Source organism: Dermochelys coriacea, chromosome 25, assembly GCF_009764565.3.
Source record: "Dermochelys coriacea isolate rDerCor1 chromosome 25, rDerCor1.pri.v4, whole genome shotgun sequence".
NCBI lineage: Eukaryota > Metazoa > Chordata > Testudines > Dermochelyidae > Dermochelys > Dermochelys coriacea.
Genome location: NC_050092.1, coordinates 2111998 through 2234425, shown reverse-complemented (window position 1 = coordinate 2234425; position 122428 = coordinate 2111998). Strand labels below are relative to the sequence as shown.

Below are 122428 nucleotides of genomic sequence, written 5' to 3'. Positions count from 1 at the left end.
AGAGGTTAAAAGCAGCCCTAGGGAGGCCACGCTGGAGGCAGCCAATCAACCAGCGTTTCTCAAATTGGGGGTCCAGACCCAAAAGGGAGTTGGACGGGGGGTCACAAGATTATTTTACCCTTAGTTCTGCGCTGCCTTCAGAGATGGGCAGCCAGAGAGCAGCGGCTGTTGGCCAGGAACCCAGCTCTGAAGGCAGCACCCCGCCAGCAGCAGCGCAGAAGTAAGGGTAGCAGTACTGCAACCCCCCTCCCCCCCACACACAATAACCTTGCAACCACCGCACAGTTAAGTTCCTTGTAAGCTGAGCAGCTGCCTATTAAGCCCCGTGCAGGGGCACAGGGCTGCAGTGGGGAGAGGCACCCCTCCCTGCCGACCCCAGCACAGACATGTCGTGGCTGGGGGAGAGGCGCAGCACCCCTCCCTCGGCCCGGCCCAGGCCCACTGGAGCTACCAGGGAGAGGTGCCCCTCCCTTGGCCTGACCAAGCCCCACCAGAGCTGCCGCGGCCGGGGAGAGGCACCTCTCACCCAGCCCTGAGCTGCTGCAGCAAGAGAGGGCTGGGGGTGGAGTAATCTCTCCCCACCACAGCCTCAGGGCAGCCTACACCCCTCATCCCTGGCCCCACCCCAGAGCCCACACACCCCTACACCCCAACCCTCCGCTCCAGCTCAAGCCCCCTCGCGCACCCCAAACCTCTCATCCCCACCCTAGCGGATGCACTCCCAGCCAGAGCCCTGATTCCCCCCAGCCTTGAGCCCCCTCCCACGCTCCAAATCCCTCGGCGCCACCACATGAATTTTATGTGCACCAATATGAAGGTGATGTGTCACACATCACCTCCATGTTGGTGCATGTATCAACATTAATTCCGCATACATACCTAAAAAATTAGAGGGAACACTGCTGCACAAGTCCTACAATTACAACACTGTGAAATTTCAGATTTAAATAGCTGAAATCATGAAATTTACAATTTCTAAAATCCTGTGACTGAAATTGACCCAAATGGACCATGAATTTGGTAGCGCCCTATTTATGAATATGTTGAATAGGACTGACCCCTGGGGAACACCACTATTTACCTTTCTCCACTGTGCAAACTGACCATTTATTCCTACCCTTTATTTCTTATCTTTTTAACCAGTTGCTGATCCATGAGAGCACAGTCCCTCTTATCCCATGACTGTTTACTTTTCTTAAGAGCCTTTGGTAAGGGACCTTGTCCAAGGGCTTTTTGAAAATCTAAGTACACTCTGTCCACTGGATCACCCTTATCCACATGCTTGTTGACACCCTCAGAGAATTCTAGTAGATTGGTGAAGCATGATTTCCCTTTACACAAACCATGCTGACTCTTCTCCTTCCTCCCCCACCCCTCCTCAAAAAAAAAAAATCATGTTAATCTGTGTGTCTGACAATTCTGTTCTTTACTTTAGTTTCAACGAGTTTGCCTGGTACTGAAATCAGGTTTACCGGCCTGTAATTGCCAGAATCGCCTCTGGAGCCTTTTTAAAAAATTGGTGTCATATCAGCTATCTGCCAGTCATCTGGTACAGAAGCTGATAGGTTACAAACCACAGACTCTCAGTCCCAACCTGCAGCCCCTTCCTGCTGACGATGAACTGGAGTCCCAACCCACAGACCCTTTCTCTTCCTGATACTCCTAAGCTCAACCTGCAGCCCACATCTTCTACTGATTCACCACAATCCACCTTTAGTTTCTCTCTGCCCCTCAGATGCCTCAATCCCAACATACAGCCCCTCAGTTCTTATGACGTTACACACCAGCGTTGGCAACTTGATCTTTGCCCTGTTTGAGCAATGTCCCAGCCACCCCCTGCCAGACATCATAGCACTTTGTCTGCCCATAGCACTGCAGGGATCTTTGACAATCCCCACCTGCCAGGGCTGCAGGGCTCCGTCCCCGGCAGAACTGGCTGGATTGGAATCATGGCTCTGTGCACAGCAGCTATGCTGTGTCTCCAGCAAGTCTCTCGGTGCTGTCACAGTCCTGGGACACTGGAAGAGACTCCTCTTGTTAGGTACAGAATAAGTCAGAAAAGTTACTGTGACTGATTGGATCACAGAAACCCCTTGGGGCTGCCAACTGATGTGCCAAGACTAGTTCTCCCCCTGCTTTCCCTGCCCTCCCAGCTTGGGACTTCAGTGCCCTGCCTGGTTTGAGCCAGGCCCACTAGCCTGCTGCAAACCCAGACCCAGGTCTGAACCACGTCCCCTAACAGCCATAAACTGAAAGCATCTTAAGAAGTGTTCCTGTCTTTAACACGCAGATGCTCAACTCCCCAGTGGGGTCCAAACCCCAAATAAATCCGTTTTGCCCTGTATAAAGCTTACACAGGGTAAACTCATAAATTGTTCGCCCTCTATAACTCTGGTAGAGAGAGAGAGAGATGCACAGCAGTTTGCCCCCCAGATATTAATACATACTCTGGGTTAATTAATAAGTAAAAAGTGATTTTATTAAATACAGAAAGTAGGATTTAAGTGGTTCCAACTAACAGACAGAACAAAGTGAATTACCAAGCAAAATAAAATAGAACACGCAAGTCTATGTCTAATGCAGTAAGAAAACTGAATATAGATGATAACCTCACCCTCAGAGGAATTCCAGTAAGTTTCCTTTTTACAGACTAGTCTCCTTCTAGTCTGGGTCCAGCAATCGCTCACACCTCCTGTAGTTACTGTCCTGTGTTCCAGTTTCTTTCAGGGAGCCTCTTTCCTCCTCCCCGCCCCCCCCAAAGGATCTCTTGAGCCAGCTGAAGATAAAATAGAGGGCTCTCCCAGGGGTTTAAATAGACTTTCTCTTAAACCTCTCCCTGTGTAGAATCCAGCTATAAAATGAAGTTTTGGAGTCACATGGGCAAGTCACATGTCCATGCATGACTCAGTTTTTACAGGCAGCAGCCATTGCCCACATGTTATCCTGAATGTCTCCAAGAAAACTTCTTATTTGGATTAGAGCCTTCCAAGATCTATTGTTCATTTAAGTGCTTCTTGATTGGGCACTTAATTTGCACATTCCTTTCTCAAGAAGCTGACCAAATGCTTTACTAAGGCTATTTAAAATCAAACATGTATACAGGCAATATTCATAACTTTGACCACAATAATGACATGCATACAAATAGGATGAATAAATTCAGTAGATCATAATCTTTACGAAGATATGTTACATGGCATATGTAGCATAAAACATATTCCAGCTATGTCATATATACATTCATAAGCATATTTCTGTAAAGCCTTATGGAATGCACCCTCACAGTTCAGGAACGTTTCTACCAGGGCAATTCTCCATTGAGATCCCCAGGGACGAGAGGGTTCTCTGTCATTCGGACTCTTTAAATCAAGACTGGACATCTCTCAAAAGATCTTCTCTAGCTCAGCCACAAGATAGGGTTTGGTGCAGGACCCCCTGGGTTAAACTGTATGGCATCTGGTCAGAGTGGATGGTCATAACAGTCCCTTCTGACTCTTTTACTCATTGATCTAGGGAAAGGTGCAATATTTCTCCCTGACTCTGCCTTGCCCCTCTTTTACTGGATAAAGTCATCCACGGCTGCCAGTTCTGCATGAATGACCCACTGTCTGAGCAGCAGCCAGGGAGGGACCCTTCTCTGAGATGCACCAGCTCCCGACAGTGCTTGACTCTGGCTGACAGGCAAAGGGCGGCAGGCAAGCAAGGGGGGGGCCTGCCATGTCATGTACACTATGTTCACACTTTTCAGAGTAGCAGCCGTGTTAGTCTGTATTCGCAAAAAGAAAAGGAGTACTTGTGGCACCTTAGAGACTAACAAATTTATTAGAGCATAAGCTTTCGTGAGCTACAGCTCACTTCATCCGATGAAGTGAGCTGTAGCTCACGAAAGCTTATGCTCTAATAAATTTGTTAGTCTCTAAGGTGCCACAAGTACTCCTTTTCTTTTTATGTTCACACTGTAGCCACAGGGTGAATTGAAACAGAACCCTGGTAACGGGACAAACCGGGGGGGGGGGGGGGAGGGGAGGGGAAGCCATGTTTCATGCACCTGATTGAAGTGGGGGGTGGGGAGAGGCTTTAGACCGGAAAACTAAAGGCCAAGTCTGAAAGTGGCCCCTGATTTAAAGTGCTTCAAGTTCTGGACATCCAGGTGTCATCAAATCATTGTTTCCAAGCCAGACAGGACCATTACACCCTGTAGCAGAGGTGAGCAAACTACGGCGCGCAGGCCACATCTGGCCAGTCCCTGAGCTCCCCTCCAGGGAGACGAGACCCCAACTCCTCCCCCGCTGTCCGCCCTCATGCAGGGAAGCACATCTGGCTCCAGCCAGGCGGCGCGGCTCCAGACATGCTGCTCTGAGCGGCATGGTAAGGGGGCCAGGGGGTTGGATATGGGGCAGGGGGTCCCGGGGGGGCAGTCAGGGGACAGGGAGCAGGGGGCGGTTGGATAAGGCAAAGGTTTGGGAGGGCAGGGGACAGGGAACGGGGGATTGGATATGGGGTGGTGTCCGGGGGGGCCTGTCAGGGGGTGGGGATGTGGATGGGGGCGGGGCAGTCAGGGGACAGGGAACGGGGGTTGGATAAGGGGTGGGGTCCTGGGTGGAGGTTAGGGGCGGGAGTCCTGGGAGGGGGCGGTCAGGGGACAAGGAGCAGGGGGCATTGGATGGGTTCTCAGGGGGGCGGGAAGTGGGAGGGGTCCGATAGGGGACAGGGGACAGGCTGTTTGTGGGGCACAGCCTTCCCTACCCAGCCCTCCATACAGTTTTGCACCCCGATGAGGCCCTCGGGCCAAAAAGTTTGCCACTCCTGCCCTGTAGTCTGACCTCTAGCATCACATGGGCCAGAGACGTGCCAGTGCCAAGCCTGTGACTTTGGTGAATTGTAACTCCAGGAATAAACAACCTCCTGCTTTCCTGTCCTGGATCATCTCACTGACCGTTACGGGGGTGTGTGTTTGCAGATGATACAAAGCTGGGAGGTATTGCCAATTCAGAGAAGGATCGGGATATTATACAGGAGGATCTGGATGACCTTGTAAACTGGAGTAATAGGATGAAATTTAATAGTGAGAAGTGTAAGGTTATGCATTTAGGGATTAATAACAAGAATTTTAGTTATAAGTTGGGGACACATGAATTAGAAGTAACGGAAGAGGAGAAGGACCTTGGAGTATTGGTTGATCATAGGATGACTATGAGCTGCCAATGTGATACGGCTGTGAAAAAAGCTAATGCGGTTTTGGGATGCATCAGGAGAGGCATTTCCAGTAGGGATAAGGAGGTTTTAGTACCGTTATACAAGGCACTGGTGAGACCTCACCTAGAATACTGTGTGCAGTTCTGGTCTCCCATGTTTAAAAAGGATGAATTCAAACTGGAAGGTACAGAGAAGGGCTACTAGGATGATCCGAGGAATGGAAAACTTGTCTTATGAAAGGAGACTTAAGGAGCTTGGCTTGTTTAGCCTAACTAAAAGAAGGTTGAGGGGAGATATGATTGCTCTCTATAAATATATCAGAGGGATAAATACAGGAGAGGGAGAGGAATTATTTCAGCTCAGCACCAATGTGGACACAAGAGCAAATGGGTATAAACTGGCCACCAGGAAGTTTAGACTTGAAATCAGACAAAGGTTTTTAACCATCAGAGGAGTGAAGTTTTGGAATAACCTTCCAAGGGAAGCAGTGGGGGCAAAAGATCTATCTGGCTTTAAGATTCTACTCGATAAGTTTATGGAGGAGATGGTATGATGGGATAATGGGATTTTGGTAAGTAATTGATCTTTAAATATTCAGGGTAAATAGGCCAAATCCCCTGAGATGGGATATTAGATGGATGGGATCCGAGTTACTATAGAAAATTCTTTCCTGGGTATCTGGCTGGTGAATCTTGCCCATATGCTCAGGGTTTAGCTGATCGCCATATTTGGGGTCGGGAAAGAATTTTCCTCCAGGGCAGATTGGAGAGGCCCTGGAGGTTTTTCGCCTTCCTCTGTAGCATGGGGCATGGTTGACTTGAGGGAGGCTTCTCTGCTCCTTGAAGTCTTTGAACCATGATTTAAGGACTTCAATAGCTCAGACATGGGTGAGGTTTTTCATAGGAGTGGGTGGGTGAGATTCTGTGGCCTGCGCTGTGCAGGAGGTCGGACTAGATGATCAGAATGGTCCCTTCTGACCTTAGTATCTATGAATCTATGAATGGGGAGGCCTGTCTGCTGAGTAAAAGGCTTTTAGACAGTTTTGCTGAGTGTCCAAAGTTTCATCATGTCCCTCCATCTGCTCAGCAACATCCCATCACTCCACAGCATCTGAGACCCAGGAGATGGTGACACTAACTTGCACAAGAGGCAGTTTTCAAGGGCAAGAATAGGACGAGGCTGCAGAAACTTGAGACTTTGCCTGAAACTAGACATAATTTTCTGTCAGCGAAGCAGCTGGAGCCAGAACCCTCTTGCCGGAGAATGTTTTCCTAGCTGAGCTCATAACCAGCCAGGGCTGCTTTTCAGGAAATGCCGGGAGCTGGAGCAGTGACTCAATTGTCCCGTCTATTCAGGGATTCATTAGCTGCACAACGGGAAAAAAATAAAAATATAATTTTCAAATTTCCCAACTGCAGACTGGGAAATTTCCCAACCAAACAGCTGTGGGCAGATCTGGCTATCAGGGCAGAGGGATTGTGGAAGTATATGATGTAATGACACTGCAGAGGCTCTGTGTACCCTTTGGGTCCTCATTAGAGCAGCACAATGCCCAGCACTGCACAGCTCCCAAGGATGGAGGGGAGCCAGACTGCAATGAGATGGGCAGCCCCAGAGGCTGTGGGGCTCCCGGCTCAGTCTCTCCTCAGAGCAGGCTAATGCTTCCTGGGGGAAGGTCAGAAGGCATAGAGAAAGGGTGTCTCTGAGGGAGGGACAGGCCATGTCTGTACAATGTATCGCCAAGAATGGTGGCATCTGCAGTGTTAGTGATACCTAGCAGGTGGCGCTGCAAGGCAGGCACTTGGATTCAATGTCTGTTTTGGGTTGACAGATTGACAGAGCCAGAAGAGTACCCAGAAGTCACCTACTACAGGACAGGCCCAACAAAGAAAATAACAGAAACTAGCCGTCCCCTTCAGTCCCCAACTAAAACCTCTCCAACGCATCATCAAGGATCTACAACCTATCCTGAAGGACGACCCGTCACTCTCACAGATCTTAGGAGACAGGCCAGTCCTTGCTTACAGACAGCCCCCCAACCTGAAACAAATACTCACCAGCACACAACAGAACCACACAACAGAACCACTAACCCAGGAACCCATCCTTGCAACAAACTGGATACAACTAACTTAGGCTTGAATATAGACTGGGAGTGGATGGGTCATTACACAAAGTAAAACTATTTCCCCATGTTTATCCCCCCCTCCACCCCCCACTGTTCCTCAGACTTTCTTGTCAACTGCTGGAAATGGCCCACCTTGATTATCACTATAAAAGGTTCTTCCCCCCCCCCGCTCTCGTGCTGGTGATAGCTCACCTTAAGTGATCACTCTCGTTAGTGTGTATGGTAACACCCATTGTTTCATGTTCTCTTTATATATAAATGTCCCCACTGTCTTTTCCACGAATGCATCCGATGAAGTGAGCTGTAGCTCACGAAAGCTTATGCTCAAATAAATTTGTTAATCTCTAAGGTGCCACAAGCACTCCTTTTCTTTTTGCAAATACAGACTAACACGGCTGCTACTCTGAAACCTGTCATTATGCAAGGCACTGAATTTAGCCATATGGAGTGGAAATCTGTCAACTTCATGAAAAAACTCCTACAGATACAGACATCATCTTCCTTTCCAAATGCAAACTGATAGACATCATACCAAAAGGACTGAAGGTAAAAAATCCAATACAATCTACATACCACACAGACTATGCTGACAGCTTGTGCCACACACTTTCAAAGAAACTGCGGAACCACCTGATCAACATCCTCTACAGCAAACAGGGAAAGATTAAGAATGAGCTCTCAAAACTGGATACTCTCATAAAGAACCAACCTTCCACACAAACTTCCTCGTGGCTGGACTTTACAAAAACTAGACAAGCCATTTACAACACACACTTTGCTTCTCTACAAAAGAAAAAGGACACTAAACTATCTAAACTACTACATGCCACAAAAGGCCACAACAGTGGTTCCCTTAACCCACCCAGCATTATTGTTAATCTATCCAACTATACTTTTAGCCCAGCAGAAGAATCTGTCCTATCTCGGGGCTTCTCCTTCTGCCCCTCCACCCCCACGAACATGATACAGTTCTGTGGTGACCTAGAATCCTATTTTCGATATCTCTGACTCAAAGAATATTTCCAACACACCTCTGAACAACATACTAACCCACAGAGACCTTCCTACAAAGACTACAAAAAGAAGGATTCTGGGTGGACTCCTCCTGAAGGTCGAAACAGCAGACTGGACTTCTACATAGAGTGCTTCCACCGACGTGCATGGGCTGAAATTGTGGAAAAGCAGCATCACTTGCCCCATAACCTCAGCCGTGCAGAATACAATGCCATCCACAGCCTCAGAAACAACTCTGACATCATATTCAAAAAGGCTGACAAAGGAGGTTCTGTCGTCATCATGAATAGGTCAGAATATGAACAAGAGGCTGCTAGGCAGCTCTCCAACACCATTTTCTACAAGCCATTACTCTCTGATCCCACCGTGGGTTACCAAAAGAAACTACAGCATTTGCTCAAGAAACTCCTTGAAAAAGCACAAGAACAAATCCGCACAGACACACCCCTGGAACCCCGACCTGGAGTATTCTATCTGCTACCCAAGATCTATAAACCTGGAAATCCTGGATGCCCCATCATCTCAGGCATTAGCCAGACAATCCTGCTGTCAGGCTGCCATGTAGACTCCCTCTTCAGACTCTACGTTACCAGCACTCCCAGCTATCTTCGAGACACCACTGACTTCCTGAGGAAACTACAATCCATTGTGGCACCTTAGAGACTAACAAATTTATTAGAGCATAAGCTTTCGTGAGCTACAGCTCACTTCATCGGATGCATTTGGTGGAAAAAACAGAGGAGAGATTTATATACACACACAGAGAGAACATGAAACAATGGGTTTATCATACACACTGTAAGGAGAGTGATCACTTAAGATAAGCCATCACCCACAGCAGGGGGGGGAAAGGAGGAAAACCTTCCATGGTGACAAGCAGGTAGGCTAATTCCAGCAGTTAACAAGAATATCAGAGGAACAGTGGGGGGTGGGGTGGGGGGGGAGAAATACCATGGGGAAATAGTTTTACTTTGTGTAATGACTCATCCATTCCCAGTCTCTATTCAAGCCTAAGTTAATTGTATCCAGTTTGCAAATTAATTCCAATTCAGCAGTCTCTCCTTGGAGTCTGTTTTTGAAGCTTTTTTGTTGAAGGATAGCCACTCTTAGGTCTGTGATCGAGTGACCAGAGAGATTGAAGTGTTCTCCAACTGGTTTTTGAATGTTATAATTCTTGACGTCTGATTTGTGTCCATTCATTCTTTTACGTAGAGACTGTCCAGTTTGACCAATGTACATGGCAGAGGGGCATTGCTGGCACATGATGGCACATATCACATTGGTAGATGTGCAGGTAACGAGCCCCTGATGGCGTGGCTAATGTGATTAGGTCCTATGATGGTGTCACTTGAATAAATATGTGGACAGAGTTAACATTGGGCTTTGTTGCAAGGATAGGTTCCTGGGTTAGTGTTTTTGTGTGGTTGCTGGTGAGTATTTGCTTCAGGTTGGGGGGAAGTCCGTAAGCAAGGACTGGTCTGTCTCCCAAGATCTGTGAGAGTGAGGGATCATTTTTCAGGATCGGTTGTAAATCTTTGATGATGCGCTGGAGAGGTTTTGGTTGGGGGCTGAAGGTGATGGCTAGTGGCGTTCTGTTATTTTCTTTGTTGGGCCTGTCCTGTAGTAGGTGACTTCTGGATACTCTTCTGGCTTTGTCAATCTGTTTTTTCACTTCAGTAGGTAGGTATTATGCTCTAATAAATTTATTAGCCTCGAAGGTGCCACAAGGACTCCTGTCTTTTTAAGGAGGTCAGGGTTTGCCACAAGGAAGTGGATCAATTTGAGAGGAAGGAGAGAGGAAATTTGGTGCAGTGGATAGAGCTCAAGACTGGGAATCAGGAACATAGGTCTATTCCCAGCTCTGCCAGTGACTTGATGGGTGATACTTCCCCGTCTCTGTGCCTCAGTTTCCTCACTTGTGTAATGGGGATGATGTTACCTCCCCACCTCATAATGCTCTTTGTTCATGTTTGCAAAGGGCTGCAAGGTCCCTGCATGGATGGTGCTGGAGGAGGGCAGACCTTGTAGCTTCTCACTGAGGCCAGCTACAGAAGCTAGTCAGAAAAGGGAACTGAGAAGCAGCAGCATGACAGGGCCTGGTCTCCAGCTGAGCCTCTGCAGAGTGCAAACCCCCTCCCCTCAGGGCTGACACACACCTGCGGGGGGCAGGACTCGACTGTATCCCCAGGACAAATAGCCACTGCAAACTGATGAAAGCTGCTTGTCCTAGCAATGGGCCAAGCGCAGGTAGATCCAGCCAGTGGAAAGCAAAATGAACAGCTTGCAGAGCTCAGATATTCTCCCTGGCTGAGATTCATGTCCCCTGCCCACCAGCTTCTCTGCACTATGTAGGCTCTTACCATAAAGTTGCCACCTGGCCAGGTTTTCCCAGGATCACCCTTTGTTTGAAGCAGTTGTCCCAGGAAATCTGTAAGGAGGGCTTGACTTTGAAAAAGATTTGGGGGTTGGGGTGGATAACTGGCTGAACGTGCGTGCCCAGTGCAATGCTGTGACTACAAAGGCTAATGTGATCTTTGGATGCAGGGGGGGAGAGGTTCACCACACCCTGGCCCTGAAGGGGCCAATTAATCATAGAGGCTGCACTTGGGGGAGAGCAGAGTCTGATAAAGGCTGCTTGCTGTGGCTACCTAGCCAGGGGCAGCTTGTAGAAAGCCAGGAAGTTTGCAGCAGAAGGGGGTTGCAGGGAGAGGGCTGGTCAGAGTGGTAGGTAGGAAGGAGGACAGGAAAACAGCAGCAAGCAAGAGAACTGTGCAGACTTTTTGGCTGCTTGTTAAAGGGCCCCTGGGTTGGAACCCAGTGTAGGGAGTGGGTCTGGGTTTCCCTATCAGCTGCTAGGAAGTGGCACAGGATTGTTGGAGACACCAACTGGATAGCTGATCCAGAGAGACTTTGCAAAAAGAAAAGGAGGACTTGTGGCACCTTAGAGACTAACAAATTTATTAGAGCATAAGCTTTCGTGAGCTACAGCTCACTTCATTGGATGCATTTACTTTGAGAGAGACTTTGATATCCCTTATAGTGCTACCAAAAGAGGAAGACTATACAGTGACTTGCCTGGAAAACTAGGTCATGAATGAGAGAGAGGGGCCAGGGTGTGAACAGCCAGAAGAGTCACTAGACCAGGTGAGAGCTAATCCTCAAACCCAGCCACGAAGAGGTGCCCTGGTGGTGCATGTGCTCCATTGCAAAGCATAGACAAGGGAATCTCCAGTCAGAGTAGAAAGATTATTTTACTTCTGTATTTGACATGGGTGCCTGGCTACTGGAATACTGTGTCCAGTTCTGGTGCTCGCAATTCAAGAAGGATGTTGCTAAATTGGGGAGGGTTCAGAGAAGAGCCATGGGAATGATTGTGTCTATCACTGCAAGGTAGGTTTTTGAACCCTTTAAACAACTCAATTTATTTAGCTTAACAAAAAGAAGGTTCAGGGGTGACTTGATTACACCTACCTGGGGAAAAAATATTTAATAATGGGCTCTGCAATCTAGCAGGGAATGGTCTAACATGATCCAATGGCTGAAAGTTGAAGCTAGACAAATTCAGACTGGAAATAATGTGGAAATGTTTTATTACCCTCACGGTTAACTATCGGAACAATTTACCAAGTGGCCTGGTGGATTATCTGTCACTGGCAATTTTAAAATCAAGACTGGATGTTTTTCTAACAGATCTGTGCTCAGGTCTCTGGCTTCTGCTATGCAGGTCAGATTAATGATCACAGTAGTCCCTTCTGGCCTTGGATGCTGTCCACCGAATGGAAGTGCATGCTGCCAGCTGTCCTGGTTGTGTGGTTTTTGTTTTGGTTTTTTTGGTACCTTAACGTGGGCAGGTGCCATGTGCACTCGAGTGAGTCTCCCCCTAAAGGTTTCAGAGTAGCAGCCGTGTTAGTCTGTATTCGCAAAAAGAAAAGGAGTACTTGTGGAACCTTAGAGACTAACAAATTTATTTGAGCATAAGCTTTCCTGAGCTACAGCTCAGGAAAGCTTATGCTCAAATAAATTTGTTAGTCTCTAAGGTTCCACAAGTACTCCTTTTCTTTTTTTCCCCCAAAAGGGATGAGGTTCTCCATGGCAGAGCTGACTGAGGTTAACTACAGGGCAGCATATGTATAGCTACTAAAGATAACATATAGGGGACCATATTTGGGATGTCTGGGACTTCCAAGCCACACACCATCATCCCCACCCTGCACAGGGCTCACCAGAGCTGCACTTCCACTCACAGCCAGCAGCAGGGGCTGACCCCACCCCGAGTCCTGCTCCAGCTGGGGCTAAACCCCACTGCCCAGCACCTCACAGTGCCGCCCCCTCCAATATTCCTCTGTGCCCCCTTAGGGGGGTGCACCCCCCTGTTTGGTAAACTGGGCATCTGTTTGTCTGCTTTTGCCAACTCCTCAGTTGCCAAGATCAAATGAGCCAAATGCCCAGTTTTGTTAAATGTCGGGATGTCCAGGACAGGGCTTACAAAGGGGATTGTCCCAGCCACAACAGGACATATGGGCACCCTAATAACATACAAAGTATCAAATGTGTGTTTCTGATATGTGCGTTAAAGCTCCAAAACTGATTCCTCAAGGTTTGGGATTGGGAATATCTTGCTGTATTATCTCCTCATAGTTTGAAACTTGCATAACTTAAAATTACGGCTTTAATTGGTGCTAGTATATTTTTTTTTCCTTCCTTTATATAGGAATTAGATACAGTGCTCCGGTGAGCTAACTTCTAAGTTATCTGCAAAAAAACCTAGAGTTTTCAGGTGCCTAAGTACCCCCTGGAATCACAACAAAAGTTGCCCTCCTCCGCAGTCTGAAATGGCGCCCCAACCTGAAGGCAGAGGAGCCTTGGGCCTGATTCTCCCATCTGGGGCTGTGAGATGGCAGAGCTGGCCCTGCTGCAGTGTATGATGCTGTTATACCGCCAGGATGAGCCAGGCTGCAGCTTGGCCCCAGAGGCATCAGGCCTGAGTGGGGACAGGCAGGAAACGCACCTGTTTGGCTTTTTACAGTGTCATTTCCTCTCCAGCTCTTCCTGGGAGATGCAATGCAGGGAGGAAAGGCTAATCCAGAGCTACAAGCTCCACCTCTCTGGTCTATTGAGGTAACATGCTCCCAGCTTAATCCAGATCTATGCAGCTGCTGGTGATTTGACTCTGCTGCATTTGCCAGGCACAGCTCCAACCTGCTACAGACGCAAGGGGAGGCATGTTGGAACAACGGGGCCTACAACCCTACCCTAAATGTGAGTAGGGCTGTCAACTTTTTAACTGCAGAAAACCGAACACCCCTTCCCCGAGCGCACGCACACTTCTCCTCCCCCCCCGACTCACTTCATCACTCGCTGTCCCCCACATTTGCTCATTTTCACTGGGTTGGGGCAGGGGTGGGGCTCCAACTGCGGGAGGCGGTTCGGGCCCAGGTAGCGCTTACCTCAGGTGGCTCCCAGGAAGCATGTCCCTCCAGCTCCTAGGCACAGAGCCACCACTCAGGGCAGTGCCTGCACCGCAGAGCCCCTGCAGCCGCCCCTGTGCCTAGGAGCCGGGGGGGACATGCCAGCTGCTTCCAGGAGCCATGCGGAGCTAGCCACTGCAGCCTACCAAACTTCTAGTGGCCTGGTCAGCTGTGCTGACTTGGGCCTCCAGGGTCCCTTTTCCCACTGGACGTTCCACTTGAAAACCAGATGCCTGGCAAACCTAATTGTGAGCTTAACTGTGCAAAGAGTGGAAGTGCAGAGTGTCACAATAACCTACAGTAACAAATGTTAATGGGAAAATGTGCAAAAGGGAGCTGGAAATGGAATATGTCTAAACAAACAGACCTCTGAGGTAACTGTGTAAGGACTGTGTTAAAATCATGCCTGGTAAACATGAGACGTGTAGGAGCGCAAATCAATGGAACAAAATTGGTGAGTTGGAAATTGGGCTTAATTAGGGGACAAAATAGTGAGGGGATGGGCTTTTCTGTCCACTGCTGCCCTTGGGGGTCCTCAGAAAGGGGGGGGGGAGAAACTGGCTAGAGCACCAGTTGACTGAAAGGAGCAAGCATCGTCATCAGGGCTGCCATCCCCACCATCCCGAGACCTATCCAGCATGACACAATTGTGCCTTCTCCTGCCTTAAGCCTGAGAGATGTCTTGTCCGGAGGGGACCAGAGAGAGGGACCTAAATGAAACTACCAGCTCTGGCTAAATCCCCATCACCACTTGGGATGTGAGATTTTGTCCTCTCCATCTCACTGAATGTATTCAATTCCTTCCCTACACCTCACTTCCCCCTTCCCCTTTCCTTCTGCCTGGCTCAGTGGGCCAAGAGTACTTATTTTGCAACACTGCTATAAGCCTGTGACCAGAGAGGCAGCTGAAAATAACACACTAAACACCCACTGAGGAAATGCCCCATGGGCAGCAATGCCCCTCCAGGAGTCACCACTGAGGGACTCCATGGTGCTGCCAGTGTGGGATCCAGGCCAAATGGGCAGTTCAGGGGAAGCCAGGGAGAGTAGAGATTCTGCATTTGGGGGCAAAGCAGGAGTGGGGGCAGTGCATGGCTAGGGGTGGGGAAGACTTGGCCCAAGGGGCAAAAGATGGGAGAGCAGAAAAAGGGGTGGCTGGATCAAGAGCCAGGAGGAGGAGGAGGGTGGGTGAGAAAAGCAGGCAGGAAGGTGCAAGGAGGGAGCTGGAAGAAGAGGCAATTGGGTGTGTGGGGAAAATGTGGATTGGGGGGATTCAGCTAATGAGGGGCAACTGAGGAACCTGGGCTGTGACTTGGGCAGACCAGGAACTGACAGAGCAAGGGGGAAATCAGTTCTGCGTAGGGGGGAGCCCTGTCAACTGGAGGGAGAGATTTGTGAGAAGAGCCTGGGGGCAGGAGACTGGGTTATGGGGGGAGGGGCTGATCATTGATACTGATGGCGTGGGCTTAGGGCAGTGTGGGATGGGTGAGCTGTTCCCATGCTGGCAGGGAGATGGGACGTGATAGTGAGTCTGCATGGAGCTGCCAGGAGTGGAGGGCGCGGGGGAGAGGGAGCCTGTGGGAAAAGCATGTTGGCCCCTGCATTACAGGAGGTTGAAGGGGGGGCCTAGCACTGCAGCGAGAGGGGTTATGAAGCAAACACGTCTCCATTCACCTTGGACTGAGCTGCCATTAGCTGTGGCAGCTCAACAGGGCCCCAGGATTGCAAGAAGGGGCGATGGGAATCAGGAGGGGATGCGCAGAGAACAGCAAAAATGCCCCTGCAGAATGCTCATATGCTGTTTTCCAGCCCAGATCCCCATGTAGCCATGAGCAGTTCCAATCACCTACTCCAGCACTGGGGAACAACCCAATGTCCCACCTGCACTCCCTGGGGAATTTCCTACCTTGAACCTGGGGACTTTTTCTTGCTCCTTGTCATAAACTGCTGTGTATTGTTGCTGTGACCTGCAAAACAGGGAGAGTCTGGAACAGAAGAGGAAACTGTTCCTTTCAGACAGCTCCTGGCACTGTGCTGAGGAGACTCAGATTTCAAGGCCACAAGGGATCATTGTGATCATCTAGCCTGACCTTGTGTATAGCAGAGAACTGCTCCAAAATAATTCCTAGAGCAGATCATTTAGAAAAACATCCAGTCTTGATTTAAAAATTGCCCATGATGGATAATCCACTATGCCATTTGGTAAATTGTTCCAGTGGCTAATTGCCCTCACTGTTAAATCTACATCTTATTTCCAGTCTGGATTTGTCTAGCTTCAACTTCCAGCCATTGTGAAGCTAAATAGACTGACCTCTTTGAGTCTATCACTATAAGGCAGGTTTTCTAATCCTTTAATCATTCCCATGGCTCTTCTCTGAACCCTCTTCAATTTATCAACATCCTTCTGGAATTGTGGATGGACCCAGTATTCCATAGGCAGTTGTACCAGTATCAAATACAGAGGTAAAACAACCTCTCTACTCCGATTCAACTTTCCCATTTATGCATCCCAGGATCACATTAGCTTTTTTGCCACAGCATTGCATTGGGAGCTCATGTTCAGCTGATTATCCACCATGACCCCCAAATCTTTTTCAGAGTCTCTGCTTCCTAGGACAGAGTCCCCCATCCTGTAAGCACGGTCTACATTCTTTGTTCCTAGATGTTGCCTTATATATCAAAAATGTATATACTTGGATTGAGGTTGAGATAGAAATAAGAGAAAGACTTGTTGAAAGTATCTGGGTAAGGACAGAAGGGGTAAAAGACAAGGGTGATGTCATAGAAAGGTGTACTACAGACTATTTAACCAGGAAGAAGAGGTGGATCAAGGTTTTTTTGTTTTTTTTTTTTTTTTAACATAATCATCCAAAGTACAGCACTTGATAGTGATGGGAAAACAACAGAGAAGGGCACAGATAATCACAGAATATCAGAGTTGGAAGAGGTGTCCGGAGGTCATCTAGTCCAACTCTCTGCTCAAAGCAGGACCTAATCCCCAATTTTTGCTCCAGATCCCTCAATGGCCCCCTCAAGGATTGAACTCTCAACCCTGGGTTTAGCAGGCCAATGCTCAAATCACTGAGCTATCCCTCCCCCCAACCCCATGGTTTGTCAGCAGGATTTGAACCCAGGTCCCGCGGAAGCAGAGCGCGCACATCTACCGCTTGAGCTACAGGAGAAGTTCCAACAAGTTATTGGAATGTATTGGAGATCATTTTTTATTTCAGGTGGAGAAAGCTGCTACGGGAGAGGCTGTTCTAGATTTGATTTTGACAAATGGGGAGAAGCCGGTTGAGATTTTGAAGGAGGAAGGTAGCTTGGGTGAAAGTGAACGTGAAATGGTAGGAGAGAGAACAGCAAAATAAAGATAATGGATTTCAAGGAATCATAGAATCATAGAAGATTAGGGTTGGAAGAGACCTCAGGAGGTCATCTAGTCCAACCCCCTGCTCAAAAGAGGACCAACACCAACTAAATCATCCTGGCCAGGGCTTTGTCAAGCCAGGCCTTAAAAACCTTTAAGGATGGAGATTCCACCACCTCCCTAGGTAACCCATTCCAGTGCTTCATCATCCTTTTAGTGAAATAGTTTTTCCTAATATCCAGCCTAGACCTCCCCCACTGCAACTTGAGACCATTACTCCTCATTCTGTCATCTGCCAGCACTGAGAACAGCCTAGCTCTATCCTCTATGGAACCCCTCTTCGGGTAGTTGAAAACTACTATCAAATCCCCCCTCACACTTCTCTTCTGCAGATTAAATAAGCCCAGTTCCCTCAACCTCTCCTCATAAATCATGTGCCCAGCCCCCTAATCATTTTTGTTGCACTCCGCTGGACTCTTTCCAACTTTTCCACATTCTTCTTGTAGGGTGGGGCCCAAAACTGGATGAAATACTCCAGATGTGGCCTCACCAGTGCCGAATAGAGGGGAATAATCACTTCCCTCGATCTGCTGGCAATGCTCCTACTAATGCAGCCCAATATGTAGTTAACCTTCTTGGCAACAAGAGCACACCGTTGACTCATATCCAGCTTCTTGTCCACTGTAATCCCCAGGTCCTTTTCTGCAGAACTGCTTAGCCAGTCAGTCCCCAACCTGGAGCATTGCATGGGATTCTTCCGTCCTAAGTGCGGGACTCTGCACTTGTCCTTGTTGAAATTCATCCGATTTATTTTGGCCCAATTCTTCACTTTGTCTAGGTCACTCTGGACCCTATCCCTACCCTCCAACATATCTACCTCTCCCTCCAGTTTAGTGTCATCCACAAACTTGCTGAGGGTTTAATCCATCCCATTATCCAGATCATTAATGAAGATGTTGATCAAAACCAGCCCCAGGACTGACCCCAGGGCACTCCGCTTGATGTCGGCTGACAACTAGACATCAAGCCCGATGATCTAGCCAGCTTTCTATCCTCCTTATAGTCCATTTATCCAATCCACAGAGCCAGTTATCTTATCATAAAAGGCAATCGGGTTGGTCAGGCATGACTTGCCCTTAGTGAATCCATGTTAACTGTTCCTGATCATCTTCCTCTCATACAAGTGCTTCAAAATGGATTCCTTGAGGATCTGCTCCATGATTTTGCCAGGGACTGAGGGGGTCTGTAGTTCCCCAGATTCTCCTTCTTCCCTCTTTTAAAGATGGGCACTATATTTGCCCTTTTCCAATCGTCCAGGACCTTCCCCAGTCACCATGAGTTTTCAAAGATAATGACCAATGACTCTGCAATCACATCAGCCAACTCCCTCAGCACCTTCGGATGCATTGCATCTGGCCCCATGGACTAGTGCATGTCCCACTTTTCTAAATAGTCCTTAACCTGTTCTTTCACCATTGAGGGCTGCTAATCTCCTCCCCATATTGTGCTGCCCGGTGCAGCAGTCTGGGAGCTGACCTTGTCTGTGAAGACTGCGGCAAAAAAAACATTGAGTACTTCAGCTTTTTCCACATCATCTGTTATTAGGTTGCCTCCCCCATTGAGTAAGGGTCCCACACTTTCCCTGACCACCTTCTTGCTGCTAACATACCTGTAGAAATCCTTCTTGTTACCCTTCACATTCTTTGCTAGCTGCAACTCCAATTGTGCCTTGGCCTTCCTGATTACACCCCTGCATGCTCAAGCAATATTTTTATATTCCGCCCTAGTCATCTGACCAAGTTTCCACTTTTTGTAAGCTTCCTTTTTGTGTTTTAAGCTCACCACAGATTTCACTGTTAAGCCACGCTGGTCACCTGCCATATTTGCTATTCTTTCTGCACATTGAGATGGTTTGTTCCTGCACCCTCAGTAAGGCTTCTTTAAAATACAACCAGCTCTCCTGGACTCCTTTCCCCCTCATATTAGCATCCCAGGGGATCCTGCCCATAAGTTCTCTGAGGGAATCAAAGCCTGCTTTTCTGAAGTCCAGGGTCTGTATTTTGCTGCTCTCCTTTCTTCCTTTTGTCAGGAGCCTGAACGTGACCGTCTCATGGTCACTACTGCTCAGGTTGCCACCCACTTCTACTTCCCCTACCACTTCTTCCCTGTTTGTGAGCAGCAGGTCAAGAGGAGCACAGCCCCTACTTGGTTCTTCCAGCACTTGCACCAGGAAGTTGGCAGACTTTCGCAAACTCAGGGAGTTGGTAGGTAAGATCCCATGGGAAGCAAGTCTAAGGGGAAAAACAGTTCAAGAGAGTTGACCGTTTTTCAAAGAGACATTATTAAGGGCACAAGAGCAAACTATCCCACTGCATAGGAAAGATAGGAAGTATGGCAAGAGACCACCCTGGCTTAACCAGGAGATCTTCAATTATCTGAAACTCAAAAGAGAGTCCTACAAAAAGTGGAAATTAGGTCAAATTACAAAAGATGAATATAAACAAACAACACAAGTCCGTAGGGACAGAATTAGAAAGGCCAAGGCACAAAACGAGATTATAAGAAAATACATTAGAAGCAAGAGGAAGACAAAGGACAGGATAGGCCTGTTACTCAATGGCGGTGGGAGGGAAACAATAACAGAAAATGTGGAAATGGGAGACGTGCTAAATGACTTTTTTGGTTTGGTTTTCACCACAAAGGTTAGTAGCAAACAAAGGTTAGTAGCAATTGGACGTCTAACATAATGAATGGCAGTGAAAATGAGGTAGGATCAGAGGCTAAAATAGGGAAAGAACAAGTTAAAAATTATTTAGACAAGTTAGATGTCTTCAAGTCACCAGGGCCTGATGAAATACTAGAATACTCAAGGAGTGGACTGAGGAGATATCTGAGCCATTAGTGATTATCTCTGAAAAGTCATGGAAGATGTGAGAGATTCCAGAAGACTGGAAAAGGGAAAATATAGTGCCTATCTATAAAGAGAGAAATAAGGACAACTTGAGGAATTACAGATCTGTCAGTTTAACTTCTGTACCCGGAAAGATAATGGAGCAAATAATTAATTAATCAATTTGCAAACACCGAGAAGATAATAAGGTGATAAATAACAGTCAGAATGGATTTTGTCAAGAACAAATCCTGTCATACCCATCTACTAGGTTTCTTTGACAGAGTAACAAGCCTGGTGGAAGGGGAGAAGTGGTAGATGTGATATATCTTGACTTTAGTAAGGCTTTTGAAACTGTCTCGCATGACCGTCTCATAAACAACATAGGGAAATACAACCTAGATGGAGCTACTATAAGGTGAGTGCAGAACTGGTTGGAAAACTGTTGCCAGAGCGTAGTTATCAGTTGTTCACAGTCAAGCTGGAAGGACATATCAAATGGGGTCCTCCAGAGATCAATTCTGGGTCCAGTTCTGTTCAATATCTTCATTAATAATTTAGCTAATGGCACAGAGAGTACACTTATAAAGTTTGCGGATGATACCAAGCTGGGAGGGGTTGCAAATGTTTTGGAGGACAGGATTAAAATTCAAAATGATCTGGACAAACTGAAGTAAATAAGATGAAATTCAATAATGACAAATGCAAAGTACTCCACTTAGTAAGAAACAATCAGTTGCATACATACAGTGTCCAGTTCTGGGCGCCACATTTCAGGAAGGATGTGGACAAATTGGAGAAAGTCCAGAGAAGAGCAACAAAAATTATTAAAGGTCTAGAAAACATGACCTATGAGGGAAGATTGAAAAAATTAGGTTTGTTTAGGCTGGAGAAGACAGGGTGGGGACATGATCACAGTTTTCAAGTACTGTACATAAAAAGTTGCTACAAGGACGACGGAGAAAAATTGTTGTTCTTAACCTCTGAGGATAGGACAAGAAGTAATGGGCTTAAATTGCAGCAAAGGCGGTTTAGGTTGGTCGTTCGGAAAAACTTCTTGCCAGGGTAGTTAAGCACTGGAATAAATTTCCTAGGGAGTTGTGGAATCTCTGTCATTAGAGATTTTTAAGAGGAGGTTAGAAAAACACCTGTCAGAGATGGTCCTTCCATCCTCCCCTCCTCCACCATCCCACCCGATGCTTCCCTCCTACCCCACCCCTCCCGGGCTACCTTGGCAGTTATCTCCCCATTTGTATGACAAATTAATAAAGAATGCACGAATTTGAAACAACAATGACTTTATTGCCCCTGCAAGCGGTGATCAAAGGGGGGAGGGGAAGACAGTTAGCTTACAGGGAAGAAGAGTGAACCAAGGGGGCGGGTTTTCATCAAGAAGAAACAAACAGAACTTTCACACCTTAGCCTGGCCAGTCATGAAACTGGTTTTCAAAACTTCTCTGATGCGCAGCGCGCCCTGCTGTGCTCTTCTAACCGCCCTGGTGTCTGGTTGCGCGTAATCAGCGGCCAGACGATTTTCCTCAACCTCCCACTCTCCCATAAATGTCTCCCCCTTACTCTCACAGATATTGTGGAGTACACAGCAAGCAGTAATAATGATGGGAATATTGATTTTGCTGAGGTTTAACCGAGTCAGTAAACTGCGCCTGCGTGCTTTTAAACGTCCAAATGCACATTCTACCACCATTCTGCACTTGCTCAGCCTGTAGCTGAACAGCTCCTGATTACTGTCCAGGGTGCCTGTGTATGGCTTCATGAGCCATGGCATTAAGGATAACTATAGGCATTTCAACATCCCCAATGGTTATTTTCTGGTTTGGAAAGCAAGTCCCTTGCTGCAGCCATTCCCACAGACCAGTTCCTGAAGATGCGAGCGTCATGTACTTTTCCTGGCCATCCCACATTGATGTTGGTGAAACGTCCCTTGTGATCCACCAGTGCTTGCAGCACCACTGAAAAGTACTCCTTTCGGTTTATATACTGGCTGCCTTGGTGGTCCGGTCCCAAGATAGGGATATCCGTTCCATCTATCGCCCCACCACAGTTAGGGAATCCCATTGCAGCAAAGCCATCCACTATGACTTGCACATCTCCCAGAGTCACTACCCTTGATAGCAGCAGTTCAGTGATCAGCTCAGCAGCTACTTGGATCACAGCAGCCCCCACAGTAGATTTGCCCACTCCAAATTGATTCCCGACTGACCCGTAGCTGTCTGGCGTTGCAGCTTCCAGAGGGCTATTGTCAGTCGCTTCTCAACTGTGAGGGCTGCTCTCATCTTGGTATTCTGGTGCTTCAGGGCAGGGGAAAGCAAGTCACAAGGTTCCATGAAAGTGCCCTTACGCATGTGAAAGTTTTACAGCCATTGGGAATCGTCCCAGACCTGCAACACTATGCGGTCCCACCAGTCTGTGCTTGTTTCCCGGGCCCAGAATCCGTGTTCCACGGCATAAGCCTGCCCCATTGCCACCAGGATGGCCAAATTGCCGGGGCCCGTGCTTTGTGAGAAGTCTGTGTCCATGTCCTCATCACCCTCCTCATCGCGCTGCCATCGCCTACTCTCCTGCTTTTGCAGGTTGTGGTTCTGCATATAGTGCTGGATAATGTGCGTGGTGTTTAGAGTGGTCATAACTGCTGCGGTGATATGAGTGGGCTCCATGCTTGCTGTGGTATGGTGTGAGCAGGAGAGCAGAGCGGCAGCGGAAGTGACGGGTGGATGACGATGCTGACAGCAATATGGCGCTCGCACGGGAAAAAAGCACAAAATGATTGTCAGCCATTGCTTTCATGGAGGGAGAGGGGAGCAAGGGGTAGGCTGGCAGCAGACAGTGCAATACGACTGCTAACCGTCGTCGACTCCTGGGTGCTCATAGTGCTGCTGGCTGGGAGAGCAGCCTGAGGCAGACTGACCCCCTCAAGGATTGAACTCACAGCCCTGGGTTTAGCAGGCTAATGCTCAAACCACTGAGCTATCCCTCTGCCAATATTCCAGGCAGGACTGATTCTCCATTAGACAAAACTTAAAAAAGAGAATGATCTGAGTCATTTATGTCCAGGCGCCCCTGACAGACCTCACTGAGGTCTGCCAGGAGCACCCATATCTGCCCAGGCGCCCCTGATAAACCTTATCGAGATCTGCCAGGAGCACCCATGTCTGCCCAGGCACCATGACCGACCTCACTGATGCCGGCCAAGAGCATCCAGAAGATGACGAGGACAGATACCAGTCATACTGCACCATCTGCTGCCACAAGGCAATGAGCTGCTGCTGTGCAACAATGCAGTCCCATGTCTACCAGCACCCAGGAGATGTACGGTGACGGTGAGCTGAGCGGGCTCCATGCTTGCGGTGGTATGGCGTCTGCATGGGTAACCCAGGAAAGAAGGCACGAAACGATTGTCTGCCGTTGCTTTCACGGAGAGAGGGATGGGGGGCCTGACAACATGTACTCAGAACCATTTGCGACAATGTTTTTTGCCCCATCAGGCATTGGGATCTCAAACCAGAATTCCAATGGGTGGCAGAGACTGTGGGAACTGTGGGATAGCTACCCACAGTGCAACTGTCCAGAAGTCAACACTAGCCTCAGTACTGTGGACACACACTGCCGACTTAATGGTCTTAAGTGGGGACACACACAATCGACTGTATAAAATCGCTTTCTAAAAAATTGACTTCTATAAATTTGACCTAATTTCGTAGTGTAGACATGCCCTTAGATAATTCTTTGTCCTGCCTTAAGTGGAAGGGACTGGACTAGATGACCTCTTGAGATCCCTTTCAGTCCTACGATTCTACACATTCACACTTAGCCATAGTAAAACCCATATTATTTGGTTGCACCCAATTTCCAAGCAATCCAGATTGCTCTGAATCAGTGACTTGCTCGCTATTATTTGCCACTCCCCCAATTTTTGTGTAGTTTGCAAACTTTATCAGTGATGATTTTATTTCCTTCCATGTCATTGCTAGTGGCATAGCATACAGCCAAGAACTGATTGCTGCAGGGTTCCACTGGAGAAACAGCCTCTCGATGAGGACTCCTCATTTACAAATACATTTTGAAACCTATCACTTAGCTAGTTTTTAATCCATTTAATATGTGCCATGTTAATTTCATATCACTCTAATTTTTTAACCAAAATATTGAGCAGCCCCAAATTAAATGCCTTGCAGGAGTCTAAGTATATTATGTCAACACTATTACCTCTGATGAAGTGAGCTGTAGCTCACGAAAGCTTATGCTCAAATAAATTTGTTAGTCTCTAAGGTGCCACAAGTACTCCTTTTCTTTTTGCGAATACAGACTAACATGGCTGCTACTCTGAAACCAACTAAACTTTGTAATCTCATAAAAAAAGTATCAAGATAGTATGACAGGATCTATTTATAAACCCATGCTGATTTGCATTAATTACATTAGTCTACTTTACTTTATTAATTGAGTTCCGTATTAGCTGCTCCATTATCCTGCCTGGAATTGACATCAGGTTGAAAGGCCTATACCTACCCAGGTCATCACCTACCCAGGTCATCCTTTTTAAAACCTGGCACAACATTAGCTTTCTTCCAGACTTCTGGAACTTCCCCAGTGCTCTAAGACTTACTAAAAATCAACATTAACAATCCAGCGAGCTCCTCCGCCAGCTCTTTTAAAACTCCTGGGTGCAAGTTGTCTTGGCCCAGTGTTTTAAAAATTTCTAACATCAGTAACTGCTGTTTAACATCCTCCAGAGATACTAGTGCAAGGGAAAGAGTGTTATCACCATATGATGAGACTATATCATGTTTTTCCCCCAAATACAGAACAGAAATATTTATTGAAAATGTCTGCCTTTTCTGCATTATTGATAATTCTACCATTTCCATCTAGTAATAGACCAATATCATTGCCAGGTTTCTTTTTGTTCCTAATATATTTTAAAAACTCCTCCTTATTATGCTTAACTCTGCTGGCCACAGATTTCTCTTTATGTCCCTTTTCAGTCCTAACTTCTGATTTATATTCATTACTATCAACTTCCCCTTTCTTCCATTTGTTATGTCATTTTTTTAGAGTTGCCAACACTTCCCTTCTAAACCAGGTTGTTTTTTTAACCAGTACAGCCTTCTTCCTCAATTGGGTTGTTTTGGACTCTGAAGCAGAGGAAGGTGCTTGTGTGTGCGTGCCTTTAGCCAGAAGGCAGCTTTCAGCTGCAGCCTAGTGGCACAGGTTTCGAAACTGGAGCTTTACAGAAGCAGGGCTGCAACAATCTTCACGGTGCTCTAAATCATGGCCTGGTAAGTGAGACTGGAAGGCTGTTTCTTTCCAGCAAGCATTTGTCACTGAGCACATCCTGCCTCTTCCAATAACAACACAACAACCACAAAAGTTGTTTCACTTTTATTTACATAATCACAGGGTGTATTTCCTCCGGGACACTAAAACGTGCGAGAGCAGAGACGCTGATTTTCCAGACTCCACAAGAGCTAAATGTCTCTGCTGGGAAGGAGGAGGCCCTAGAGAATTCAAAAGTGGGTATCACCATTTTACGGGGGCACATGCAACAACTCAGATCACTTGGAAAGTACTATAAATACAAGGATGCAGAGAGAAAAGAAAGCTACACTGCCTTGGGAGAGGATCAGCCACCCCCATCACCCGAGAGAGGGACTCCCAGGTTTCACAGTTGCAGATTTGTATCAACGCTGGGTTTCTATTTGAAAGACTGGTTACATTAGAGTCATTACTATTATCATGAATGTACATATGACTATGAGCTGAATTTTGAGACTTATGTCTGTGCTAGATGTGTCAAAGGAACCACCTCCCAGGGATTGGTTGAATCTGGGAGGTCAAATAAAAGGGGAAACACATTTGGAGAAAAATGCACCCAAGACACAGGTGTCTGCACAGTGAATGGCTGTAACCAGATCTCACACCCCAGGGGAGAAATGGAGCAGCATGTGCAACAGACTAATGCAGAAAACAGCAAGGAGTGGGAGGCAGCTACTACTTAAGAGCAGTTAAGCCTGGAAGTGTGGCTGTGCTTTTCCAATAACCCAGCAGCCAGTGTCTGTGAGTTCAGGTGGCTCTTGGAAAGCACTAGAGAGACCTGGCCAAACCTGTGGAGCAGCCTGAAGCTGCACTTAGGGCTGCTAGGAGTCTGAATGGGCTCCTCGTGATTTCGCACAAACGCAACCAAGATTTTGATTACTGTTGTGCAGCCACCCACAAGCCCCTCAGATGGTACCTCTGCTGAAGGAGCCTTTCCCGTCTCACCAGGGCTGTAAGGAATTCAACAGGGTATGCCAGCCCCCGTGGAGAGTCTAGACTGATGGGTAACCAGCAGAAGGGAAGAGACAAGGGCCTTCCTAGGAAGCTGGGGAGAAAGGCAGCAGTGGGAGGAGGGGAGCAAAGCCTCTGTACTGTATGGATGTGACAAAGGAGAGAACTATTGTCCCAGGTACCAAGGAGCTATCAGAGAGAGAAGAGACTTTCCCTCAATCAGTGATGGGAACATGCACAAACCCGCACCAAACCTTGGGAGAAAAGAGTGAAAAACGTCCCACAGTAACCTACCGCCCAATCACCAATGAATAGTGCAAGGCAGACACAGGAGGGAAGCCAGCCAGACAGCAAAGCCCTGGCCACATGTACCATCGACCCCAGGAGAGAGAGCTGAGCATTTCACATGATCAGTTAGGCAAGCATTGCCCATCAAGGATTTTTTACTTTGATCCAAACCGAAAGCCAGGGTGGGGAGAGGGGCCGCACTGGCAAAAGGATCCAGCTCAGCCAGGCAGGAGAGAGAACGGAAAAGGGCACATTGGATTTAGAATCCAGCAATTTGGGAACTATGGGGCTAAGGCCCAGAACTGTGCTATCCAAGCTAAATTCCACCTCTGAGTTCAGCAACTCAAGTCTCAGAATCATGGTGCATGGATGCAAATACAGGGCTATAATTCAAACCTGCCTACTCTTTGCTATTTCCCTTAATAGTTGCAGTATTTGGATCTCAGAATATTGCTCTCCAAAATAGCTCTCTATAATCAGAGCACTTGCCAGGCCGCATTCGCCTGGATCATGGTTACCGAACACCTGCAGACTGGCACTGTGTACAGTAGAATATTAAATATAGGAGGGATTGTTTGAGGGTCACAGAAGTGGGAGGTGGAAGAGGATGAGGCAAGGACTGAAAGCCAAAGCCAGGAAGAGGAACATTTACACTAGCTATGAACGAAGAGTTGCTGGAAATCCCTTGGCAGATCTTCCACTGCAAGGTGTCAAGGGCCATTTGCTAAGCTTTATTGCAGAGGCAACTGGATGCACTGGGTGGCAAGAAGAGGAACCCGTGCCCTGGACTAGAGAGTGACCCAGGAGCCCATTCAGCCCTGAAAACTGATGAAAATACCTGGGGCCATCGACTGTCCAGGCAGCAATTTCAGTGACTCTCCAAATAGCAGCCCCAGGGGCTATGTGCACAGAAGGTCACTATGCAGGGAGTCCTGAGGTTTTCCCTCCCTGCTGCTTGGGATACAGAACATGAATATGCCCTGTAAGATACATGCAGGAGTTAACGGTAGTGTATCTCAGACTTCTTGCAGGGCACATGTTGATCTTAGGGAACATGAACAGAATACATTAGCCACTGAGAATTCAACTCTGCTCTTTTGGAGGTGGCAACAGCTCCTCTCTTAGTCTTTAGATGGTTTTAAGCAAATAAGGGTCTCCTGAATGGGCTGTCTCTGGCCCATGCAGTGATTCTTAGGATCATCTCATCTTAGCACCTGGAGTCAGTCACTGTGCTATGTTTAGCAGGAGTAATAGTATACCAACAGCTGAACACAGCAGAGCCCTAGGGATAAAGTGATAATTTCATATTTTCTGAGCTCACAGCTTCAAGTGAGAGTTTTCATATTCTGAAACATTGTGAAATTTGCAAGATTACAGTATTTTACAATACAAAATGTCTCCATTCAGTATTATGTCATTTTACTCCTTCTGGGATTATAATAATTATTAAAAGCACACACAACCTTGCCAAAAGGACAATACCACCACTACAGAAAACAAAGGAGAAAACCTGCTGCAATGATCTCAAAATCCATTTAGTGCAAAGGAGACAGGAACTTTTAGCAATGTCCAATGAGAAGAGTTCTTTATACGCTCATTTTGAGAAATGGCACAGATTCAGCCTCTGAATGAGATCAGGCTGCCAGATTCTATACTGAAGCTTAGAAAAATGTCTATATCAACACAAAAAGACTGAAACACAATATGCATTGCCATTAAAAATAATATTTATATATAGCTATATAGAGGGATTTTTTTCCACATAATGTATTTAGTTTTAAGAAAGAATTCTGGCAGATAAACACATCTGGCTTTCTGTCTCTGTGGACTCAGATCCCTTTGGGGCCATCTCACACATCCAAATGTTTATCATCTGTTTGTTTGCCTCAAACTAAAGTACTTGCTGAGTGCAAAGTCCCTTTGGTTGGGATGATTGTTTTGCCAGGTCGCTGTAGCTGTCACACACCTTGTCTGAAATTCCTGCAAAGCCACTCTCGTGCTCGCCTTGCTCACAGCTGCCCCACTCGGAAGATATCTGGCCTGGGATAACTCACACAGTTGTTTCATCTGCATTCTTCTTCATGAGCTTGGTGGAGAGCAGGGAATGCTGGACGGGGTGAGGGCTCTTGGAGTCCGGAATCATTAAGCGGACTTTCTGATTGGTCCTTCTCCACTCCGAATACAGCTGGCAATGATAACGGAATGAAACCTGATGGAGAACAAAGTGTTGGTCTGATTACTGAGCTGCCTGGGCCTTCCACGGAATGGACGGAGGTGACTGTCTGTGCCCAGCAGAGGGCAATGCTGGGACTAGCTAGTGAGATATAATGGCAGCACTAGCTGCCTTCCTGAGCCCAGCAAAATGTATTCCTGCACTCTTCCACAGCCCACTGAAGCCAAGGGAGGCAAAGCTGTGCCTGAAGTGGCTGGGGGACATCTCTTCAAGCCTTGAGCTTCAAGCCTTGGCTGAGGAATTTCACTGATTATTTGCAAACTCAAGACCTTGTTTTTTTGTTGTTTTTTTATTTTAAGAAATTGTCCCTAACTAGTAATACAGACCAGCTGGATTTGCTGAGAGCACACATTCCTGGGCCAGAGTTTGCTTGATTTGGTTTACACCAGTTCCATTGCCCTCTGGAGAGGATCTATGGAGATACCAGGGAAGTACAGGGTGTCCCTGTAAGGGACTGCAACAGGAATCTTATTCCTGTGCACGAGTTAACCAGAGTGCCAAATCTGGGGTTAGAATGCATGTCCCACCAGGCATTCTGCGAGGGAACATTCAGCAAGGCAGGTCTATAGCAGGATCAGGAGGGTGAGTGAATCTCATATGGTCAAATCCCTGCAACCGGCAGGCGGTGGGGGAGCTTGGCCCTACACTCTGTTTTTTGAAATTCTTGCAGTAACTTGTTTTCCTGCCTGCAGTGACTACACTTTGGTTGCGCTTTCAGCCTTTCCTCATTTCCCTCTGAAAACATTCCTGCTCCCAGAGGGACATGCATTTCCTCCCACAGCTGAGCCCAGGACTCAGCCTGAACCCAAAAGTGATGCAAATGAAGTTTGCCAGGTCATATGGCTGGATTGAACAGGAACCCCAGAAGCAGGCTGGTACAATGGACATGGGACTCGACAAACGGTTTCAAATCAGGACGCTGTAGCGCGCTTTGGGCTAAGTTTTCACACCAGACCTGGGGTTCCCAAAGTTGAAGGGGATGGGAACACACTTGTCATGGCCTGCCCAAAGAGTTGTGAACCAGCCTCTTTGCTCCCCACCTCCAATGTTCTCCCTTTCTGGTCGCAGAGAGAGCGTGTGTGTGTTTGGGGAGTGGAAAAGGGATGGAGAGAGAGAACAAAAACAAAATAAAGAGCCACATTCACAAACCCACAGAGAAACCAAACAGAAAACAGAGGAACCACAACACAGTGAGGGGCATAACGCTGAAGAAAGGGGGCAACAATCTATGTGGGGAGGGGAAGGCTCCAACCAAAGAAGGCTGGGAACTATCTCCCAGACTTTGGTCAGTTCTTTGTGTTTCAGAAAGTGGGGGTGGGGGTGGGTACACAGATACAACATGACACGACACTGCCTTTAGATGTCAAATTCAGACTGATTTTTCCCCTTTCTCAGGCCATGTGCTCCTGACTAACTGATTCAACATGCCCTGGAGGTGGGCAAGTGGGGAGCGTGCAGGAAGAACCTGTTCCCCGTAACGATGCCCTTAGCCTCCCATGCACAGCTGAGGCAGAGAGCCCAGAAACAATGTCACCTTCAGATTCCCAGTAGTCTATGGTGCCTTGTTAACTCCAAGACAGTGACAGGCAATTTTAAGGCAGTATTGCTGGGCGGCTCTGCTACAATAGAGAACTCTGCATACTGTGAGTAAGAAAAAACAGTTACTGACCTTTTGTAACAATTGTTCTTTGAGATGTGCTGCTCGTGTCCATTCCATTGTAGGTGTGTGTGCTTGCCACAGGCACTGGTGCCGATAGTTTTTTCCTCAGTGGTCTCCGTAGGAAACCGGCTCTGGTGCCCTCTGGAGTGACGCGCGTATGCACTGGTATAAGGGTACTGCCAGCCCCCTCCCTCCCTCAGTTCCTTCTAGCCAGAACTCTGACAGTGGGGAAGGAGGGTGGGTCATGGAATGGCCATGAGCAATACATCTCGAAGAACAGTTTCAAAAGATTAGCAACCGTTTTTCAAGTGATTGCTCAGGCCCATTCTATTGTAGGTGACTCCCAAGTAGTACCTCTGGAGGTGGGCAGGAGTTCATGGCTGTGTCGACTGCAACACAGCTTTACCAAATCCAGCGTCATCTCTGGCCTGCTGGGTAATGGGGTAGTGCGTGGTGAATGTGTGTACCGAAGACCATGTGGCAACACTGCAGATGTCCTGGATAGGAACATGTGCCAAGAAGGCAGCTGAAGACGCCTGAGCCCTAGGTGAGTGGGCCTTCACTATCTGTGGAGGTACAGCCTATGCCAACTTGTAACAAGTGCGGATGCAGGTGGTGATCCAGTTTGAAATCCTCTGAAAGGACACCGGAAGACCCTTCATCCTGTCAGCTATCGCAATAAAGAGCTGAGTCGATCTGCAGAAGGGCTGGATGCACTCCAAATCTGTCCTTATTGGTCGTGTGAGGCTTGAGAAAGAACACTGGGAGGAAGATGGAAGTGCGACACCACCTTTGGCAGGAAGGCAAGATAGGGCGGCAGCTGCACCTTGTCCTTGTAGAACTGGTAATGTGTCTGACCGACCACAAAACGTAGAAATCTCCTGTGGCTGGGAAATATTGAGATGTGAAAGTAAGCTTCTTTTAGGTCGAGGGCAGCATATCAGTCTCCAGGATTCAGGGAGTCCATGCAGAACTTCAACTTCTCGAGATACTTGTTGAGGTCTTGCAGGTCCAGGATGGCTGTGGAGCCCCTTTGGGCTTTGGAATGAGAAAGTACCAGAAGTAAAAACCTTTCCCAGTTCATTCTGCTGGCACTTCCTTCAAGGCTCCCAGCCACAGGAGGGCTTTCACTTTCTGGGCGAGCAATTGCTTGTGAGAAGGGTCCCTGAGGAGAGATGGGGAAGGGTGTAGGAAGGGGGGATAGAACAAAATTGGAGGATATACCACACTGCCACTGTATTGAGGACCCAGCGGTCCACAGTTATGGTGGTCCAAGCCGGGAGGAAAGGTAACAAATGGTGGGAAAATAAAGCGTGAGACAGATCCTGGTTGCGTGCTGCGAGGTCGTCCTCTAGCGTCCCCTCAAAATGACTACCTGTTTTTGGGAGGAGCACAGCTCGAGCCCAAATGAGCCCCCACCACAGGCAATTGGCCTTGGTGATGCCTATATCCCCATTTCTTTCTGCAGTATGGTTCCACTCTGGTATGGCCCATGAACCTCTGCATTTGCTGAGGTTTAAATCTCTTTCTAGCATGGGCTGGAGTGTACAGGCCCAGCGAGCAAAAAGTGGCCCTCAAGTCTTTTAGGCCATGTAAACTGCTGTCTGTTTGTTCAGAAAACAGGGCCAAGCTGTTGCATGGGAGGTCCTGAATGGACTGTTGGACCTCCGCCCACAGACTGGATGACTGAAGACATGATGTCCTTCTCATGGCCACTGCAGAGACTGTCGTGTTTGAGCAGCCTGGAGGGAGACTTGCAATTGCCCTGCCTTCCTCTAGTATGGCATCGAACATCGGTTTGACATCCTGCGGGAGTGAATCAGCAAACTTGGCCGTGGACTGCCATACATTGAAGTGATACCTGCCGAGCAGAGCCTGGTGATTTGCAATGTGAAGCTGTAGGCAGGCTGTAGAATAAATTTTCCTGCCCTACAGATCAAGTCGTTTGGCATCTTAATTTTTTGGGGTCGAGCAGGACTGCCCCTGCCGTTCGTGCTAGTTAGCAGCCACGACCACCAGAGACACGGGAGAGGGCTATGTATATAAGTACTCAAACCCCTGTGCAAAAACATAGTATTTGTGCTCTGCCCACTTAGACATGGGTGGCAGCGATGATGGGGTCTGCCACAGGGCTTTTACAATCTTTACTACCCCATTGTGCATGGGTAGAGCCACCTTTGCCAGGGTTGCTGCCGAAAGACATCAAATAGGGAATCCGTGGGTTCGGACATCTCCTCTGCCTGCAGTCCCAGGTTGGTTGCCACCCATTTAAGCACCTCCTGGTGGGCTTTGACATCGTCCTGAGGCACAGTCTGCAACAGGTCAGCTACTGCCTCATCAGGAAATGAGGTGGTGGCAGCCAGCCCAGGAAGAGGGGCGGGTTCTATGTCCCCTGCCTAGGGAACCATGTCCACTGGAGGAAGTAGCTCTTAGGCCCCTTGGACCGACATGATGACCGAGCCCTGGAGCGGTCGAGACACTAAGGCCGAAGATTTTTCCAATGCCTCTGAGACTGAGCGCTGAGCCTGAGGGCCCCAGCCTGGGGAATTGCCCATGGGTTATAGACTTGCGACAGCCCAGACACTGACCCTGTGGCCACATGCCTGCAGGTTGGCTCTGGGAAGAACCTGTTTGCCATGCAGGTGGCAGTTGATCCCTAGGGGCCATTGACTCCTTGCTCTCAGAGCCCAAGGAGGAACAATCTTCCTCTGGTGACCATGGTGGCGCCACCATAGGGTAGGTTTCCCCACTATATCTGGCGGTCTTGTGCCTGCCAATCGGGTAGTGGTATCAGGACCCCGCTGAGCCATGTTGCATATCTGGCAATCAGCGGCACTGCTCATATGCCCGGTAATAATCTAGAGAACAATGCCACCTGCTTCGGGAACGATGCACAGGCTCCGGTGACCGGGAGCATGGAGATTGTCTATGACGCTCCAGCGACCGATGTCTGAATTCCGGTGGCTGGCTACCTGGCAACTGGTGTCGCTCCGAAGAGTGGTGTTGAGACTCTGGGCGGGGAGCGCTGAGGCTCTGGTGAGCAGCACTTGTGAACCAGGAAGTGGCAACTTTTGGGTGATGGACCCAGTGTGGATCCTGGAGATCGGTGCCTGGAGGTCGGCAATCACTGGGAACCTGCTGAGTAGCTGCGGATCTGCGATTTGGGATGCAGCTTTGGTCCTGGCAAGTGGGCTGGGGTACAGTGCCATGGGGGTGACTTCTGCAGGAGTGCCATTGAGGGCTTTCCCTCAGAAACGGGTGGGCAGGAGGGGTCCTTAAGCCTCTCTTTCCGAGGAGTAGGAGGAAGGAAGGAGGAAGAAGATGTCTTTTGCTGCTTGAAAGGCTTCTTGGGTGGATGGCACCATGAGGTATCACATGCTTCTACCACTTCCTGGGGTAGGAGGCAGGTCATGGGACAGACTAGGCCCAATAGGCGAGGATGCCACCTGGCTATGCTCCAGTGACAGCGAAATGGCTCGACTCGGTCCAGGCTCCTCTTCTCCCTTATCCTTTTGGGACCCTCGGGAATGTCCCCTCCCTGGTGTGCTTCTTGTGCCTTTTGGCTGGTACCGGTGACAAGGACCGGCGTCAGGAGGCAGCCAGTGGTGAGGGCACACTTCTTGTCGATGCCGAAGTACTCGCACCAAGTCCAAATATGCTGGCTCTGAGGCTGGTGCAAGAGCAGACTTCATGAGGAGAGTGTGGAGCCTGATGTCTCTCTCCTTTCTGGTCCAGGGCTTGAATCCTGTGCAAATATGGCACTTTTCATGAATGTGGGACTCACCCAGACACTTCAAACAACTAAGATGTGGATCTTTGCTTGGCATGGGTTTCTTACAGTGATTGCACAGCTTGAAACCCGGGGAGCGGGGCATGCCCTGTCCCTGGGCTAAGTCCCTCAGGGGACTATGAATAACTAAATACACTAACACTATAAGGATACTGATAACTGTCTACAACTAGGTTTCAGAGTAGCAGCCGTGTTAGTCTGTATTTGCAAAAAGAAAAGGAGTACTTGTGGCACCTTAGAGACTAACAAATTTATTTGAGCATAAGCTTTCGTGAGCTAAAGCTCACTTCATCGGATGCATCCGATGAAGTGAGCTGTAGCTCACGAAAGCTTATGCTCAAATAAATTTGTTAGTCTCTAAGGTGCCACAAGTACTCCTTTTCTTTTTGTCTACAACTATTTACACAATAAAAGTTCAAAGAACACTGAAAGAGAACCACTTGATAGAGCAAGGGGAGTGTTCTACCACTGACACTGGCAATAAGATGGAACTGAGGGAGGGAGGGGGCTGGCAGTGCCCCTTATATCAGCGCATACGTGCCCCACTCTAGAGGGTGCCAGAGCCGGTCCCCTATGGATACCACTGAGGAAAAAACTTCCAGCCCAATATCTAAACAAATACTTTGCCTCAGTCTTTAATAAGGCTAATGAGGATCTTAGGGATAATGGTAGCATGACAAATGGGAATGAGAATATGGAGGTAGATATCACCATATCTGAGGTAGAAGTGAAACTCGAACAGCTTAATGGGATTAAATCGGGGGGCCCAGATAATCTTCATCCAAGAATATGAAAGGAATTGGCACATGAAATTGCAAGCCCATTAGCAAGAATTTTTAATGAATCTGTAAACTCAGGGGTTGTACCATATGACTGGAGAATTGCTAACATAGATCCTATTTTTAAGAAAGGAAAAAAAAAGTGATCCGGGTAAGTAGAGGCCTGTTAGTTTGACATCTGTAGTATGCAAGGTCTTGGAAAAATTTTTGAAGGAGAAAGTAGTTAAGGACATTGAAGTCAATGGTAAATGGGACAAAATACAACATGGTTTTAAAAAAGGTAGCTCATGCCAAACCAACCTGATCTCCTTCTTTGAGAAAGTAACAGGTTTTTTAGACAAAGGAAATGCAGTGGATCTAATTTACCTAGATTTCAGTAAGGTATTTGATATGGTGCCACATGGGGAATTATTAATTAAATTGGAAAAGATGGGGATCAATATGAAAATTGATGAATAAGGTGAATAAGGAATTGGTTAAAAGGGAGACTACAGCAGGTCATACTGAAAGTTGAACTGTCAGGCTGGAGGGAGGTTACTAGTGGAGTTCCTCAGGGATCAGTTTTGGGACCAATCTTATTTAATCTTTTTATTACTGACCTCGGCACAAAAAGTAGGAGTGTGCTAATAAAGTTTGCGGATGATACAAAGCTGGGAGGTATTGCCAATTCAGAGAAGGACCGGGATATCATACAGGAGGATCTGGATGATCTTGTAAACTGGAGTAATAGTAATGGGATGAAATTTAATAATGAGAAGTGTAAGGTCATGCATTTAGGGATTAATAACAAGAATTTTAGTTATAAGCTGGGGATGCATCAATTGGAAGTAACGGAAGAGGAGAAGGACCTTGGAGTACTGGTTAATCACAGGATGACTATGAGCCGCCAATGTGACATGGCCGTGAAAAAAGCTAATGCAGTCTTGGGATGCATCAGGCGAGGTATTTCCAGTCGAGATAAGGAGGTGTTAGTACAGTTATACAAGGCACTGGTGAGACCTCACCTAGAATACTGTGTGCAGTTCTGGTCTCCCATGTTTAAGAAGGATGAATTCAAACTGGAACAGGTACAGAGAAGGGCTATTAGGATGATCCGAGGAATGGAAAACCTGTCTTATGAAAGGAGACTCGAGGAGCTTGGCTTGTTTAGCCTTACCAAAAGAAGGCTGAGGGGAGATATGATTGCTCTCTATAAATATATCAGAGGGATAAATACAGGAGAGGGAGAGGAATTATTTAAGCTCAGTACCAGTGTGGACACAAGAACAAATGGATATAAACTGGCCATCGGGAAGATTAGACTTGAAATTAGACGAAGATTTCTAACCATCAGAGGAGTGAAGTTCTGGAATAGCCTTCCAAGGGAAGCATTGGGGGCAAAAGACCTATCTGGCTTCAAGATTAAACTTGGTAAGTTTATGGAGGAGATGGTAAGATGGGATAACATGATTTTGACAATTAATTGATCTTTAAATATTCATGGTAAATAGGCCCAATGGCCTGTGATGGGATGGGATCTGAGTTACTACAGAGAATTCTTTCCTGGGTATCTGGTTGGTGAATCTTGCCCATATGCTCAGGGTTCAGCTGATCACCATATTTGGGGTCGGGAAGGAATTTTCCTCCACAGCAGATTGGAAGAGGCCCTGGGGGTTTTTCGCCTTTCTTTGTAGAATGGGGCATGGGTCACTTGCTGGAGGATTCTCTGCAGCTTGAAGTCTTTTAAACCATGATTTGAGGACTTCAATAGCTCAGACATAGGTGAGAGGTTTATCACAGGAGTGGGTGGGTGAGGTTCTGTGGCCTGTGTTGTGCAGGAGGTCAGACTAGATGATTATAATGGTCCCTTCTGACCTTGATATCTATGAATCTATGAGCACACACACCTACAATGGAATGGACATGAGCAATCACTCAAAGAAGAAAGGACTGCTCTGCTACAAGAGACTTACAGGTACAATTTCTCAAGTGAGAAGAAGAGGGCAGGTCTCCTCCAGCTTGGCCGGAGTCTGACTTTTAAACAGACCATTTTGTGGCCCCTGGCCATTTTCTCAGAGCTTTTAAGAAATCCTTTTGGTACCTTCCTACTGGAATTTCAGTTACCCCAGCTGATCTCCAAGAGGAGTCCCACAAACCATTCTATGGACTAGTGCTCCTTTTCCCTCTTCGCCATGACAGTGCTGCTCTTGGACAGAGCCTGACTATATCTCACTGATATATTTAATAGAGCCTTTGACCAGGCTGACAGGAGTGCAGATTCCTGTGTTCTTATCCACAGTATTGTTTTTACCAGAGTGCCAAGATCCTGGGATTTTTATTTGAAAATAGGAAGACAAAGACCAGTTGGGCTTCTTACTCCTCTCCCCATTCTTGCTAACCAAACCGGTCCCCATGCTAATGTCAGGCTTGGTCTGTCCACGTCTACATCCCACACTGCACACACTACACCAAAAGGGCATGTTGCCCTAATGTCCATCTGTAGATGTTCCTGATGATATGCAGTGAGTTAGCACGCACTGGCAGAAACTCATTTTCAAGTGTCATTGACCTCAGCAGGTTACATTTTAAAATTTCATTTATTTGTATTTAATGGGAACAGCCAAAGATTTGCCTCTTGGTATGGACTAAGGGCTGAGCAGCTATGGAGGAACTGCAGACACAGCCATGACTGAGCTCTGGGAACACAAACTATCCTCCTGGGATGCTCTGCTTTGAATTCCCGTAATTGAGAAACCCCTTTAAAAATGTAACAGGACCTGGGATCAGGTACTGGGTGGCACTTGGCATCTATTACATTTTGTTGTTCACTCACCAGTGTCCAAAGGACGTAGATAGTAAAAAGTGCAATAGTAAGTGCTATCAGTCCGATGGCTTCCAGCCGGCTGTTGAACTGCAAGTGATCCTGGGCACCACGAAGACACAGCCAGCCCGAGATTGCTGCCAGGGGAGTAATGAACAGAAAACACACCATGTCACAGAAGAGGGTCCTCTTCTCATTACGAGGGCCAGGATCCTTCAGCCACTACAGGAAGAAGAGGAAAGAGGTGATTAGGCAGTGGCACACAAGAGCTAATACATACGCATGTGTGGGAGCGAAATAGGAGCTATAGTGTGTTTGCATCCTATAAATGCACTTGGTGCTTTATAACAATAACAAAGCACAAGGCCTCATAAAAACTGGTTAAAAATGCAGAGCATGTTTTTAAACACTAACCAAGCATACGGGAGGTGTAAACACATCTGCATGTGCTGAGGGGAACACCTGACTAAGAGCACTCAAAGCAGAGTGCTGCTCTCCAAACAGCAGCAAAGGGCAGGCTGCTGCTGGCAGACAAGGCACCTTAGACGTTGAGTGCAGATCTTTCTTGGTGATGCTTACTGTAATCTTACAGTGCAAATGGGCCAGCATCTTCTTGCCCAACACTTCATGCAGAATTCATTGCTTTAGCAGTGAGGATTCATCTCTTGTATTGAGAGGTTTTGTTTTAGGCCTGCAATCCCATCAAGCTGGCTCTGGGACGTGGGCAGGGAGCTGAGAGGAAGCAGTAGTTCTTGTTCACTTTGCCAGCAGGAGACATTTCTTTCACTGAATTAGAGAGAGCAAATACATCCTCCAAAGGTGCCTAATCTGAGTGATATCAAATATGCCACAACAGTCAAAACAGAGTGAGCTGGTTAGAAAATTTCTGACAAAACCACGGACTCAGTTTGATTTTGCTGAAGATCTGATGGAATTCAGTCAGGCTCTGATGGAAACCTACCTGGTTTTCTACCAACTTGCCTACCTGGGTCCTCAGCAGCCTGCCTGGTGGGCTGTTGGGGACCCTGGGCTCCCAGGTCCAAAACCCACCAGACGGACTGCCTGGAGGTGGGGTGCCATTCCCATCTGAAGAATCTAAACAGTTTTGGGTTTTGTTCCTAATTAAACCAAATTTTAAAATCCTCCATTAAATGAATTGCCTTTCTCTGCCAGCTCTAAAACTGAGAGATCTCCATGACTTCGCTTCACCTTGGGCCTGTCCTAGGCCCTGCAGTCCAGTGCCCCCACCAATGCTTACCCAGACCCTTCTGTCTAGGGGATGATTAACTCCAAATAAGATATTCTCCATGCTGTCATCACCTCAGAGGCAGCAAACTGGAGGGGGGGGGGGAATAATCCCTGCTGAATTAACTAAGTAGGAAACCAGGATGAGAAAAAAAACCCACCACGCAGGATGTGGACTGAAAGCCTCTTGCCTGAACAGGGCAGGCTGGCTGCTGAGCATTGAAAAACCAAGTACAGTCAGGGGAAGGCGATTCAAACCCACCTTCTCTTATAGCACACCCTGTGTCAAAAGCTCTGACTCAGCTGTAAAACGATCTTGTGTACTAGGGAAAGCCTCCCACAAGGGACTCAACTGCTCTTTCCCCCATCTCAGCCCAGCCACATCGGCTGGGGAAGGGATTTTGCTATTTCCACAAATAAACTTGTGGGCAAAGGAGCTGAAACCTTTGTTTCACCCTGACAAAGCTCAAAGTCAATGTCATTTCCATTGTGTGAGGAGCCATTGGCAGCCACACTGCACAACAGTCCCGAAGCAAGGGCTCTGGGCCGCGAGACACTCACCAGACAGATGCTCTTTGCCAGGACACTCTCCCTTCTTTACAGTCTTGCTCACTTTCTCCCTCTGTGCATTTGGTGATGCAGTGATTTCCCCCACAATGAACCCTTGTTCTGTGTTACGAGAATGAGCCTGTGTCAATGTTCTCTTTCTAGTGTACTAATCAGAAGGTAGGAAGCTGTTTTAGTAAGAACACAGCTCTTTCTCTCCCTCCAGACAGAGAATACTGATACCTCATTATTTGTTTCTTGCAGAACGGTCTTGATTTAGTAAAAGTGCTGGTTAATTTTTATGCTGGATACCAACTTTTACAACAGGAGTTGCTCTCCTCTGAGGATTATATTATATTTAACCTACCATAAAGAAAAAGAAAAGAAAGAAGGAAGGAATCTGTAGGTGCTAGCCATACCTAAGGTTTCTATGGTGAGGTGTAATGCAGACCAAGCTTTTGGATTCCCATTTGGTCTGTTGGATCATATTAAAGAAGTTCTGTATTAAAATCACAAATGAGTTTGATTCCCCATAGTTTAAATTCCAGGGTATTACTAATTAAGAGGTCTCTTGGTTTTTGGTATTGTTTCTCTCCCTCTATGTGTGAAACTTGCAAGCTGCTAATTGTGTTAGCACATTCTAAGACAGAGTCTGTTCTCAAAGCAATTCTTTGTAACAATAACTATTCACACAGAGAGAGACTCAAAGCAATACTCTGTAACAACAGAAACAGCACCCAGAGACTCCCCACCCTTTTGTTGTATTCATCTCGCTTTGTTAACAATTGTGATTAAAATAGAGATAGAGGATGTATGTGGATGGATGCTTGGTGTGGATAATAACTGAATGATCAGGGAGGTGCCAGCCTAAGAATCCAGTGTCCATTGGCTGAAGAAGGCGTCAAGTGGAAATAACCAGAGGACTCCCGGAGGGCAGACTGGAATCCACCCAACAGCCTCTAGAATGGGAGAACCAAAGAACAAGATAACATCTGGCAGCATGGAGCCGTCAGGAATGTGCCATCTGCTGATTGATTCAGTAACAGCATGATGAAGCAATTCCCACAGACTGGCATAGGAAGAAATTCCTATAAAGATGGACTCTAGAAAGTGAGAACTTTGGATTCTCATTCTGCAAATCAACTTCCAGGAGCATCAGATGAGCATCTAACAAGGCCCTGCTCCCTCCTCATGTCCAGGCCACCTGGCCAGTGGCTTGGAATGAGCAACTCTAAGGCTGGTAACTATGATAACAACCTTGCAGAATCTGTGTGTGTGTGTGTGTGTGAATAAATATGAAATTGAATGGAATGTTATAGCTATAACTAACTGCTTATTATGATTCTTTCTGTATTCACAATAAATGTGGCATTTTGCCTTTTCCCCTTTAATAAGATCCTGCTGGTTTTTATTTTATTGGTATAACAGGTCCATGCTCCAGAACTGTTGGGTTTCTTCTCATTCAAAAATTATTAAAACGAACAGCAAAACAAGAGACCAAACCAACAGATAGGGAACCAGAGAGAGAGAGTCACAGTACCGGGAAGGGAAGACACCCCAAGAGAGCCAGTGGCCATCCAGACATAAGAACCATAATAGAGAGGATTGCAGTGGGGTGAGTTCTATGGTAGGGTCATTAAGAATAAGAGATTCGCAAAAAGCAGTTATGCTGTAGGTGACACTATAATTAAACATTCAGTGCAGGCTAAGGGCAGATTAAGCTAACGTAACCTCTGTCTCCAGTGGGAGCACCTTCTGCAATGGATTCCCCGTGTACCCACTGCTGCAGAGGCAGACTGAGCCGACAGGGCAGTGGTTAGGCACCCCACATGTACAGGTTGAGGACATTGCAAACAGGGCTGGTGATCTGCTAAGAGAAGGGGAAATGAGAGTGGAATAAATACAACAGAGCCTCTTAAATCAACAGCTGCTTAGAGAAGTGGTTTGCACTAATCCATTTATGTCTCCCTGTTCTACAGAAGTAGTTTAAGAGGATTATGGCTCAATAGCCCACTTGTCACCCAGTCCATCATCACCACCCTGCAGGCCATTGGACGGACATCCATGTGCTGCTGTGTTAAGAGCGTGCAGCCTGAGGGGTCCTGGCTGGTTGGACAGGTCCTGGCCCGTCTCTTGGGCACTGGCATCAGTCAGAGAGGGGAGCCCCAGAAGCAGGCCTTTTCTTGCTCTGCCATCTTGGTGCAGCTGTGCCACTGCTCTGGGCCATGCAATAGCAGTGAGCTACAGCTCTCTGTCCCCTCCCTCTCACTGCTGGAGTACTCAGCCTGCAGCAAAGTTACTCCCTCCCCAGTAGGCGGAAATGCCTTCAGCTGGAATTGAAACAAAACTGCAGTCTCCTCTAGTGGAATACCCAGCTCCACATGATAGGAATTGGGCTTGTAGCATTGCTTGGTGCCACTCAGTGAAGAAATGTGTTGAAGGAAGCCAGTGGCTGCAGTATGGCCCAGTGAAGCACATTTCAGAGGGGGAGGGCAATGAGCAGGATCCCACCTTCTGTAGCACGGTGAGCAACAAAATATCCCAAGAAGAGGGAAGAGTGAGAGCGTCACTGCCGGAGCCTGGCCAAGCAGTGCCGAGGAGGAGGGAATAGCATGCTGCAGGCTGAGTACTCCAGCAGTGAGAGGGAGGGGACAGAGAGCTGTAGCTCACTGCTATCGCATGGCCCAGAGCAGTGGCACAGCTGCACCAAGAGGGCAGAGCAAGAAAAGGCCTGCTTCTGGGGCTCCCCTCTCTGACTGATGCCAGTGCCCAAGAGATGTGCCAGGATCCGTCCAACCAGCCAGGATCTGCTCGGCAGCACATGGATGTCTGATGGCCTGCAGGGTGGTGGTGATGGACTTGGTGAGAAGTGGGCTATTTAGCCATAATCCTCTTAAACCACTTCTGAAGAACAGGGAAACATAAATGGATTAGTGCAAACCACTTCTCTAAGCAGCTGTCAGTTTAAGTGGCTCTTTTGTATTTATTCCCCTCTCATTTCCCCTTCTCTTAGCAAATCACCAGCCCTGTTTGCAATGTCCTCAACCTGTATACATGAGGTGCCTAACCACTGCCCTGTCAGCTCAGTCTGCCTCTGCAGCAGTGGGTACCCAGGAATCCATTGCAGAAGGAGCTCCCATGGGAAACAGGGGTTACACTAGAGATGATAGGTAGGGTGGGGACAGGCCGTGAAGGGCACTGAATGTGAAGACAAGCACTTTATGTTTGATGTGATAGAGAAGGGGAAGCCAATGGACGGATGCAAAAGGAGGGGAGACATAGCCAAAGCAACAGTCTAGGAGAATGATCTTTGCAGCAGCATTCTGAATAGATATGAGTGAGGCAAGACTGCATTTGTCAAGGCCAGAGAAAAAAATGTTGCAATAGTCGAGATCACACGATATGTCTATACAGCAAAGAAAAGCCAGCGACTAGCCCATGACAGCCGACTTGCACGTGCAAGGCTGTCTCATTGCTATGTAGACTTAAAAAAAAGAACGAGGAGTACTTGTGGCACCTTAGAGACTAACATAAGCTTTCGTGGGCTAAAACCCACTTCATCAGGTGCTCCTCGTTCTTTTTGCTGATACAGACTAACACAGCTATCACTCTGAAACTTGTGTAGACTTAGAATCAGAGGGTTAGGAGGGACCACAACAGTCATCTAGTCTAACCCCCTTCCGAGATGCAGGATTTCTTGTGTCTAAACCATCCAAGACAGATGACTATCCAGCCTCCTTTTGAAAGCCACCAGTGAAGGAGTGTCCACAGCCTCCCAAGGCATCTATTCCATTGTCCTACTGTTCCTACCGTTAGGAAGCTTTCCCTGAAATTTAATCTAAATCTGCTGGGCTGTAGTTTTAACCTGTTGCCTCTTGTCCTGCCCCTGTGTGGCAAAAGAGAACATTTCTCCATTTTTTTTATGGCAGCCTGTGACGAAGCAGGACTGTTCTTAATATTTCCTCTGAATATTGTGGGGGTGCCTCAGTTTCCCCTATGCAGTTCTTAAGTATCTAGGTGGTGGGATAAGGGTGTATGATCGTTGCAGAGCCCTAGAGGGCAGGTGTGTGCAGGGGTCTGGACACAGAGAATGGCCGACACCGTTTCCTGGCAACTGATGGCCTGGGCCCTTCCTCCCTGCAAGGTGAGAGCTAAAGAGAACAAAGGAATCAGGTGACCTCCTGGCCCGGGAAAGGGACAAAGCCCAGAGGAGGAGGGGCTGGAGAGAGTTTCAGTTTGGGGCTGGCTGGGGACATGGAGATGTGGTTGTCTGGCTCACTGCCCCCCAGAATGGACCTGGCTGAGGGGTCCTGTTCTCTGCACCTACAAGCTCTGTTTTAGACCATGTTCCTGTCGTCTAATAAACCTCTGTTTTACTGGCTGGTTGAGAATCACATCTGACTGCAGAATTGGGGGGCAGGACCCTCTGGCTTCCCCAGGACCCCGCCTGGGCGGACTCGCTGTGGGAAGTGCACGGAGGGGCAGAGAGGATGCTGAATGCTCCAAGGTCAGACCCAAGAAGGTGGAAGTTGTGTGAGCTGTGTGTCCTGGAGACAGTCTGCTCACAGAAAGGAGACTTCCCCAGAGTCAGTTCCAGAGCATCGCTCGGGGACTCCGTGACGCAGCCTTTCAAGTATTTGAAGACTGCTACCATGTCCCCCCTCAATTTCCTCTTTTCCAAACTAAACGTACCAACTTCCTTCAGCCTTTGCCCGTATGGCTTGCATTCCATCCCTTTGATCATCATTGTTGTTCACCTCTGGATCCTTTCCAATTTCTCCACATGCTTTCTAAACATTGGTGACCAAAATTAGACACCGTATTCAGCTGAAGCCTAACTAGCACCGAGTAGAGCAGTACTCTCACTTCCCGTGACTTGCATGCTATGCCTCTGTTAGTGCAACCTAAAATTGCATTTGCTTTTTTTTGTTTTTTTGCAACAGCATCGAACTGCTGATTCATGTTGAGGTTGTGATTCACCACAACTCCCAGCTCCTTCTCAACAATGCTGCTGCCAAGCCAGTTATCCCCCACTCTGTATTTGTGCATTTGTTTTTTCTTCTCTGTGTAGCACCTTACATTTGTCTTTGATGAATTTCATTGTGTTGTCTATAGCCCAGTTCTTCAATTTATCAAGAACCCTCCGTATCTTAGCTCTATCCTCCAAAGTGTTAGCAGTCCCGCCCAGATTTGTGTCATCTGCAAACTTGATCAGTCTGCTCTCTATTCCTACATCCAGGTCATTAATAAAGATGTTAAATAACACCAGACCCAGAACAGATCCCTGTAGAACCGCGCTTCAGACCTCCCTCCAATCTGACATCATTCCATTAATACAGTTTTCAGAGTAGCAGCTGTGTTAGTCTGTATTCGCAAAAAAAAAAAAGGAGTACTTGTGGCACCTTAGAGACTAACAAATTTATTTGAGCATAAGCTTTCGTGAGCTACAGCTCACTTCATCGGATGCACAAAAGCTTATGCTCAAATAAATTTGTTAGTCTCTAAGGTGCTACAAGTACTCTTTTTCTTATTCCATTAATAGTTACTCTTTTTGCAGTTTTTTAACCAGTTATGTATCCACCTAATGGTAGGTCTGCCAAGCTCGCATTTCTCCAGCTTTCTTATCAGAATGTCATGTGGGACTGTGTCAAAAGCCTTGCTGAAGTCCACATTCCCCCATTCTCCAAACCAGTTACCCTGTCAAGGAAGGAAATCAAGCTCGTTTGGCATGATTTGTTCTTGGTAAATCCATACTGGTGCTAGTGATTACCCCTTCATCCTCCAGGTATTCGAAAATTGAATGTTTTATACCTTGCTCTAGTACAGGATTTCTCAAACTGTGGGTCAGGACCTCAAACTAGGTCACGATGCCATTTTAATGGGGTCGCCAAGGCTAGTGTTAGACTTGCTGGGGCCAAAGCCAAATCACCTGAGGGCTTCAGCTCTGGGAAATGGGGCTAAGGTTACATTCCCCCTGCCCAAGGCAGAAGCCCTTGGGCTTTAGCTTTGGCCCCCTTCTCGCACCCAGGACGATGGCAGTTGCTGGGGTGGGGTGGGGTTGGGCTTCAGTCCCCCCTCCTAGACCATGAGAGTTTGGGTCAGAGTTTTAGCTTTGTGGATGGAGGGGAAAGGCCACTGGCACTGGAACAAGGTGGGAACTGGAAAGGGAGGGGCATGGCCCATCCACTTTTTGCCAGGGCAGAGGTCCCCTCCTCTTCCCCCAAAGGCCACACCCCCCAGCCCAGCCAGCAGCTGGTGGAGGTCAGCCTGGGCAGTTGTGGGAGTCGCGGGGACACTCCGTCTGGGGGGTAGAGTCTAAATCAGTCCCGTGCTCATATCCCCGCCTCCCAGGCTCCCTGCCCATCCTAGGGCAGGTGGAAGTGGAGGGTCCACACGCCAATTGCCCACAGCTGTGGGGAGCTGCGGCAGACCCTCCACCTGCCTATGGCGTGGGGGCCTGAGCAGCCCATGTCCCCACCCCCTGGGTTCCCCACTCTAGGCAGATGGAGGGTCCACACCGCGGTCCCCTATAGCTGCCCGCGTGGCTCTTACCATGGCTGGGCTGTGGCTCTGAGGCCGGAGCTGGGTCGGGGTAAGAGCTGCCACAGGGGCAGCTGTGGGGAGCCTGGGTCCTTGCACCTGCCCTGGGTGTGGAGCCGGAGGGGTGGGAACAAGGGGCTGCTTTTGGCCCCACCTTGGGCAGACTCCTCGTCCCCTCTTCGGCTTCCAGCTTGGCCGGGGAAGGGGTGGAACTTCGGGGGATGACCCCCTTAGTCCCCCTGCTTTTGGGAAGGCTCTACCACCCTTGGGAAAGGCTGTATCTTAGATATGTTATGAAGAAAGAATCAGCAAGGTTTAGATGTAACCTGGATGTGAGGCTCTAGAGAGAGGTCTGAGTTGAAGATGACACCCTGGTTAGAGGTCTGAGTGACAGGCAGGAGTGACAGAAAGGAGATACTGGGGAGTGGTGGGGAAATTAGAAGCTCTGTTTTAGTCATGTTGAGCTTGAATGATGGCTAGATATCCAGGAGATATCGGTGAGAGAGACTGAGATTTGAGTTTTGACAAAAGGAGACAGGTCTCATGTAGAGAAGTAGATTTGCATATCATCAGCATAGAGATGGTAAATAATTTGTATTGATGGTTGAGATTGTCCAGAGATAAGGTGTTGAGAGAACAGAAGGGGACCAAGGAAAGAGCCCCATGGAATCCCCCCACAGAGAATTGTTGTTGATGGTGAGGAGGAGATGAGGAGGGTCACAGATTGCAAGGCCAGAAGGGACCATTATGATCATCTAGTCTAACCTCTTGTATAGCACAGGCCAGAGAACTTCCCCAAAATAATTCCTAGAGAAGATCTTTAAGAAAAACATACAATCTTGATTTAAAAATTGGCAGTAATGGAGGATCCACCTTTGGCAGGTTGTTCCAATGGTTAATTACTCTGTTAAAAATCCTTAAAAGGATCTTTCAAAGGACATACCAAAGGAGCAGGGAGAGGCAGGAGAACAAGGAGAGGACAGAGTCACAGAAGCGCTGGATGTGATGCATCTTGACTTTAGCAAAGCTTTTGATATGGTCTCCCACAGTATTCTTGCCAGCAAGTTAAAGTACTATTGATTGGATGAATGGACTATAAGGTGGATAGAAAGCTGGCTAGATTGTCGGGCTCAACGGGTAGCGATCAACAGCTCGATATCTAGCTGGCAGTTGGTATCAAGCGGAGTGCCCCGTGGTCGGTCCTGGGGCTGGCTTTGTCCAACATCTTTATTAATGATCTGGATGATGGGATAAACTGAACCCTCAGGAAGTTTGCAGATGACACTAAGCTTGAGCTAGAGGTATATAAACTGGAGAGTAGGGATAGGGTCCAGAGTGACCTAGAGAAATTGGAGGATTGGGCCAAAAGAAATCTGATGCGGTTCAACAAGGACAAGTAAAGAGTTCTGCACTTAGGAAGGAAGAATCCCATGCACTGCTACAGGCTGGCTAAGCAGTTCTGCAGAAAAGGACCTGGGGATTACAGTGGGTGAGAAGCTGGATATGAGTCAGCTGTGTGCCCTTGTTGCCAAGAAGGCAACGGCATATTGGGCTGTATTAGTAGGAGCATTGCCAGCAGATCGAGAACTTGATTATTCCTCTCTATTCGGCACTGGTGAGGCCACACTTGGAGTATTGCGTCCAGGCTTGGTCCCCCCAGTACAGAAGGGATGTGGACAAATTGGAGAGAATCCAGCGGAGGGCAACGAAAATGATTAGGGGCCTGGGGCACATGACTTACAGGGAGAGGCTGTGGTTATTTAGTCTGCAGAAGAGAAGAGTGAGGAGGGAATTGGATAGCAGCCTTCAATTACCTGAAGGGGGGTTCCAAAGAGGACGGAGCTAGGCTGTTCTCAGTGGTGGCAGATGACAGAACAAGAAGCAATGGTCTCAAGTTGCAGTGGGGGAGGTTGGATATTGGAGGTTGGAGTTGGATATCAGGAAACACTATTTCACTAGGGGTATGTCTACACTACAAAATTAGGTCGAATTTATAGAAGTCGGTTTTGTAGAAAGCGTTTTTATACAGTTGAGTGTGTGTGTCCCCACACAAAAGCTCTAAGTGCATGTAGTTGGCAGTGTGTCCACAGTACCGAGGCAACCGTCAACTTCCAGAGGGTTGCACTGTGGGTAGCTGTCCTACAGTCTCTGCCGCCCATTTGAATTCTGGGTAGAAATCCCAGTGCCTGATGGGGCTAAAACATTGTTGTGGGTGGTTCTGGGTACATATTGTCAGGCCCCCTTTCCCTCCCTCCTTCCGTGAAAGCAAGGGCAGACAATCGTTTTGCACCTTTTTTTATTGAGTTACCTGCGCAGATGTCATACCACGGCAAGCATGGAGCCTGCTCAGCTAACAGTCACCGTATGTCTCCTGGGTGCTGGCAGACGTGGTACTGCACTGCTACACATCAGCAGTTTATTGCCTTTTGGCAGCAGACAGTGCAGTACGACTGGTAGCCGTCATCGATGTAGTCCTGGGTGCTCTTTTAACTGGGTGCCTGGGCAAACATGGGAGTGACTCAGCCAGGTCATTTCCCTTGTTTCATCTCATGGCGATTGAGTCCTACCGGCTGTGCACTGTCTTTTAATCAGCAGCCAGCAGAAGATGATGGCCAGCAGTCATACTGCACCGTCTTCTGCTGAGCACCCAGGAGATGATGATAGCTAGCAGTTGTACTGCTCAGTCTGCTGCCAGCAAGACGTATAAAGATAGATGAAGTGGCTCAAAACAAGAAATAGACCAGATTTGTTTTGTATTCATTTTCTCCTCCCACCCTCCCTCTGTGAAATCAACAGCCTGCTAAACCCAGTTTTGAGTTCTATCCTTGAGGCGGCCATTCAGTTTCTAGCAAAGCCACCCCCTTTGTTGATTTTAATTCCCTGTAAGCGAATCCCGTAAGCCATGTCGTCAGTCACCCCTCCCTCTGTCAGGGCAATGGTAGACAATTGTTCCGCGCCTTTTTTCTGTGCAGATGCCATGCCACGGCAAACATGGAGCCCACTCAGATCACTTTGGCATTTAGGAGCACATTAAATACCCCACCCATTATCCAACAGTATATGCAGCACCAGAACCTGGCAAAGCAAAACCGAGTGAGTAGGCAACGTCAGCGCGGTGACGAGAGTGATGAGGATATGGACACAGACTTCTCTCGAAGCACAGGTCCTGGCGATGAGGACATCATGGTGCTAATGGGGCAGGTTCATGTGATGGAACGTCGATTCTGGGCTCGGGAAACAAGCACAGACTGGTGGGACCGCATAGTGTTGCGAGTCTGGGACAATTCCCAGTGGCTGCGAAACTTTCACATTCCTAAAGGCACTTTCATGGAACGTTGTGACATGCTTTCCCCTGCCCTGAGGCGCAAGAATACCAAGATGAGAGCAGCCCTCACAGTTCACAAGCGAGTGGCAATAGCTGTGGAAGCTTGCAATGCCAGACAGCTACCGGTCAGTCGGGAATCAATTTGGAGTGGGCAAATCTACTGTGGGGGATGCTGTGATGCAAGTAGCCAATGCAATCAAAGATCTGCTGATATCAAGGGTAGTGACCCTGGGAAATGTGCAGGTCATAGTGGATGGCTTTGCTGCAATGGGATTCCCTAACTGTGGTGGGGCCATAGACGGAATCCATATCCCTATCTTGGCACCGGAGCACCAAGCCAGCTAGTACATAAACCGCAAGGGGCACTTTTCAATGGTGCTGGAAGCACTGGTGGATCACAAGGGACATTTCACCAACATCAACGTGGGATGGCCAGGAAAAGTACATGACGCTCGCATCTTCAGGAACTGTGGTCTGTGGGAATGGCTGCAGCAAGGGACTTGCTTTCCAAACCAGAAAATAACCATTGGGGATGTTGAAATGCCTATAGTTATCCTTGGGGACCCAGCCTACCCCTTAATGCCATGGCTCATGAAGCCATACACAGGCACCCTGGAGAGTAGTCAGAAGCTGTTCAACTACAGGCTGAGCAAGTGCAGAATGGTGGTAGAATGTGCATTTGGATGTTTAAAAGTGCGCTGGCGCAGTTTACTGACTCGGTTAAACCTCAGCGAAACCAATATTCCCAGTGTTATTACTGCTTGCTGTGCGCTACACAATATCTGTGAGAGTAAGGGGGAGACATTTATGGCGGGGTGGGAGGTTGAGGCAAATTGCCTGGCTGCTGCTTACGCACAGCCAGACACCAGGGTGGTTAGAAGAGCACAGGAGGGTGCGGTGCGCATCAGAGAAGCTCTGAAAACCAGTTTCATGACTGGCCAGGCTACGGTATGAAAGTTCTGTTTGTTTCTCCTTGATGAAACCCCCCGCCCCTTGGTTCACTCTACTTCCCTGTAAGCTAACCACCCTCCCCACCTCCCTTCGATCAGCGCTTGCAGAGGCAATAAAGTCATTGTTGCTTCACATTCATGCATTCTTTATTAATTCATCACACAAATAGGCGGATAATTACCAAGGTAGCCCAGGAGGGGTGGTGGAGGAGGGAAGGACATGGCCACACAGCACTTTAAAAGTTTAAAAACTTATTGAATGCTAGCCTTCTGTTACTTGGGCAATCCTCTGGGGTGGGGTGGAATGGCTGGAGGCCCCCCCACCACGTTCTTAGGTGTCTGGGTGAGGAGGCTATGGAACTTGGGGAGGAGGGCGGTTGGTTACACAGGGGCTTTAGCAGTGGTCTGTGCTCCTGCTGCTTTTCCTGCAGCTCAGCCATATCCTGGAGCATATTAGTTTGATCTTCCAGCAGCCTCAGCATTGAATCCTGCCTCCTCTCATCACACTGCTACTACCTTTCAGCTTCAGCCCTCTCTTCAGCCCGCCACCTCTCCTCCCGGTCATTTTGTGCTTTCCTGCACTCTGACATTGTCTGCCTCCATGCATTCGTCTGTGCTCTGTCAGTGTGGGAGGACAGCATGAGCTCAGAGAACATTTCATCACGAATGTGGTTTTTTTGCCTTCTAATCTTCGCTAGCCTCTGGGAAGGAGAAGATCCTGTGATCCTTGAAACACATGCAGCTGGTGGAGAAAGAAAAAAAAAAGAAAAAAAAGGGACAGTGGTATTTATAGACACATTTTATAGAACAATGGGTACCCTCTTTCACGGCAAACCTTGCTGTTAACATTACATACATAGCACATGTGCTTTCATTACAAGGTCACATTTTGCCTCCCCCCACCGCATGGCTAACAGCGGGGAACATTTCTATTCAACCATACGCAAACAGCCCAGCAGGAACGGGCACCTCTGAATGTCCCCTTAAGAAAAGCACCCTATTTCAATCAGGTGACCATGAATGATATCACTCTAAGAATAACACAGAGAGATAAAGAACGGATGTTGTTTGAACGCCAGCAAACATACACTGCAATGCTTTGTTCTACAATGATTCCCGAGTACATGCTACTGGCCTGAAGTGGTAAAGTGTCCTACCATGGTGGATGGAATAAGGCTGCCCTCCCCAGAAACCTTTTGCAAAGCTTTGGGAGTATATCCAGGAAAGCCACAAATGCCAGGGCAAATTAATCATTAAACATGCTGGCTTTTAAACCTTGTATAGTATTTTAAAAGGTACACTCACCAGAGGTCCCTTCTCCGCCTTGCGGGTCCGGGAGGCAGCCTTGGGTGGGTTTGGGGAGTACTGGCTCCAGGTCCAGGGTGAGAAACAGTTCCTGGCTGTCCGGAAAACTGATTTCTCTGCTTGTTTGCTGTGAGCCATCTACAACATCATCATCATCGTTGTCGTCCCCAAAACCTGCTTCCGTGTTGCCTCCATCTCCATTGAAGGAGTCAAACAACACAGCTGGAGTAGTGGTGGCTGAACCCCCTAAAATGGCATGCAGCTCATCATAGCAGTGGCATGTTTGGGGTTCTGACCCGAAGCATCTGTACGCCTATCTGATTTTCTGGTAGGCTTGCCTCAGCTCCTTAAGTTTCACGTTGCACTGCTTCGGGTCCCTGTTATGGCCTCTGTCCTTCATGCCCTGGGAGATTTTGACAAATGTTTTGGCATTTGAAAAACTGGAACGTAGTTCTGATAGCACGGATTCCTCTCCCCATACAGCGATCAGATCCCGTACCACCCGTTCGGTCCATGCTGGAGCTCTTTTGCGATTCTGGGACTCCATCATGGTCACCTCTGCAGATGAGCTCTGCATGGTCACCTGCAACTTGTCACGCTGGCCAAACAGGAAATTTAAATTCAAAACTTCGCAGGCCTTTTCTTGTCTACCTGGCCAGTGCATCTGGAGTTGAGAGTGCTGTCCAGAGCAGTCACAATGGAGCACTCTGGGATAGCTCACAGAGGCCAATACTGTCTAATTGTGTCCACTGTACCCCAAATTCAACCCAGCAAGGCCGATTTCAGCTCTAATCCCCTTGCAGGAGGTGGAGTAAGGAAATCGATTTTAAGAGCCCTTTAAGTTGAAAAAAAGGGCTTCGTCGTGTGGATGGGTGCAGAGTTAAATCGATTTAATGCTGCTAAATTCAAACTCAACTCCTAGTGTAGACCAGGGCTAGGAGGGTACTGAAGCACTGGAATGGGTTACGTAGGGAGGTGGTGGAATCTCCACCCTTAGAGGTTTTTAAGGCCCGACTTGACAAAGCCTTGGTTGGGATGATTTAGTTGGTCCTGCTTTTAGCAGGAGATTGGACTAGATGACCTTCTGAAGTCTCTTCCAACCCTAATATTCTATGATTCTAAGCCATGTGAGAACAAGATTTCAAGAAGAGGAGCATGGTTGATGGTGTCATAGTCAGCGGCCAGGTCAAGGAGGATGAGGATGAGGATGAAGTACTGGTTCTGAACTTTAGCTTGGAAGTCATTATCAGAGACTTTGGTAAGAACTATTTCAGTGGAATAAATTGAAGAGGAAGTGGAAAAGAGGAACACCAGACAACAATTATCAAGTGTGTTCAAAGGGCTTAGAGATAAAAGGGAAAAGGAAGATGGAGAGGCAAGTAGGGTCAAGTGAGAGACTTTTGTTTTGTTTTTTGGGAGAGACTAAAGCATGCTTGTACTGTGAGGGGAAAGAGGCAGAGGGGAAAGAGGAGAGTAAGGGAATGGATGAGAATGGGTGCAAGGGTGATCAGGAGATGGGATGGGAGAGGTCTCTGGGGCAAGTGGAGGGGCTAGAGGAAGACAGCAGACAAGACACTTCAGCATCTGTGGAGGATGACAGAGTTATAGGACAGGAAGGTCACATTGTATTTTGTTAATTTTCTCTTGGTAGAAGTCAGCAAGAACTGGAAAGGAACACAGCAAAGAACCAGAGGAGGAGGCTGCAGTGTTTCCAAACCTGACTGGATGCTACTGACATTAAAAAGAAAATAAGAGAATGTAAAATCCTCCACCTGTTACAGTTCCAGTACAGCACTCCCACTTGGCCGTAACCCAGACTGGTGTCAGGGGATTTAGCTGCTGGATCCCTGGGCATTTTAAGCTTACAGAGTCTCAGCAGAGTCCAGGTACTGCCCCTACTGCAGAACCTCTAGCACCCCTCTGTGTCAAGTGGCCCATTGCCCAGTCCCAGGGCCAGTGCTGAGCCTTCAGACCCCCCCCCCACCATATAGTTTAAACAAACCGTCTTCCAGAATTTCAGCCATGTCCGTATTCTGGGCAGACAGTTCATGTCTTTAAGGGGCACATGGTAGGTGTAATGCATCAAATGCACAGCCACTCTGTACAGGATTCTAATACTGTCCTTTAATCACATAAGAAATACACTGATCTGTACAAAAATAAACTGCACACATTTGTCTGCCTCCTTTTCCTCGCCACTCCAGAACATTCGTTGAGCTGGGGTCAGAGTCATCTGGGGCATCCAGGATCCTCTGCTGCAGTGCATGGCTTGTGTTTTCAAACATGGAGCCTTCTCTCCCCAGCCCACCTTCTCCGACCTTGGCTGATCTGTCCCCTTCCTCTCTCCTGCCCAAAACTTCTTGTGTGGCTCTGTCTTCCCTCTGTGATTCCTTTATAAACCCCTGCTTTGTCATCTCTGTCTGCTTTGTTTCGGAGCTGTCCACTATGTCAGCCCCCAGCAGACAAGCAGCAGGAAGTGGCTTCTCCCTGAATAGGAGGCTGCTGGGTTCTAAGGACCTACCACTGTGCCTGGTCTGAGGTCGGACTGCTTAAAGCAGGGCTGGGCAAACTATGGCCTGAGGACCGCATCTGGCACTTCAGATGTTTTCATCTGGCCCTCGAGCTCCTGCCAGGAAGAAGGGTCGGGGGCTTGCTCCATGCGGCTTCCAGAAGCAGCTGCACGTCCCTCCTCCAGCTCCTATGTGAAGGGGCAGCCAGAGGGCTCCGTACGCTGCCCCTGCCCCAAGTGCCGCCCCCGCAGCTCCTACTGGCCAGCAAACGGGGCCAATGGGAGCTGCAGGGATGGTGCCTGTGGATGGGGCAGCGTGCAGAGCCACCTGGTCAGGGCCGCCCGGAGAGGTGGGGGCCAAGTGGGGCAATTTGCTCCACGCCCCACAGACAGGGCTGGGACAATTTCGGCAGCAAGTCTTTCAATCCCTCTCTTCCTCATCAGTGGCAGCTCAATCGCTCTGCTTCAGTCTTCTGTGGAAATTCAACAGGCAAATCCTGTCCTCCTCTTTCTTCAGCAACATGACTTGGGTTTTTATTTTTATTTTTCTTCGCCGCTTGGGGCGGCAAAACTAACTTTTTTTTATTATTATTATTATTAACGGAAGGGGCCCCTGAAATTGCTTTGCCCCAGACCCCCTGAATCCTCTGGGCAGCACTGCACCTGGCTGCACCTCCATGTAGAAGGTGGAGTGGGGACATGCCACTGCTTCCAGGAGCTGTTTGAGGTAAATGCCACGCAGAGTCTGTACCCCTGACCCCCTACTACTCCCCAACCCCTTGCTCCAGCCCTGATCTCCTCCTCCCAGCCCTCTGAACCTCTCGGTCCCACCCTGTTCCACCCCAGAGCCCGCACCCACAGCTGGAGCCCTCACCCCCACACACACACATACCCCCCCCAACCCCCTGCCCCAGCCCGGAGCCTCCTCCCGCACCCTGGACCTCATTTCTGGCTCAACCCCAGAGCCCGCACACACAGCCGGAGCCCTCACCCCTTCCCGCATGCCAACCCCCAATTTCGTGAGCATTCATGGCCCACCATACAACTTCCATGTCCAGATGTGCCCCTTGAGCCATAAAGTTTGCCCCCCATGGCTTAAAGCCTTGTCAGCAGTGGAGGACACACAGAAAGAGGCACTCCACGATACAGCAATTTCATAACAACTCCACAACACTGAACAGAATTCGTCAGTTGTAGAGATTCCCCAAATCACCACCGTTGGCAGGCCCATGCAACACACTGCAACTGGAGCAGAAAGGAGAATGAAACCGCAAGACAAACTCATTTAAAAACAACAAAAATACTGAGATTCATGCAAGACAAAAACCACTGACCTTCATAAAATAACTAAATTAGGTGAATCTGATCAGTTAACAGACTAATTAGAGACTGAATTATTTGTAATATAACTGATAACTTTGAAATAACCTTGCTTTGACCTGGTTAAGTAAATTTCTTGCAAAGTACAGCAGATAATTGCAGGGTGTGTGAAAACTGTGCTTCCTAACTGTTTGCATGCAGTAAAAAAATCCGACTGCATTTAATTTAAAAGGGATGCTATGGCATAAAGACAGAATGGAAGGGTACACAAACTGCAAACCCAGATTTGTATGTAACAAACATGGAAGCAATTCCAACATGGTGCAAAGTGACCAGTCGAAAGGTTACAGTGTCATGAATGCAATAAACACAATTATTTTGCAGTGAAATACAAGAACATATAATAATAGACATACAGCTGGAGGACAAAAGTGATTATGATGATACAGAAACAGAGCTCTTTGTTGGGTTGCTTCATACATTTCAAAACAAGGATGTACAAGAGATGAGTTGGCAATGTTGTAAATACGTGAACAAGGTATGAATGTCAAAATATTTATGGCCCACGGGTGACTGGCAAGAGAAAAACTTTTTGGAATTTAAAATGGTTACTGAAACACACATATTGAAATATTTGGATTTAACAAAGACCCTAAGACGTTAGTTGGTCTGAGGAAAGATCAGTGATGGTTCAGGGTGGATTTTAATGCCCAAAACATGATACCTTTAAGTAGTTGTTTTTAGTAAAGTTATGGCCCTTCAGCATGAGTCACAAAAGTATGTGCCCATTCTCTCACTGGCCCTGACCTTCACAGGATTTCTCTCTCTAGGTTCTTAGATAAAGTGTGCTCCTCTTTCAGTTGGACTGATCTGTCATTGGACTTGTTAACAGCTGCTGCTGTGAAGTCAACAGTGCATCTGCCTAATCCAGGAACGAGAGTAGGAAATCAGTTCAGACACCTGTTTTGTTCCCCCTGGAAACCTTGATTACTCAGTGCACGTAGCATTACAAGGAGCATGGGCTTCCCGATGACAAGAGTGAGTTGTTATATTTAGGCAGCACTTGTAACTACTGGGAGCTTCTGGGGCTGCAGCTTGTAGCAAAGGAGACTAGAAATCATCCATTCCTGGATCAGGATGCTGGCTGCCAATGGCAGTCTCTCACTGACTCAGGTATGGACTGGGTGGCATGTCCTATTAATAGCAGGTAGCTAGGCAAAGTTTCTAGTTAGTCCATTTACAACACTGCAGCAAAGGACAGGAAAGGGTTAAAATGATTTAAAATGTTTAAATTAATAGTTAAAATAAAGAGGAGCGAATTAGCACTATAAATAGCCTCCAACAGGAAACCAGCAAAGGGCTCCAAACTAGGGATGTAAGTATTATTTTAAAAAGTTAACCGTTCATATAATTTTATAATTTTAATCCGTTAGTTTAACTGGTTAACTGCTGGGACTGTTCTGGCTGGCCTGGGTTTAACCGTTAGGGCAGGCTAATTGGCAAGACTAATGCTTACCAGTTATCCGGTTAACCATTTACTATTTTACATTACTACTCCAAACACGAGAGAAATCACAAATGGTTACACACTCACTGACAATCTGAGAGACAGGAAGGGCAAACGGACAAGGCTCAGGCACAAATGGGGAAAATAGATAAAGCTTAAAACCGTTTACAAAAAAAGAAACATAGGTATCAAAGTATTTTGATGGATCCTTTCCCTCTTGTCCCCCACTCTCCCCAGCCAGGGAAGGGGAGAGAGACACAGGGAGGGGGGAATGCAGAGGGAAGTACCAAAGCCTTTAACAGACCACTCAGTGCTTTGGCAGTAAGCAGCAGCCAGAGAGATTAATGAAGTCCATGCAGAACAGTGATATTTTCCCAGAAAAGGCTGCGCGTGTCAATATAAACAAAGACCCAGCAGCATCTTGAAGAATGGCCCCTAGGGAGAAAGGAGGCATAGACTCAGCAATGAATGACTCAACTCATATAGTTCTGCCTGAAGACCTAAAAGAGAGAGCTTATACAGTTGTCACAGTGCATCCCATAAGAGCAAATGGATTCCACGGGCAGCAGATATACAAACAGACTAACTGATGTACTGGGCTACTACAATTTATCAGACCAAAGACTTCTTTTGTTCATAAGCAGCAAACCTCTGGAATGAAGGAGTTTCCTAGTTATTGCAAAACCTCTCTGAACACCTGAAATACGAGATGTGTTTTCTAAGATGAATCCTATAGAGTAATTATGCCTTTTGTTTGCACTTGACATGGTTTTACTGAAGTAGAAACATCTGGTTCAAAGCAATTCTATGCACTTTGACTTCTTATAGTCGGGGTCTATTCTTAAAGGCTTTAAAGACTGAAAGAGCTAGAACAACACTGTCTGGAAACCAGTGTGCTCAGGTTATAACTATAATCATACAAAAAACTAATGTTTAAAGATCACTCACGTAGCAAAGGCAAGCAAACATTAGGAAATGCCAGAATTAAGATTGCCCCTACAACCTTAATTCACTCCCGCATTAAGATATAGTGTGTGATCATGTAATTCAAATCTTTCTTCCACAGAACCCCTGCCTCATTTAGGGCATAGGCCAGATGGCGCTCACTTAATGAGAAGGTATTACAATACAATATTACAAAACAATATTTTGTTTTGTTTTATCATCATTGTTCAGTGTGTGACTCCAGGGCGTCTATCTGTATGCTATTCAAATCCTGCTCTGAACAGAGAATTATTAATTTCCTCACGAGCTTTTTCATGGTGCTCATCACTACAGTATCTGAGGGATTCAATATAAATCTAGTTACCTTCACAACACTCCTGGGAGATGACTGGATATTATCTCCATTTTACAGATGAACTGAGGCACAGAGAGATGAAAAGTTTTGGGTATCCAATTTGAGATGCTTAGAACCCAATTCTTCATAGTTCTTAGCATCGTACAGCACTGTATATGCCAGCAAGTTAAAGAAGTATGGGCTGGATGAATGGTCTATAAAGGTGGATAGAAAGCTGGCTAGATTGCTGGGCTCAATGGGTAGTGATCAATGGCTCCATGTCTAGTTGACAGCTGGTATCAAGCGGAGTGCCCCAAGGGTCGGTCCTGGGGCCAGTTTTGTTCAATAGCTTCATTAATGATCTGGAGGATGGCATGGATTGCACCCTCAGCAAGTTTGCAGATGACACTATATACTGGGAGAAGTGGAAGATATGCTGGAGTGTAGAGATAGAATACAGAGGAACCTAGACAAATGAGAGGATTGGGCCAAAAGAAATCTGATGAGATTCAACAAAGACAAGTGCAGAGTCCTGCACTTAGGGTGGAAGAATCCCATGCACTGTTACAGACTAGGGACTGAGTGGCTAGGCAGCAGTTCTGCAGAAAAGGACCTAGGGGTTACAGTGGATATGAGTCAACAGTGTGCCCTTGTTGCCAAGAAGGCTAATGACATTTTGGGCTGAATAAGTAGGAGCATTGCCAGCAGATCGAGGGACGTGATCATTCCCTTCTATTCGGCATTGGTGAGGCCTCATCTGGAGTACTGTGTCCAGTTTCAGGCTCCACACTACAAGAAGGATGTGGAAAAATTGGACAGAGTCCAGCGGAGGGCAACAAAAATGTTTAGGAGGCTGGAGCACATGATTTATGAGGAGAGGCTGAAGGAACTGGGATTATTTAGTCTGCAGAAGAGAAGAATGAGGGGGGATTTGATAGCAGCTTTCAACTACCTGAAAGGGGGTTCCAAAGAGGATGGATCTAGATTGTTCTCAGTGGTACCAGATGACAGAACAAGGAGTAATGGTCTCAAGTTGCAGTGGGGGAGGTTCAGGTTGGATATTAGAAAAAGCTTTTTCACTAGGAGGGTGGTGAAGCACTGGAATGGGTTACCTAGGGAGGTGGTAGAATTGCCTTTGTTAGAGGTTTTTAAGGTCAAGCTGGACAAAGCCCTGGCTGGGATGATTTAGTTGGGGATTAGTCCTGCTTTGAGCAGGGGGTTGGACTAGATGACCTCCTGAGGTTCCTTCCAACCCTGATATTCTGTGATTCTATGAAAGCCCAGCTCCCATTGATTTCAGTTGCAGCTGTGAGCACTCAGCACTTCAGCAAATCAGACTACAGGGTTCCAAGTCAGGCACCCAGAAAATGAGGAACACACAACTGGTGATCCACTGGCGAAAAATCTGATTGAAATGACTTGCCCAGCATCACACAGGAACTCTGTGACAGAGGCAGGTATAGAATCCAGTTCTCCAGGGCAGCATTCGACTGTGTAAATTCTGCAATCCTCTGCCTCATTCACTGCACACCTTCCAATACTCAGCTGTGGCCTGGGCTTTAGTAGTTCCTCTCTCTTTGAGGGGTAGGCTTTTAGTTTTGGGCAGGTCTCCTGCCTGTCCCACTTCTGCAAATAGCAACATCTTCCAACTTCTGCAACAAACACACAAGGTAGAGGGACCTATACAAAGACAACAGGCTCCTTCACTGTCCAACCCTGATTCACTCAGCAGAGCAAGTCCTTCCTGTGCACTCAGTGAGGTGGGGCATGTGGAAAAAAACAGTCTGTAATCATGTAATTAAAGACTAAATCATAATGGTAAGAGGGGAAAACAGCACAATGAAGATAATGGATTTCAAGGGGGCAGACTTTAGCAAACTCAGGGAGTTGGTAGGCAAGATCGCATGGGAAGCAAGTCTCAGGGGAAAAACAGTTCAAGCGAATTGGCAGTTTTTCAAAGATACATTATTAAGGGCCCAAGAGCAAACTATCCCACTGCACAGGAAAGATGGGAAGTATGATAAGAGAGCACCCTGGTTTAACCAGATCTTCAATGATCTGAAACTCAGAAAAAGATTCCTACAAAAAAGTGAAAACTAGGTCAAATTACAAAGGATGAATATAAACAAATACATAAGTATTTAGGGATAAAATTAGAAAGGCCATGGCACAAAACAAAATTAAACTAGCTAGAGACATAAAGAGTAACAAGCAAACATTCTACAAATACATTAGAAGCAAGAGGAAGGCCATGGACAGGATAGGACCGTTACTCAATATGGGGGGCGGGGATGGACACAATAACAGAAAATGTGGAAATGGTAGTGCTAAATGACTTTTTTGTTTTGGTTTTCACCAAAAAGGTTAGTAGTGATTGGCTATCTCATAGTGAATGCCAGTGAAAATGAGGTAGGCTCAGAGGCTAAAATAGGGAAAGAACAAGTTAAAAATTACTTAGACAAGTTAGAGGTCTTCAGGTCACCAGGGCCTGATGAAGTGCATCCTAGAATACTCAAAGAGCTAACCAAGGAGATATCTGAGCCATTAGCAATTATCTTTGAAAAGTCATGGAAGACAGGAGAGATTCCAGAGGACTGGAAAAGGGCAAATATAGTGCCAATCTACAAAAAGGGAAATAAGGACAACCCAGGGAATTACAGACCAGTCAGTTTAACTTCTGTACACGTAAAGATAATGGAGCAAATAATTAATCAATCAATTTGCAGACACCTAGAAGATAATAAGGTGATAAGTAACAGCATGGATTTGTCAAGAACAACTCACGTCAAACCAACCTATTAGCTTTCTTTGACAGGACAACAAGCTAGTGTCACATCTAGAATAAAGGAGGGCTTCTTCACCTCCTGGTGACCACAACTGACATTTGTATCTCATTTGGATTTGACCATTTTTAGTTGTAACCTCAAAACTTTGTTTTCTTATAGTGCACTGCCTCTGTGTTTTTAGAATGTATCCATACTATGTCATCATGGCTGCAGAATCCATTTGGGCAGAGTATTCCTTGAAGCCATCAATAGGACTTTAAAGTTTATCATCTTTGGCTGTTAATTCATCCACCTTGGAATTTAGACTAATCATTTTTCAGATGCTCTGGCCTCTTATCAATGGCCATTAGAAGTGTCTGCATGGTCAAGCAATGGCTCTGTTGAGAACCACTCCCAAATGCAGGCCTCTCCCAATGTTGACTTGAATAAATAGCAAAATTGGCAATGAGTTTCCTCACCATTAGATTTTACAAAGCTATTTTATGTCTCCCCAGAACCTGTACCAATCACAAACCTGAAAGTGTCACTAAAAATAGATGGCTCTCAGACAGAAGGTGCTTAAACAGGATGTCCAAATGCTGCACTTAGCTCACATCAACATATATGTTTCTGTTTTATACATTGGATGCTTTTACTAGCACTTAAGTGCAGGATTTGGATGTCCTATTTAGGTACCCGATATGGAAAATTAGGCCCTGTGTAAGGTTAAATAACCCAAGTGCTGCTGGGCATATCAGTAGTATGTATCTTCATAGCTGAGATACAGGCCCTGCCCTAGTAAATGTTATCGAGTATATGATCTTTTGAGCTCTAAACCACCAGGATATGTAGCAGAATCCTTGGGACAAATGCATTTTATTTATTGCAGTTCACGAAAGCTTATGCTCAAATAAATTTGTTAGTCTCTAAGGTGCCACAAGTCCTCCTTTTCTTTTTACATTTTTACTGTATCCCATTCTATAGCCCTGCCTGGGTGGAGCAAGATCACAATGAAATTGCCTGATGGGAATGGGAGCACACGCAAGGGGGAGGATTATGGGAACTGTGGGCACCTGAACTAGATTTCCTAATTCTTCTATTATGGAGTTTTCCTTCTGATAGAGTAGTCACCAAAAGATCTGGGGAAAACCCCAAGGGGAGACTTTCTTAAGTTTACAAAAACAAAAGACAATAAGAAAGTAAACCTCCACGCCAGCTGCACAAATAGTCCTGATAAAGGCCCCATCCACTCCTTCTCCAAGCTGCCCAACCCGAATATGAGTGAATAGTGGGGGGAGAAGTTTACAAGGAATTTCCTTAGGTGATGGGATAGAAGAGTAGTGGATCTCACTGATCCAGCTAAAGGTGAGTGTTCCGCAGACTCTTTTAAAGGACTCTCAGCCAACGGCTCACCAAGCTAAGCAATGTCTTGTCTGGTGATCTGGCAATATGACATTTATTTGTTGTTGCAATCATAACGAGTAACAACAGGCATTATCAGACTATCACCTAATCATGTACTGATTTGTGTGTGTGTGTGAGTGAAAGAAAATTGGGAGTGCTTTGTTCCAGGTAGGCCTTGAGTGATTGATTGAAGTGTGAATCTGGAGAGGCTTTGAGCTGGGGTAGCTGCTTCAAGCCAGCAGTCTTATAAAAAGTCAGCCAGCTGCGAACCTAGCGATTAGTGAACAGAGCAGAAGCAAACAGAGGGAGTTTGCCTGGGAACCATCCGAGAGGAGCTACGGTGAGTGCTCTTGAGGTAGGTGCTGTATTGGGGGGCTGTGTTGTGAGCTGGTGGTGTATCTGAGTATCTGTCTGCTGTGTCCGTTTGTTTGACTAGTGTTTGACAAGTCCACCAAATCAGGAAGGGGAAGTGGAGGAGTCATTCTACAAGCAGGTAACAAGATTAGCTAACACACATGAGCAAGTATTAATGGGAGATTTTAACTTCCCTTACATCTGTTGAAAGACTATTACAGCAAAACTGCAAATTCTGAACATGTGTAGGTGACAACTTTCAGAACAAGTACAGGGTCATCCAGTTTGGATCTGGTTTTGACGAACAGGGAGGAATTAGTTGAAAATGTGAAGGTGGTTAGGAACTTGGGAAGAAGTGATCATGCTCTGATGAATTCAAGATCCTATGGAAAGGAGGACATGAGAACAGCAAAGCAAGGACACTGGACTTCAGAAACATGGATTTCAACCAATTCAGAGAAATAGTAGGCACCATCTCATGGAAAGACCAATTAGGAAGAAAAGGAGCCAAAGGGGGCTGGCACCTCCTAAAAGATGTAATACTAGAGGCTCAACATCAAGCTATTCCAGTGTGAGAAAAGGTAAGACTACCCAGAGGAGGCCAACATGGATACATACAGGAAGTATACATGGGAATAGTACGAGCGTGTAGGGACAAAAATCAGAAAAGCCCAGGCAAACAATGAGTTACAGCTGGCAAGGAATGTCAGATAACAAGAAGGGGTTCTTCAAACATCAGGAAAAAAAAAAAAAGAAAAGAAAAATCCAGGATGGTGTGGATCTGCTGCTAATGGAGAAGGTGAGCTGGTAATGGAAGATGATAGGAAGGCAGAGCTGCTCAACTGCTTAGCTTCAGTCTTCTCACAGAAAATAACGTGACCGGACGACTAGTGAAGTTACCATAGACAGTAAAGGGGAAGGGATGAAGATCAGATAAGCAAACACCATGTCAGATCTTCTGACCAATTGGAATGAATTCAGATCTGTGGGGCCAGAAGCTATTCACCCAAGGGTACTGAAAGAATTAGCTGAAGAAATCTCGGAGCCACTGGCAATAATAGTTGCAAATGCATGGACGACAATAGAGGTCCCAGAAGACTGGAGAAGGGCTAATGTAGCGCCCATTTTTAAAATGGGGGAAAGGAGGAGCCAAGGAACTATAGACCAGTCAGCCTAACTTTCGATACCTGGGAAGCTACTATAGCAATGTATAAAACATTCAATTTGCGAATACCTGGAGGATGAAGGGGGTAACACTAGCAGTCAGCATGGATTCGCCAAGAATAAATCATGCCAAACCAGTTTGATTTACTTTTCTCACAGGATAACTGGGTTGGTGGATAGGGGGAATGCAGTGGACATAATATATCTGGACTTCAGCATGGCTTTTGACACAGTCCCACATGACATTCTGATAGGTAAGCTGGAGAAACGCAAGCTTGGCAGAACTACCATTAGATGGATACATAATTGGTTAAAAAACTACAAACAGAGTAACTATTAATGGAATTATGTCAGATTGGAGGGAGGTTTCAAGTGGAGTTTCACAGGGGTCTGTTCTGGTTCCGGTGCTGTTTAAAGTCTTTATTAATGACCTGGATGAAGGAACAGAGAACACACTCATCAGATTTGCAGATGACACAAAGCTAGGGGAGCTGCCAACACTTCAGAGGACAGAGCTAAGATACAGATGGATCTTGATAATTTGGAGAACTGGGCTAAAGACAACACAATGAAATTCAACAAAGACAAATGTAAGGTGCTACACAGAGAAGAAAAAACAAATGCACAAATACAAAGTGAGGGATAACTGGCTTGGCAGCAGCACCGTTGAGAAGAATCTGGGAGTTGTGGTGGGTCACAGCCTCAACATGAGTCAGAATGAGATGCTGTTGCAAAGAAAAAAACAAAAAACAAAAAAAAAAAACGCAAATGCTATTTTAGGTTGCACTAGCAGAGGCATAGCATGCAAGTCACGGGAAGTGAGAGTACTGCTCTACTCGGTGCTGGTTAGGCTTCAGCTGAATACGGTGTCTAATTTTGGTCACCAATGTTTAGAAAGCATGTGGAGAAATTGGAAAGGATCCACAGGTGAGCAACAAAGATAATCAAAGGGATGGAATGCAAGCCATATGAGCAAAGGCTGAAGGAAGTGGATATGTTTAATTTGGAAAAGAAGAGATTGAGGGGGGACAATGTCCCTTCTTCAAATACTTGAAAGGCTTCCATAAAAAAGATGGAGCAAAGTTGTTCTCTCTTGTCACAGAGGACAGGGACAAGAGGCACTGGATTCAAACTTCAGCATAGCAGAATTAGATTAAATCTCAGGAAAAACTTCCTAACTGATAAGACAATGAAACAGACTGCCTAGGGACATTGTGGAAGGTGTTTTGCTGGAGGTTTTCAAAAGGAGGCTGGATAGCCATCTGTCTGAGATGGTTTAGACACAACATATCCTGCATCTTGACAGAAGGTTAGATGACCCTTGTGGTCCCTTCTACCCCTATGATTCTAACAAGTTTCAAATCTATTTAGCTTTGAAACCTCATCAGGCCTATTTAGTAAAATCATGTTTTCTGACTAACTCAGCTGCTGCCCCCTTGCACTGTAATTCACAATTTATTCATTCATCCCAGGGGAAACACATCTGCAAGCTCAGTGATGTTTTAGATATGCTCACCCTAAGCAGGAGTCAGTCCCAAGCTCTTCAGCAGGTATAGTATAGTAGCTACACAGTAATTTGATAAGACTGAAAGATCACTTGGTGTAAGATATCTTCCTCTCCTGAATGGAATGACCCCTACAATGAGCAGGAGATATGACACTACAACCAGCCAGAGCAAACCTATCTAAAGAGGGGAAGGAACCGAAATTTCTGACCTACAAACCAAATGCTTTCATGTATGTCAGGGTCACTCACTAAGGACTGGTCCATGACATACATCAAAAATGTACCATGCTTCATATTTATGGACAAGATACACCAAGGAAATTAAATGTAAGAGAACTACATTAATGCAACATTGAGATATTAGATACCAAAATATTGAGGAGGATAGGGAAGGAAAAATGACTTCTCAAAGCCATTAACATGAATATTAAGTTAATAAAGGGGACACCACATACAAGAAGACAGAATTCTACCTATGTATGGACAACAGGGCAAATGAAAACAACAATTCTGCATTTCCACAGTGCTTTTGTTTGCAGTTTCAAATCATAAAGGCAAATTTATAGTTCTCTGGCCTCCTTATCCAATTGTGTCTGCCTATAAGGAGGCTAAACAACAAACATCCTAACCTCACCCCCATTCTCCAACCCTCCTCTAGGGCATACACTTGTCTCTCAGCCAACTCCCAATCAGACCAAAGGCATGAACTCTGCTCTTTCACAGATTTCTTACAGCTCAAGTTACTATGTCAGGCCATTTTTATAATGTGTCATATATTCTCCTCACATTATATTAGTTTTATTAAAATTGAGGAAAAATGACCATTTCTCAGTAATTTTTTTAATCAATGCTGGTTATAGTGCATTGAAAGGACATGATCAAATTGTCTATGTCCAAAACAAAGCTCTGGTTGAGAATGATCCACCATGTGACTGGAAGACTGTTTCATCTATATGTAGGGCCTACACTAAGTTATGCAAATTTTAAAAATAAACTATGCAGGTTCAATTTTTAAAAAAAACACTGAAGGAAGGAGATGATTCATGTTTCTCTAAATACACAGCTTAACAGACAGGGTGAATCCAGGGCCCAAGGGACCTGACGGTACCCAGAGTACTGAATTAAATACTGTTAAATCAGTCATTTTCCTTCAAAGGTAAAGAAAACAGCATATGAAAAGCCAAGCAGGAGGAAAGTGGTACCTCTGTGAGGGGCCTTGGTCTTCTCTCTACGACAAACTCAGTATGGCAGAGCTCACAGTAACTAGTGTTGGAGGAGGAGAGCCATTTTTCCAGGCAGCTCTTGTGCACGGTCCCCAGTGTTCCTGTGCAGTCGCAGGGAGAAAGCAGCCCCTCCCCATTTCCACCTTCATGGCAGATTCGACAGATGGGACCATCACTAAAGAAAGAGGCAAATAATGGGATGAAACTGCTGTCAGACTGGGCAGAATGGCACAGCCATGCCCAGAGAACATTGAGACACATCCCGCCATGCCCTGCAAGGATATGCTAATGCTAGACAAGGTGCTGCATTATGCTGGAGATTGGGGGAATCTTCAAAGCAAACTGCTGTGGCAGCAGCAGAAACAGCTTCAAAAAGACACACAATAAATGACAGCATGTGGACCACGTCAGTAACTGCAAGAGCATTACTAAAAGTTACATCTTCGTCTATGTTAGTACGTAATGAGGGAGCAAAAATTACAGTGGACCAGAGTCCAGAATGGCTACCTGTACTGCTGGGGAGGCTTCTAAAAAGCACCAGATTAAGATGCTATGGACCGATTCAGAGTCTTCATTTTCAAGCGTACGCTGTAAACAGAAATATCTCCCTAAAGAACTTAGGGTCTCAGCTCTACAGCATACACAGCAATCATGAATATCCAAGTCATGAAATCGCAATGATAAAAATCAGATAATTGAGACTATCACTTGCTTTCCCCCTCCCACTTACTCACAGTCGGATGTGATTTTGGCAGCTGCTGTCTCAAAAGCAGCAAGAACTAAAGACCAAGGTTGCATTTGAAATAAAAACAGATCAGGAGCCATGCTCTCAAAAGGCATACCACGTGCTAATAAATAAAAGACCACCCAGCAAAATTAGTGGCATACTAAGCTTCTCTATCCACCACACTGCAACCAACTCCATTCTCCATTTGTATACTGTCCATATATAAAAAGAAAAAAGGAGTACTTGTGGCACCTTAGAGACTAACAAATTTATTTGAGCATAAGCTTTCATGAGCTACAGCTCACTTCATTGGATGCATTCAGTGGAAAATACAGTGGGGAGTTTTATCAAACACACTGACAGGTTTCAGAGTAGCAGCTGTGTTAGTCTGTATTCGCGAAAAGAAAAGGAGTACTTGTGGCACCTTAGAGACTAACAAATTTATGCATCCGATGAAGTGAGCTGTAGCTCACGAAAGCTTATGACTTAGAGTACCCAGAAGTCACCTACTACAGGACAGGCCCAACAAAGAAAACAACAGAATGCCACTAGCCATCACCTTCAGCCCCCAACTAAAACCTCTCCAACACATCATCAAGGATCTACAACCTATCCTGAAGGTTGACCCTCACAGATCTTGGGAGACAGGCCAGTCCTTGCTTACAGATAGCCCCCCAACCTGAAGCAAATACTCACCAGCAACCACACAACAGAACCACTAACCCAGGAACCTATCCTTGCAACAAAGCCCATTGCCAACTCTGTCCACATATTTATTCAGGGGACACCATCATAGGGCCTAATCACATCAGCCACACTATCAGAGGCTCGTTCACCTGCACATCTACCAATGTGAGATATGCCATCATGTGCCAGTAATGCCCCTCTGCCATGTACATTGATCAAACTGGACAGTCTCTACGTAAAAGAATAAAGGGACACAAATCAGACGTCAAGAATTATAACATTCAAAAACCAGTTGGAGAACACTTCAATCTCTCCGGTCACTCGATTACAGACCTGATAGTGGCTATCCTTCAACAAAAAAACTTCAAAAACAGATTCTAATGAGAGACTGCTGAATTGGAATTAATTTGCAAACTGGATACAATTAACTTAGGCTTGAATAGAGACTGGGAGTGGATGGGTCATTACACAAAGTAAAACTATTTCCCCATGTTATTCCTCCCCCCCACCCTACCCCCCACTGTTCCTCAGACCTTCTTGTTAACTGCTGGAAATGGCCCACCTTGATCACCACCACAAAAGGTTTTCCTCCTTCCCCCCCTCCTTCCTGCTGGTAATAGCTCATCTTAAGTGATCACTCTCCTTACAGTGTGTATGATAAAACCCATTGTTTCATGTTCTCTGTGTGTGTATATAAATCTCTCCACTGTATTTTCCACCGAATGCATCCGATGAAGTGAGCTGTAGCTCACGAAAGCTTATGCTCAAATAAATTTGTTAGTTTCTAAGGTGCCACAAGTACTCTTTTTCTTTTTGCGAATACAGACTAACACAGCTGCTACTCTGAAACCTGTCCATATATAGCATCAGCTCAGCAAGGTTAGGGGGCTATTTCTTCCTACATGTCTACAGAGGCCAGGCCTAGCACACAGATTGCACTTTAGTAATAATACAATGCATTAATCATTCCTCTTGTGGTTTGAAATATCACCAAAGACAGACATATTGGAATCAAGTGTGGAGGAAGCTAATACAGTAATTAGAGAGATTTGATTTTAAAGGTCAAGTATCTTCTGACCTGCCAGGACTAGAAAAGCTTTGGAAGACTAGTACAAATACTTTCAGGGCCTTTTAAGTTTTCCAAGCAATGGTCCTGGGTTGCTGATCGAAATGAAAATAGTTAAGTTTGTCCATATATTCCTGAGGGTACCTTTCCCTGGGTCTTTCTGGAATTCTGTTATTGTGCACGGTTAGCACAGTCCAGAGCTGTTCACCACAGGAGCATTGTCCAAGTAGCTCATAAGAGCATTTACAATTACAGAAAGAAAGGGACAGAGAAGCACAAAGGAATGGGTTGTAACAACAAAATCTACAGAGAACTCTGGCAAAATGAGGGAGAATTTCTGCCTCAAAGATTCATATCAGTTTAGGTGGAATTTGCATTTTCAGTGATGAATCAATGCAACACATAAAATTAAATTGCATGGAAGTGAAATGAATGCAAATAATCTGTCTTCAAGGAGTCTAGTCTGGTCATGCTGACTTCCTGGTTACGTTGCCCTTTCTCCCTCTCGTGGATCTGGTCTTACATTGCAATATTAATTGTTACATTGCCGAGGGTTTCAATTTAATGTAAATATAGCAAGCGTTTTTGAGATCACAGTATGCCAGAAACAGAAAAAGTTGTCTTGGAATCCCCCAGGCGCCTCTCCACAGCATCAGGAAAATACTGCAGTGAAACTGCAACAGAAAGGTCATGTTGGAGGAAGTGCCAAGGAACAGAAGGCGGGGCAACATGGCAGGAAAGTCTCATTCAGGAAAATGCTCTTCTTGGAAAGAAGGGGAGGTAATCTGAGACACAATCTCACAATTCTAGCTGGGTGCTTAGTTAGTTTCATATAAATGGCCCAAACTAATAACTTTTATGGTGGGGGGTGGGAGGGTTGGAAGCCAGGTCCTATAGCCTGTTGTCCTGCTGTGAAGGCTCTTAGCCCTCTGCTGCTGTATGATTTCTTGGCAGTGCTCCAACACAGTCTGTACATAGAAGGCCTTGTGCCTGACTAATAACTTTCTTTGTCTCCTTGTTCCAAGGCTAAGTTTGGGTTTAATGACCTCCTCTCACCTCCTGTTGGAGTCAGGATTTGGGAGATATGTGAGGACAGGAGAGAAGCAGCCGCCGGCAGGAGGGCCCCTGCTGCAGAGATGGGAGCCTGCCACAGGCACAAGAAATCCTATACCCCAGAAGGGCAGGAAAGGGTGTGCACACGCCATAGAGACCTAGATACTGGGTGCCCTAAACACCCAAGATAGACAGGAGCTGGGACAGGGAGTGGGGAGAGCAGGAAGCAGCAGCTGCCACCTTGCACCCAGCTTCTCTGCTAGAGAGAGGGTAGGTCAGGGCCTTTGGCTGACACTAGCAGGGATTGGGGAGAGTCAGCACCGCTCTCCCACTGCTGCCCGTGGGTAGAACTAAGGAGGTGCAGCTCTTTCCTACCCAGTCTGTGCTAGCACTGAAAGACATCTCCCTTCCCCCATACTGCTAAGCCTGGTTCATGCCACAATTTGCTCATTGGGACTTCCATCAACTGCTCCTCTCGGGCCTCGATGACTATCCAGCCTTCACGAGAAGCAACGGTCATGTGCAATGCCCCGGGGAGTTCTGAACTCAATGTGGAAGGTGGCAGGGGACTGATGAAGTGACATCAGGGTGGGGTGATGTGGTCAAAGTGCTTTCCTGCTACTCTGACCACGTTGCCACACCTTGGCATCACTTCACCAACCTGTTACCTTCCATGTCAAGTTCAGAGCTCACCAGGGCATTGAACGTTCCATAGTATACACATCCCCCATTGTATTCTGCCCATTCTCCTTGCTCCATCTACTCCCACCTCCTCTGCCTCCTGCTCCTGGAACCCTCTGCCAGCATGCCACAAACCCTCGCTTGCTTTCAAATCCCACTTGGCACCTGCTTGACTCCGCTCCTGGGTCTCCTACTCCTCTCTGCTTGGCCTAGCCAGGACTTGGATGAAAAAAACAAAACACCATAGCGTAGAAGCCTCATGCAAACCATAAAAGTATCTTGGCTCTCCCTACTTCTGCCTCTTTCTTTTGATCCACAGTGCAATTCTTCCGGGCATCGGGGGGCAGCATCTTATTTCAGTCAAGTACCAAATCCAGTTATGGTGCTATATAAATATGGCTCAGATAATGTATAAGCAGCATTAACAACTGAGGTAGTTTATTTAAAAAAAAAAAAACCCAAATCTCAAATACTCTCATGCTTTTGTGTTATTTGCCAAGAACTGCATCTGTGAGATATTTTATCTACTCTCTTCCTGTTTGAGAAATCTCAGATTTCTAATATAATCTAATATAACCTTGGCTACCAATAAGCAATCCAGTGGATAACATCTGAAAAGCTTTCAAAATAAAAAGGCAAAATTTTGCTGGCACTACAAAGGAAATATTTCAAATGTGACTCCATTTTGTGGAGAGACTGTAACCCTCATCTAGCTCCGTCTCTCTCTCTCTCTCTCTCTCTCTCTCTCTCACGGTTTTAAGATTGGTCACGCTGTTCCTGGCATTGTTTGGTTTCATGAAATCTTGAGGTCAGTTACTGTGGCAGGACACAGTTTACATTATCAGTAGTGTGGTTCCTTCCATCTCTTCCTATTTTGCTTTCAACAGCTCTTCCATTTCACATACTTATCTGAGCCAAATAAATACAGTAGCAGCAGTAGCACTAAGTACAGTAGAACCTCAGAGTTACAGACACCTTGGGAATGGAGGTTGTTCATAACTCTGAACAAGCTGTTATGGGATGCTCCTTAGGGTGGACTGCTCAGAGCAAGGGCTCAGAGTTCTGCAGTGGCTGCCTGGTGAGTGGGGGTGGGGACCAGCAGCTGGTTCTAGCCCCCTGGCTGCAAAGTTGATGAGTGAGGCACTCTGGGAGACTACAGTGTCAGTGGGTAAACTGTGCAGGCTGTGGTCCTTTAAAACTGAGCTGCTCCTCCAGAGTGAAGCATGCAGGCAAGAGTTATAGATTCATAGATACTAAGGTCAGAAGGGACCATTCTGATCATCTAGTCCGACCTCCTGCACAGCGCAGGCCACAGAATCTCACCCACCCACTCCTATGAAAAACCTCACCCATGTCTGAGCTATTGAAGTCCTTAAATCATGGTTCAAAGACTTCAAGGAGCAGAGAAGCCTCCCTCAAGTCAACCATGCCCCATGCTACAGAGGAAGGCGAAAAACCTCCAGGGCCTCTCCAATCTGCCCTGGAGGAAAATTCCTTCCCGACCCCAAATATGGCAATCAGCTAAACCCTGAGCATATGGGCAAGATTCACCAGCCAGATACCCAGGAAAGAATTTTCTATAGTAACTCAGATCCCATCCATCTAATATCCCATCTCAGGGGATTTGGCCTATTTACCCTGAATATTTAAAGATCAATTACTTACCAAAATCCCATTATCCCATCATACCATCTCCTCCATAAACTTGTCAAAAAAAAAAGTTCTGGCTCCAGCAGCTTACACTCCACGACACGTTTCAGTAGCAGCTCAGAAAGTCTCTTTCCCGGACTCTGAGCTTGCAAGCTTGTTCTCCTCCCAGCCAGGGGGGAGGGAAAGGGGAAAACAGCATTCACCACCTCCTACCTGTAAGTGTCTGCCCCAACCCATGGTAAGTAGGGAGTGGGGATGGGGACAGGCAGTTCAGACGTGCCTACCTTTAAGATGCAATACAGGCATGGTATAGTACTGTATTTGCTGGTTTGTTTGAGGGGTATGGTCTCCGTTGCTGCCTGATAGCTCACTTCCGGTTCCCCATGGTGTCCAGTTGACCTGTCGATCTGTAACTCTGATGTTTGTATCTTTGAGGTTCTACTGTATTTCAATTTGTTCTGCGGTTACTTAGCTCTTGGTTTGGCCATGTTCACAATCAGATTCAGCCACATGGCTCTGTTTGACTTCACCAACATCTTAAGTAGTTGTGAAAATGCAGAGATTTGAAATAGCAATGGCTAAGTAGGGTTCCATTACAGCCATATAGACACCCTCATACCAGGAGCCCTAAAAGCAGCACAATTTACAGATACTATTGCATCTTTATGCTCTGGAATTCCAGACAGAGTTTGCTTAACTGATACTCATTCCCCCACCTAATTTAAAAGCATGAGCTGTTTCCCACCCAGTGGAATGTCCCAAGTCTTGAATCCAGGATTGGGAGTCCCCAGACAGCTGCCACATCCTGGCCTCCACCCAATGGCTACTGAAACTGGATGGGCTCAGAAGCTAGGGCTATAGCCCCAGCCAAGGCAGGAGCCACGAGAGCTCTGATTGGAGGATTGCCTAGCTCCACCAATTGGTCTAGCTATGCTATTTAAACCAGGAGGACGAACACGAAGTTTGTCCCAGCAACAAGGTGGTTTCCTGTTGTAGCTGTATTGGACCCTGCTCGTGCCTGCTTCCTGCACCCAACACTGTTCCTGGCTTCTGTCTTACCCCCACCTTCACTCCTGTTCCCACTGTGCTCCTGCTTCTTGTCTCTCCTCCAATCCAATCCTGGCTCCAGCCTGGCCTCCAACTTCTGACCCTGCCTCCCGTCCCGTTTGATCCTTGGCTCTGGCATTTAGCATCTGACCTCTGCTCTGATCTTCAGCTTCAATTCCTGGTTCTGATTCTGGCTTGACTGTAACTTGCAGTTGACTCTGGTGCTGCTTAGCTTCCTGCCCCACCCTGTATGTCTGCTCCACCCATTGGACCTGACTCCTGCTCTACTAGGCCACACTGCCTGAATCCCAGTCCATAATAGCTTGCTCAGACTGCTTCTTAGGGACAGCCCAGCAGAATGGAATCAGCAAGGCTCACTCTTTCTTCACAAAGGGAATTAGAGAACTGAGTGGGTACCCCACCTCCAGGCAGACTATCAGGCAACACAGGCCCATCTTTCTCAGTTTACTGAGGAGAATCAGGCACTGCACCAACAGGCTGTTCAACTCCAAGCCGAGAGTTCTAACTAACCTCTGGGTCAATGTTCCCTCTAATTTTTGACAGGTCGTGTGCACAAAAAGTTTCTTCTATGCAAATTGTGCTTCTGTGCAAATTTTTGTGCGAAAAGGTGTTTCGCCATGTGCGTGGGGTTTAGGATCTGTGTGCACGCACACAGCTCAGAGGGAACAGTGCTCTGGGTCCCACTTGCTGTGGAACCCCTCACACTAGGGCCTGTGACTCCATTGCCAGAACATTTCAATAGGCACCATGGAAAGTTCCAAGCATTTATAAATCAGTGTCGCCTCCAGTTCTGATGTTAGCCGCAAATGTACTCCTCCAACCAGGCCAAGGTAGGCCTGGTAGTCAGCCTGCTAATGGGGGAGGCACTAGACTGGACTCCCCACTATTAGAGGGCATTCATCCAGTACTAACCAGTTCGGACACCTTCCTACAGGCACTGTTGATCCCCACCATGCTCTAATGGCTGAGGCTGCCCAGCAGAGGCAGGGTACTTCTGCCGCATATGCAGCCCACTTTTGCCGACTGACATTGGACACAGAGTGGAATGAGGTGGCCCACCTATTCCACTTCCAATGCGGTCTGAGTGAGGAGCTCAAGGATGATCTGGCCCCAGTGGAAACCCCAGCGAGCCTGGACATCTTTATAGAGCTAACTATACAACTTGACAACCAGTTGTGGGAAAGGCGTGAGAAGAATCATAGAACAACAGGATTGGAAGGGACCTCAGGAGATCATCTAGTCCCCAACCCCCTGCTCAAAGCAGGGCCAATCCCCAACTAAATCATCCCAGCCAGGGCTTTGTCAAGCTTGACCTTAAAAACCTATAAGGAAAGAGATTCCAGCACCTCCCTAGGTAATTCATTCCAGTGCTTCACCACCCTCCTAGTGAAGAAGTTTTTTCTAATATTCAACCTAGGCCTCCCCCACAGCAACTTGAAACCATCACTCCTTTTTCTGTCATCTGCTACCACTGAGAACAGTCTAGATCCATCCTCTTTGGAACCCCCTTTCAGGTAGTTGAAAGCAGCTATCAAATCCTCCCTCATTCTTCTCTTCTGCAGACTAAACAATCCCAGTTCCCTCAGCCTCTTCTCATAAATCATGTGCTCCAGCCCCCTAAACATTTTTGTTGACCTCTGCTGGACTCTTTCCAATAATTCCACATACTTCTTGTAGTGTGGGGCCCAAAACTGGACTCAGTATTCCAGATGAGACCTCACCAATGCCTAACAGAGGGGAATGATCACGTCTCTTGAGCTGCTGGCAATGCTCCTACTTATACAGCCCAAAATGCTGTTAGCCTTTTTGGCAACAAGGGCAGACTGTTGACTCATATCCAGCTTCTCATCCACTGTAACCCCTAGGTCCTTTTCTGCAGAACTGCTGCCTAGCCACTCGGTCCCTAGTCTGTAGCAGTGCATGGGATGCTTCCATCCTAAGTGCAGGACTCTGCACTTGTCCTTAGATTCATAGATACTAAGGTCAGAAGGGACCATTCTGATCTAGTCCGACCTCCTGCACAGCACAGGCCACAGAATCTCACCCACCCGTCCTTGTTGAACCTCATCAGATTTCTTTTGGCCCAATCCTCTCATTTGTCTAGGTACCTCTGTATCCTATCCCTACCCTTCAGCGTATCTACCACTCCTCCCAGTTTAGTGTCATCTACAAACTTGCTGAGGGTGCAATCCACGCCATCCTCCAGATCATTAATGAAGATATTGAACAAAACTGGTCCCAGGACTGATGCTTGGGGCACTCCGCTTGATACCAGCTGCCAACTAGATATGGAGCCATTGATCACTACCTGTTGAGCCTGTGTAGAGAGAAGAGAAGTGAGAGTTTCCACTTCCCATGCATGCGCCTGCCACAACCACCACACTATTTAGCATGCCAAGCAGATGCAGATGGACTCTGCCAGCTGGCAACTTAACCCTGAAGAAACCTCCAGGCTTGGGAGTCCCCAGACAGCTGCCATATCCTGGCCTCCACCCAATGGACAACACCTTAATCTATGCTTCTATTATAGTCAGCCAGGCCACTTCGTCTCCACCTGCCTGGCCCGAAAGCTGACACAAAAGGGTCTGGAGAACAAGCCAACCCAGTTCTGGTTTGAGCTGGGCACAGAGGCAAGATATAACCCCAATCCCAAGGCTGAGTCCTGACAGGATCATGAACCGAAACCCACCAGGTGGGGCCACAACTCCAAGGGCCTATTAGACTAAGAAACCTGCGCCAGCCTTGGCAACTCCCCGTGCATAAGGCCCTCATCAATTCAGGCACCGCAGAAAACTTTATGGACGAGACAACAGATGAGACCTTTATAGTCCAAGTCTGTCCAGGACCGGACAGAAACCATTGATGGTTCCCCAATATCCTCAGGGCCTGTAGTCATTGAAACCATCCCCCTGGAGGTCACAATCTGGGGGCACCAAGAGATGCTGCAATTTAACATAATACGCTTCCCACATTTCCCCCTGATTATGGGTATCTCCTGGCTAACCCGTCACAATCTCCTCATTTACTTGCAGGAGTCATGAGTCTCTTTTTCCTCAAAGTTCTCTCAACAGCACTGCTGGGATCTGATGGATGGGAAACACCCAGAAGACACCCAGGCCCCAGGGGAAGTAGTGATTGGCCTAACAGATATGGGAGGTGGAATCCTCAATTAACTCCCCATCAAATACAGTGATTTCGCTGATATATGCGAACTCCCCATTGGGACTACAATTGTCTGATAAATTTACAGCCTGGAGCAACAGTCCCATTGAGCCAGCTTTATGACATGTCTGAACCTGAGCTAGCTACCTTATATGCATACCTCCAGGAGAATTTGTCCACGGATTTCATCTGTAAGTCCACCTCATCTGCTGGGGTGCCTTTTCTCTTCATGAAGCCTTCATTTCTGTGTAGACTACCAGGCCTTGAACCAGATAACAGTGAGAAATTGGTACCTGCTGCCCCTAATCCCATAGCTGTTGGGCAAAGTAGGAGCTGCTCAAATATTCACAAAACTAGACCTTTGGGGCGCATATATCCTTGTGCGCATTATGCACGGAGACTACTATCTTTTGGATCTGCTATGGCCATTTTGAATATTTGGTGATGCTATTCGGGCTGACAAATGCCCCCACTACATTCCAATACTGTACTTCATTAATGATGTATTCTGGGACATCCTAGATCAATACGTAGTAACGTACCTTGATGATATACTTATTTTTTCAGACCGCTCCGAACAACATACAACTCATGTTCACACCATCTTGGAGAGGCTTTGCCAACATGGATTGTATGACAAGTTGAAAAAATGTGCCTTCAACTGTGTTTCTACTGACTTCTTGGGATTCATCCTGTCCCTGGAAGGAATTAAAATGGATCCAAAAAAGGTAAAGGCGGTCTGAAATTGGGCAGTACCTCGGAACATCCACAAAGTTCAGCATTTCCTGGACTTCATGAATTTCTGTCGTTGGTTCATCTTGAAATTCTCAGAGCAGATTGCCCCTCTGACCGCTTTACTCCATAAGAACATCCAGTTCAGTTGGACTCTGGAGACCCAATGTGCCTTTGAGCAGATTGCCCCTCTGACCACTTTACTACATAAAACTTGCATTTATTAGCCCACCCTGATACTACACGAGCCTTCATTGTGGAAGGAGACTCCTCTAACATAGCAACTGGAGCAGTGTTCTCCCAGAGGCGTAGGTGCCAGCAAGTGATGCATCCGCATGCCGTTTAGTCTAGAAAGCTCACTCCTGCCAAGCAAAATTATGAAATGAACTCGTGGCTATCAAGCCAGCCTTCAAGGAGTGGCAACACTACCTTAAAGGGGCCCAACAGCCAATCCAAGTATACACAGACTATAAGCATTTGGAATATTTATAAAAGTCAAAGCCCTCAATCAGACAGCTCCGATGGGTCCTGTTCTTCTCCCATTTTAATTTTACAATCTCCGATCATGCAAGTGGTATGAATGCAAAGCAGATGCCCTGTCCCGAAATGTGGAGTATTATGCTGACCAGAAGAAACCCAACCAAGAGATCTCCTACATCCTAAAGTCCAATAATTACCTCAGTGTGACAATGCTCCTGGACCAGTTTGTCCTAATCTGCTCAGCCTCTGCCAAGGGGACTTCCCTCGACGATCAAGAAGCCATCGACCAGGAAGTGCATGAGATCCAAGACAGACTGACCTTTGTGAAGGGATGCATATATGTTCACCCTGGCAGCTCCCATGTGGCAGCCCTGCGGATGTGCCATGATTCCCCCGTTTGGGGCATTTTGTCTGTTCCAAAACCTAGCACCTGGCCTCCTATTTCTTTTGGTAGCCTCACAGGCATATGTAGCCTCCTGTGACTTGCGTGTCTGCACTAAGGTGCCACATAACAAACCTTGTGGGCTTGCCCAACTCTTGACCATCTCACTAGACTTATTCATGGAGCTACCCGAGTACAATAGGTATATAGCCATCTTAACTATTCTCAATCACCTTGTCAAGGCTGATTCCCCACTCTGGCTCTTCGAGTGCAGAAGGTGGGAGCCCGCAAGGATTCTAAAAAGTAATGCTGGCCACTTCAGGCTTGTATTAAACTTTTAAGGTTACAGCTTTTCTTTGATCTTGGATCGGTAGATGCTGCCACCACCCAAGTGCAAAACCCCTTTGAAAACCGAGGAAGGTTCCTTTCTGTGGGGTACCCTCGGGCCCTTTCACCCCCACCTCCAGGGAAGAGCAGAGAAAAAACAAAAACAAAAAAAACAAAACAAAGGAAATGAGCTGTTGCCATCAGCTCATTAAAAAACAAACAAACCCAGATGTGCACAAATCTCTTAAGACACAGAACTCCAATCCTGTTCTTAAAAAAGATAAATTTTATTAAAAAAGAAGAAAGAAAATACATTGGAAAACTCAGATTACTGCTAGATTTAAAAAGAGTAAATACAAGAATTAAGCATCAAGAATAGCTTTCTTGAGGTGCAGCTTAAAGGTTACAAGCAAAACAAAAGCACCTGGGGTTAGCACAGAGGAATCCACAAGCCAAAAAGAAATAAAAAAGATAAACCTAATCGCATCTTCCTAGACTTTTCCTGATCTACTTACATATATCTGGGGTTTTAAATAAGTCGTTTTTAGATATGATACAAATGATTTTTCATACCTGGCCCAAAGCTTCTGTCAGCATTGCTGCTCTGTCCCCTTCTCCCCAGGAGAACCACCACAGACAAAGGGGAAGTTTTTTCTCAATTTAAAAAAGTTCTAGCCTTCCCATTGGCTCTTTTAGTCAGGTGCCCATTCACTTCCTTTTACCTGTGCATAGCAGTAAGACTTTTTAACCCTTTACAGGTAAAGCAAGTAGAGACCAGCTATTAAGAGGGATTTTATAGCTAGCTGGCTGGCTGGATGTCCATAACAGGGAGATACTCCCCCCACCCCCCTTCATTTATCACACACACCTCAGGAAGATGGCCCACTTTGTGCCCTGCACCCAGTTACCTTCCTTCGAGGAGACTGCCCAGCTACAGGGAAACCAGATCATCTGCCTTCCTGGACTCCCTGAGCGCATTATTTCTGACCATGGTGCTCAGTTCGTTGCTTGCTTCCAGTGGGAGGTCCTCCGATTGGTCGGAGTACACTCTTGTCTTTCTTCATCTTATCACCCGTAAATGAATAGCCAGAGAGAAAGGGTGAACCAAATCCTGGAGCAGTATCTCCAGAGCTACAGCAACCACCATCAGAATGACTGGTCCTCACCGCTATCCTATGCGGAGTTCGCATATAACACTGAACACACCTACACAGGACAAAGCCCTTTTATTGCAAACTACGCATTCCATCCCCAATTCCATCCTCAACTACCCCCAACCTCCTCTATTCCAGCCACTTCAGATTGAGTACAACTGATCCATCATACCTATGGGGAGCTAAAAACCCAGCTGAGGAAGCCAAACAGGACTGACTACAAGTGATATGAGGACCAATGGCAACAAAGAGGCCCCGATTTCACTGTAGGCCATAAAGTATGGCACTCAGCAGAGCTCCTCCATAGCAACAAACCATCCCATAAATTCAATCACCAATTCCTTGGCCCATATCGAATCCATTAACAGATCAACCTTGTCACCTTCAAACTCCACCAGCCTCATTCCTTCAAAATCCACCCATTTCATGCATCCCTCTTGAAGCCATATATGGCTAACCCTTTTCCCCACCGGACCCAGCCACCCCCCATTCCAATGTGGGTGCAGTACATTGGCCATGAAGTGCTCGATTCTAAAACCAAGTAGGGTAAGCTGTGGCATTTGATTGATTGGGAGGGTTACAGGCCTGAGGGGCATTCCCGGGAGCTTGTTGAAAATGTCCATGCCCCCGAATTTGTAAAAACATTCCACAAGAACCATCTTGAAAAGCCCATTCCATTGCTGCGATAGGAAGGGGGGTGATGTGATGTCCCAGATCTTGAACCCAGGCCTGGGAGTCCCCAGGCAACTGCCACATCCTGGCCTCCTCCCAATGGCTAGTGAAACTAGGTGGGTTGAGAAGCTACTAGGGTGATAACCCCAGCCAAGGCACCACCCATGGGAGCTCTGATTGAAAGACTGCCTGGCTCCACTGATTGATCCAATTACGCTATTTAACCCCGGAAGAGGAATACGAAGTTTGTCCAACCAACAAAGAGGTTTCCTGTCGTGGTTGCACTGAACCCTGCTTGTGCCTGCTTCCTGCGCCCAATCCTATTCCTGCTCTGCTCCTGCCTTACCCAACCTTCACTCCTGTTCCCACTGTGCTCCTGCTCCACACTTGATTCTCTCCTCTCTTCCCGTTCCTGGCTCCTCCCTGCCTCACCTCCAATCTTTATTGACCAGTCCTGGCTCCAACTCCAGCTTGACCCTTGGGTCTGGCATTTGGCAGCTGACCTTGACTCTGATCCTCACCTTCGATTCCTGATTCTGGCTTGACCCATGACTCTGGTAACTGGCAGTTAAAACTGATGTTGACCTTTGATCCCCACCCTGGATGCCTGCTTTGCTCACTAGAGCTTATTCCTTCTCTGACTACTAGGCCAGACTTCCTACATCCCGGCCCATAAAACCCAGATGGTCTGTTTGCAGAGAGGAACGTGAACTCCCATTGCAGTCCCCAAGAAAAGAAGTTCAAGTCTCACTTCCACCATTCTGCTCCAGGTTTGTTAGACAAAGCATTCCGTTTTGCCTTTGTCAATGTCTGCGTCTAGCTTTACCTTCCACATATTCATAGAGTCACCATTTTCCACACTTCATCAATTCTTTATTTGTAGTTTATGAATAGAATAACTGACACTCAGGTAGGATTTGAAACCAAGATCTCTGACCAACTCACTAGCTGAGTTGAATGTGAGGCCTGTGTTCTCTGCAGAGGGAGACTGCCCAGCTTATCTGAGCTTTTTTTAACCAAAAAAGTTTCAGCACATTTCGCTGCCATTTGCTTGTTGAATCAACAATCCCGGAGGTCTACTAAGACACAATCTGGTCTGTAGAGGACAAAACTGGAAGTCAGATGTGGAAAAAAAAAAAAAAAAAAAGGGCAAATGCTCTATAAAGATACAGCTTTAAATTTTACTAGCTTGGTTAGATTCTATCAGACACATCAATGGACTCAGCTGACACACATCACCCTCTATGACTCCCAGGCACAACATACCGACCCTCTGTTCTGTCTGCCCGTTTTTGTGAGTAGCTGGGATATTCAAATATACAAGAATCCCACACTAGTTACATTTGGACACCATGATTTCTTCAGATACAAGTACCCTGCTGTTCCAGTATGCGGGGGAGAAACGGCATTGTACAGTGTGCATGTGCAATTTTTACATCACAAGCTTGTTGGAGCAAGGATTGTATTTTGTCTAAAGTCTTTGGTGCTTAAATAGTCATGACAGTAAGCCTAGTCCCTGGCTTTTTTAAGTGGTGGATGTCTCACCTTCGCTGCAGCCCCAGATGATGCCAGTAGTAGCACACAGGGCCCAGGCTTGGTGAGTGCTAGGTAGTCTGGTTAGGATGCAATGGACATTTGAGAGCCTAATTAATTGTATGTATTTGCTTAGTATTAGATTCCATTTTAGGATCTATTTCCCTGGACAGGTCTGGCTAAACAGATATCATCCCCAACGTTAGTTTACCATGAAGCTCCTGGGCAAATGGGCTGGGATATCGTAATAGCTAAGAGCAAAAGGCTGATGCAGCCCAGCGCAAGCAGTGAGCAACGTTCCTTTACCTTTGTGCTCCCAGTGCTTTGATCACTGTCGAGAGCAGCCGGCCATCTTTTGCAGTCACTTGGGTGACATACTGTGGTCGCCCGACGTCGGAGTCCTCCACTGACTTAGACAAAGCAGCACTTCCTGGACAGTCACACAATGAGCCAGGTAGGTGGCAGCAGTCGCCTGTCGTCATGGCAACAAAGAGCACCTACTCCTTCAGAGACTGAATCTCACACAGTCATGATAGGCCTGGAACAAAACGAGACAAAGCCAATGAAGAGGTTTCTAAGCCATTTCACTCCTCCTTCAAGCTCCAGCTAGCTTCTCTCACAACCAGCCTCTCCTGCTTCTCCTGAGGCACACAGCACCCATGCCATCAGACTCGCCTTCCCCCAGTGTGCTGTTTCTCACACTGCTCTGCAAGGCAGTCACACAGAATCAGCTACCTGCAGTCAGTGGGCAATGGGAGAGGGGAAGCCTGACTCCAAGTCATTTAGGATCCTGCTCTGGCCTCAACATCACTAACTCTGCTATTGTTACCTTGTCCTCCTACATACATGGGAACTGGAACCCTAAACAAAGCCTTGCACACTTGTCCTTACTGGCCCAGGCACAAAACTGACTTGTCCACCCTTGTGATAAAGAAAAGCCATTGATGATATTTTACCAGCCTGTACTTGTCCTTGAGATGTAAAAGTAGAATTTTTGTGAGGCTGCCTTAACATAAAATTGAGGTTCCAAATGAAGTGGCCTTTTCATCCATTTTGGGGAGGATGTTATGTATTTTGCTTCTCCAGGGAGAGTTCACAGTATCCGCAATTAGAATAGCCATCCTAGCTTGTAAAACTGAGCACACTGAATGTGGAAATGATGGGACATTAACCAAAGAGCCCCATGGGGCCTGGGCTAGACTAAGATTTAAAGGTGTGATGCTAGAACGTGTTAGCTAATATATTTGAAAAGTCTAATGTAGACAAGGCATACTAACATACATTATTGTCTAATTAAAGTTCCCCCTCCCAATCTACTCCCAGGCTTTAAGTGGACCAGGTTAGAACATTTAAAGGCAGCATGGCTGGTCTACACTTGCCTTTTGAATCATGTTAGCTAATACCACACCTTTACATTTGAGTCTAAACAACCCTTTAAAGAATCAATTTCCAAGGAGGAACAACACCTTTCCACTCTGCTAATTTTCTCTCCGTGACCTCAGAGGAGAATCGCACAACTTTTGCAGGTGAAAGTTCCACTTACATTCTCCCCATTTAGTTCTAGTCCTAAAGTGCAAAGAGTTTCCAAGTCTCTGCCCTTCTCCCATCATCCCATAAAGTGTTTTAAGATCTTCACTCCTAACCCTTTTTAAACAGGCTTTTCCCAAGTCTGTGCCAGTTTTTCCAAACTCTGCATACACAGAGCTTTGTGACTTTTAGCCATAGTTTTTGTCCTAAATCCTAGGGGATTCTTCTTTCAGCCACTCTGTACAGGTCCTGGACAAATAAGGTGACCCAACAAGTCTTTTCCCACTCTAATTTCTGTTTCCATTTCTTTGTGTCCATATACTTAACTTCATTGTCCCAGTGACCTGTCTCAACAGTACATAGGTCATTATTACTGACAACTCAAATGGCGCTATAAATATACCCAGCGCTTCACAGACAAAATAAGTCTGTGGCTACTTGCAGAGCTTTTCTTGAAAAGCTTGGTGGGTTAAAATATGGTGTAATCATTGAAACTCCTTTAATAACCACCCCAGGATCAGACCCCTAAATTTTATGAGATTTTATTCACTGTTTCCTCAAATTCTTCTCCTGCTCTCACTATACCAGCTTTGCTGCTTAAAAACCGATCCAAAAGTAGCTTCTTTGGGCTTGCGAGTTACAGCGCATTAAAGGAGCCCTGGGCGCACTATATTACTACCTGTCCACACTGGCAAGGCATGTAGAGCGCCCTGTCTCCGCAGCTACAGTGCTGCTGGTACTCCACTTAGGTGAGTGGAATGTTTGCTGTGCCCGCACTGGAGCGTCGCGGCACCAGTGTGCATGCCCTGGTCCTATAGCGCACTGTGATCGGCCTACAGAAGTGTCCCACAATCCCTGTTCTAGCCACGATGGTCATCACTTTGAGCTCTACTGCCCTGCCCTCAGGTGACCAACCATCAGACCCGCCCTTTAAATTCTCTGGGGATTTTGAAAATCCCCTTCCTGTTTGCTCAGCCAGGCGTGGAGTGCTCTCAGTGCATCTTCCCATGTGACCATGCCTCCACTGGCCAGGCGAACCCCAGTATGGAGCAACGGTGAGGTGCTGGACCTCATCAGTGTTTGTGTCCAGTCCCAGCTGCGCTCCAGTCATAGGAATTACACTTCCTTCGGGTAGATATCAAGGGCCATGCTGGAACGGGGCCATGACCTGGATGCACTGCACTGCAGGGTTAAAGTAAAGAAGTTGCGGAATGCCTACCGCAAAGCCCGAGAGGCAAACAGCTGCTCCAGTGCTGCCCCCGCAACCTGCCATTTTTACAAAGAGCTGGACGCGATACTTGGGGGCGACCCCACCTCCATGCCGAGTACCACCATGGACACCTCAGAGGCCAGTGCAACAAGGCAGGAGGAGGAAGAGGAGGAGGAGCAGCAGCAGCAAAACTGTGAGGGTGCTCCGGTGGAGGAAGACAACTCAGCATCCCTAGATGCATGCAGCCAGGAGCTGTTCTCAAGCCAGGAGGAGGGTAGCCAGTCGTGGCGGCCGGTGCTTGGGGAAGGACAAACACCGGAGGAGGTCCAGTAAGCGGCTTTTGTTTTGGGAAGGAAGTTATTCGGTGCGGGCTCTTGGGGTGAGGAGGGTTAGGGCTGCATGCATGACTAGATGTGGAATAGGGCGTTGATGTGCTCTCTCACATTGCGGTAATCGGCCTCAGTGATCTCTTCAAAAATCTCAGCCACAACTTGGGCAATGTGCTTGCGCAGATTTTTTGGGAGAGCCACTGTGGTCCTTGTCCCAGTCAAGCTAACTTGTCCGTGCCACTGTACCGTGAGGGACCATTGCACACAGGCAAGCTGCATATGGGCCAGGGCGGAAGCTGCATTATAACAGAAAACCTTCCCTTGCTTCCCAGGTCACCCTCAGCAGCGAGATATCTTCCAGGACGAACTCCTGTGGAAAATGTGGGGACAGTGTTCAGTATAGAGGCCTCCTGTGGCTGTTGGATCTCCCCAAGGCATGCTCAGGATTTAGCTGATCGCCATATTTGGGGTCGGGAAGGAATTTTCCCCCAAGGCAGATTGGAAGAGGCCCTGGGGGTTTTTCGCCTTCCTCTGCAGCATGGGGCACAGGTCATTTGCTGGAGGCTTCTCTGCACCTTGAAGTCTTTAAACCACGATTTGAGGACTTCAGTAGCTCAGACATAAGTTAGAGGTTTGTTACAGGAGTTGGTGGGTGAGATTCCGTGGCCTGCGTTGTGCAGAAGGTCAGAATAGACTATCATAATGGTCCCTTCTGACCTTAAAGTCTATGATTCTATGAAACCCAGAGGGCATTACAGCCGTGAAACAATCAGTCATGCTTGACTCTGTGCTTACTCACCATTTTGGGGCTCCGGTGGGTTATGTGCGCTTGCTTTGGGACAGCAAATTATGCTATTGTGTAGACTGTGCTTGCCCTTGAGTATGGGGGAATCATTGCTCTGTCTGGTGTGAGCAATGCTGCCTCTGTTAAGTGTTGCATTTTGCCTTTACAAATGCAACCTTGAGATCTCAGCCGTCCGTGTTATCAACGGCCAAGAGGCTGCAAAGAACCAGGAAGAGGCCAAGTAGAACCAAAGAGGACATGCTGCGTAAAGTCATGCAGCATTCAACTAATGAAAATAAAAAAGTGCAGGAGTGGCGGGAGAGTGAAAGGGGGATCCACCAGCAGAATGTGGATCGCCAGCACCAAAGCACAGAGTGACTGATAAGCATCATGAAGCACCAAGCGGACTCGATCCTGGCGCTCGTAGCCATGCAGGTGAAGCACTACCACCCCTGCCTCCCCCCACCCCCCCCGCAGCCCTTTTCCCAAAACTCTTTCCCTTGTGCCACCATGTCACCTCCAAACCACTTTCCCCAACATCCGAGTTCTTACCACCACTCGCTGCCTCCAACACCTTCACCACGCAGCCCGGAAAACTACGACCCTTACCCACGACACTCAACCCCCAACACCATGCAGTATAGCCATCCTGAAGTGCAGCACTCATTGCACAGCACTCCAGACAGGACATACGCAAATCTGTGATTGTACTGTTCCCCACCCCATCCCACCCTCTTGCCCTTTATGTTTCCCAAGCAGTTGTGTTGTGTTTCTTTTCAATACATTGATTTTTTGGCTTTGAAAACATTCTTTATTATTGCAGAATGTAAAAAACTGTAGCCCAGGAAACCAACAGGCACTGCAGTCAGTGTATCCTACGTAGCAAACAGATTCCTACCGCACTTCACTCCCATGCAGAGCACCACACCAGATGCTACTGTTGGCTTTCAGCCTCAAATTGCTCCCTCAAGGCATCCCTAATCCTTGCAGCCCCATGCTGGGCCCCTCTAATAGCCCTGCTCTCTGGCCGTTCAAATTCAGCCTCCAGGTGTTGAACCTCGAGTTCTATGCCTGAGTGAATCTTTCACCCTTCCCTTCACAAATGTTATGTAAGGTATAGCATGCAGATATAACCGCAGGGATGCTGTTATCAGCCAGGTCCAACTTCCTGTACAGAGAGGGCCAGCAACCCTTTAAACGGCCAAAAGCACACTCCACAGTCATTCTGCACCGGCTCAGCCTGTTGATGAAGTGCTCCTTGCTGCTGTCAAGGCTCCCCGTGTAGGGTTTCATGAGCCACGGTATCAAAGAGTAAGCAGGGTCTCCAAGGATCACAATGGGCATTTCGACTTCCCCTACGGTGATCTTCTGGTCTGGGAAAAGAGTCCCGGCTTGCAGCTTCCTGAAAAGGCCAGTGTTACAAAAGACGCATGCGTCATGCACCTTTCCGGCCAGCCTGCATTAATGTCAATGAAACGCCCATGGTGATCCACGAGTGCCTGGAGAACCATAGAGAAATAACCCTTCCGATTAACGTACTCGGAGGCTAGGTGGGCTGGTGCCAGAATTGGAATATGCATCCCATCTATCACCCCTCCGCAGTTAGGGAAACCCATTTGTGCAAAGCCTGCCACAAATGTCATGCACGGTACCCGGAGTCACGGTTCTTCTGAGCAGGATGTGATTTATGGCCCTGCAAACTTGCATCAACACGATTCCAACAGTCCACTTCCCAACTCCAAACTGGTTAGCGACCAATTGCTAGCTGTCTGGAGTTGCCAGCTTCCAGACTGCAATGGCCACCTGCTTCTCCACCGTCAGGGCAGCTCTCAATCTTGTGTTCTTGTGCCGCAGGCCCACGAAAGCTTATGCCCAAATAAATCTGTTAGTCAATACCACTTCCTGCAGCACCTAGGTGGTTCCTGTGAGGTCTCCCATCTAAGAACTTGCCCAGCTTGATTTGACCCTGTTTAGCTTGTGAGATCTGATATGATCGCAGTAAACTGGCTTTCAATTGATGGTGCAGTGCTGGGTATGTCCCCCCACTCATTCTAAGGCAATCTTCCAGACTTCTAGTGCCACTTGAACAAAATCATCATTTAAATGGTGACCTGCCTAACTGTGGCCTGTATTCTTGTGCTCCTTGTCATCTCTGTGATATTCAGTCTTCCCACAAAGAGAGCATGAGAAATGAAAAAGTGGAAATAAAGAGAGGCAAGGCTTTTAGAAACAGCCTCAATGACAACATGGGAAATTGTGCAGAAGAACATGGGTGACTTCAATCACTAGCTTATTATATTAACTAAATATCATTCTCACAGACCAAGGGGGATTTTTCCTGGCTGGAGAAAAAACAGCAGCTCATCCAAAGTTGACAGACAAAAATGAACAATTATTCCGAAACAAGCTGCTCTGGAATGGCTGTTTAGAAGAAACAAATGCTTGGTAGAGTTACATTAACCCCTTTCCTGAGAGCCTGCGAAGAGGCTGTCTGAAGGTACTGCCAACCCCAATCATTCCTTCAAGGATCCAGGCACCAAAATTATTGATTCATATCCACCCATTTTTTTTTTTTTTTTTTCCAGTTTTGCCTTCTGGTTTGGTCCTTTGGTCCACCTGTGCTGCAGGTCCTCCCCCCACCCCCTCAGTGTGTGAGTGTGCGAACATTTCAGGTTCAAAACTCAAGGTGACATACATGTGCAAAAATGTTACCCCTCTGGCTTCTTAGAGGGCACTCCTTCGCCTCTGCTAATCCCTGAAAAGGGGGAGCTGCCATTCTATCACTCTCCCTCTCTCTCCTTATCCCTACTCCATTCCCCTTCCTGTCTTCCTCTCCAGCCCACCCAGTCTCCTCCTTTACTCACATCCCACTCCGGGCTCCCTGACAGTGTCCTGCCTCCAGTCTATATTTACCTGCCCCCACATTGTCACTCCCTTTCCCTGTACAATATTGCATCTCTCACATTTTCCATCTGTCACCCCTCCTCCTCTGCACCTCCTAAGTCGTATTCTGCTCCTTTTCAGTCTGCCTTCCACACACACCCCTGGATCTCCACACCCCTGCACTCCTTCAGTTTCCTCCATAGCTGTCAAGTTTTGTTCTGCTCCATGTGTGTCATTGTATGCAGATTAATAAACTAATTTTCATACATGCAAATAAATTACTTATAACCATAAGCTTTCGGTCAATAAACCCTGCCCCAAGCACTGGCAGGTTAGGACACATAATAGCACAAAATGTGTCAGGCATGGCTGGTGTAGATGAGAGCTTCCTCAAAGGGGTGGGTGGGTGGTTGCTGGGACAAGTCAGTGTTTGGAACCTGACTAGCATACCCAGAAAGGGCTTTGGACCTATGAGAGATCCTGAAATAACCGATTACACTGAAGTGAAATTGTTTTGTTTTCAAATCTCTGCACTATGGAAGTCAGCCATGACCATGAACCAGCACAGTTTATCAGTCAGAGGTGGGCCTAAATCAGACTAAAACAGACAAAGAAAACAACAGAAAGGCTGTTCCCTGGTTACATGCTTGGCTGGACATGCAGAGAAAAGATGACAGCATGACTGTTAAGGAGATTCTAAGAAGACTTATTCAGAAGATTAAAAATAGAAGAACTTGTTTGGATGAACTTTCCTTTTCAGGAATTTACAACAATTTTAGTGAGTCCTGCACAGTGGAAAACTGTATCTTTCAGAATGGCTCTGTTGCCTTAGATCCGGGAGCAAATCCGCATCTCTACCTGACTTCCCTTTGGTAGGCAACAACCTTTAGCAAAGGGTTCCCTCAATTCACAGAAAGTCTTATATGCTAAATCATATTCTGAGTAATTCATAAATAATTAATTTACTCATTGTACCCTCTGTCCCGATAAACACACACACCTCTGGTTTACTGATCACTCCACAAGAATCTCATTTGAGCGTTACTGGAAAATGTCGGACACTAAAGGCCCTCAATAGGCAACTCATGAACAGTTTTCTAATGTTTCTGATTTGAATTGTTTAGCAAAACTATTTTTGGACAGCTATCTAGAGACCTTTCCTCCACATCCTCACAGGAATCTTCCCAACCCACCGCCCAAACCAGTTTCCACTGAATTTAACAGGAGCCTTTTCAAAGACTTTAATGTGAACTGGATTTGGCTATTTGTCTTTGAATCAACTCACCTCTACCACGTTTGGGACTAGAAGTACATGTTTGTAACATCCTCTCTTTTTTTTCCCCTCTTTTAAAAAGAGACACAGGATCTCCCAGAGTCTAAAGAAGCAAAAAAGAAATCCCATCATAGATAATGTCATTTGCATGATTATCAAACTAGCTATTTTGCAAATAATAAAAATGCATTCTTTTAAGTTTTTAAAATTTATTTTACCTAAATGGGTGAAAAATATATGCTCTTACTGGAAAGGTCAGTTAGAGTTGCTCAGCCAAAACCTCTCTTTCTTTGTTTCAAATCAGGAGAAAAATGCCCCCTTTGTGCATTTGTACAAGACCCTTTATTCCCTCCTCACATCCCGAGGATATTTAACATTGGATTTCTTCATGTTCTGCATCTTGCTGAAATACATGCAGCACAGAATCTTCCCCACCTCTCTGCCTCTATTCAGTGCTGCAGGGGAATTGACACACATTACAGTCTGCAAGGAAACGAGTGGTCTGTCACACATTATTTGGGATTTTCTCGGCATGGTCATGGCAGGGTCTAGTGTGAAGTCACTGCTTTAATATGTATCTGACGAATGCCACCCAATAAATGCAAAGGAAAAGCAGTTAGTATTTCACAGCTACAGTTAGTGGGGAAATAACTGAAATCCAAAGATAACATCTCTAGAGCACTCCAATTCCAATTCCAAACTCAGGTGAACAATTTGCATGCAAAGCCAAGTTTATCCCTTTCCTGACTTCCTAAGGATCTCAACCTCCTCTACACACACTCTCCTCAAGAATTTCCACAGCTCATCATACCCAAACCCAGTCCTATCATGGGAACACCAAGGAGCGAGAGCCAGGGTGAGTGACAAGTGCTGTTTTCAAAAAACACACCCTTCTTTTCAGTCACCCATGGCTTTCTCTAACAGCCCTTTGCAGCTGAAATTTTCCATGCTCAATGTCTGCCCAGAGATTTTTTTTTTTTTTAAAGTTTACAAAATAAGATCATCTCAGCACTTTGAGTTCTGTGAGGGTGAATAAAGGTCTCCACAATGTTACAGATGGGAGTTTTGCATACTCAACACCTAAACAGATCTGCAGCAAAAATGACTTGGTTTGTAGAGCTCCCTCAGATTTTAAAAGGGCTAAACCACGTGTGTTAGAAATTCAGCTCAGCAGTGCAAGTTACATCTAGGATTTCAGAATTCTCACACACATACAGCGAGATTAGGTGGTTCTCAGATAAGCACTTTTTGTTTTTTAATTTTATTGTAAAGCTGTTTGGGGCAAGGACTGAGCTTCTCTTTGTACAGCACCCAGCACATAGTAAGAGCCACTGTGAATAAACCACAAGTAATACTTCTCCCCCTATTCCCCACCCCAATATAAATCTTCAGTTGCTGGAGTCAGAACAATGGATCTGGTTCCCACTTTGTGACTGACCTGGTGCAGTGGGAGGAGTGGTTACAAATAGCCAAGCTCTGTGACTGAATGTCTATGGCAGGGGTGGCCAAACTTTGGCTCATGAGCCACATGTGGCTTTTACTGTTTAAGTGTGGCTCGTGGAACCCCCATGTCTCTCACCATTCTCCATCTACCAGAAAGGGGGCGGGAGGAGCTCTGGACCTCTGCCTTGCAGCAGGGTGGTGAGATAGGGGTTTCTGAGCAGTGGGAAGGGGGAGGGGTGTCTCAGGGCTTCAGCTCTCCGGGGTGCACCTGCTGGGGCTCGGGGCTTCAGCAGGAGCAGGGCTGAAGCTCCGAGCCCTGGCAGGTGTGCCCCGGCTCTCAAATTTCTGAAGCTTGTTGTATGTGGCTCGGAGGGTCAGTGAGTTTGGTCATCCCTGGTCTATGGATTGGACAAGCCAGGCAAATCTTTCAAAGACTACTGTTCCCTCCACCAGAAGGCTCCATGACCTACACAGGAAGGAGCAGAGGGCAAGGAGCCAAGACATCCTGAGTTCTATTTCCATCACTGACTAGCCTTAATATTTGCATGGGAACTTTTAGGCTTTACAAGAGCCTTATGAAATAGGCAGTTATTACACCTAAATGGTGAAATTGCAGAACAGAGGATAAGTGGCCTGCTCAAAGTCACAGAAAGCAAAACCAGAACCAGGATTAGAAGAGTCAGGAAATGAAGTGCTAAGGCTGGAAGCATCTTCCAGCAATGAGGAATTCTTTAGGTATATGAGAAGGGAGATTGTTTGTGCACTGCACAGCATGTCCACACCAGAGATATCTGGCACATCTACACTATGGCAGATGCACTGCAGCAATATCGTATAGCACTTATATTGGTGTAGCTTACTCTGGTTTCAAAGCAGGATAAATTGCATTGGTTCCAACCCATTTTACCTGGATGAAGTTCTTCTGTATTTTGGGAGTGGAGAAGGGGGCTGCACAGAGTGCTACCTTAGTGTATCAATACCAGAAACAAACTCTACGTTCAGGCAATGTTACAGTGGTGATTAGCGGCGAAATCCTCCTTGCCTTACTCACTTGAGCAGTCCCATTTGTGTAAATAAAGTGAGCAAGATTTGACACCTGAATACAATAAAGTCGGGAAATGTTTAAGTTCCAGTAACATTAACTCAACCACGTTGCATACGTGCAGTACAGCGTTTCTGTGTGCAACGTAATATACATTGTGTGCAGCATGTCTAAGTTAACATTGCCACTGGAAGCTGCACTTGAAATTTGACTTTTTTTAATCCAAATTACAATTGACACCAGGGATGGGGGTGGGGTGGTGTCAAATGTCTTTCCAAAAATCAGTTTAATCTAACCTGAGACTGCAGACACTAAGTGCCTTAATCATAATCATGTAGTTACTGCATGGTGTCACTATAGAGCAGAGTCAAGTACCTTAATTGTGCACTTCCCTACCTCAATATGCTTGGATTGCTTTTAAAATTAAACCATAACTGGATTTCCTGATGTTTGTTTTTTGGAATAATTACAACTAACCTATGATTTTTTTTACCCTAAAATACTGGTAATTTCATAAATCTCTGCTCTCAACCTTAAACTCCATCTTAACATGGTTTTATTCAAGAATACACTAGAAAGGGCTGCATTCTTTGCTGCATGTAACAGTAAGAGTACTACATACATACACACAGCGGCTATAGAAGATAAAATCAGACCCTGGCAAAAGTCAAATTCTGGAGCGTCTTCCACAGATCCCTCTGCCTTTGGGTTTCTTAAGAGGGGAAGGCTGTTTTGAAATGGTCATCATCACCACTCCCACCCTGTGCAACTGATGGAGCTGTGGTAGATCCAGGCAGGTTCTCACAAAACCATGTTTTTGCAGATTTCTATAGCGCCCTATTGCCATGTGAGGAGGTTTTGGTTCATTCCTCCCCCTTATTCCACCATGTGCACGTGTGTGTGTTTCCAGACAGTCCTATGGTCAGAAAGCTTCAGAACTGGTTTAACCCAACTACAAACACTGGTCCCAAACTGCTGCAGAGAGTTTTGTGGTTGTGATTAATGATTCAGGATATAGCTTCAAAAAACTGTTCATCAACATGACTCATCTGGCTTAGCCCACCACGTCATACTCTGAAAGCATTTGAAGAGATAGCTGGCCGGGCCCCACACACATTTATACATAAATAATTTTAATACGTCTTTTAAACATTGTTACAAACACGTACTCAGTAACACACACAAAGGAGGGATTGCCATCAGGAGATTACTACAGTGAAACAAAAATGGAAGTTGCAGGAAAATACACCTGGAATTTTCAGGTCTCCAGATACTGGTTAGCTCAAACTTGTAAGTCATAAGAATAATATGGACCCAGAATGAGCGTGCAATTGAGCATCTTTCAGTATGAAGATAATAGTTCAATAGTGCTTTATGACATCAATCCAGTCATTAAAGCTCAGGACAATAACTTACATTTGTACAGCAGAGACTAACAAATTTGTTTGAGCATAAGCTTTCGTAAGCTACAACTCACTTCACACGAAAGCTTATTCTCAAATAAATTTGTTAGTCTCTAAGGTGCCACAAGTACTCCTTTTCTTTTTGCGAATACAGACTAACACGGCTGCTACTCTGAAATTTGTACAGCAAGCTCTCAGCCTGAAGGATCTCAAAGTATTTTTCAAGTTCTGTAGAGTACATCCATGGGGTAATTACTCACTACGCCACTTCTGGATTTCCTGGCTTGTGTTTATTTAATGCAACATTAAGGTTGAGAATCTAAATGCACAAGAATCAGGACCTTCACAGAGTTAAGATTCCCATCATTAACTCACTTCTTTAGGCACTGCTTCATAGCAGTAAGTCACAGAAGGATAGAGCTGACCCAAAGCTCACTGAAGCCAAGGGAACAAGTGTCCCACTGACTCAGTATACTTTTTATCAAGCCTTAGCGAACGAAGAGGCTTTGCCAGCACACCTTGCAGGCTCCAAAGGCAATGCCCACAGACTTAATGCCATAAGCTACTATATTTTTTCAGCAAGGGCTAAAAATTTTGCCTCACTCATGGAGTGAAATTTCAAATAGTCATAACAAATTACTCCAAAATCAGCTTCATGATCTTCTGAAGAAATAGCAAGCACTTTAGGGCAGGAACTGTCACTTTCTATGTGTTTGTATATCACCTAGCAATCTGGCCTGGCTGGCTTCTAAAAGCTGTCACAGTGTTAGTGTTCAGTAGTAATAAAATTAGGCCTGCCTATCTTGCAGTGGGGACAGATGACTACAACCTGTAGTTCCTAGAGAGGCCACTTTAGAGATATGTTCCAGAGAATGTTTGAAGACTTGATTTATTTAAATTCTGGTCAGGCTTCAAATGAGCTTGTTTTCCAAACACAGACGAAGACAATCTTCCAAAGAGAGTACACTCTTAAAAAGTTTAGAAAAACTAACTTGTCAAGCTCAAGGTTTGGCAGGATTTGATTTGTATTGTGTTTCAGTTTTTATGGGCAATATTGATCATTTATAAGCAATACATTTTGTTACCAGTTTGAAACCTACATTTAGATATTTTTTCCAAATTACTTTATTTCAGTCTATTTCATTTAGTTGGATTTCAATTGTCTGTTTCTGGAAAGTAGCAGCTGCCTGCAGGTTGCAGTGTATTTTATTACTGCACTGTCACAGAGCTTGTAATGCATATTTACACACAGCACTCCCTTTTGCTCTTCAATTTGGAGTCTACTGGGTATTCACACAGTGTACGCTTATTCCATAGGGGGGGGAAGAGATTTTCTTGAAATCATCTTATATTTATATTGGTGGCTATAGCACAACCCTCTCCCTGGATCAGTTTTTTGGGATGCAGTCCAAATTGATAAATACTTACATTTATTAATTAAAACTGCACCAAATGGAAACTGTCTCACTAGAAGAACTATGCTGTCATTACTATGGTTCAATAATAATTTCAAAGCAGTTACAGTTAACTAAGTATTTTAAGTGAACCAGACCTATTGTCGTCTCTTTGCATAACACTATTTAGATGCTGATAGGCCTTCATCTTCATAAAACATGAGCTGAGTACTGTTCAGTTGTCCAATCACGTTCACACCCCTGTAGTTAATATGTTTACACTTTCCCAACATAGCAACACGCATTCATCTATTACTGTTCCTAGCTAGATATATAGAATGTTAGGAACCGTTAGGAAAAGGACAGATAAGACGACAGAAAATATCATAATGGCTCGATATAAATCCATGGTATGCCCACATCTTGAATACTGAGTGCAGATCTGGTCACCACATCTCAAAAAAGATATTAAATTGGAAAAGGTACAGAGAAGGGCAACAAACATTATTAGGGGTATGGAGCAGCTTCTGTATGAGGCGAGATTAAAAAGTTTTGGACTGTTCAGCTTGGAAAAGAGATGACTCAGGGCGTGTCTATATTTACCTCCGGAGCGATCAATCCAGCGGGGGTCAATTTATCGCATCTAGTGAAGACGCGATAAATCGACGGCCGAGCACTCTCCCGTCGACTCCTGAGCGAGAAGCGTAGGCGGAGTCCACGGGGAGCATCAGCAGTCTACCTATCGCAGTCTACCTATACCCTATCGTTATTCATGTAGCTGAAGTTGCGTAACTTAGATCGATCCCCCCTAGTGTAGACCAGGCCTAAGAGGGGATATGATACAGACCTATAAAATCACGACAGGTGTGGAGAAAGTTAATAAGGAAATGTTATTTACTCCTTCACATAACACAAGAACTAGGGGTCACACAATGAAATTAAAAGGCATCAGGTTTAACAGAAACAAAAGGAAGTACTTCTTCACACAATGCACATTCAGCCTGTGGAAACTCATTGCCAGGGGATCTTGTGAAGGCCAAAACTATAACAGGGTTCCAAAAAGAACTAGATAAGGTCATGGAGGATAGGTCCATCAATGGCAATTAGCCAGGATGGTCAGGACTGCAACACCACACTCCGAGTGTCCCTAGCCTCTGTTTCCCAGAAACTGGCAGTGGATGACAGGGGATGCATCACTTGATGATTGACTGTTCTGTTGATTCCCTCTGAAACACCTGGCATTGGCCACTGGTGCAAGACAAGATACTGGACTAGATGGACCATTGGTCTGATCCAGTATGGATGTTCTTATCTAGTTGTACCTATGCCAACAGATCTATACCAGCAGAGGGCTTATTCCCCTTCACCTAGCAACATAACTATGCTGAGAAGGTGGAGGATTTTATAGTAGGACACAAAATTAAGCCAGGCTGTGCCAGCAGATTGCAAGTTTTGACAGTAGAACTTTCTAGTGTAGGCCAGGCCTAACTCCCCCTCAACTTCCTCCATTAAGGAGATTGTATGATAGGAGGACTCCTAGGGATCATGGGATATGTAGTTTGCTGCTGCTGTGCACTCACAGAAGCCACAGAATATTCATTAGAAATGGATTAAATATTTGCATCAAAACTCAAAAATAAGCTGTGTCTGAGATGTCTGAAAATGGTATTAAGTCAGTTCACCTGAGAAACCAGAGAATTTGCCTGCCCAGGGAGGCCTGGGCCAAGCCTGAGGATGAAGGCCCAAAGGTAAAGTGCCAGGGAAGGAGGGAGGAGCCAAGGAGAAGGAAATTGGTGGGTTCCTCCTTGGAGTCTGAACTCTAGCTTCCAAGAAAACTTCTAAGGGCTGGTTCACTTCCAGTCCCTATGAAAACTGGAATGAGTTTATGAACCAAACCCTGCAGGATTCATACTGCCCTAACATTCATCCCTGTGGTGGTTTCTATCAGTAAGATGAGGAAATAAGGAACAATGTTTCTATGCTGTAAGGACTCCCTACGTGTCAGAGACCAAGTATACAAGTGATTTTTTCGGTATATGACAATCAGTACAATAGAATATCAGGGTTGGAAGGGACCTCAGGAGGTCATCTAGTCCAACCCCCTGCTCAAAGCAGGACCAATCCCCAACTAAATCATCCCAGCCCGGGCTTTGTCACGCCTGATCTTAAAAACCTCAAAAGGAAGGAGATTCCACCACCTCCCTAGGTAACGCATTCAGTGTTTTACCACCCTCCTAGTGAGAAAGTTTTTCCTAATATCCAACCTGAACCTCCCCCACTGCAACTTGAGACCATTACTCCTCATTCTGTCATCTGCTACCGCTGAGAACAGTCTAGATCCATCCTCTTTGGAACCCCCTTTCAGGTAGTTGAAAGCAGCTATCAAATCCCCCCTCATTCTTCTCTTCTGCAGACTAAACAATCCCAGTTCCCTCAGCCTCTCCTCATAACTCACGTGTTCCAGTCCCCTAATCATTTTTGTTGCCTTCCGCTGGATGCTTTCCAATTTTTTCACATCCTTCTTGTAGTGTGGGGCCCAAAACTGGACACAGGACTCCAGATGAGGCCTCACTAATGTCAAATAGAAGGGAACGATCACATCTCTCGATCTGCTGGCAATGCCCCTACTTATACATCCCAAAATGCCATTGGCCTTCCTGGCAACAAGGGCACACTGTTGACTCACATCCAGCTTCTCGTCCACTGTAAGCCCTAGATCTTTTTCTGCAGAACTGCTGCCTAGCCATTCGGTCCCTAGACAAGATGAGGTTCAAACTTCTAACATTGGAAGATCAACACCTAATTGAAAAGAAAACTGACTAAATGGGTGAGTTATTATGATTTATATTTGAAAGAGATTAGACCATGCCTGATGGAAGTGCCAAAGTTAGACGCATGCTTAATTCTGATAACGTCTCAGAAGGGCCATCTACCAGAACATCATAACTGAGGAGAGTTCTCTGCTCTTTCTTTCTATAGTAGCATATTATATGGTAATCACCAACACCTGGAATGAAGAAATACAACAGTAGGAGAGGTTCCCAGGTAAACTGGAACCAAATTCAGCCAAACTTTACAAGAAAACAACTGAAAATAGAGACAGCCAGCCACCTGCTCCGTTAGTGATCAATTAGAGAACACCAACTTTGGAGATGAATAGTAAGGTTCACTTGGAGACAAACTATAAAATGAACTGAACTGGAATCCTCATCCACAACAAAGGTGTCCTGGACACTTGCTAATGTAGAACTACAGTTCTCATTTATACAAGTTCCTGCACTCCTATTGGCTGTGGGCGCACCATTTACATAATTGACACATGGTTATTTCTCAATAGCCATATAGCAGTGGTTCTCAACCTGCAGCTCGTGGCCACAATGGTAAATAGGTTGAGAACCACTGCCATCTAGTATGTGATTTCCTAAACTGCTGCCTACTATTATTAGTCTGAATGCAATTTACATAATTACAGTACAAAAATAACTATACAATTAATTTTGAATATATAAGTCTTTCTGCACTGAATGTATTTTGAAACCATTTTCCACCAAACACACACACTTAGCTTCACTCGCCCAGCAACTGGAGCGCTCTAAAATGTACATGCAGTTTTATTAACTGTCCTCATTTACTTACAAATGAGATTTAGGGTCCTATGTCACAGAGGCAAATGGGCTTTTGAGACTATAACATTTTCACTTATTTCCCCCTCTCTCACACACGTTCCCGCCCTACTGCCAGGAAGCCAAGCCTCTCCTCTCCAACATTATAATCACAATTGGAAATCTCATTCTCTCCCTCCCTGTTCTATTTGTAATATATTTGATTAACTGGAAATGCCATGTATTCTGGGGATAAAAGCCTTGCTGATTTGCACGGAGGGAACAACAGAGATAAGGGAAAAGTTTGGGGGCAGCACATTAACGGAGGGAGGGGGCCTAAAATAATTTTAATTTACCTGTCAAATTGCTGAAAGCCTGTTCTTTTAAAAAAAAAAAAAAAAAAAAGAATAGTTTCCCTTAAAAAGTGAATAAAAAGTTCAGAATTATGAACAGCCACAGGTAGTAAGTGTTAAAGAATGCAAGACAGTTTCCCATACAGCCCCATTACCTGTATCTGATAATTCTAGCTTTCTGAAACTCTCAGCTTTTGGGTCAAGTTTTTCCATGCTTGATATCTTCCCCAAATTAAAATGTTTTTGGAAATTTGTCATTTTTGAGACATTATATTAAAAAAAAATGTTGTTCTTCCTACTGTCCAAAAGTCGTAACAATTGTTGGACAGACTATGACTGAGCCATATTTGCACCTGAAATTTGTCTCACACTTGGCCTTTTCATACACGGTCCATGTGTTCTCAAAAAGAAAAGGAGTACTTGTGGCACCTTAAAGACTAACAAATTTATTTGAGCATAAACTTTCGTGAGCTACAGCTCACTTCATCGGATGCCATCGATATTTGAGCATAAGCTCACGAAAGCTTATGCTCAAATAAATTTGTTAGTCTCTAAGGTGCCACAAGTACTCCTTTTCTTTTTGCGAATACAGACTAACATGGCTGCTACTCTGAAACCAGTCCATGTGTTGCAAAAGTTAAAATACCGATTATGAACAAAGCTGCTTGTTTGCCCAGGCCAAAAAAAAAAAATTGGAAGTGTCACTGTTTTGTCACAGGAAAAATAAAAAGTCATATGTTAGTTAAAAATGGGGAAGGCATGGCTCAACTGTATTTTAATTTTGTATTGTTGTCCATGGAAAATTCTGAAGAAAGTCATTTATTCATGAGACTCCAGCCAATAGGAGCAGTTTCAGAAGAAACCAAACCAGGGACTGTTGCACTGGGGTGGAGGGAGGAGAGGAGGGCAAAATGGAGCCTAGACGGGATCACTCTTCCTCTGACCCACAACTGTACAGGGGAGACTGTCATACTCTGAAAGAAAAGGAGTATTTTGGCACCTGATAGACTAACAAATTTATCTGAGCATAAGCATCTGATGAAGTGGGCTGTAGCTCACAAAAAGCTTATGCTCAAATAAATTTGTTGTGGCACCTTAGAGACTAAGTACTCCTTTTCTTTTTGCGAATACAGACTAACACGGCTGCTACTGTGAAACCTGTCATATTCTGGAGGCACTAGGACCCAGGTGGTCCTTAGTTGGGGGAAAAACTGCAGAGAGGAACCAACCAGCCAGAGGCTCCATCCGGAAGGAGCAGAATCTGCCATAGCAGGGACATTTGAGAGGTAAAGAACTTCCTACTGCCCTGTGCTGACAGGCAGTTTGCTCCAAGCCTTCCCCTCCCTCACAGTCCCTTCACCTCAGCTTCATTCCATGCCTGCTCCTCTTACCCTCTCCTTCTCTACCCCCACTCACCTCTCTTCCCTTCCCATTTAGCTGATCCCTTCCTAACTAAATCCATCCCCTCTAAAATGTGAAACTAACATGCCATTTGATGCCCTCATGTTGGTCCCTCTGCTGGTCCCCACCTTGTCTCTCTCTGGTCTATTTAGATTCTACCCTGAAGACATGACAAACTGTCTATTGCTTTGTTGATACTGTGCCTTGCACAATGGGAGCCATTCTTGGTTGATCCGTAGGCACTACTGTAATAAACATGATTAATAGTTTACAAAAAATATAGTTTAAACCACTTTCATAATCTTTATGAGTTAAAACTATTAAAAATCCTATGCACTACCTCAGATGATACTGGGTGAAAGCTGTAGACTAATAGAGGCATCTTGCCCAGCAGTAAGCTGGGTGGGGTAACAAGGGTCAGCATTTGTTATAACAAAACCGTAAGAGTCAGAGGTCTATATTGATAGAAGTGAGTAGTGATTTTGGATGCCCCCCCCAAACACTGAAGCACCCATAATCACTAGTCAATTTTGAAAATATAGGCCACGTTTTTTTTTTTTTTTTTTTGCCAGAGAACTCATTGCTGTGACAAAAAGAAAAGGAGTACTTGTGGCACCTTAGAGACTAACAAATTTATTAGAGCATAAGCTTTCGTGAGCTACAGCTCACTTCATCGGATGCATTTGGTGGAAAAAACAGAGGGGAGATTTATATGCACACACAGAGAACATGAAACAATGGGTTTATCATACAATGGGTTTTACAGTGTGTATGATTCATGTTCTCTGTGTGTGTATCATACACACTGTAAAACCCATTGTATGATAAACCCATTGTTTCATGTTCTCTGTGTGTGCATATAAATCTCCCCTCTGTTTTTTCCACCAAATGCATCCGATGAAGTGAGCTGTAGCTCACGAAAGCTTATGCTCTAATAAATTTGTTAGTCTCTAAGGTGCCACAAGTACTCCTTTTCTTTTTGCGAATACAGACTAACACGGCTACTACTCTGAAACCTGTCATTGCTGTGACAGTCATTCAGCTTTACTTAAGAGTATCTGAAACTTCCCCGACCCGTCTGCAGAAGAAAATCATGTTTCAGTTTATTATTTGTAATATGGTAGCACTTAAAAGTCCCAACAAAGGTCAGGACCCTGTTGTGCCAGATGCTGTACAAACATACAGTGACAGATAGTCCCTGCCCCAGAGAGTTTATAATTCATGGTGGTATAAGCTTCTGCATGCTACCTGGCTCACCCATGCAGCAGAAGGATCTTCCCATGCAGACATCAGAACTTTCATCTCCAATTCCACACCTCACCCCACCCAGAGGAAAGTGACATAATCATCACACCCACCGGAGGCATATGTATTATCTGTGTTGCAGTAGAACCAGGAGCACCAGTCTTGGACCAGAGCCCAGAGTGCTAAGTTCTGTACAAACACAGAATAAAGAACGTGGTGGCATCTTCCCCCAGAAAACAGAACTCCTTTTCCTCACTTGGATCAAAGCAGGAGAGGTAAGTGATGCAGAATCACAGAACCCAACTTTGAGCTCCATTACCAGGTGCCAGTATGTGTACAATCAATTGCACAATGCATCAAGTAGCCTGACTACCACCGCTTCTGGGGGGTGCTTTCAGAGCTCCTGCATGACCTTCCACGGCCACACGGACTTTGATGCCTGCCCATGTCTATGAGTCAAAGCCAATTTTCCTGATAATCTGCCGCCTACTTCCTAACTCCCACACCAGATTGCCCTCCCTTCAGATTTTTAAAGGGGCCACAGGAGCTGCTCTGGATCTTACAATATCCATATTTGATGGTGTGTGCTGCACTAATGTCTACAGCAGGTCTGGTGATCTTCAGAAAGTCCACGGGAATTCAAAGCTGAGAAGTGGAGTTGGAATCATGGTGTGAAACTTTGGGAGCAGTGTAGTAGCAGGAAGCCAACTTGTGGCAGATTTTTTGGGAGCCAGTAGGGCCATGTGGACTCCTGAATGGAAATTCACTCATTACGCCAAGAGGAAGTGCTACGAGCTTGGGATTGTTATATGTATTTTTCACACAAAGAAGTTGAATCACTGATATTAAATGAAAAAACTTAGTTCAACCTTATCTTTATAATGTAACTATACATCCACACACACTCTAACCCTGCAACCTTAACAGTGCATAATAAGTTTATGTCTTAAAGAGTCAATATTAAGGCTGTCCATACAAACCTTACCTCAGTTCCACTTTGTGCATGTATCACGATACAAACTGCAAAAAGAAAAGGAGTACTTGTGGCACCTTAGCGACTAACAAATTTATTTGAGCATAAGCTTTCGTGAGCTACAGCTTCATCGGAATGCATCCGATGAAGTGAGCTGTAGCTCACGAAAGCTTATGCTCTAATAAATTTGTTAGTCTCTAAGGTGCCACAAGTACTCCTTTTCTTTTTGCGAATACAGACTAACACAGCTGCTACTCTGATACAAACTGCATGATCACATATTAGTTCTCAGATTCAATATTTTCTTTAAATACACTTGTATAGCATCTTGTACTATCCATCTATGCCAGATTGACTGAAGGTAATTTAAAATGATGAGTACACAGAAAAACATAAGTCACACTTCATCTGCTGTACAAGAAACAGCAAACAGTATTAAGTGTTAGCATACACAGGAAATTACCATTAACTTACAATATTAACACTTTCCATAAGCTATGTACCAATCATCTTTCATTAACACATCTGTTTTTATACAACTACTACTTAATATAGTAACCTAAGGAAAACAATTTTATGTTAGAACTTTTTTGGAAAGAATTTAGTTTTCAGTTTATTTACATCAGTCCTCTTAAGACTATGCCAATGACTTTTAAATCAGTAGCCAGTGGACCATATCCTACAGTACAAGGTCCCTTTGCCAGGGCACCCCCAGGGCTGTGCACCAGCATTCTGCTCTGGGGGTATGTGGCTGTTCCTGTACACCTGCCCAGTCTCAAAAGGCTCAGGTGGAGGGTTGAGCCCCAGATAGTCCACCCCTTCCAAGGCTTGTCACTAAACACAAACCAATTGCCCCTCAGATGTGGTAAAGTTCTCTTCTGTAAAGCTGGGGGCCCAACTGGGCTCACTGGCTAGTGTAAAGGCATCACAAGTGGATCCACAACAGGCCCGCCCTTCCTTCCTTCCTCCTGGGAGGGGTCACCAGGCAGTGATCATCTGAGCACTTTTTTGCTCCAGGAGCTGAATACCGGAGACCTACTCTTCTCAGAAGTGTGCCACTGACTGAACTTGGCTTCTCACTTTTAAGCTCTTCCTTCAAATTCTGACGTTTCTCACAGGTGCGCTGACAGGGCAGGGCACCCTTAGCCATGGACGGTGCATGAGCCCCTGCTTCGGGGAGAGTAGCCATGAGGCCTTGCCCCTTCCACCCGAGACAGATCCCATCCCCCGCAATGCCTGCCAGAGCCCTGAGCGAACAGCTGGAGGAGCCCCGGCCCGCTTGCTGGCCCCAGTGCAAGGCTGCTCGCTGGCCCCAGCCACCTGCTGGCATATGGATGGAGCTGAGCTGGCACCAGCTTTAGGAAGAGTGCGCAGTGTGGGTAGGGCCAAGGCTTGGCTTAGGAAAGGCTTAGCCTCCCCTGGCCTATTATATCTCCTGCCCATGCCCGGAGCTCACATTAGCTTGTTAACTCTGTGTTGCCCAGTGTGGGGTTTGTACACCCCACCACAGCTAGCAATGAGATCACCTATTGGGACTGACGAGGTGGTCACCTGACAAAGGGCCTGGAAGGTTAAAAAAAGGACAGGACCTCTTTGTTCCTTCAGCTTTAGCTGGTGAAAATGGCTGAAGAGAGGAGCTGCATGTAGGGCCCAAAGGGGAAGCCTGCTCCTCTGAATAAAGAGAACCTCCAAGAACTCCCAAGGGAAGGGTGAGCTAGCCTGGGGCACTGCATTTAGGATGTTTGAAGTTTTTAAATGATCTGTACTCTCTTATGCTTTATTTGTTAACTAAAGAACAATGGTGTTATACTCTTTTATACAGAATTCTGTGCGTGTTAAGTGTTACTCCTACCCCCAGCCCCCCCCCCCCCCCCCCCCGAAGAGGAGAGACAGAAGGCTCACACCTTGGGTGGTGTTCTGGGAGAGACTGTGTTTAAGCTACAGGTTTGTTTTGCATTTAATTAATCTGAGGATGCTCCCGTGAACTGGGTAACAGCCAACCTCATTCTCTGAGCTTGTTCAGCCAAGAAGCATACTGATACCTTACAAAAAAGGAAAGCCCCTCAAGTATACTTCTTTTTTAAAAAAAGCTTAGCCACACAGACAGTTCGCAGCATGCATGCTTGTACAGGCTTGGGTAAGTCTGGGTTAGGATACACATACATAGTATAAAGAAAAGGAGTACTTGTGGCACCTTAGAGACTAACAAATTTATTAGAGCATAAGCTTTCGTGAGCTACAGCTCACTTAATCGGATGCTGTAGCTCACGAAAGCTTATGCTCCAATAAATTTTAGTCTCTAAGGTGCCACAAGTACTCCTTTTCTTTTTGCGAATACAGACTAACATGGCTGCTACTCTGAAACATACATAGTATGTATCCTAAAGATGGCTTAGCCATCTCCTGTACTTACAGGAATCACAGACTCCTTTCATCATTTGTACCTGCTGTGGCTCCCTTCGACATCCACAACCCCATCTCTCCTGTGTTATTCCAGTTTAGTCCACTGTGTCAAATGGACCCAAGATCAGAGGAGTCTGCGGGAGAAGATTCCATCACATCTCTATGATAGTTCTATACTGTAGAGCAGGGGTCGGCTACGTATGGCACGCATGCCAATTTTTAATGGCCCGCTGCTGTCTGCCGGGGACAGCAGCATGCAAATAAAAATCCTGCCCGACCCGGCCCACTCTTGTCCGCCCACTGCTCTCTCCTTGCAGGGCAGGCAAGCTTCCCCCTCCCTCCGCCGCTTCCCCCAGCGTGCAGGGTTCCTGCCCCTCCTTTTCTCCCTCCCTACAGCCGATCAGCTGACGGCCCTTGCTACTGAGGGGGAGAGGGAAAAACGGAGCCGCAGTGCGCTCTCTGCTCCGAGGACCTTGGGGAAGGGGATGGAATCGGCATATCCCCTCCAGCCCCCTACCATGAGCCGCTCAGGGCAGGGGGCACCCCCACGACTCCAGCCCAAACCCCCCAGCCCTCTGCCCTGAGCCCTGCACCTCCCCACACACCCCAGCCCCGTGCCCTGAGCCCTGCACCCCCCCACACATACCCAGCCCCCCCCCAACCCCTAGCCCTGACTCCTGCACTTCCCACATCCACACCCCCACCCCTCGCACCAAACGGGAGCTCCTGCACACACACACACACACACTCCCACCTGCACCCCTCGCACCAAATGGGAGCTACCCAGGTAAGTGCTCCACACCCAAACCTCCTGCCTGAACCCTGAGCCCCCTCCCTCATTCTAGCTCCTGGCCAGACCCTGCACCCCAACCTCCAGCTTGCTCCTTCACCCCCAGCCCTGTTCTCAGTGCACTCCCACCCTCATCTCAGTGCAGAGAGAGGAAGAGAATGGGCCAGAACCAGGAAGAAAGTAGGTACCTACTCTATGTGAACAGGGCCGAGACCCCAGACTGGCAGCGGGCTGAGCGGGGCCAGCAGACGGAACCCCAGACCGACAGTGGGCTGAGCCGCTCAGCCCACTGCTGGTCTGGGGTCCCAGCCGCCGGCCCCGCTCAGCTCACTGCCGGTCTGGGGTTCTGACTGCCGGCCTCTTGCCAGCTGGGGTCCCAGCCGCAGGCCCCGCTCAGCCTGCTGCCAGCCTAGGTGAACGGAACCCCAGGCCGGCAGCGGGCTGAGCGAACTGGCAGTGTAAGATCAGCATTTTAATTTAATTTTAAATGAAGCTTCTTAAACATTTTGAAAACCTTGTTTACATATGACAACAGTTTAGTTATATAATATATAGACTTATACAGAGAGACCTTCTAAAAAATGTTAAAATGTAGCATTGGCACGCAAAACCTTAAATTAAAGTGAATAAACGAAGACTCGGCACACCACTTCTGAAAGGTTGCTGACCCCTGCTGTAGAGTCTGCATGTCACGTGTGTCTGAATTAATAAAATCCTGGTAAAGTGGTCTTCTGCTCTGGTAGTCATTAGAAAGTCCATAACCCATAAGTGTATAATAAGAGTTGCTGGAGAGCTGTTCAGATTAACAGATCGCAAAAAAGAGTTATCCTCTTATGTCACAGTCTCCCCACCCAATAACCAATGTGTTCATATGACACCATCAGCTGTCCTGTGAGGAAGAAGTGCCTCTGATGTCACAAATCCACCATCCAGCCATAAGTTTATCACTGGAGCAAGGGACACAGAAGAGGAGAGAGAGCAGAGGACAATGGTGATGGAGAGCAATACTAAACAAGTTCTCTTGGAATGGGATACCTGCTAATCTTACAACATGGATTTACAGATTCCGAGTGTATGAACAATCAGCTGTATAAAGGGATGATTTAACTATTCATGATTGTGCTGGTTCTGAGCTAGGGCTGTTAAGAACTTGCGATCACAGAAAAAGCCCTTTGCAGGAGCTTGTAATAGGATTGTCAGTGGGTTGGGAGGCCTAGTGGTTAGCGTCCACTCAGTTGTGGGGTACTGATAGGGGAGCCCAGGCCCACCCACTCCACTGGACTCCAAACCAGGGCCCTAGGAGGGTCGGCAGCATTCGACCTCCGGGAACACCCTCTAAGTTACCCTCCCTGAGTCACTTCCTACCACTGCTTCTCTCCGCTTCTGGTCACAGATAGGGAAAAAGAAAAATGAAGAGGAAACCAAACAGTCAGCCCCAGCCAGGCTCAGCATACAGTCCTGGTACTAGTTGGGGGATAATCTCTGGTAAATTTATGGATATCTGTGTAGGTTCTTTTATTGTTTTTAGAAGGTTTTCACCGTAATGCTTTCATCTTAAGAATAAATGTGCTTGCTTAGAAAGAGCTGTGTGATAACTTGTGATGCTGGTGGCTACAGCTGATCATAGCCTTCAGATAGAAAGCAAGGCACAGATGCTAGGCTGTTTAAGCAGTCCGGCTTGCTGGGGAAATTACAGTCTAGGCAGGGAACTGTGCAGCCTGGAAATACCTTAGTCAGGAGAGAAAGAGAGATATGTCTCTGCCCAAGAGAGGTGATGGCTGAGAAGCTGGGAGCCCTCAAGGGACCACAAGAGGGGGAACATAGGTGCAACTTGTACTCAGACTTTAAGGTCAGAAGGGGCCATCATGATCTAGTCTGACCTCCTGCACATTGCAAGGCACAGAACCTCACCCGCCCACTCCTGTAATAGACCCATAACCTCTGACTGAGTTACTAAAGTCCTCAAATCATGGTTTAAAGATTTCAAGCTACAGAAAATCAGAAAATTTACACTAGTCTAAACTTGCAAGTGACCCGTGTCCTATGTTGCAGAGGAAGGTGAAACTGAGCCACGACAGGTAGTTCTACAAACAAGCACCTGTGTTTCTGTACTTTCGTAAACTTGATCAATTATGCCAGACAATTCTTTGTATGTCAACAGCAACACAGTCTGACAAATGAGATTCAGTACGAGTCCACAAAGACAGGAGGATACAACAGGCATACAAAACCAATTATAAGAAAAATCCTTTCAAATACAAACATAATATTTATGTCTGCATAAATTAAAGAACAAAGTATGAGTTTCCAAGTTCTTTCTTTGTTCAAGAAATGAGTATGATGCAGTGACACCAGACTGAAAGAGAAGAGGAAGATGTTATATTATCTTCCAAAACCTTTGTTACATATAGTATCCACATTAAATCATTAAGAGCCTACTTGTGTAATGTGTTGAAGCCTCCTGGAAAGAGATGAGCACCCTCAACTCCCATTGACTTTAATGGGAGTTGAAGATACTCAACACTTTTAAGGATTAGGCCCTAGATCTGCTTAAAAATATAGTGTAGGATACAAAATGTTTGATTCTTGTTTTCAAAAATTAAGCTAATTAACTGGATGTTAAACATGGTGTGTATGATGGCCCACATTTTAAGAGTTCATACACTGCTGAAAAAGTGTAACATAAGACTTCCTAGGAGGGGATAGAAACTGTTAGAATTATGTTAATTCTGGGAAAGCTACATTTTGAACAAAAATATGTAATCTCCATTTCCCTAAAAGAGGCCATCAGCATTAGGTCATAAGTGCCTCTTTCTGAAGGTATGCATGCGATGAAGTGAGCTGTAGCTCATGAAAGCTTATGCTCGAATAAATTCTTTAGTCTCTAAAGAGCCACAAGTCCTCCTTTTCTTTTTACAGTTACAGACTAACACGGCTGCTACTCGGAAACCTTTCTGAAGGATGTTTACATGAAAGATTTGGGGGCGGGGGGGGAAGAGTCCACTTGATTCATTGTTAAAACTCTGAGGTTGCCTGACTACACAGTTATACTAACAAGTAGTAGATTATCATCAGTCACAATACTTTGCATTGTATCACTTTTCTGAAGACCACAAACTTTAAGTCTCTGAACAGCCCAAGAGGCAGATGACCTTTTTATGCAGATGAGAAGACTGAGCCACAGCGAGCTAAATCAGTGACAGAACCCCACAATTTCCAGCTCTCTGTTCAGATTGCTAGACTACACACCACTGCAGGCTCAACTGTTTTTTCTAGCAGATAAGTCTTCTAGCACGTGGTCTCCAACATAAGAAGTCCCAATGTTTGTTTTCAGTAAAATTCTCATTAGAACAATCATAGAATCATAGAAGTGTAGGACTGGAAAGGACCTCAACCGATCATCTAATCCAGTCCCCTACACTCAAGGCAGGACTAAGTAATAACTAGACCATTCCTGACAGAAGTTTGTCTAACCTGATCTTAAAAGCCTCCCATGATTGAGATTCCACAACCTCCCTCGACCATTTGTTCCCGTGCTTACCTACCCTGACAATTGAGAAGTTTTTCCTACCATCCAACTTAAACCACCCTTGCTGCAATTTAAGACCATTGCTTCCTTTTTGTCCTATCCTCAGAGGTTAAGGGGAAAATTTTTTCACCCTCCTCCTTGTAACAATCTTTTATATGCTTGAAAACTGTTATGCCCCCACAATATTAAATTGTCCTCCAGAATCTCAGATTTTATTTTAGAAAAGGGGTGGGCTACACTGAAAAGTTACATTGGCTTAGCTTTGTCTCTCAGGGGAGTAAGAATTCCACACCCCTGAGCAAGATAAGTTAAATTATGGCAGTTGTCTTCCAAGCTCTGCCCATGTGAGATGCCAAAATAAGACACCACTCAGTATAAAGTGAGCAAATACTAAAATATGACTGTGCTGCTCTCTGAGCTTCCCTGGACTCCTTAAGCTGGGTTCTTCTTTGGTCAGGCTTCAACATGCCCATGCGCTTTGCTGGCCCCTTTGATTTAGTTCCTTCTTGATTGGGGGTGGAAAAGTAGGATGGTATCTTCTAAATGCCACCCCCTTGTGGCACAAAGGCTAGTTCTAAACTGGAAACTTGCTGTCCACACCAGCATTTTTGTCGGTCAGGGATATGTTTTTTCACACCCTTGACCGACAAAAGTTTTGCTGACAAAAGTGCTAGCGTAGACAAAGTCTTAACTACATCATTCAGGGGTTTGGATTTTTAAAATCTGAGCTTTTGGAGGACAAGATAAGAGGATTGGACCAGTATAGAGAGCAATATCCATCCTGACAACTCTGAATGAACTCAGTACCACCGCACATATACACACCTTAGATTGCTCTGAAACACATCTGGACACTACTTCTCAAACAGATCCTTGCCTATTCTACGTAGGGAAAGCCAGTGAACAACAATAGAGCCATACAATGGAAATTACAACTCCTTCAGAGAAGGCAACCTACCAGGCCCCTGGAGAATACAACAGTCTACCAGGTCTTAAAAAGCAAATCCTTGGTACCAACACACACTTCCTATTAGTGCCCTGTCTCCAGCCTTCCCCATTTAGCCATGCTGATATGGACTCTCCACAGTCAGGTTTCAATCCATGACCAGGGGGAGGGGGAGGAACAGCTCAGTGGTTTGAGCATTGGCCTGCTAAACCCAGAGTTATGAGTTCAATCCCTGAGGAGACCATTTAGGGATCTGGGGCAAAATTGGGGATTGGTCCTGCTTTGAGCAGGGGGTTGGACTAGATGACCTCCTGAGGTCCCTTCTCAACCATGATATTCTATGATTCTGTGTGACACAGAGACAAGCCCTAAAAGCTAGTCACCAACCTCTTTATGGCAACTGAAAGAGAAAAAACCTCAACACTGATACTATTCAGTCTCTTTGCAATGTTCAAGGCAGTCAATTACAAGTTGCTACTGACCTTACAAGACCTATCCTGAGTGGATGGTGCAGCATTGTCATTGCTGCAATAATTTCTCCTGATCTGGCCCCAGAGCGTAGCTGCTCCCCATCCCCAAGAGCATTCACATGTACAGATCAGCAGAAATCACTGCTGCCTCTGCCTCTTTTCCCTTCAATATGAGAACTCACGGATAAGTTGCAAGATAACATGGGCTCAATTGCCAAAAACATACCAACACCACCCAGCCTTGTATCTCCTCAGGAAACTTTATTGTCTGGACACCACCAGGTGTCATACTGCCTACGTGAAATCAAACACCTGGACAAAGGGAGGCTTGCTCATACTGACCCCAAGCTAGAGCTGAAAAGCAGAGGCCACTATGGAGAAATCAAGATGAATCTTACTGTATTTGGTGACAGAACCCCAGAGAAGTTTGCGAGAGCACTCAATTGAATTCTGACTATGCTGGAGTTTGCTGAGTGCTAAGAAAACAAGGTCCTACCCCCAGAAGTGTCCTACGATAAAAAAGCAACAACAACAGAAAGACAACACAATACTGAATGAGAGAGATCAAAAGGTCTAATCTAAATGTGAAGCTTGGAAAAACCTATGGCTTTTACTTCCCTACCACACAGGGGTATTGGGAGGAGAAATACGTTAAGGACTGTGAAGTGCTTTGAGATCTAATGAAAAAAAGGAAATGTAAGAGCTAAGCATTATTATATTACATATTTTAATCATGGAAAAAATTTACTTAAGACATCACACTATTTACTTTGTAGATGCTTGGAAGAGAGAGGTGTGAAAGCTTATCCAGCCTGGCAAAGGTGGGCATGTTAAAATTCAGACCAAGTACCATTGCCAGCATTAAAGGCAAAAGACCAGAACCTGAAATGGACGGGGGAACAACTACAGCTGGAAAGCAACCGTTAAACACTCTAACAGGCAGACAGGAATCCCAAATTTCACTGGGCAGCGAGACAGACTGACAGCCTAGTAGCCTCAGGGAAATGCTGGCACAACCAGCTCTTGTCCCTTGCCCCAGAGAACCTGCCTCAGCCTAGGGGAGCTCAGGGCAGGAAGTATCTAGCGTAGAGGCGAACTGACTTGACACTGTCCCTGCCAGCTACCCTGGGCCAGCGCAGCACCTCGGGCAGCGTGGGGGACGGGAGCAGCTTCTCCAACACCAGTTTGGGGCTCCAGAGCCCCCCAGACCGGCCCCCCTCCAGCTAGCCCTTGCCCCCAGTACTCCCCAACTACGCAGGGAAGATAGTCCCAAGCGGAGGCAAGCCCCCACCCTAGGAGGGCAGATGTTCTCTCCCTATGCCCCCAAGCCTCACATCCCCCGGTTCTACCCAGGAGGACTCCGCCCTCGCTTCCCTCCGATCCTGTCATTCCTTCCCCTGCTCCCCAGAATGCCCTCCCCGCAGGGTCCCCTCCGCTCCCCACCAATCCCCGCCCCTCCTCAGCTCCAGTCACCCCCCAGGCTCCACTCCGCCCTGCCCCCGCTCCCAGTTGCCCCCTCCCGCCATCGCAGTCACGCACCCCCCGCCTATAGGGCCCCCCTCACCGTCCCAGGAGCACCCAGGGCCTATCACACGACACCCGTCGGGCACTACCTGCCGGCCCCGGTGCTCCGGGCTGAGTCTCAGCGGGGCCTGAGCCGCCCCATACCCCGGCTCCAGCGGCCGCCGGACGCCGCCTACGGCCTCCCTCCTGCTGCCGCGGCGGACGGAGCAGCACAGGGGAATGGCCCCGCCCACACCCATACAGCCAATCCGCGCACGGGATTACACAGAAGGATAGACATCTCGCCCAATCGTCTGCCAGAACTGACTCTCGACGTCATGGCATTACCTTGACGGCTTCAGCCACTCGCTGCTCGCCGCCCGCGGCCCAGGGTGCCGAGGGGCGGGGCGGGGCGGGGCGGGGCGCCTCAGGCTCGGCCCCGCACCGGGCTGGAGCAGGGGCGGGGCCTGAACCCCTCTCCCCCCCACCTATCCGCGCCCCTCACTGCGGGGGGGGCTGCCTCAGGGAGCCGCTGCGAGGCGCGCGCGAGCAGCCAGGGCGAGGCCGGTGGGAGCGGGGCCCTCACAGGGCCTGGGGGCCGGGGCCCTGGCTAGGCCCACGACTGGGCCCTCGGGCTGCAGCCGAGCCGGGCTTGAGCCCCGGGCTTGAGCCCCAGGCAAGGCGGTGCAGCTGCGGCTGAGCTGCCCCCTCCTCCGCAGCCCCAGACCCGTGGGCAGTTTGGGGGTCGCAAAACTTCCCCACAGTAGAAAGCTTCCGGCAGGACAAGAGGAGGCCCCGGGCGCTTAACTCTGTGCCCCAGCACCTCTGGGGACCGGAGTTGGGCGGCTTCAGGGTGCCTGAGTGGGATGACTGCCAAGCGTTGCCTCACGGAGGTGAAGGACCTCCAGCTACTGCACTTCTTTCGCCCATTGAGGTGCTCTGAGGTTAACACTCGCCACTTCTTGTCTCAGTCTAAGCAAAGTTTGGAAGATTAGAGGTCTAGGCGGGTACGTGTCGAGCGGGCCCAGGAGATTAGCAGAACATCTTCCAGGGAGTTGCTGCCACATCCTCGGTTGGAGCAGAGAACTGACTGAATGTTAGCAGAATAGTTTAACTATTTCTCTTTGGTTGATGTTGCAAAAAGTCTAGCTGTGTGAGACCGCAGGCTTGGTAGATGCGCTGGAAGACAGTCATTGAACTCCCACTCGTGGTCCGGATGGAAACATGGAGGATGTGAGAATGGGCTCCCACACAAACCTTCAGTGGGTCTTTCCACCACCTGAGAGAGTCTTGTACCAGCTGAGGCTCTGTGATTAGTTTGGAAAGACCTTGTCTATTTGGGGTCTACATAGTTCTTACCCCAGCCTGAAGACATCTGAGGTGCAGTCTCACATGTGGTGTAACAAATATGGATGACAACATGTGGCCCAGGAGTTGTAGGCAGGGCCTTGCAGTTGTTTGAGGGCTGTGCTTTAGAGTAGAGATCAGGCTGGTCATAGTGAAGAAACTTTCCTTGGGGAGATAAGCCTGGTGGATGGGGACTCTAGTGTGGCTCTGATGAAGTCTATCCACCGGATTGGGGTTAGTGTAGACTTCCTTAGATTGATGCGAAAGCCCAGGAACTGAAATGGGGCTAGGGCCTTGGTGGTTGCTGACTGAGTCTCTTGGGTGGTGCAGCCCAGTAGGAGTGAGTCATCCAGATATGGAAAGACTGCAGTGCCCCACTGATGCAAGTGATCCACTACTCCTGAGAGGACCTTCATGAAAACCCTCACCACAGATAGCCCAAAGGGGAGGACATGATATTGGTAATATTCTGAGCCTATGACAAAGCATAGCAAGTGCTCATGGGAGAGGAAACTAGCAGTTTGGAAGTTGATGTCTTGGAGGTCAAAGGAGACAAATCTGTCCCCAGGATCTAGGGATGAGATTATGGTGGCTAGCGTTACCATCGTGAAGTGCTGCAATAGGACATAGGTGTTCACATTTCTGAGATCAAAAATCAGCCTTCAGCTGCTCTTTCTTTTGTGAATCAGGAAGCATTTGGAATAGAACCCTCTTTAGACAAATTTGGGGGGAACCAGCTCCATCACCCCAAAAGCCAGAGAGGACTAGACTTCCTGCTTTAGGAGATCCTCATGAGAAGGGTCCCTGATGAGGAATGGTTTGGGAGTGGGGAATATAGTGGAAATGAATGGAGTATCGCCTAGCAACCACCTCCAGGATCCACTTGTCTGAGGTGATATACTCCTAGGTAGGTAGTAAGTGGGACAGGCGGTCTCCAAAAGGGGGGAGGATGGCAGAGTTGTGCAGTAGAGGTTGTTTGAGGCTCTTGATGAGATTGTCAAAATGGTCTCTTAGAGCAGTGGCTCTGAGCCTTTCCAGACTACTGTACCTCTTTGAGATTTGAGATCTGCTGAAATTTCTCTTTGTTGCAAGCATATATATTCCCAGGAACCAAAATGGGAGCCCTTGAAACTTTAAGGGAGTGGGGCAAGGAGTCCATGGCGCTGCTGAAGAACTTGGGCCTTTCACAGGAGTGTTTTGCACCTCCTTCAGGAGGCCAGAACTCTAGAGCCAGCATGCTCACAGCATAACCACTGTGGTGGCTAAGGGCAAGAAACTATGTTAGTGGCATCGAGAGCAATCTGTAGGGTAGTTTTGGTGATTAAGGGACCCTCCAAAATGAGGGGTTGAAAATATTTCCTTTGGTCTTCTGGCAAATGTTCAATAAAATAAGTGAACGATGAACAGCTGTTAAAATCATATTTTGCTATCAGGGCCTGGTAATTTACAACTCAAAATTGAAGAGCCAACAACACATAGCTCTTTCTACCCTGGAGATCTAGGCATCTGGACTCCCTGTTGGATGGAGAGGATCTGGAGCATGCTTGATGATTCCTTTCATTGATTGTGTCCATAACCAGGTAGTTGGGGCTGGGATAGGAAAAGTAGTACTCACATTCCGGCCAAGGGAATGAACAATTTTTTTTTTGCCCACTTATAAGTGGGCGAAATAGTGGCAGTCAGTTACCATGAAGTGCATGCAGGCGATAATGGTGCCTTATTAATGGGTAGGATGATCTTATCTTGAGAGGTAGTGTGTAAAATGTCCACCACGGTGTGATGCTGCACCCCATATTTTTCCTAGTGATATGATATGATTATGACATAATTATGATGTATTTTATGCAAGATAATTCATATGAGGTGTCATTGGAAATGTAATCATTTGCTGAATATGATTATCCTATTTGTATGCATGTACATATCTGAAGTTATGAATATTGACTATGTCTCTGCATTTCAAATGCAGAGCGTAACACCTGGGTAACAACCACTAAACAAGATGCTTTCAGACTGGATAGTTGGTGGGGAAGGGCCTATTCAGGGCAATGGGCCATTTGGAAAAAACAGTAGGCCTTAGAAAAGCTTATCTCCCACCTGGGGAGCTTTCCTGTGAATGCTCCTGTAAGTAATGGCTGATATGATTCTAGAAGGACATTTGATCAGACCACATGTCAGTATTTTTCCCCAACTGGTCTGGGAACCAAGCTTCCCGCCATATGCAAAAATTTATATAATGGAGAGAGTGACATTATCTGTGGTTCTTCACTCCCCACATAAGACGACTCTGGCAAACACCTGAGGAGCAAAGACTGAACTGGGGGAAGTGCTGGACCCAGGCTAATGGGATTTCTAGTGTGTGAATGGGATACCTGGAGATTCCAAGCTGTAAAGCAAGTGCAGCCTGCCCCTTAAGAATCTGCAGTCTGATTGTATCATCTCTTAGGGTAATAATCTGCCATTCATATCCCATCTATTTAGTATATTAAGTACAGTGCAGTACACTGTGAGAGGGAGCCCAGGCCAGTGGGTCAGGGGCTGTGTTCCCTGTAAGCTGCATGCTTGTGTGGCTGCTCAGGGGAGATTCAGATGCCACCCAGCTGATTAGCAGAGCATGCACAGCCAGCAGCATGTGTTCAGGTGCCCCTCCCCACACGTTGCTTCATCCTGCAGCTGCTCCTGGGACCCTTCTGCTGGCTGTGCAGAGTGGGGGAGGGGGAGGGAGGGTGTAGATGTCAGGATGTCCCCCTGCCCCTGTACCCCATCTCCACAGAGCAAGAGAGAGGGGATACAGCCTGTGTCAAGACTTGGAGCTGCTGTGGTGAAGGATGAGTGACTGAGTACCTTTCTTAAAGAGACAGTGCACTGTTTCTGAGATTTTCCAAGCAGCCAGCTCAGTCTCTGTGTGTGTGTGTGTGTCTCACACGCGCGCGCACACACACACAAATATATTGTCTCTTTCACACTCACCTCCCAACACATACTTGTATTATTGTTGTTATTTCTTGGTGCTTCCTGCAATGTACATATATTCTCTGTAATTTTATTCTTTCAAAGTGTGTTATTTTAGTATTTTGACTGGTCTGTGCATTTCATAATTTTTATTTCTCTTACATTTAAATTTAATTCTTTGAGTAGTGACTTCTAAAATGCCTAAACAGTCCTGGCTATATTAATATCCCTATGGTAACTTTTAAAAAATATATATCTAGGTTTTTTGTTTTTACTGGTGGCACAAATCCGCACATACCTTGATGCACATAACAAAATTTATTCCATACATGGATGGAAAAAATTAGAGGAAACATTGGTCAGGGGACTCGGTGGTACCCCAGTTCCAGGTGACACCCTGGGGGGAACCTGTCACACAGGGAATCTTGAGGCTCTGGATCTCCTCTAAAGGAATCTGGAGAGATTTCACTAGATGGTTCATTAAGTCCTGAAAGGCCCCCAAAGTCTTCAACGTGGGTGGATGGTGGCAGTATTACTGCCTCTTCAGGAAATGAGCAGGACTTGTCCAAAGGGGGCAAGCCTTCATTTGGTGGCTCCTGCTCCTCTTGCATCTCATCGGATAGCAAGGGGACACATGGTACTGCAGGTGATCTTGCTGTGCCTGTGAGTGTTGTGGTCCTGACTGATTGTATTTCCTCTGGGGTAATGCTCTATAAAATTGGTCTCTGTAACATGCTCAGGGGGTCCAATAAGCCCACTGAGGAGGTGTTTAGGGGAAGGGTCCCCAATAGTACTAGTGTACAAGGGACCTAGGACATCTGATGGCCTCTGGGAAGTGTAGGTTCCTAGAGGAATATGGTTATATGATGCCAAAACAGAGCCCTGTATGGAGACCTTAGAGTCTGAAGATGTCACTGAGCTGAAAAGGGGGATGGGGAAGATGATGTGATGCAGGAGGGTTCTGTTGTCAGATGCCAAAGTGGAACTGGGAATGGGGTCCTTGTGGTGCTCCTTAGAAGAAAGGACTCTGGTTCCTACAAGATAAGGCTATCCTCGGGGGGAAAAGAATCTGAAGGGTGCTGGAGGACTATCACAGCTTACAGTTCTAGCCTGAGTTGGTAAAGGGACCTGGAATGGGGATCAGTGCAGAGCTGCAAATGCTGCATGTGGTACTGGAGATGCTGATGAGACCAAGTCTCTGAACTTGGAGAATTGATGCTCCGAAGATGGAACTGGGGAGGGAGCCAAGTGCCAGTCTGGGTGGTCTCCAGTTTTAGATGCATCTTAGTGCCAAAAGATGTGAGATGCTACTGAGATAGGGGCTTCTTGGTGCTGCTTAGCTGAAGGCTTGTCTGGTTAGGACTTCTTAGGTGGTACAAAAGCTTCGGTACCGGCATCAGCTGGAGCCTCAGTGGGTCACATTATGGGATCTGAGGTCTCCCAAGAGACGGCTTGATGAGGTGACCTAGCCCTCTTTCTAGAGTCTCTGGTGGATGAGACAGCCTTCTTACTTTTAGAGGTCTTCATCTCTGGAACCACCTCTGAGGCCCCAGAAGCCAGCAGAGTAGCCTGAGAGATTGAGGCCAATGTTCAGGGGTGCAAGTGAGTGGACCCTACTGAACTAGGGAGTGTTCCACTAAGAGGAGCTTCAGCCTAACCTCTCTATCTTTACAAGACCTGCCTTTGAACCCCACAGAGACTTTACACTCATATAAGCTTGCAGCATCCAGCAGGCATAACTGGACACTGCAAGACAGAGGTTTGTAGGGTTGTGTCTGGGACTAGAGATATTTGCTAGTGTCATTTGCTTGCAAGTAGCTGGGAGCAGCTTACATGCCAGAGGCCGTGCGTGAACAGCCCAGGAGTGGGGGTTCACAGCAGAGCAGGGTAAAGCTGGCTCCCAGAGTCAAGGAGTGGAGTGACCTAGCAGATCACAGGTCCCGATAACGCCAGAGTAGAACGTCGCAACCTCCCAGTCCCAAATTTCCCCCAAATCATCTGCCCAGTAGTGTCCAGCTCTCTTGCTGAACTCTTACAGAAGTTATTCATTTGTTATTCCCTTAAAGAGACAGTACCTAGCAGCTTATTACCTTAAGTGGCATTAACACATTCTTTTAATCAAAGCCCTGCATTGATTTAGAAGTAAAACAAGTTTATTAAACAAAAAGTGAGAGGTTTAAATGATACCAGGTATAAGGAATGAAGACAGAAAGGGTGACAAGAAAACAAAAGTAAAAATACACTGCTAAGATTAAACTCTGATATAAAAAACTCGTCTCTTGCTCAAAGATGTTTCTTACCAAGTCTCTTTTCCAGCCTAGCTGACTAGACTTTGGCCCTGACTCTCCACAGAGCTCGGAGTGCTTAGTGCCTTTGTCTCCTCCAGTGAAGGCTAAAATTATTTTTTTTCTCTCCTTGTATCTTTCCAAAATCATTGACTCTGCTTCAAGGGGCAGGAGGGCTTCCTGGGGGTGGAGTTTCCATCCCACATTGAGATTAAGTGGTCATCTTTCCCCACTTGCTCTCTTGATGACTTTGTGTCTCTTGCATGTAAATGTGCTTTTCTTTGGTCACACCTTTCTTAATTTATATCAGAAACGCATTCAAGCAGGGGGAATGACACTCCTTTGTCAGGAACAGGCATGGCCTGGGGGTTGCTTGCCAAATACATTTTGATAACATTTTCCAGCATATATTTATGTCCTTTGAGTTTACCATATTTACACCATGAGAGAACATTAATTATCAGTGAGTTATTAGTTTTCCAGTGATATATACCCAAAAGGTGGCATGTAATAGCATGACAACTGTGTGCCAACTGGTATTGGGGTGCTTTGGGGGGGTCACAGCAGCAGACAATGCAATTGCTCCATCTTGAGCCACAGCTGGTTGAGAAGGATCTGGAGGGGCAGCAGCTCCATGCTGCTTATATGTTCTTTTGTGGGAGCATAAGATGCTGCTGTAGTCTCCAGTTGAGAGCACAGAGGCACACACACACAGCCTATGGTGGAGCACCTGTAGGCACATATACTTGAAGGAAGGGACTGTTACAATTGCATGATTTTACTTTTCTCCTTTAAAAGAAGGGTGGGATGAGGAGGAGAGAAGTAGGAAATTACATACGTTTTGCCCCTGTGTGTATCATTGTGATACAGTTCTTCACTTGCACGATCACATACTTCCCTCCCCCCAACCCCTGTACCCCACTGCTTCATTCAGGGCACAGGATGGATGCATAAGGGGGCATTTATAGTACAGGGCAAGGCAGGGATTTATAGAGAACCTTGTTCAAATCAGTTGAAACTGAATATAGCTTTAGCCCTACACCCATTACAATTTAGAACAATCCAGAGCAGCTCAGATGCTATGGCTGATTGTCGCTACATTAGCTAGCCATGCAACTCTGCTCAGGAGCTGTAGAAGCTCCCTAAAAGTGGGGAGGTAACCATGGCCCTGTCCCCCTGCCCCAGCCCTGCCCCCACACTGGCTCTGGCCCTACTTGCTCCTCTCCATTGCTCTTCCTTATGGCTGGTAAAAAGTGATGGGACCATGGCTTCCCCCTTTTCCTGTGACCCTGACTAAGATCCTACTATAGCTACTGCTAATCTCTCTTCTGCCCCAGACTTTTAGCTTTCAAATTACACATTCATTAATACAAGATTTCACTTAACCGTATGCAGGATGACCACAATTTTTGTTAAGAAATTTGCTTCTATCAGTTTGTTGCTATTTTTCTCTTTACTAACATGGACTGTCCAGCTTCTGAAATTCCAATTTGGTTGTAACAATGGAATTGGAAAAGGAAAGATGCTCAGGGAAGTTCAAACTACTTTGTTCTTAAAACCCCAAAAGGAAGAGTAGCAGTTAAAGGGATTTTATGCACTCAGAATGTAGCAAGATATGGAATTCTTTATGGTTAACTCTTGTGATTTTGGTCCCTTACTACAGTCTGTCTTGTGCCTCAAAGAGCTCCAGCCCTTCACACAAATTTCAGACTTGCCAAGGGGGAAAACCACCTCTGATTGGCTGCTCTTCCTCTGGCAGTAGGGAAACCAGCCTATGACAGTTAGTGCCTGAGCCTAATAGAGCACGCCCCCCTCAGGGGCCCACAGAAATTTTGTATAGGGGAGGAGAAAGCACAGCCAAAGCCACTTTCGGAAAGGGGAAGCAGCAACCGCTAGAAGCTGGCAGCTCCCTTCCCTCATTGCATGTGACCAGGCCTGGGAGGCTGAAGACACAACCCTATTAAAGCTGACCACCATCTCAGATCTGGGAGATGTGCACAAAGAACCTGGAACGTGCCCCCCTCCTCACAGAGGGGTGCAGGATTTTCACAGCTACTGGAAGCATACAGGTGTGCTGGAGAGCAACAGGTTAGATATCAGGGATGTACATACATGCAAAGTTGACATGAGAGTGGGTGGGTACCCCTTGATGATGGTCTGGGGCAAATGAGAAGGCTGGAAGGACAAAGCTAATTGATATGAAGTTTGTGCACAACTACTACTGGGGAATGAGGATGGATAGAGGGCAGGAGCAGAGAATTCATTAACTGGCATTTTGAGGAAAAACAGCGAGCCCTCCATTATAATCAAGCAGCACTTCATAATATGATAAACTAAAAGGTCTGTTTTTGGCTACAAGCGGTTGACACACACAGATTTTGGAGAAGCAAAGTACTAGGATCAATGTGCGAGAGACAATATGCTCACTCAAAACAAGCCAAAAAAGGCTCCAAGCTTTCAGGACCTCCTTATCCATTAAAAAAAAAAAAAGGGGGGGACCAGGGTAGAAAAAAAAGCATAAAATCCCCAGGCAGGTCATGTTCAAGGCAGAGTCTCACCGACACTACACTAGCTCTGTATAAAATACACATATGGAGTGTGAAATCATATTTGCAGCAGCAGAACCAACTAAAAAATAACCACAACAAGATTGAATTACTTGATCTGAGCAAATGTAAAGGAGAGACAGCACACCTTCCCAGTGACTTCATGGCTGTGCGCATCTATAGCTAGATTCCCTCTTATCCACACCATGTCACCACTGGATGTTAACATGCCCAGTTCCTCATTGAGCTAGAGTGTCTCATATTGTTCAGCAGCCCCACTGGTCAGGCTGAGTAAGAGGGATCACAAAAGGTTCCAAAGACTCAGCTGGAAAGGGAGTGGTACAATGTAGAGAGAGTGGTGGGATCCCTTGGAGCAGTGGGAGAAGGGTCAATCCAAGGGCCTCTCAAGGCATGCCATTAGTTGTTAATAGCTGGGTGCCTTGAACTCCCATTAACTCAACACCACATACTAATCAGGCATCCCCCCCCCCCCCCAAACAGTTCAGATCACTGGCAAAGTCAATATATTATCTGGTAACCTCAATTCTGGTAGTACATCCTGTTACCTTGCCAGTTCCAA

At 46.6% G+C, this 122428-nt stretch overlaps 1 protein-coding gene across 7 annotated transcripts; it reads right to left on the bottom strand.

Moving 5' to 3' along the window:
• Window positions 1–25448: 25448 nt before the first annotated feature.
• On the bottom strand, window positions 25449–112993 carry MARCHF2 (membrane associated ring-CH-type finger 2). Of its 7 annotated transcripts, none has more exons than XM_038383978.2 (6): window positions 112829–112934; window positions 90234–90324; window positions 82522–82753; window positions 66821–67016; window positions 37911–38120; window positions 25449–28845 (listed from the first exon to the last, which is right to left on the bottom strand). In XM_038383978.2, the coding sequence occupies exons 3-6, from the start codon at window positions 82695–82697 to the stop codon at window positions 28687–28689; spliced, it is 741 nt and encodes a 246-aa protein (XP_038239906.1). In that variant the 5' UTR covers window positions 82698–82753; window positions 90234–90324; window positions 112829–112934; the 3' UTR covers window positions 25449–28686. The 7 variants fall into 7 exon arrangements, with proteins under 7 accessions (XP_038239906.1, XP_043358397.1, XP_038239905.1 ...); XM_043502462.1 differs by lacking the exons at window positions 90234–90324; window positions 112829–112934 and adding exons at window positions 100808–100812; window positions 102253–102262; XM_038383977.2 differs by lacking the exon at window positions 90234–90324 and having other exon boundaries at window positions 112829–112963.
• Between the last annotated feature and the right edge of the window lie 9435 nt (window positions 112994–122428).

What these genes read in the sequence shown, in the direction of transcription:
- MARCHF2 (XM_043502460.1), bottom strand. Translation starts at nt 112,978, where the DNA reads ATGGGTGTGGGCGGGGCCATTCCCCTGTGCTGCTCCGTCCGCCGCGGC. An exon ending in GGGGGCCCTATAGGCGGGGG is followed by an intron (nt 67,017 to 112,754) that starts GTGCGTGACTGC and finishes CTCTTTCTTTAG; the next exon opens with TGATGGTCCCATCTGTCGAA. An exon ending in GACCAAGGCCCCTCACAGAG is followed by an intron (nt 38,121 to 66,820) that starts GTACCACTTTCC and finishes TTCTTCCTGTAG; the next exon opens with TGGCTGAAGGATCCTGGCCC.